We start from the raw sequence: 144179 nt of genomic DNA on the forward strand, positions 1-144179 counted from the left end.
CGTGACACGTCTTTTTAAAGATGATCTGCCCGTGTATTTCTGAGTGCAGTAGTCTAATAGAGTCAGCTGATGGGCTCGAACGCTATTTTGACGTGTTTGGGCTTCGATAACGCTCAGACAGCATTCATGGATGCATCACGTTCTCCCGTCGTGAGTATCAGGCTTGTGTGGAACACTCTGCAATGTCCCGAGCATGTTTGGGGAGGCGAACCCAAATCCTTTCTGGATGTGCAGGAATAGGTCATGAGATTGTGGGAGTTGGTGGCAAAGAACTATAGAGCTGCGAGGCAGGCTGCAACCTCACTGCACGTTACTACTATCCTTCAGGGTGCTTAATGACATGCACAAGGGTAGGGCTGATTCAGGGCTCATCCACGAGCTGCCTGCCGCCACCGACCTTGCTCTACGAGTGATGAAGGTGACCGCATGCTCCACAAGGTGCATGCGCGCAATCACTGCTGACTTGCCTTAGACAGTTCGAGGGCAAGAGTGCGGTTGGAACGAGTTTCCAGGCATGTTGTTGTCTCGACAGACCTGGCAACAGCTCCTGGACAGGAGCCCTGCACCTTTTGGCATGTCGATTGCCTCGAGTTGCTGGCAGTATGTCTCGCTCTGCACTGCTTCCATGCGTTGCTCAAGAACAAGCACGTACTAGTCCGATCAGACAATAACATGACAGTAGCGTACATCTACTGACTAGGTGGTCTATGTTCCTGCCGTATGTCGCAACTCGCCTGCCACCTCCTCTTATGGAGTCAGAAGCATCTGAGGTCGCTTCGGGCCATTATATTCCGTGAACCCTGAGTTGTGCACCCACCAAGCTTTCTCAGACTCTTCCTGGAGAAGGGCGACTCCATCCCAAGCTGGTTCAGCTGATTTGGGATCAGTTCGGGGACGCACAGTTAGATGTGTTTGCCTCCCATGACTCGTCCCATTGCGACCTGTTTACTCCCTGGGCACGGACTCATTGGCGCACAGCTAGCCCCGGGGCCTCCACAAGTATGCGTTTCCCCCAGTGAGCCTTCTTGCACAGACCCGGCACAGCCCCTGTGCAAGATCAGGGAAAACAAGGAGCAGGTCATATTGGTTGCGCCCCATTGGCCCAACCGGACCTGGTTCTTCAAACTTGTACTTCTCGCGACAGCACTTCTCTGGCCAATTCCTCTGAGGAAGGACCTCCTTTCTCAGAGACGGGCACCCTATGGCACCCTTGTCCCGATCTTTGGAACCTCCACGTGTGGCTCCTGGACAAGACAAGGCAGGTTTGAGTGCCCTATCACCAGCAGTGGGGGCTATCATCACTTCATAGATCATTGTCCATGAGACATGCCTACGTGTTGGAGTGGTACCTCTACGTCAACTGGTGCTCTTCTCACCGAGAAGACCCTAGAAAATGCCTCGTCAGTGTCGTGCTTTTCTTCCTGCAAGATGGGTGCGTGGAATTCGGGCCGGCCCATTCTCACGTGATCCTGAGATCCTGGCCTGGATATGTGCCCAAGATTCCCACCACTCCCTTTCGAAATCAGGTGGTGAACCTACAAGTGCTGCCCCTGGAGGAGGCAGACCCAGCCTTAGCACTGCTCTGTCCAGTACGCAACCTCTGTGCTTACATAGACAGAACGCAGTGTTTCAGGACCTCAGACCAGCTCTTTGTCTGTTATGGTGGAAAGCTCTCTCAAAGCAAATGTTGTCTCTCTGGATAGTGGACGCCATTGCTTTGGCACACCATCAGCAAGGTCAACTGTGCCCCCTTGGTGCAAAAGCCCACTCCTCCCAAAGTGTGACTTCCTCTTGGGCTCTAGCGCATGGCACCTTGCTAACAGATATCTGCAGAGCTGCAGGCTGGGCGACACCCAACACATTCACCAGATTCTACAATCTCCAAGTGGAGCCAGTGTCCTTCAATGTGCTCGCTTCAACCAGCAGCAATGTTGACATCAATGCCAGAGTCTATGCCTGCGGCAGCTTTCGCGTTGGTTAGGAGCCTCCATGTGCTTGGTTCCCCACTGGTGACCCCCACATGTGTATTTCCACTGTAAGCCTCTCCGAGCATGTGTCTTTCCCTTGGCACGCCACCTTGCCACTCCTGGGGTTGAAACATTCCACCCTGCGGGCTGGACACTAGGGCTGTTGGAACGAATTCCGAAATTCAAATATAATTTGAATATTTAAAAAACCAATACTATTCGAAAGCTGAAGTTACTATTCGAATATTGCTTTTATATATATTTAAAAAATATATATCTATATATGCAATCTTTCTCGCGGCTTACACGCATTTGAAAATGAAATGCTTTTGTTTCGTCTAGTGAACAATAAAGTTTTTGAATCGTAACACAATTGTGCACGTTATCCGAGCTGTTAGGCTATCATCAGGGTTTCCCATACAGACATCCGGGAAGATCCGGGAGTCTCCCGCATATTGATAGCGTCTCCCTGATGCCCGCAAATTAGTTAAAATCTCCTGAAATCTAGAGCGAGAAAGAACATACTGCGGCGCGTACATGGCAGAGAGGGAGAGAACGAGACCTTGCGAGTGCCGCGCGAAAGCCAGTCTCCCTTTGCAGCGCTCTCTCTCCCTTTGCAGACTGATCTCACGAAATGACTCAAAATGCGTATAGATAACATGCCACTTGACTTGAAAGTGGTGTGTATGTTGACGCAAAAGTCTTGATCATGTTGCCCTTTGAAACACGACTGCACAAATCAGTCCAACACAGCGCTGTCAATGTCGGAGAACCAGCTTTAAAAAAGTTATTAGCCAGCATGCAAGGAGTCTATCTAATAAGTTGAGCTAAGTTATTATTAGAATACAGCTGTATTTTCGAGGTTAGCACGCTGTATAGCTGGTAGTTAATTTCGATGGACACGCGTTTGTTCTGCTTTTTTATTGTTAATAAGAAAGCGATCTAAATGTTTATTGTAGTAATGTTAGATGTCCCTCTAGTGGGCAGAACGTGTAACAACAACCACAAGCTATAGTGGCATTGACGATCAATAAGAATGTGTAATGTCGTAAATATTAATAATAGGATAAATTTGAGCATTTAATATTCAAATATTATTCGAATATTACATAAAATATGGAATGGAATTAGAATAGTATTATAGAGGAATATTGACTGCCCTACTGGACACCCCAGTGTTTCTCCATATGCAGCCCCTCCTGGGTCATATGTGTATTTCTTTGCCATTGCCCCATTTTGTAATACTCGAAGTTGATAGACTTTCTAAGCGAAACCCCATTGTGTCATCATTCGACGTAACGTGTCTGTTCCCTAGTCAGGGAACGAGGGTTACATACGTAACCGAGACGTTTTTGTGAAATCACTCATCTTGTACGTAATGGGATGATAAGTGTACGTCTGTCTTCTCTCCTTTAGGCTCTGGGTTACTGATGATGATTTTTGGAGGGCAACTCATGGCTTACCGACTCTTCAGAAATAATTTTGTACATCCTGCAGATCTTCAGAATTTCTGAGACATTGAGAAATATGTACAGGGATCGATACTCTCAGTTTTGTACCGTTTTAACTTTTTTTTTACATCATGGTGTAGTTTGAAATGGTTTTGTTATTCCTACTCAATATTTTGCCATATGGATTTGTTTTGAAACTTCTTATGCTGATAAAATAATTCCAGTAAACCATGTTGTTTTGGTGGCCTTTCTAACATGCTGTGGTGAAATCTTTCTGTTACAAAGTCCCACAATAATCCAATGGATTTGATTTTGACTCCAATGCTAGTAATATAATTGTGTCTGTGCTTGCTTACATGCACATTTATATTTACACTCACCTAAAGGATTATTAGGAACACCAATTTCTCATTAATGCAATTATCTAATCAACCAATAGCATGGCAGTTGCTTCAATGCATTTAGGGTTGTGGATCTCCTGAACTCCAAACTGCATATCAGAATGTGAAAGAAAGGTGAAGCAATTTTGAGCGTGGCATGGTTGTTGGTGTCTGAGTATTTCACAATTTGCTCAGTTACTGGGATTTTCATGCACAACCATTTCTAGGGTTTACAAAGAATGCTGTGAAAAGGGAAAAACATCCAGTATGCGGCAGTCCTGTGGGCGAAAACGCCTTGTTGATGCGAGAGGTCAGAGGAGAATGGGCCGACTGATTCAAGCTGATAGAAGAGCGACTTTGACTGAAATAACCACTCGTTAAATACAAGGTTTGCAGCAAAGCATTTGTGAAGCCACAACCTTGAGGCGGATGGGCTACAACAGCAGAACCCACCGGGTACCACTCATCTCCACTAAAAATAGGGAAAAGAAGCTACAATTTGCAAGAGCTCACCAAAATTGGACAGTTGAAGACTGGAAAAATGTTGCCTGGTCTGATGAGTCTCGATTTCAGATGGTAGAGTCAGAATTTGGCGTAAACAGAATGAGAACATGGATCATCATGCCTTGTTCCCACTGTGCAGGCTGGTGGTGGTGGTGTAATGGTGTGGGGATGTTTTCTTGGCACACTTTAGGCCCCTTAGTGCCAATTGGGCATTGTTTAAATGCCACGGCCTACCTGAGCATTGTTTCTGACCATGTCCATCCCTTTATGGCCACCATGTCCCCATCCTCTGATGGCTACTTCCAGCAGGATAATGCATCATGTCACAAAGCTTGAATCATTTCAAATTGGTTTCTTGAACATGTCAATGAGTTGACTGTACTAAAATGGCCCCCACAGTCACCACATCTCAACCCAATAGAGCATCTTTGGGATGTGGTGGAACGGGAGCTTCATCCCACAAATCTCCATCAACTGCAAAATACTATCCTATCAATATGGGCCAACATTTCTAAAGAATGCTTTCAGCACCTTGTTGAATCAATGCCAGGAAGAATTAAGGCAGTACTGTATGCAAAAGGGGGTAAACACAGTATTATGGTGTTCCTAATAATCCTTTAGGTGAGTATAAGGAAATTTTGGGGGGGTAAAAAATAAGAGTGTTCGTAAAACTGTGACACTCAGGAAGTGACATCATGTGAGGCCTTTCTATAAGCTGGGAAGACGAGAAGAAAAAAAAATCTCATTCTGTTTTTTTCTGTCACTTTATTATTATTATTATTATTTTTTAAAGCTTTAGAGGTTCTTCTTAATTGTTAGTTCATAGTTAATTTACTAATGTTGACAAATGGAAAAAAAAATGTCAAATGTGACCCTGTGAAGGTATTTAACTGAAATATGTATTATATCATGGCAGTATTCAACCAGTTTGAACTTACGGTGATTCAATGGATTTAATATCCTACAATGGTCCCCACACTACAAAGGACCTCAACTAGAACATCATTATGGAGTAGCACAAAATACACAATTAAAATATGCTTTGAGGTTCCTATAACAATTAATATGCCTAGCCATGCTTTAACATTTACCTTACTTTATATTACATTAACGTTAACATGCGATGCCCAGGCAAGTCAAAATTCAAAGTATAGCAGTAATATTAAATAATCATTATGATACAATCATCATGGTTAGTTAAGCTGAAGAAGGTAAACAAACAAAAGGTTCTTAAATAAAGCAAACTCAGCAACGTAACAGTGTGTCTACACAAACAACACCTGAATAAAAAGGAGGAACTTAAATACACAGGGTGATTGAACTCAAATTAACAGGTGGAGACTTGTTAACCAGAAACCATAGTTGCAAATGAGGAGCGGGATACCGCCGGAACAAAGGAAAACAGGTGTGACGTAGCCGGAAGTACAGAATCAAAATCGTCCGACATCGTTGTTTTACCTTTTAATTCCTTTTTTTTTGTAAACGCCGTTTGAGTTGGTTTGCACGTTCAACCTATGCGTTCAACTTGTAAACACTGACTCTGTACTTCCGGCTACGTCGCCCGTGACCTTTTGAACGTAATTACGTATTACGTGACGTTACAAACGCGCCTCACAGAATAGAGCAAGGCTAGCATTTGTCCTTAGAAAAGTTACATTTTTGGAATAAGCTTTGAAATAACTGATCGTTTCGCATGATAAGACCCTTATTCATCGTCTGGTGTCGTTTAAAGACACTTGAAGCTGCATCTGAAACAGTTATTAACTGTCTTTTGTACCTTGAACCGTTTGGTTCCCATTGAAGTCGATTATATGGAGAAAAATCCTGGAATGTTTTCATCAAAAACCTTAATTTCTTTTCGACTGAGGAAAGAAAGACATGGACATCTTGGATGACATGGGGGTGAGTAAATTATCAGCAAAAGTTTTTTCAAAAGTGAACTAATCCTTTAAGTTAGCTACCGAGCCAACCGGCCAGTTCGCTCACAGACTCGTTTTCCCCCACAGTCAAGAGACCATTGCAGCCTGGCTGTTATCGTCAATGATCCTCGTTATGTTTGGGCACTGCAGATGGCGTCTGTGTGGGAGTTTTATTGCGCAATACCAGCAAGAACGCATCATCTCTAACTGTCAGCGGCGTTCTGTGTGCTCATCGCAAGAACAAGAACAACTAGCAATAGTCCGTTCTTTGCATTCTTGGTTTTAAGAAACACCCAAAGTTTGCTCTAATCCTCAACAGCTGCTATCCTGTAATCCGGTTGGATTAAGTGCATGAAGTATTATTAGTTCCTCAGGAACACGCACCACCTCACGATAGTTATGGTGGAAAGTTTTACCAAATTGTGTCCATTATATAGTGTATTTTGGTCATCTCACCCGATTTAATATTTAAACATGGAGAGACACCACAGACGACCAGGTCTTTCAGAGGGTTTCTGATCTGCTTAATACATTCAAGCAGCTCTAAAATGACTGATTCAGCATAAAGATGAGTAAAACAGCAAAGAATTCCTGCTCACAATGCAGTCTGTGGTCAGGTTTTCTGGCGGCGTCCTGTGTCGGAGGATTCTCTCGTGGTGTCAAAAATTCATTAATCATTTAATGGGATTATGCTTAGGCGGAGAGAAGGGGAGGCGTTGGGAAGCAGGTGAGGTGCGTGTGGACCGAGCTCAGTACATGCTGCCGTACGGGGGTCACACAGCCCTCTGACCCGGCCCCAGGTCATGGTCACCAAGCTGGTGTGTTACCTGCAGCTCTGGTGAGTACATCGGGCTTTTCCATTCTCTTTGAGTCCGTTGGGATCATTTAGAAAATGACGTGTTTGTGGCACAACTATTTAGATCTGTATTCGATGCACTCTAAGAAAAGTCTGTAAAAACAGGGCAGTGTCTTATTTTCCCTATTGAATTTTTACCAGTATTTTGAATTACTCTTGGAGTGGTGTTGTGTTTTGGGGTCAGTTAATTACCAGTACCTTTTCCGTTTGTGTCTGTAAAATGCTGCTGGATTTTTCTCTTCCCAAATGTCACTCAAGAATCACATGAACCACCAGAAACATCACTCACTAACTAACCACAAACAAACACACAACATTAACCGTCTTCATCTTCAACGCTATTGATTTAGCTGTTCAAACCCAACAAATTTAATTGTTTTGATTATACAACTTATGCACCAGACTCAGAGAAACGTGGGCACCGTCATCTTTGGAATATTGTCTTTGAACTTCCGGTTTCGCGGCCGCTCTGTATATTTCTATCGCTGTATAGGAGTAATGGGCTATATGCACGCATAAGTTCCGCGTTTGACGCAAGGATGCTCGTCCATTTCCGGTTGTGGAGATTTAAGCGGAGGAGAACAGAGGAAAACGGGATTATGGCAGAGTCTTCAATATTTACTGTCCTCCTGTCTTTGAAACGAAACGTACATACGTTTAGATGTAATTTTATATATAGTTATGTTTATTTAATATAATTTTAAAAAGAAGCATAAACACAACGAGGGGTGTCTGTTTTATCTGTTTTTGTGACTAACGTTTCTTTATTATAACCATGGAGTATAAAATTCAATATAAATTCTCGGTATTGCATTGGACTCTACGATCGGCGGAAGTTATCGACCATCCTTAATCCTTCACCGGAAATAACGCCGTGCATAGAGCCCATTAGCTGGTGAAGTGGATTTACTTATTGTAGAGTTAACAAAAGTTATCATGAGCATTGTAATGTTTATCATAAGCATTGTAAAGCAGATGTCTTAACAAATGTCGACCGGGAAATTTTTTACGAGCAGTTCATTCAGACCTGCAAGATCGCTTTCAAAATACAGACCGGAAGTCAAAACGAGCGCAGCACTGAAAAGGGGCGGGGATACATACTACGGTCTAAGTGTGTGTGTGCGCATCTTTTTTTTTTCAACAATAAATGACGCTTGTTTTGACTTGGACTATAGTTAAACTGCAAAGCTATTCCTACAAATTTTTATGCATCTACATATAGCCTATAAACCTAAACTTTATTCTTTACAGTAGTGGGTGTGTGAGTTCTAAATAACTATGACTTCTTCTCTGCTGAAGACTTTAAATACAATTGAATTGGTTGTCAAAATCATTGTAAAGATTAATGGATTTAATAATGTTAATGAAATTTGATAACTACATTTTATAGAGAAAGTTAACTTGATGAAATAACGCATAGTGAACCGCAGGAAAAGATTGAAGAGCGTGATAAGCAGCAGCATGTGTGGAGCAGCTCCAGCCCTGACGCCTCTGCTTATAACAGATAACCTTTCAGTCCATTCTTCAGCCGGCGGCCTATCCATTTCACCCGCGCCGGGTCCTCCAGCAGAGCGTGAGATTTCTGGGGATTTCTGTTTCCTTTTCTGCCGTCTTCCTCGTGATCTGAATCTGCGGTGTGTTTTGTGATGCAGCACGTGTTGCTCTGAGTTCGACTGTCACCGGTTGTTAAAGGGATAGTTCACTTTGAAAACAATGATTTTTTTATATATGTTTTAGCTACCTCAAGGGCATCCAAGATGTAGGTGTCTTTGTTTGCACAGTATTTTCAATTTTGACATTTTTCAGTCAAACCGGTGTTGTCTATCAGTCATTCACTGGAAGAGCAGCAGAGAGAAGTCAAAATTAAACATGATTTAATGACTCGTAAATGTAAGTAAACATTGATGGCCTGACACGAAACGAGCGGTTTGTGTGAGAAAACGAACAGTATTTATATGGTTTTTACCTCGTGTAATCCAAGTGATCTGAATCAGCTGTTCAATGTCCAACTGAACCGAACTGAATCAGTTCAATGTTACGCCGGAAGTGATCGCTTGCGTGTGACGTCACACAATATTTACGCGGAGATTTCGGAAGTTTTCCCTTTTACTAAACATATTTAGATATACCGAAATCGTCGTCCATTGCGGTTTCCCGTATATCTAAATATGTTCAGTGAAAGGTAAAACTTCCGAAATCTCTGTATAAACAAAGAGTGACGTCGGCGCGCAAGCGATCACTTCCGACGCATGCGCAGACCGAAGCACCCGTGCCGTCAGATCATTTTGTCATGGCTGTGATTACAAGAGGTAAAATGATATAAATACTGTTCGTTTTCTCACACAAACCGCTCGTTTCGTGTCTTAGGCCATCAATGTGTACTTACATTTACGAGTCATTAAATCATGTTTAATTTGGACTTCTCTGTGCTGCTCTTTGGTGGACCCCCTTAGCCTCCAGTGTATGACTGACAGACAAGAACGGTTTGACCTAAAAATGTCAAAATTGACAATACTGTGGAAACAAAGACACCTACATCTTGGATGCCCTTGAGGTAAGATAAAACATATCAAAAATTAATTTCAAAGTGAACTATCCCTTTAATGGCGGCAATTAGGGAACGACCGCATTGAAACGACACTTTCCACAAAAAGGGTTGTTCGATGTTCCTTACAAACTAAATGACAGATACAGTAGTTATTATGAGTAAAATAATCCAAGGACAAATAGTTTTCTTTAAATAAAAAATAAATGGTTTTTAATGAAGCTGAGCTTTCCATGGTAATAATGATGACGATGATGAAGATCTGCCCTGAATTTGAAGCTGTCTGTAGAGCTTGTCAATGTGAACCACGACACTGCTAATGCGTCTGATGCCAGTGATGATGTGGCTTCAGGACTTGTGTCCGGCTCTTCGAGGGTTAAGATGTGGACAGCCACAAATAAATGTTAGTAGCTTATTAAAAAAAAATGATTAAGACTCAAAGATGTTAAAAGTGACCATGTTGTGTCTTCTGACTGTTTTCCTGGAGCTCAAACAGTAGCGCTTGCAACGCCAAGGTCATGGGTTTGATTCCCAGGGAAAGCAAGAACTGATAAGAATGTAAAATGTGTACCTTATTAGTAGCTTTGGATAAATGTAAATGTAGAAATAGATTCAGATAGGAAGGTGAACCGCCGTAAATGGTCAGAATGATGATGTTTGTTGTGTGTGTGTGAAACAGAGAGATGCTGGAGACGCAGGAGTGAGCTGTGAACACTAGAGGGCAGTATCACAACTGAAGAAGAGCTCTCAAACCTGCCATAAGGGATGGTTCACTTTGAAATAATTTTTTGTTGTTGTATGTTTTAGTTTACCTCAAGGGCATCCAAGATGTAGGTGTCTTTGTTTCCACAGTATTTTCAATTTTTTTATATTATTAGGTCAAACCGTTCTTGTCTGTCAGTCATATAATGCAGGTCTATGGTCACCACCTCAAAGAGCATGCACAGAGAAGTCCAGATTAAACATGATTTAATGACTCGTAAATGTAAGTACACATTGATGGCCTAAGACACGAAACGAGCAGTTTGTGTGAGAAAATGAACAGTATTTATATAGTTTTTATCTCTTGTTACCACAGTCACGTCCAAGTGATCTGACGCTTCGGTCTGCGCAAGCTTCGGAAGTGATCTCTCGCGCGGATGCGAAAAAAATTCAACGTTGTCTGTTGATATATATCGAAATCGTCTTCCATTGCAATTTCCTCTATATCTAAATATGTTTAGATCTTCACAGTGAAGGGGAACACTTCTGAAATCTCTATGTAAACAATAAGTGACGTACACGTGTGACCATAGATAGACCTCCATTATATGACTAACAGACAAGAACGGGTTGACCTAAAAATATCAAAATTGAAAATACTTTGGAAACAAAGACACCTACATCTTGGATGCCCTTGAGGCAAGCTAAAACATATCAAAAATTAATTTCAAAGTGAACCATCCCTTTAGCTCTGAGTTTATGTTTTCCCAATTCCCATCCTAAGGTATAAGTAAGCAGCTGATTGACTTCCTGAAGATTGCAAACGCTGGTGTAATGGTCAAACAGCTGTCCAAGATGTCAACTGAAGAAAACACCAACAAAACGTCCAAATGCGTTAGCCAAAACAATCCAAATATGAGAAAAGTTGCACAACAAAGCAGGATAAAGGTGAAAAAGACAACAAAAAAGCAAATGTGAAATTTAGGTCTCAATATTTGTCATCAATGACAAACCCTAAGCCCCAGCACTAAACTCTGTTCCTCGTCCCGTCACGTGAATGATTCCTCCGGTCGTGTGTGTGTTGTGGACAGTGAATCCCACAATCCTCCATCACATTTCCCAGACAGCAAACTGACATTGAATCAACGTGGAAACGACGTCTCTCATGACATTGAAACAACGTTGATTTTGCTCATCGAATTAACGTTGAACCAACGTCAGACGCGGCATTCTTCAAAGCTAAATGAAAATCGAAAATTGGTTTGCTTTCATAACGTTGAAACAACGCGTTGATTTCAAGTTGATTTTCCGTTAGTTTTGAAAGAATGACGCGTCTGACGTTGGTTCAACGTTAATTCGATGAGCAAAATAATGTCAGATCAACGTTGTTTCGATGTCATATTTCCACGTTGATTCAATGTCAGTTTGCTATCTGGGTTGTGCATGGCAGTGAATAGCATCATGATGACGTTACGCACGACGATCTCAACCTGGTGGATGTAGCATCTCCGTACTCACTACATAGTTTGTTATACATGCTCTCATGTTAACAAATGTTCTAATAATGTTTTCCTAACATTTCCATTAAGTTATGAAAATGTTATTTCTATTTCCCCCTGTAGTCAATCATTTATTCCTCAAAAACTCATCTTTGATCGTCAAAATAAAATTTAAATGTTTCCTTAAAAGTTGTTCATGGCTTAAAATAGCTTGAATGTAATTCGACACCCTTGCCTCATTTAGTATGCGCGGTTCTATGAATATGCAGATAAGCTCCGCCTCCACTCACTCCCTCACTCAGAGATCCACTGGTTGACGATCACACGTTGATCTGTTACAAGCTCGTGTGTGACGTCAGAAACACCAATTTTACACCGTGTTTTTGAGACTGTCTTTGGTTCACTGCAGTTTTAAGGAGGAAATACTCAGCAATCCACTTATGAACGCACACACGGTGTGTGTTAAAGCGTATTAAAAACACCACATAGCCTACACACATAAACAACATTAAAAGCTGAATTTCCACCACAGGGGGAGTCATTTTGCAGACATTATGGAAATGTTATTTTTAAATGATCTGTATGTTCAAGAAGTAGGCATAACGTTTAAATGTAAGATAAAAATCCAACTAAACATTTGAGAAAAAAAAAAGGCTCCATTAACAATGTATAAATAAGTCCATATTTATAGGACATTAAGGCCAGATAACTGAAATAAAACGGTCTAATTAACGTTAGTGGAAGAACGTTTCCTGGTAGGTGTTCAGTACCTACTCACAATTTTGGGCAAAGCAAAGTTTTTAATTTTCACTTTAACCATTAACACATAACACATATGTTGCAGAAATGACACCTAAGGCAGTTGATGCTTAATTATTAATTAGTCAATATTATGATTGTGTCACTACCACACCAGGCATGATTGTCTTCAAAAAACTCTAAAAACATTTAAATGTGTTATTTTAAATACACAACACAATGATAATACCACATGAGACAAAAATCCACGTTTGTGTTTTCTGCCGTTCTCATTAATATTGTGTATCGGTCTGGTAACTGATCTGAGATCAGCTATGAATACAAACATGTGCTTCTGTTTTGACTGGCCTGTATATGCCCTCACACATGACTTCAGACGCTCGTGCTGAACAAACAGCTCTGATGATGGTAATGGAAACGTGTGATTGTGTTCTGAAGTGAACTGAATAAATAATGTTCTCCAGTGCACCTGTGTTCCTCCACTCTCAGCTCGGCCCAAACACAGCCATCAGTCAAAACACAACTCAACATCTCTCACATTATCACAGTTTATTCGCTATAGCTTAGCTAATGGTAATAAATATATTATTAATGGTATTTATAATGGTAAATGTTGTCACACCTCACTTACATAAATGAACTATCCACAAGTTTCCGAGGGGCGCTCCTGTAAAAAATAAAGTGGGTGAAACTTCCGGTGACGCGGAGGAAGTAGCATTCCAATGGTATTTTGTGTGTTAGTTAGCGAAGAGGCTAGCTGTTTTTCGGAGAATTATTTTACTATTTAAAGACGCAAATCTTTCTGAGAGATGTCGTTACGGAGCTCAGGGACAACATGTGCTGTTCGCGGTTGTATGTATAGCCGGACTAAACTAATTCAGTGGCTTAAACGTGATTGTTTTGAACATCAGCTGAAAACGAGTGATCCTGCCAGAGCCCGTCTCTGATCCTGCCAACGACTGTAGTTTCCATCACCTCCCAAAAGACGACGAATCTTCCTGTGTACATTTGTTTAAATTCTTAATGTTCTATAAACTCTATCAGCGACGCGTGTGATTGGCTGTTCGCTACTGATGTTACACCTAAACTCAGGATCAAAGCCTGTGTTGACAGAATACCGAATGTGCCGGTTAATGTATTCAATAATGTATTCAAGCAGCACATTCATTTATAATTTTGAATAAACTCCAAAGCACAATGACTAAGTGTGTATTTTTTATTTTAATTGTTTGTCAGCTCGCACAACTGTCTGTCACTATGCCTTGATGAGTATTGATTATTAATAATGTTATTATAATACTCCCAATCAACTACTGCGGAGGGTAAAGGTACTGTTATTTCACCCTTTTGAATTTGGTTGAGGTTGTGTTCCCACATCGTTAGCTAGTTTGGATCGCTTTAACTTGAATGACTGTCAACTGTTGAATGAACGAGTGTCAAGCATGTCAAGTAGCGCTTTGTTTACTTCCAATCGGAAGTCGTGCCCACTTTTGACGCAAGGCCTCATGGGGCGTAGGAAACTTGTGGATAGAGTTCTGCACACACTGGTAAAACTAGTGATATCTGGTGTCTGAATAATGCTCGGTTTGAGTGTTTATGAACCTCACCGTGGGCCACTTCTCAGGAAGGGCCGTTGTTGTTGACACACAAAAGGCAAATTACAGGCAAATGAAACAAAACGAGTACATGTCTCCGCTTTAGGCTTGAATTGGGAATCTTCTGATAGGCTCTGCTCTTTGTACAACAATGACATCAGCAAAGGTATATTTCTGAATGGAAGATCCCTAAACAGGCGTGTCTGAGATCGAAACCATTTAAAAGGGATGGTTCACCCCAAAATGAAAATGATCCGATGATTTCCTCTCCCTCAAGCCATCTTAGGTGTGTGAGACTTTCTTCTTTCAGACGAACACAATCAGAGTTATATTAAAACATGCCCTGGCTCTTTTGATGGCAGTGAATGGTACCTTAGTTTTTGAAGCCCATAAAAGTGCATCCATCCATCCTTCATCATAACAGTAATCCATACTTCGCCAGGGGGTCAATAAAGGCATTATGAAACAAAGCTTTGTGTTTGTGTAAGAAAAATCTAAAAAATTACAAAAACTAAAATCTAATGAACTATAATAATAAGAGTTTGTTGCCCAGCTGTGTTTGTTTAAACCGCGAGAGGCGTCGACTCTCACCTGAGCTTACGCTACTCCTAGATCATGTGTCAGGTCAGAGGTCACTCGTCATGCGTCGGGTCAGAGGTCACTCATCAGGCGTCGGGTCAGAGGTCAGACGTCATGTGCCGGGTCAGGCGTCATGCGTCGGGTCAGAGGTCAGGCGCCGGGTCAGAGGTCACTCATTAGGTGTCGGGTAAGAGGTCAGGCGTCATGCGTCGGGTCAGAGGTCAGGCATCTTGTGTCAGGTCATAGGTCACTCGTCATGCGTCGGGTCACAGGTCACCCGCTATACTTCGGGTCAAAGGTCATCTGCTATACTTCATGTCAAAGGTCACTCGTCAGGCATAGGGTCAGAGGTCACTCATCATACGTTGGGTCAGAAGTCACTCATATGTTGGGTCAAAGGTCACTCATCAGGCGCCGGGTCAGAGATCATTCATCAAATGTCGGGTTAGAGGTCACTCATCATGCGTCAGGTCATAGGTCACTCATCATGCGTCGGGTCAGACGTTGTCAGGCATAATGGCGTCAGGTCATAGGTCACTCGTCATGCTTCGGGTCACAGGTCTTCCGCAATACTTCGGGTCAAAGGTCATCTGCTATAATTCGGATCAAAGGTCATCTGCTATACTTCAGGTCAAAGGTCACTCGTCAGGCGTTGGGTCAGAGGTCAATCATCATACGTTGGGTCAGAAGTCACTCATATGTTGGGTCAAAGGTCACTCATCAGGCGACGGGTCAGAGATCATTCATCAAATGTCGGGTTAGAGGTCACTCATCATGCGTCAGGTCATAGGTCACTCATCATGCGTCGGGTCAGAGGTCGTCAGGCATCATGCGTCGGGTCATAGGTCACTTGTCATGCGTCGGGTCACAGGTCATCCACTATACTTCGGGTCAAAGGTCATCTGCTATACTTCGGATCAATTGTCATCTGCTATACTTCAGGTCAAAGGTCAGGCGTCGGGTCAGAGGTCACTCATCATACGTTGGATCAGAAGTCACTCATATGTTGGGTCAAAGGTCACTCATCAGGCGCCGGGTCAGAGATCATTTATCAAATGTCGGGTTAGAGGTCACTCATCATGCATCAGGTCATAGGTCACTCACCATGTATCGAGTCAGAGGTCGACGCATCATACGTTGGGTCACAGGTCACATCATACGTTGGGTCAGGGGTCACTCAGGTGTCGGGTTAAAGGTCACTCATAATACAGCGGGTCAGAGGTCACTCATCATACCATTGCCAGTGAATATAGCTTATAAAGTGATAAATATAGATATTTTTACTACAAAAACACATGGCTTGGCTTCAAAGGGCCTTTATTAACCCTCTGGAGGCATGGATTATTGTTATGATGGATGGATCGCTTTTTGGGGTTTCAAAATATAAAGAATTATTAACTCAGAAACATAAAGCTTGGAAGAACCACTGTTTAATATAATATAACTCTGATTGTGTTCGTCTGAAAAAAGAAAGTCACCTAGGATGGCTTGAGGGTGAGCTCATGGGATAGATTTCATTTTTGGGTGAACTATCACTTTAAGTGACCATTTTGTCTCTGCAGAGTACAGCCTGCAATTATTTTCTAAAATGTATCTCATTTATAATTATAACAGTAGCCTGCTGACAGAACATTGCTTTATTTAGAAGTTATTTTTCACATCAACCTGACTGAAATAGATATCAGGTGCGCGATTATGAAAACCAAGTTAATTAAATTAATACACATCAGCTGAGATGCGAGTTGAGGTAAATCACTGGGGATCAATAGATAGATGCCCTGTGCAACAGTATATAAACATGATTTAATCTCTGAGGAACTGACTGAAGTTCACTGTCTAATTTAAAATATTGAATCGGTTTTTTTTTAAGAGCAGCACAACACGAGTCTCGACTCCGCTGCATTTTCTCGTACAAATCATTAATAATAATGAGTCAAGCCTTCACCACAATAAACGGTAACAATGTTTGCATTTCAGCCAATCAGGTGGGTAAGCGTGACATAACGTGATTAATATTCATTAGACGAGTCTTCGGCACGCCAGGATTGGTCATGTCGCCGCTCAGTAGGCGGAGCTTCATGACTCTGATTATTCATGTTGTCAGGGGAGAGTCGAGTGGCCGCAGTTCGTCCGAAGTTATACCGAAACTTCCCTAATAATGTGGCACTGAAGATGAGTCGACAGCAGGACGAGCAGGGTGTCGTGTTAACCGCTTACACCAGCAACACTGAAGCTGTGCTGAAAGCAAAGGAAGAGCAAACGGAGTTTCTAGGAGCGAGGTGAGATCGCACGAACGCATTCATTTATTACTCAGAGCAGTGTGCACTATTTATGGCAACTGTATCCTAGGGCTGTGTCTCAAACCGAGTGAGGTGGGCGTCACATACCTGCGCCACCATGCTGCCTAACTAGGCATTACACAGCCCTAGTGTTCAGCTCTGAAGATGGACAGATCCTGTGCAGGTTTTGTGCAAGTTTAAGCAGCTGCTGCCTGGTAACCTATTGCTGTTGAGTTGTGTTTGTATTCGTGTGGTCAGATCTACTTCAGCTTTTGAGGGATTGTGTGGGCTAGTATTTGGGAGCTTGTTCTGTATATTGCTTAAAAGGTAGAGTAGGCGATTTGTACCAGATTTTTATTGTTGCTGTTATGCTGGTTGAAAGTCTTAAAATCATGACAGCAAAATCACTAAGTTTAGTGGTCTAAGTCAGTAAGTGTGTGTGTATATGGAAGGCGTAGGACCATTAATGTTCGTCCAATCATTGGATTCGGTCCGAATGCAGTGATAGGATGTCCTGCCTGTGAACGTATGCATGTTCATACCTCCACGCACCTGCCCTTGCAAACATCAGTGCCATCAGTGTCTTTCATGCTATGCAGACTTAGGGCCGTTCATTATTATTGTAATGTAATGTGCTTTGAGACATGAGGTAGTTTTAAAGGCACAATATGATTAAAATATCCCAAAACCACTAGAACAGTGTTGATTTGTGTTCTTAAAGGAGTAGTTCATTTTTGAAAAAACTTTTGCTGATAATTTACTCACCCCCATGTCATCCAAGATGTCCATGTCTTTCTTTCCTCAGTCGAAAAGAAATTAAGATTTTTGATGAAAACATTCCAGGATTTTTCTCCATATAATGGACTTAGATGGGAACCAGACGGTCCAAGGTCCAAAAGACAAATAATGACAGTTTCAGATGCAGCTTCAAATGTCTTTAAACGACACCAGACGATGAATAAGGGTCTTATCATGCGAAACGATCGATTATTTCAAAACTTATTCCAGAAATGTAACTTTTCTAAGGACAAATGCTAGCCTTGCTCTATTCTGTGAGGCGCGTTTGTAACGTCACGTAATACGTAATTACGTTCAAAAGGTCACGGGCGACGTAGCCGGAAGTACTGAATCAAAATCGTCCGACATCGTTGTTTTACCTTTTAATTACTTTTTTTGTAAACGGCGTTTGAGTTAGTTTGCACGTTCAACCTATGCGTTCAACTTGTAAACACTGACTCTGTACTTCCGGCTACGTCGCCCGTGACCTTTTGAACGTAATTACGTATTACGTGACATTACAAACGTTAAGTTTAAGTTTGACAAAGTGGCAAAACGGTGAATTCGCTGAAAGTGGGCGAGTTGTTTACTTTATTTTTGATTAGTCTTAATTTAACTTATCAGGCTGGATTTATCACATGACTCTAATCTTAGAGTTTATTAACTTAAAAATCTCTAAACTGATTATTATTTTGTTTCTGTTGACTTATTAGGGTTTACTGTGTTCAAAGACTAAACTTCAGCAGTTCATGTTATTCTAGTGTGTGATGTCATGGATGTATTATAACGTCTGCTTCAATGACCAACGATCACTTGTTCTTTATAATTGAATATTGGCATTGAAAGTCCCACACCAGTTGACCACTAAAGTCGGCATAAAACGGGAGTTGCGATAATCTTCTCTATTGTGTCGTATATCCGTGTCAATCGCTTCAGGAACAAGAACAAATGTGGGCGGGGCTTGATTGTGTCTGTGGGGAACTGATTGGATGGTTGTGGTTTGCTATTGGTGGATCTGGTGTGATTGACAGATTGCCCTGCCCTCGTCATCAGAGAAGAGAAGAGATGCTGAAAGAGGATTATTCTGATTCAAGATTACCAGGAACAGATATTTAAATTGATAATGTTGTGCACCGATAAATCATTTATAATAAACACTGCAAAATAAGTCAGTTTTGATTTCTTGGTGCCTTTAACAGAGCCTCTCTGAAGTAAAGTCCACTGTGTGTGTGTGTGTGTGTGTGTGCTCCTCCTGCTGGAGCTGACGGGTGGTGAAACGGGATGCTGGCTGTTATGTGTGTGTGTGTCCTCAGATGTACAGGTGTGTTCCTCGTTCAGCAGCTGCGAGCCCAACTCCCTCTGGGATCCTGTCGGCCGGAGCACAGCGGCCTGGGGAGAAGGTTGTGTTCCTCGTGTGTGTGTGTGTGTGTGGCTCTGCCAACTGGCCTTTGGGTGTTTGCTCGAGCATCTGCTTTTTGCTGGTTGTTTGCAGACGGGCCTGTTGTTTAGATTGAGCATGAAAGCATGTTTAAGAAAAGTTTCTATATTTGGATCTGTGTTGGAGAATAATCCACCAGAAAGAAAGGTCAGTCATATTCCAGCTCAAAATAAAATGGAAAAATTATATCTATTTTTATCGTCCACTTTTATCTTGTAATTTATTTCCCTATCAAAATTTCATTGATTTATTTCTTTGAATGCATCGTTCTGCTGCGCTCAAGGTGCTGTATGTATTTTTTTTTTGACAGTAAAGCATAAAAATACCATAATAATATTAGGTGTGTAACGATATTCGAACCGAAAAAACGCGATACAAAAATCACGATTCGAATTGCGATACTCTCATTGCGTACCGAACATGCCCCGTCCCGCTCAATGGACTTCATGTCTTCTGTGTACAGTACACAACGAATAGCCTAACCACCATTAACACCAAATAACAAGCTCCGTGTTTTGTTACTTTCAATAATAAGCAAGCAAGTAATCTGCCAAATTCTGTCTATTTGATCACGAAATTCAAACAATAAATGGCGTTTTGGCGCTCTTTGATGTGGCGTGACGGATCGCTGTAGGCTTACTAGGCTCCTCATGTCAAGCGGCAGCGCGGCGCGCGAGTAAACGCGATCATCTCTTCCTCAGTTACAGAAAGGACACCTGAAGGTATGTTGAAAGATATAGTAAACTTACAGAAAGGCATCATAACTCGTACTCGTGTAATCGCTCAATCAGTGTTTCAGCAGCGGAAAGACGTCAATAAAACAGCAAAGCTTGCACTAGCATTTATATTTACCTCAACAGGCAAGTTATTTCAGAAAAAATATGTATGGTGGTCAATGGCGAGAGTCAACTTATATCTTTTTATTCCGTCTGAACTGTGTCCTGAATTACACGTATGATGTTTGTCAATTTAAAAGATAATTCTGAAAATCAAAAACGTCGCAGTTTGTCATAAAACAGAAGAGTAACATTTAGTTTTATGTGAAAATCGCTCAATGAACTACATCTCCCGGGAAGCGAAACAACGAGCGAGATGCGCTGCACGTGTGTGTGGAGTCTGGTACAAAACACTCGTAACGTTACGATTATAACGTAAAACTATAGAAACAATGACGGACGTTAGCCTCAGTAAAGTTAGCTTCATTCATTGAGAGAAAATGTGCGTCTTTGGGGTTTGTAGTCTTTGTAATTACGTATTTTCACAGTCTTATACCTCAACGGTTTTACATCAAACTGCGACTTTCTTTACTTTCAAATGTATCTTTTAAATGGACAAACATCATGTGTAATTCAGGGCACAATTCAAACCAGATCAAAATATTTGTTGTCTCTCGCCATTGACTACCATTCAATATTTTTCCGAAAGAAGGTCCCATGGTGGTCGACCGGAAGGGGAGGGACTTAGGCTCTCTATAAATGACCTCTTGCACTAAATAAATGCACAATGTTAGCCTATATATTATATTAGGGGTGGGCGATATGGAAAAAATATCATATCACGATTTTTTTAGGAAAATCACGATCACGATTTTTTATCACGATTCTTTTTTTAATATTTTGCAAGTGGCTGTTCATTACAGCCAAACTAATGTCCCTATGTAAAAAACAAAGCCTTATAGGTAACAAAAGAAAAAAGAAAGCCACACATTTAGGCCAGTGGCGAAGATAAAAATCTTTGTCATTATTTTCTTTGTTATTAAAAAAATAAGACAAGATAAACATTACACAAATTAATATTCAAATTAAATAAATAGTGCATTATTTTTTCAGATGCACTAGGTGTATTTAGCAGTAGCATTGAAGAAAGTAATTAAATTAAACAAATATGAAATTAAAATAGACTTCACTGAATACATTGATTCTTATTAAAGCTACTATTAAAGTTCTCAGTCAGTGAGTGATTTTCTCCTTGTGTTTTTTTTTCTTTTACTAAAGGGATAGTTCCCTCAAAAATGAATTAGTTTCTTTCTTCTGTTGAAAATAAAAGTTATTTTGAATAATGTAGGTAACCGAACAGTTGCTGGTCCCCCTATAGTTTTTAGGTTCTCTCCTGGAAGTTAATGGGGACCAGCAACTGTTTGGTTACCCACATTAAAAAAAATCGTCTTTTGTGTTCAGCACAAGAAAGAAATGAATACAGGTTTGGAACAACATTAGAGTGAGTAAATAATGACAGATTTTTTTTTTTTTTTTTTTTTTTGTGAACTATCCCTTTAAGGACATGCGGCAGTACTATTTATTCCTGTCGCTTTTAGACCAGCACGCGACGCGTTTAATATAGACGCATCTTACACCAGATATTCTCTCAAATGTTTGCTTTCACTTTAGACACAGCCTGTTTTTGTAAACATTTTGTGTATTTAACAGTATTCGCATAATAAGACTCGAAAGATAACTTAGTCCAGTGTTCTGGCGCTGTTGACAGGCTTCTAGTGCCTGTGAGCGTCGGGGGGTATGCGGTCAGGAAAGCGCACGTTAGAACAGCGCATCAGCGCGTGAATTAAATGTTTAACCGGCAAGGCTTATGCAAATAATGAACTTTTGTGAATTGCAGTGTCCCATACCTATTCATTCACGTGTGGTGTGTAGGCTACGTCACGTTGTACAGTTGAGACGGGGCGCCAGAACTGAACTGATAGAATGCACTGTAAGACGATACTACGATATTTCTTCAAAAGCAGATCGTGGAGACATTTTAATCGTCCACGATTAAAAATCGTCATATCGCACACCCCTATATTATATTTTACTTAACCTGTTATTGATGTCTTGATTATTTAATGTAAGTTTAAAATATCTTTCATGAAAATTACAACTGTGTAAATTATTATATTTCAATAACAAATTAGAGTAAAAACACAAGTTAATGCAAAAACTGCCTTATGTTCAGTTTACATGTTTTCATACAATGTGTTGATTATTATATCTAAAAAATAAATAGCATCTGAATTTAGGTTAAAAGTCCAGGCTACAACCTTTAATGTTATAGTAATGTGCGGCTCCCTATATAGTTTACAGCATTAGCAGATTTTTTTAATCCTTGTGAAACGTTTAATTGTAATTGAATTAATTTAAAGACAAAGACCATTTTTTTATTAAACCACTGTTTAAATAAACAAACAAACAAAAAAGCAATTTCAGCTTTCTAAACTGAACCGAACAGAGACGTCAAAACCATGGGAAAACCGAACCGTCAGTTTCGTGTATCGTTACATCCCTACATAATATATATTTGCAGATATTAAAGGAGAATCCCGGCGCTAAATGAATCGTTGGTCTAATAAAACATCGGTACCTAGTCGACCGTTCTTTGAGATTTGATTTCATGATAATCGAATGTAAAGAGTTTAATCTCTAAAAACTGTTTAGCATATAACGCTAGTATATGTGGGCATAGAGTAATGAAAAATAAAAATAGCTAGTTTATTTATACCACTAACAAGGCTCAAAATAGCCCCACATTAACACTATAACATAATGAGGGTCCATACATGCAAACCGAAACATTGAAGACTTTGTAAGTGTACAGACCGTTTAATAAGAAGATACAGTTCACTTCGTGTGTACAGGCAGAAGCCATCTTGGAAAACAGTCTTTTTGATTATTAAAATGTACATAAACCTTTCAAATGGAATCCGGAAATTTTTTAACGGAAAACACTGAATTTGGAAAAAATAAAGCCACCTCTGGTGTGTGTGTGTGTGTGTGTGTACACTCATAACGGGGCTGAAGTTAGGCATCTCTGTGATGATGGGAAGTATCTGTATGGATCACAGGAGTATCTCCGTGAGGAGCATGGAAGGGTGTGTGTTGGTTTTGTGTAGTTGTGTTTGATGGTTTAACCGGTATTGACATGCTAAACATCGCTTGACTTTCCATCCTGTGTGGCTGTAGCATTGCATAATGAATATTTCATTCACAGTGCGCTGCGTGCTTTGTGTGGGATGTCTGTGATGGGCGTTGGATGTTCAGATGTCTCTTTCACTACACACACACACACACACACACTAACTGTACAGAATCAACAAGCGCTATCGTAGCCTGGCCTTTACCGCTGCACCACAGTGTCTGGTTTGAGAAGTTCACTTCAACACAAAACTTAATTAGATCCAATAAAACATATAATTATACAAACAATGCATTGATAAAAGTGGAATAACAAAAACAAAATAAATGCATAATATCAAAAGTTCAACAATTAAATAGAAAAATAGAATAATTTCAAAATAATCAGATAAAATCGACCCTAGAAAATAAGCCTTAAAGGACGATCTCGTTGATCTCTCATCCATTCTCCCTGCGGGAAGCAAAGGAACAGAAGTAGGACTTGTGCACTCTCAGACGGCTACGAGAGATAGTTTAACACTGAGTTGATGTGATTGACCTTTACACCAATCAGGTTATAGTTAATCTACACGGCCCGCGTGCGACTGTTGCTGTGTTTCCTCCGATCCCGCTCCGACTCCTGAGCTTTTGAGCCGTTCCCATGGAGACGCCAGCGGTGAGTCCCACAGGATCGGGAAGCACAGCTCATATAATCCCCAGCCAGAAGAGGAGTGTGAGTCGCGGCACTGGGCACTCACACACACTGAGCTCTTCAGACTTCACTCGTGGTACATGCAGATCTGTTTAGGGTTTATTAAGTGTGGGTTAAATAAGGCCTAGTATACATTTGAATCTTTTCTTTATAAAGACACAATGAAAATGTATTGTAATGACGATTTCTCGTTTAATGAGAAACTGGAATTTAATTAGCTTTACACACATGCATTAATATTAGTACATGCATACTAATGAATATGAACGCAAATGACCTGCTAAAAATAGATCACCAATGCAATACTAGTTTCATTGCTTTGAAAACCATAAACAGTGATTTTTAACACGTGCAGTTCTTCATTTGAGGATTATTGATGCAAAAAAAAAAATGGAATGGAATGGAAAATGTAACTAAATGGTTTAGGATTTACTCCTGGCTAAATCTGATCTTCATTTCCCGCACCATATACGAGTACATATACAAGTTCAAGTCAATAAAAACAACGGACACATACTCTGTTATAGGAGAGGGCCTCAGCACTGGGAAGATCACTGCTTTTGATGAAGATGATGGTGTGTCTGTGGCGATGCGTGTTGCAGTAGCGCTGTCATTCACCATGGCTAAATGTCCTATACCAAAGTTAGGCTTAAAGGGTTAGTTCACCCAAAAATGAAAAATAAGTCATTAATTACTCACCCCCATGCTGTACCAACCCCCGTAAGACCTTCGTTCGTCTTCGGAACACAAATGAAGATATTTTTGATTAAATTTGAGAGCTGTAAAACTACCACATTGGCTCCTAAGGGACTGCCTCTTGACGGCCCAGAAAGTCAATGAAGAAAATGTTTAAATATCCCAAGTGACTACCGTGGCTCAACTATATGTTTATCAAGCGACGCGAATACTTTTTGTGGGCGAAAAAACAAACAAAAATAACGAGTTTATTCGACTATTTCTTTTCTTCCTTGTAGGCCAGAAACGAGATTTCCTTATAGATTTCCACGACGCATGCGCGAGAATTGCGATCTTCTTCAGAAATAACAAACGCGTTATTTTTGTTTGTTTTTTCACACAAAAAGTATTCGCGTCGCTTGATAAACATATAGTTGAGCCACGGTAGTCACTTGGGATATTTAAACATTTTCTTCATTGACTTTCTGGGCCGTCAAGAGGCAGTCCCTTAGGCAGCCAATGTGGTAGTTATACAGCTCTCAAATTTAATCAAAAATATCTTCATTTGTGTTCCGAAGACGAACGAAGGTCTTACGGGGTTGGTACAACATGGGGGTGAGTAATTAATGACTTAATTTTCATTTTTGGGTGAACTAACCCTTTAAACAAAAAGAGCACCTTGGAAAACCCAATAAAGTGGTCATTTTAAAGGATTAGTTCACTTTTAAAAAAACGTTTGTTGATAATTTACTCACCCCCGTGTCATCCAAGATGTCCATGTCTTTCTTTCCTCAGTCGAAAAGAAATTTAGGTTTTTGATGAAAACATTCCAGTATTTTTTTTCCATATAATGGACTTCAATGGGAACCGGATGGTTCAAGGTCCAAAAGACAGTGTTAATAACAGTTTCAGATGCAGCTTCAAATGTCTTTAAACGACACCAGACGATGAATAAGGGTCTTATCATGCGAAACGATCGGTTATTTCAAAACTTATTCCAAAAATGTAACTTTTCTAAGGACAAATGCTAGCCTTGCTATATTCTGTGAGGCGCGTTTGTAACGTCACGTAATACGTAATTACGTTCAAAAGGTCACGGGCGACGTAGCCGGAAGTACAGAATCAAAATCGTCCGACATCGTTGTTTTTCCTTTTAATTCCTTTTTTTGTAAACGGTGTTTGAGTTAGTTTGCACGTTCAACCTATGCGTTCAACTTGTAAACACTCTGACTCTGTACTTTCGGCTACGTCGCCCGTGACCTTTTGAACGTAATTACGTAATACGTGACGTTGCAAACGCGCCTCACAGAATAGAGCAAGGCTAGCATTTGTCCTTAGAAAAGTTACATTTTTGGAATAAGTTTTGAAATAAGCGATCGTTTCGCATGATAAGACCCTTATTCATCGTCTGGTGTCGTTTAAAGACATTTGAAGCTGCATCTGAAACTGTTATTAACTGTCGTTTGGACCTTGAACCATCCGGTTCCCATTGAAGTCCATTATATGGAGAAAAATCCTGGAATGTTTTCATCAAAAACCTTAATTTCTTTTTGACTGAGGAAAGAAAGACATGGACATCTTGGATGACATGGGGGTGAGTAAATTATCAGCAAAAGTTTTTTCAAAAGTGAACTACTCCTTTAACCTGCGTATGCAATATTGTAGGGGTGTGTAACAATATATCGTGTCACAGTATATTCCAATACATAACTGCAACAAAATATTGTGGATCGTGACACGATCTCTATTGGGTAAATTACTGTGTGAGAACAAATTGCGCCGTTTTAGTGTCAGTACTACATTAAACTACTATATATAATGTTGAACATAATGTATAATAATGCAATGGGGGAATATCAGTGTCCTGATAATGCCAAATGTCTGATGTTAGCAGTAAACGTTTCCTACATTATTTTAAATACATCTAGTCTGTGACTAAAATAATTTAGTTTCCATCACCAGAATCATGAATTTTGTTATTCTGGAGTCTCTATTGTCCTGTGCTTTGGAGTCATGTTCATTCACACACACAATCTAACACAAATCTAGCATTTAAATCAACCTTTTATCATATGTCTTGGAGTATCGTAATAATATCTTGAGTTCATTCTCGTGATTGAATCGTGACATGAGGGTTTCACTACACCCCTACAATATTGGTTTAAATTGAAAATAAAGTCAAGTCTCATATTAGCCTAGAAAAATCCAGACAACTTCCGGCAAATTCAGATATGCTCTGAAAGTTGGTCTGGCAAAGAGCTCATTCAAGCCCATTTACAATCCGTCGATATCGCGGCACCAATCAGAAACGTTGGGGCGGGCTTTACACGATGACAACAGCGCTGGGATTTTGAAGCCTACATTACAAAGATGGACGCCGTCGTCAAACATCACTCGTTCGAATCCGCTAACGCATCTATTTTAAGCGATTTGAACGTCTCCTTTTTGTTAAAAGCCAAGCAAAGAACAACAACGCTCTGCATACGTCATCTCCTTCATCGCTCTGATTGATTTTAGGTCTATCCGCGACGTCCGTTGGTGACGGCAATTTGTCTATCACGCTTTGCCAGACCATAACTCAGTTACAACTGAGAATGGTCTGGTTTTAACCAGGCTAGTCCCATCCTACATTTCCCTTTGAAAGGCATCACATTATGCAAGTTCAGTGTGTTTCTCCTGAAACGGATCTCCATAGTGTTACGTTTGAGCCTGATCTCCAAGCAGCCGCATTCCTCCGCCACCCTCCTGGGCATCATAGAAACAGCTTACACTCCCGCATTGCTTTCGGCCCTTCCACTCGACCCTGTGACCAGCATTACATCGCTGTTAGTGTTTTGTCTGCTTTTTGTTTAGAAACATTCTGACTCTTGACCCTTTTGTCCTCTTTCTCTTTCTTTATCTGCTGTGTTTCTCTCGTTTCCATCTGACCTTTAGCATGTAGAGTCCACACTCCCCCAGTTCCACACGACACGAACCCTTGTTAATAGCTAAACCATGAACGTCTGCATTTATGACACGAGGAAAGGTTGTTGATTTTCCCCCTTTTCATTTGAGATCCGTGTATTTGCAATGAATGATCTAAGATGCCACTATTAGCTGCTTGTGTGTGACCGGCTGCAAATGCAAATCGCCTCAACCAACGTGACGGAGGAGGGTGATTTGTTAAAGAGTAAATGTTTGATTTGGTCTGGCTGGCTGCTGTCTTCATATTAAAAACCCTCATGAAGTCAGAAGTGTTGTTGCTTTAGGGTTGGGTATCGTTTGAATTTGAATGATTCTGATTCTGATTCTGATTCCGATTCCTTGTTTCGATTCCGGTTCCTAACGATTCTCGATTTCGATTCTTTTAGAAGGCAGGGTCAAAAAAGTTTAGCTAACCTTGTTAACCAACGGTCTTTCTAAAGGAAAGAAATAATCCTTTCTGAAGGAAATACTCCTGTCACAAACACTTGTCACAAATTTTGCATTTTGCCGAGATTTCGTTAATTTTTAGAAAAGTGAAGCCACACTTTGGACCGCCGATGTAAGCTACTCATGTTCGACTCGCACGGTTATGCCAACACTTCCGGTAGATGCTTCTTCGTTGGTGTTCAGCGGTTTCTTCTTCCGCTTGGCGGACTGTGAATATCGAAACTAGGAATCGAAATTTTAACTTTTGAACGATTCCGGGAAAAACGAAAAGTTAGTCCCGGTTCCAATCAATACTCGATTCTCGATACCCAACCCTATGTTGTATGGTAGTATACTCTTAAATACAGCTTTTAGCAGATACTCTCAATGGAAACGAACAGAGTACAGACCAAAATCCAATCAAACACTCGTTCTCCCATCAAATCCTGTCCTTCTCTCTGAAACTGACCAGGATCTAGCAGGTCATGGTGTTATTTAAAAAAAAATGGGCAAACCCTTTGATTCGAGAGTAAAGTCGGCACACTGCCACTTCTGCTTCCAAGGAGTCAATCTATTGGACGTTTCGAGCCGAATGTCTACGTTCAGTCTTAAAGCAGCCGTGACTCAGAAACTGCTTTCTGCTTGGTCACCGTTTTCCAGTGAAGCAAGAGCGACTGCCCCCATCACAACCTGAAATCTTTGGATCCGAGCCATAAAACTGCTTGCCGACATCGAGTGTCTCGGGTGTCCGGCGGCAGTGAAGAGTGCTGAGCTTTGAGCTTTTATTTATACCTCCATCCTGCGCGGGAGTGAGGCTGCGTCTGAGAGGGCTCTCTGTGCCCGTCCTGCCCCAGAAACCAGGCGAACAATCAGCCTCACAATAGCATCTTTATGTCCTTGTTTCTGGGCCTTCCTGTCCTGATCCCGTTGGCAGGATAAGCAGCGGGAGCTCTTCGTTCCTGCTGTGTCATGCATCCAACCAAAAGAAAAGACCCAAAGTCATATTCGGCACTTCTGTAGTATTTTCCCCTTGAAGTGCGCTAGTCAAGGTTTCTCGCACCAAAACATCCGTTTCCACTGCCAATCTTAGCATGATTTTTCTAAGTGAATTTTGCCTCTAAAAGATTTCACATATAAGTGAAATCCGAAGTAGAGGTCTTCTCGGGTCCTAAAAACTGTACCCGACCCGAATTGACACGAACCCGACGTGCATAAATTGTTTAAAAAAAAAAGAAAAACCCGACCCGAGACAGACCCGATAAAATCAGACCTGAGTCCGACCCGACCTGACGCCATTTCATTTGGAACCCGACTGGACCCGAACGTAAACGGCATTTACAGTGAGCACAGCCTGCGTTTCTCAAAAATGCGCTTAACATAGACGCGCAAGTGCTAAAACGTCAATCACACATCACTGTAACCCTTTAAGTCCTATAACATTTGGCATAATGTTATTTACCGGACCACGATGATTAGAACCACCTCAGGGTAAAATTTACCGATGGCTGTTTTTAAAATAGCCTACAGATTTTCATTCAAATTCTACCAGTCATTGACTTTTACTAAAATTGTGTTATTTAGCCTACAATCCCGTTGTTGCAAAGTTGTTTAGATAAAATGCGATTGAAACAGGGCATTAGAACCACAATAGCAGTCAAATTGGACGTTCTGAATCAAAACTTAATATGGTAACGTTATTGCATCAACGCATTTAACTGCGCATCTTTTTTCCTTCCTTATCTACAATGATCACAAATCATTGTTGATAAGGATGACCCTGGATGTTTCTGTTCTACATATTCGTTTTCCCTCACCTTTTTCGCAATATCTGTTTATCGTCGCTTGTCTGACAGTGTCGCGTATTTTTAAAATTGATTGACAGGCCTGGTTAAACGACAATTCAAATACTTGCATGTAGTCAAACATCCATCCACATGATGTAAATGTGTTTTTGCAAAACAGATATAAATCCCATCTTCAATTCCCGCGCTATATACAGATGTAATGAAGTGCACGTCACCGAAAGCAACAGATTTGAACTGCATTTTATTGATCATCGGCTAATTTCAAAATCAGCAAAGACAGCAATAAGGGAGAGCGGCAACATCCCTGCTAATATCATTTCATTCCTTTACTTTTAAAGAAGATGGTGGTGTTAAGCGTCTGCGACTTACTTTCACTTTGATTTGCGATAGATTGCGGCGCGTTGGCTTGATGAATAGGGGCTCAGATCTGAGGTGATGTGATCGTCTAACACAGTCTCATCCCAAAAAGTCATATAACTGACGTCTTGGGACGTCTTTTGACCATACGTCAATATCCGCCTTTTTAGGGCCCCCTTAAACGTCGGTAGATGGCGATCCCGGGCCGTCATACAACTGACGCTTTACCTTTAATGTCAGTTAGGTGACGGGTTAGGTTTAGGGTTAGGTTTAGGTCTGGGGTAGAGTTAGGATCCCATAACCTCATCTACCGACGTTTAAGGGGGCCCTAGTAAAAAGGCGAATATTGACGTATGGTCAAAAGACGTCCCAAAACGTCAGTTATATGACGTCTTGGGATGAGACCGGGTTGGATCGCCATATCGCGTCGGAAGTTCCGGGAGAACTTCGATTGTTAGTTAAATTAGTTAAAATCTCCCGGAATCCGCGCATAACATACATAGCGCGCGGCGCGTGCATGCCAGAGAGGGAGTGAACGAGATCTTGCGAATGTGCCACACGAAAGCTAGTCCCGCATTCTGCTATTGTTAATAAGAGAGAAGGGGCCGTTTACAATATTGCTTTTTTATATAAAAGCAATATTCGAATAGTAACTTTAGCATTCGAATAGTATTGATTTTTTTTTAATATTCGAATTATATTCGAATTTCGGAATTCGTTCCAACAGCCCTAAGTTGTTCCAAACCAATGATCACAAACTGTTGGGTTTCCAGTGTTCTTTTGAAGAAAGAAGAATGAAACTCATGCAGGTTTGGAACAACTTGACAACAAAATGATGACAGAATTGTTTTATTTTTGGGTGATCTATCACTTTAATCCGCCCAATACCTAAACTAAATAACAACTACCTTACTAATGGTTAAAAAGCAGTAATTATGAGTTTGAGGCAAACGGCGTAGTTAATAGTGAGAATTGGACATTAGTGACTTTTTTGGGTGTACTATTCCTTTAAGAAATGTAGAATAAGGCATTAATATGTACTTTATACGTACTAATAAACGGCCAATATCCTAATAATATGCATGCTAATAATCACCTAGTTGATGGAGAGAATTGGACCCTAAACTAAAGTGTTGCCAATAGGGATGCACCGATATGAACATTTTGGCCGATACCGATAACCGATAATTCTTTATATTTGAAAGCCGATAACCGATATATCGGCCGATAAACTTAAATCCAAATTTTTATCTAATTTTGAGAGCCTGATCACAAAAACAAAAGTCTCACAATTAAATCCATGTCCATGTTATAGTGTTGTATAGCCGATATGACAGATTTGCGCTGCACATGTTGTACCGAACCGTATTTTCATTTTTTGAAGAGATTTCAATCCTATTTCAAGAAATTCAAAAACATAAACAGTGCTCAACAAGTGTCTCAGCTGAAGGGAATAATACATTATTTATCGGCTTTAATATATCGGCCACATACGCCGATAACGATAACATTAAAAATGAACATATATCGGCCGATATCGATATGCTGGCCGTTATATCGTGCATCCCTAGTTACCAATGATTTTTAATAGACCGTTGCAGTCTTGGTGTTGGAATATAATGAATATAAATCATCACTATTGCAATCACAAAGGCTTTTCATAGACTCAATTTCCCTCATTAAAAACTTCTCTAAGCATCTCCACCCCAAACTCTTGTCCGACGCTGATGATCGAGTGCTCATGTTGCAGCGCCGCTGGTGTCTGTCTGTCACTGGTGTTAATGCTCTGAACATTAATGATTTGCTTTATTTGACATCACTGTCTCCTCTCTGTGTTGATGCAGCCGCAGGACCGGTCAGTACAATGTCCAGAGGAGCAGAGGCCCCGACAAGGCCCCGTACCAGCGCTGCAGCTCGCAGGACTCTCTGGACGAGCAGGTCATGGTGGACTACTTTAAAGAGCTGGAGATCATCCAGCGCAGCGGAGACACGGAGACGCAGGAGGACGAGCAGCTGAAGGTGGCCGACGGTGAGAGCGCCGCCTGTCCCAACCGCTGTGACGGAGCTTCTTACAAAATCAATTCTGGATTATTACATTGAATAAATGTTAAAGATCAGATTTAACATTCCCTGATTTACTCTCCCCCACATCATCTTCATTTGATGAAAATGTTCCAGGATTTTCTCCATATAATGGACTTCAATGGGAACCAAACGGTTCAAGGTTTGCAAACTGTTCAAAGGGCTTTAAATGATTCCTGACGATGAATAAGGGTCTTATCAAGCGAAACGATCGCTCATTTAATAAATAAATAACAAAGTTTAAGTTTTATAAGCTCAAATGCTCGGCTTGCTCTGTTCTGTGATGCGCGTTCGTGACTCTCCTGTTCGAACTCGTTCATCAAAATGAACAAATCTTTTTCCGAGTCAATTCGTTCATTTCGTTCGTTGAATGAACCAAATGTCACGAAAAAAGACTGAAGAAAGAAAGACATGGACATCTTGGATGACATGGGGGTGAGTAAATTATCAGCAAAAGTTTTTTTTTTAAAAAGTGAACTACTCCATTAAGTTTTTTCAGGATTTTCTCCATTGACTTTTTTTGCAGCAATGTTTTATTTTGAGATGAATTGAGAGCTTTTAATTTGAAAAGTTCTGAACGAGATTCAAAAGTGTCTGTGGATCGCTTCGTTGCAGAGAAGACACATTCACAAAACTAGGTCGGATAAACCCACAGTTGTCTTTCCATTCTTCTTTGTTTTCTCTATTTTCGCTGTCAGCTTTCCTCTTTAGGCTCTTTGATAGTGACATATTCTCTCACTAGCCGCTTAAAGGGTTAGTTCACCCAAAAATGAAAATTCTGTCAGTATTTACTCACCCTCATGTTGTTCCAACCCCGTAAGACCTTCGTTCGTCTTCACAACACAAATTAAGATATTTAAGATATTAAGATCACTCCTGCATACTAGTCCATAGGCTTCTCGAGGGAATGACTCTTGCTGGCATCGAAAAGTCATTAAAGACATCGTTAAAATAGTCCAAGTGACTACAGGGGCTCAATTTTAACTTTATCAAACGACGAGAACACTTTTGTGCGAAAAAACAAACAAAAATAACCATAAATTAATCATATTGGACCTTAAAATGAACATACCAAAAGAACAGTTTATCTAAAAGAATACAAAGATGTGTTAAACCTTTCTTGAGTTGCAGGAAGATTGTATAATATAATGCAATGAAGATTGCTAAAGTCAACAGATTTCACTAATAGACCAACAGGTCTCTAAAATAATAATGCTGCCATGATATTTCTGAAGACATTTTTCACTACAGTGATTTTGCTCCAAATCTCAGGACACAATTATAAGTTTGACGCCCCCATCAATAAATATTTATTCATGATTTTTTATATTTTGCCTCTTATAAAAAATTAGCTAAATTTGAGCTGTGGAAGTTTCTGAAATGAGTTTGATTTGACCCGGGCCTGCTGTAAACGGCTTGAGAAACACTCAATCTGTGTTTCTGAGTCTCTATGTGGATTACACTCAACAGATTTTTTTCAAACCATTGGTAATTCATTCACAACATTGTTTTGTGTTGCTAAGCTCCAATGAAAACGTCTTAATTGCAAAAGATTGTGATGACTAATGGGTTCTTGTACATTTCATCATGTTTTTTGCTGAGTTCAGCATGCTATGCAAAGCAAGATTAAAACATGGCTTGCACTTACACTTCTGCCAGACCGCTGGCACACACACACACACACACACACGTGAACACCGTCAGCCGTCGAGCATGGTGTGCCTGGATCCCAATCCTTAAAGGGATAGTTCACCCAAAAATGTAAACTCTGTCAGTAATTACTCTACCTCATGTTGTTCAACCCCGTAAGACTTTCGTTCATCTTCGGGACACAAATTAGGATATTTTTGATTAAATCTGAGTCACACGCAGGCTCACTATTGGCCGACGCTGGTCATGTGTGAGATGCGTGTGGCGACCCAGAAACACTATGAGAGCTCACTCAAGGCCCACAGAGAAGGAAATTCATGTTTTTTTTTTTTGCGCACAAAATGTAGTCTCGTCACATGATAAACTTGAGTCACTGTAGTCACTGGGACTATTTTAACGATGTCTTTAATAACTATTCTGGGCCGGCAAGTTTCAATCCCTTACTTAACTGTCGTTGGCCACTATATTTTTAAAACAATAATATCTTAGTAAATACCTTTAGTAATATTGACAAACTATATATCATTTAATATCTTACAATCTCTAGTTTCCATATTTGGTGACTGATTTTCAAAATATATTACAGAGGAACCATAATTTATCAATATGCAACAAGAATATTTTCATACTCATAAAGCGAGTTCAGACCTTTATTTTAAAATAGAAGTAAACATGAAAAATCATGAAAAAATGGTAGATACCTCAGTTTGTTTTCATGCCAAAAGTTCAAAAGATAACATCCATTTAATTATTTTGGTAAAAAAGGTCTGAAATGTTTGAAATATCAAGAAAAAAATAATAAATTCACCATTTGTGACGTGGCAGCTAGCTATGACTTACATGCGTGTTCTTTGTATGTGTTTCTTAGAGGTTGAATTCATATCAGAATCTGCCAAACTTCCCATACTACTTCTGAATTAGGATCTGTACTTCATAAATTGTATGAAAATTGTGAAAATAATGGTTCATATCACTCAAAACATGAATGGAAATGCAGGCGCCCTTATATGGGCAGTAATGGAGTCTGATTGTGCCCTAGTGAAAAAGTGTGGTACTGCGCCCAAACAAAATCTCACTGAAAGCTCATTTTTTAAGATATCAACCTAAAATTTTGAAACACAACTTGTTCAGATTTTTGCCTTTGATTTTTCTGCAGTTTTAGGGTAGCCCAGGTTTTGAAAATATATATTTTATGTAAAATATAAATAATTAATATTTTTACATTGTACATTTCCATAAACTCAAACTTCTATAACTGTTTTTGCTGTTTCACTTTCTTAATTTATTTCACTTCGACAAAAATCTGCCAAATGTCTTCTTTAAAACAAGATCAATCATGTCTATATTCCAAAGCATTCTTGAATTACAACCATTTAAGTTCGAAATGTGCATTTTCATGTCTATTCAAAAAAGTGGGGAGACAGTATGGAGGAGTGATATAATATAATATCTTAATTTGTGTTCAAAGTTGAACGGAAATATTACGGAGTTGAACAACAGAATGGGTGAACTAACCCTTTCAGTGTTGGACTTCATATTAAATGTCTTATATTCTCTTTTACCTTTAAATAGAAGACTGTAAAAGGGCTTAGAAATCAAGAATAGCAATTGCCAAATTATATGGACCGAAATTAGATCTGTCACTTTAAAAATGGCATTTTAAATGGAAAATTTGACCATAATGGTTGAACTGTTGACTTTACCCCAAAAGTTTTGTAAAATTCTTTCAATTTGTCATAATTGAACACATAAAACTGTTCCAGCATGTAGCAAAGTGTTTAATACATGCTATGTTGTTGTTTTTTTAACCTAAACACATTGGTCAAGGCAGTGTACATACGTGCCATTGTTTGTTTACATTCCTCCATGTTTAAGGACAATAGGCGTAACTTACAGGAAGAACCCACAATTAAAACCACAGACGGAGATCATCGTGGACGCTCAGCAGGAATTGTTTGGAGACTTCCTCAACTCCTGTGAGCGACTGCATTGTGAAGTTACCGGAAGAGGAAGATCTTTCTGTTTCCTCTCAGAGCTAACTTAACGTCTTCCTCTTCACCACGGCTGTGATGGAAATAACAGGTGTTAAATCACTGAGGAAAATAACAGGAATGATGGCGTTACTTCAGCTGATAGCGAGTGTCAACATGAATCCCAGAACACCTGGCTGTATTTCTCTCGGTGTCTGAGGTGTCCAGGACATAGACTGTAAAAAAAGATGGACGACGCTCTTCTCTCTCTTCCATTGTAGAAAAGTGACGTCCCAATCTTGCGCAGTGGACCATTAGAAACAAACTTGAATTATTTTCATGTTATCACTGTGAAGCTGCTTTGATACAATCTGTATTGTAAAAAGCGATAAATAAAGGTGACTTGACTGTAGAAATGAAAGCTTTTGCTCAAATCTCCTCCTGAAAGTACCCCGAAAAGTCAGTTGTGACCTGTCAATCATGACGTCACGTCCCCATAGACCAAAAGACCAAACTTATTTTAAAAAATGAACTCGAAACTTACATCAGCGTGATTTCAAAAATACCTAAAATGTTAGAAAACTGTATTTGAAGTGTAATTTGATTGTTTAGTTTGCCTCACGACTTCATGGGAGGGCGGGGTTTATGAGCTGTACTGGGACCAGCCACCAGGGGGCGATCAAGACGCTTTCAAGGCTTATCTTCTCTTCTGTCCTGTGTTGTTCTGCAGAGGGCGAGCAGGAGGAGGCGTGGCTGATGGAGGCGGGGCTAGCGACGCTGTTCGACGAATCGGCTTCCGGCGGCGAGGACAGCATCGCTCTACTGTCGACTCTGACCCGAACGCAAGCGGCCGCCGTGGCGAGACGTGTGGAAACGCTGAAACAGACGCTACGCAAGCGGAATAAACCATATACTATCCCAGATGTCCGAGAGATCTTTAAACCATCACCTGATTCACAAAGTAAAGTAAGAAAACACTGCACATTAATGCTGTTCCTGCCCGCGAATGAATGGCCATCCGTCTAGAACAAAGTTGTACGAACGCATTTCGGTTTCAATGTAGTTTAGCTTTTACCGCATTTACAAGTTACAAGTCTTGATGTTGTTTCAGGCTCTACTAGAATACGTTTTCCTGCTTGAATGTTGATTATTCTCCTCATATTCTCCGTTGTTGCGGCTCCTCTCTTCCTAGTCTGTCAGTAACGCTCTGTTCACTTCCTGTCTCTATGAAGCCCCTCCTTCTGAAAAGCACACTGATCCAGCCGACCAATCAGAGCACAGTGTGTTGTGATTGGTCAAGTGTTTCAAGTGTGTTTGGGAAATGTCCCGCCCCTTGCTTTAACCATAGGTGTAAAGTCCAGGGGTCAGAAAGTAAAAGTCCTGCCCTGCCAATTAGCTGATGCAGGTGAAAACTTTTACTTTCTGAACCTGGACTTTACCCCTCACCAGTTTAACACACTACTAACTAACTCAACCAGGCCCCGCCCATTTATTCTGCATATTAATTATTATAATGAGTACTATTGTGACGTCGTTTCGATGGAGGCGTTTCAGGAGTTCAGAAACAATAGCTGCGTTTCCATTACCCTTCAATTTGCGCAAATTGAAATTGCGAAATGAAAATACGCTCAATGGAAATACGTCAATTTCGCAAAAACTCCGGATTATCGCAAAAAAGTTTTTACGCTCGCATGAGGAGGTTTTTCAGGCAATTCGAAAAAGGATTTTTTCGCGAAACTGCAATGGAAACGGATTTTGCGCATTTACAGTCACCTGACTTAGAAGACGGAGTGTGTGTTAGGTCCGTGTCCGCAAATATAATAATTATCATCATTAGCCTATTATAACATTTATTAGGCCACATATGTAGAAGACGCTTTTATCCATAAAAGGAACAAAGCAATTCGTCACATCATTCATAGTACAGGTTGGACAATAATAATAATAGGGCTAAGATTATCACAAATAAACACTCGATTTTGACCAATATCCAAGAGTGTGTGTGGAGTTTGGAGCACTGGACGGCAGACACAAGCGGGCGCGCCGTGAACACTTTCATTTTCCCATCAACAGTGGAATCAACTTAAAATACTCGAGCATTTCTGGTTATACAGAAAATAATAATACATTATTCGCAACTACTTTTATTTGCGTAACGTCACAATAACAAGAAAACGTTGTGCTTTTGTAAAATGACATAAAACAATCAGGCGCGCTTTATGATCTTCGTGAACTGGAGCGCGAGAACTGAACCAATATCCTTTACAGACTAAAGCTTGAAATGTCCACTTTAAAAAGAACAAATTCGAATCGTAAACTAATACCTTCTGATTATGTAATCCGTATGAAAGGTGCCGTTCTCTCTAAAGCTGCATCCGGAGATTATGTTTTTAGCTCGTTATTTTTTCAGACGCATTTATAATAACTCACCTGTAGCCTATTCAGCACTGCGGGAAAAATATCAGAAATATCCATGTTCTAATTTGGCCTTAGAAAACCAGTAAAATCTACATTTTTTCCCCATATTAATTTGTGAATATTTTAAATGTTTTAAAGGGGGCAAAAAGTCATAAACAAATATGAAAATCCGTTGAGATGTGTATAACGCACCTATTGGTGTGGTCAAACTAAAACGTTTTGCAACGACCGTCTGGACATAATACGAGACAGAGTTCTTTATTAAATTCATTTAAAAAAAAGAAACAATAATCACAGGAATAGCCTCTAAACCTCAAAGAAATGCCATCAAGACATTGAAGCAGAAATAAGGGAGAAACACCAGGAACTCTGTGTCTTTCCCTGCCATTAATGCTTGGATAACACACCACGTCTCCTTCCATTATTAATAATAATAATGTCTAGTGCGGTGCATGGCTGTGAAATAGGTTATAAACAACGTCCGTTGCCTTGATTTTTGGAATGACTTATCGCGAGAGGAAAAAAAAGACGTTTTAGTCGCATAACATCGGTTAATGGAAACACCGTCATTCCGTAATAGTTTTGCGCAAATCTGTAATGGAAACGCACCCACTGACACTGATAAGGGGAATAACTCCTTTTTCATGCTCAAACAGCAACATTAAAGAAAAATTGAACTTGCACTAGTGTGACGAAGAGCTTTTTATCTCCGTTAGATGCATAAACCAGTTACCAACCAATGATTTGACATTTTGAATCTGTGAATTAACACATATCAGTGTGCCACTGTCTGGTGGTTATTAAAGCATAGTCTGCCTGTTTATTCTTCTTTCAAATGGTTTTATTCAGTGTAAAGCATTGACATGTGATAAAGCCTCAGGGTGAAGTTCATGCCAGGCGTACAACTAGTGACTGGAGCTTTCTGACATTTTTTTACAGGCTGTTAACAGTGTCACCAATTATACAGTACTTCCCTATTAATAAACATTTCAGCACAGTGTAATGAATAACTGAGAAAATACCAGTTTGAAGGATCTGTGATGAACCACAGACGTCATTTACTGTGCCATTTGGAGGAAAGGCATGAGCGGTGATTTATGTTTCTGCTGGACGCTGCTCTAAATAATCAATTTTGATCATGCAATTTGATTAACTTTACTATTTCATATGCAAGCATGTCAGCCAATCACAGCAGTGGGCGGTTACATTGAATCCCACAGAAGACACGCCCCTTCAAACAGACCGTTTTAAGCAGAGGCTAAAATCAGGCTAGGAAAAATGCCTTTTATTTCTAAATTATGACTATTTTTGATCTAAAAAACATACTAACATTATAAGGGCAACCCAGGAAACATCATAAAATAATAAAAAAAAAAACATGTCAGGGGACCTTTAACTAAGCAATGCCTCGGATGCATTCACTGAAGTAGAAGTGCCACCGGAAATGAACCAAACAAACAAAAACATAGAAACTAGTGAAATAATTCAGCAAATTTTAAAATGAAATGAGCAGCGTATCAATCTGAGTGAATGTAAGAATGGGCACGAGCGAAGCCTGATGATCATGTTCTCCAGTTCTCCAGCTTCTGAGGTAATATCTTTGGTTTGACCCATCTGAGAAAATGAGAGGTGGCCAGAATCAGATGGACTTAATTAAAGCTCGTTATGGTGCAATGCCACGTTGACTGACATGTGCTTGAATCACTGTCACAAACACAAGCTTGGAGCAATATTGTAAGTTACTAATACATTTTTATCTAGCAGAATAATAATGCATCACGATACACATCGTTGACTGAAATGTGTGTGATCGGTGTTATAAACTTCTATACATGCTCTTAACTAATTGCCCCTTGTGGGATTAATAAAGTTGATAAAAAAGTAAAGTAAATAGTCTCAGTTTTAGTTACTTCTGAACTATTAAAATATTTCGAAGGGCAAAAACGTGAACTTTAACCATTGGCTTTACTTCCTCAATTAGCTGTCACTTTAGCGTGAGGGCAGTAGCATAGCATTAGCACCTCAGCTCCACCCACGCCCCGCCTCTTTGCCCATTTTAATTTATCCGGTACTGACGAGAGGTGACGCACTGCCAAGATGGCGACGGCCGGCCCCGCCCACTTTAGGCTTCAAAAACGCTCTTCAGAAACCTATGGGTGACGTCACGGACACTACAGTCTATGGTCCTGAACTGTAATAGGTCTGTAGAGTGAGTGACATTTACTATAAAACTAAGATAATTCATGTTTATGCATCATTACCTGTGCATTGACCGTCAACTGCGTTACCTTCAACTCTTATAATTGTTGTTATGATAAGTGTTAAAGGGATAGTTCACTTTGAAATTAATTTTTGGTATGTTTTATCTTACCTCAAGGGCATCCAAGATGTAGGTGTCTTTGTTTCCACAGTATTTTCAATTTTGACATTTTTCAGTCAAACCGGTGTTGTCTATCAGTCATTCACTGGAGGCTAAGGGGGTCCACCAAAGAGCAGCACAGAGAAGTCCAAATTAAACATGATTTACTGACTCGTAAATGTAAGTACACATTGATGGCCTAAGACACGAAACGAGCGGTTTGTGTGAGAAAACCAACAGTATTTATATCGTTTTACCTCGTGTAATCATAGCCATGACGGTCTGCGCATGCGTCGGAAGTGATCGCTTGCGCGCCGACGTCACTCTTTGTTTATACAGAGATTTCAGAAGTTTTACCTTTCACTGAACATATTTAGATATACGGGAAACCGCAATGAAAGACGATTTCGGTATATCTAAATATGTTTAGTAAAAGGTAAAACTTCCGAAATCTCTGTGTAAATATTGAGTGACGTCACACGCAAGCGATCACTTCCGGCGTAACATTGAACTGATTCAGTTCGCTTCAGTCGGACATTGAACAACTGATTCAGATCACTTGGATTACACGAGGTAAAAACCATATAAATACTGTTGGTTTTCTCACACAAACCGCTCGTTTCGTGTCTTAGGCCATCAGTGTGTACTTACATTTACGAGTCATTAAATCATGTTTAATTTGGACTTCTCTGTGCATGCTCTTTGGTGGACCCCCTTAGCCTCCAGTGTATGACTGATAGACAACAACGGTTTGACTGAAAAATGTCAAAATTGAAAATACTGTGGAAACAAAGACACCTACATCTTGGATGCCCTTGAGGGAAGATAAAACATATCAAAAATTAATTTCTAAGTGAACTATCCCTTTAAAATTGATGAATATTTATTAGCTGCTGACTTGACTTGCTTGGTCTGTGTCTTGAGCATGTGTGACTTGCTCCAATCTCTGCTAGAGAGATCACATGATCAGTGTCACTGCATTAGTCTCCTACAAATGCAGAATCTTACACTTTTGGATCCCTGTGTTAATTGCTCATATATTGATGAACAAGTTTGTTTTGAACGTAACAACAGTTTGCTTCATTGTCTTGTTGTGCGTCACTCTCTTTTTCTGACACAGCAGGACGAGGCCGAATCCACAGACAGAAGTGGGAGCGGGAAACTGGAAGTGGAAGGAATGGGTATGTGTCATAAGTTAAAGCTCGTGTTTCATAGCGTTACTCAAAATGCCTTTAACATTTCATTAACAGAGTGAGTCGAAATGACACACAGCAACACACACACACAGAAAATGCTGGAAATAGAAATAAATAAAGAAATGAAACATTCTGCTTCTTATAAAACATGCAGAATATCAGGGATTTTTTTTTTCTTTCTGAGTGTAATCACCAATAGGCCAGTGGAAATAAACACGACAGAGGTGTTGTAAAGTCATTTCTCGGAAGCCTATGACAATTCTGAAAGTCATTTTTAGTGCTGGGCTATCTTGTTTTACAGTGTTCATACTTTACCCTGGCTGTCAGGTTTAGAGATTTCACACTCTACATTTGTAAACATACTTATTTACAATGTTAATAACATCAGTTGAGGACACAAGATGTCCACTGAAACATACAGTTCTACCACAAAAGCTTCATAATCTCATCCCTGAAGGCGTTTGCCAACTAATCAGAGCCAGTGAATATCTTTGCAGCGTAAAATAGACACCGTTTAGTTAATGATTGGGTGTTGTCTGTTGCTAACCAACTCGCCGTGACGTGCTAGCTCTGCTTTTTTGACACTACTACTACTTTGCTCATAATGCAGGGTTAAACGCAGCACTCGTTCATCAGACACCACCCGTTAAAGCGCCTTTAACCCCTCAGGACATCGGCATAGAGTCGAGATGGTAAAACAACGACTGCCAAATAATGACGTGTCTGATCGCTGGACTTTGACTAGCCTGATTTAGTTTAATCAGCAAAGAGTGACGTGAGGACACTCGTGTGTTTTTGCCCATAAATGTTTGTCATAGTTTCACACTGCATGAAATGTTACTGTGTGTGTTTATGGTTTGGTTAGGTAACGGGGCGGGGCCTGATGCTGACGCCGAGACGGACATTAACCTGGAGGTGTCGTTCTCCGAGCAAGCGCTTATCTACAAAGAAGGGTTGAAGGTCACCCAGCCCCAGAGCGAGGCCGACGACAGGTTACCCGTGAGTCGAGCGCAGTCGTGTGTGCTGGGCCAGTGCTACTCGCTCTGACTGGTTGCCTGAGGATAAAGTTGATATATTATATTTTTAGATTGCAAAAATGTCAAATTAGAGATTTAAAGCCTCTCATGTGCATCTGTGCTCTTATTGAGTGACAGTGACCTCTGCTGGTCAGACTGGGGAACTGCGTCACTAGAACTGTTATATTTGAAGAGTTCAGATGCAAAAGCCTCTAAATGCCATTTGAAATTTTCTTCTTTAATGATGATTTTTGTCAAACTTGTATATTTAAGTTCAGTAATTTCACTTAAATAACAATTAATAGGTAATTATAATTGCCATTTAAGTGAAATCACTGAACTTAAATACACAAGCTTGATCAAAATGATCATTCTAGAAGAAAATTTCAAATGGCACTTAGAGGCTTTTGCATATGAACTCTTGATTTACTTCTACTAGTATTAAAGGCAGAATTATAATCTCCTGATAATTTACTCGCCTCCTCGTCATCCAAGATGTCCATGTCTTTCTTTCTTCAGTCGAAATAAATGAGGAAAACGAAACCTTCATATAGTGTCTTCAATGGGGTCCAACGGGTCCAGATGTGAGTTTCAGACACGCTCCAGCTGAGGAATAAGAGTCTGATCTAGACAAACCATCATCATTTTATAGCAAAACAAACATTTATATACTTTTAACCACAAATGCTCATCTTGCACTAGATCTGTGATGCGACACACATTATATAATCATGTTGAACATAGCCGGAGGTACAGAACTCCTATTGTGTTTACAAAGACTAAGTCAAACGCCATTACAAATAAATGATAAAGGTAAACCAATGATGTCGGACCGAATTTTTAAGTTGGAGGAGAAAATGAGATGAATTTTTGAACCGGAACACGCGTGACTATCGAATGTGTGTCGCATCACAGAGCTAGTGTGAGACGAGCATTTGTGGTTAAAAAGTGTTTATTTCGTTATTAAAATGTCCGCCGGTTTGTTTAGATCAGACTCCTATTCCTCGGCAGGATCGTGTCGAGACTGAAACCCACATCTGGACCTTCGCCCCGTTGGACCCCATTGAATTAGAGCATGATTAGAGACCGGACAGCATGTGTCTACTGTATCCCTCCATTCACTCGTTCTCTCGCTCGCAGGACTTCAGAGTGTCTCAGGATAAGACGGGGCAGACTAAAGTAGGCGATCTCTCCGCTGAGGACATGAGGAAAGTTCACAGACTGGTCCTTATCGAGATGAGCGCTCTGTTCGACACGTGTGGAATCGAGGTGAAGGCCCATAAAGCGCTCAAGGTCAAAGTGAGAGGTCAGTGCCTCCGATATGTGTGTAGGAAACTCTGTGTATCTTGAATATGAACGGTAAGGTCTGAGAACACATTTGAACGAGACATCTTGTGGTGTCATCCGTAGAGTCGGGATTGTTTGGCGTTCCTCTCTCTACGCTCCTGGATCAGGACCAGCGGAGGATCCCAGGAACCAAAGTGCCTCTCATACTGCAGCATGTAAGAGCATGACGGGGCGCTAGCAGACACCATGACATCCCGGGAGATGAGACACACAGGGTACACTTTAGTTTAGGGTCCAATTCTCTCTATTAACTAGTTAAGCATGCATATTACTAGGATATTAGTACTTATAAAACACATATTGTTGCATGACCATATTCTACATCCCGTAATCCACCCAATACCTAAGCTTAACAGCTACTTTACTAACTATTAATACGCAGTAAGTAGGAATTTGTAGCAAAAGTCGTTGTTAATTGTGAGAATTGGACCCAAAATTAAAGTGTGACCGAAACTTACACACGTGCTATGATTTACACGGCATTATTTTAATATTTTGTACATGACACAACAAATCTGAATGTTACAACTGTGTACACACATCTGCCAGATGAGAAGCCCGGGACGACACTGTCATGTGACGAGAGCTGTGTTTGTGTTGTGTATGCTACCGTTCAGAAGTCTGGGGTCACTACTAGGGCTGGGCGATAAAACGATAACGATAATTATCGCGATATAATTTTCCTCGATAAAACGGTATCAATAGGTCGATAAATGTTCGATAATGTTTATGCGTCAAAAGCGGAACGAAACTCATTTAAACCGCGCGCGCCACACGGAGCATTTATCCGCTCGGGTCAAAGTCCAAAATGGCAGTGCATTGAGCGGAGCGCGAGCTCACGCAGACGCGATCGTTTTGCTCACGAGATCCAGTGAGAAGCGCTTGAGTTCAGCGAAGAACATAAATGTCAAGTTTAAACCAGTTTAAAAGCAGATGAAACAACGCTGACAAAAAGGAGAAACACTGCGTGCAACGATACAGTCAGAATCTGAATTGATACTGAATCCATTTAGCCTACTAGAGTTGTGACGTTCGCGAACGAACCGATTCTTTTGAACGGCTCATAAACATGAACGATGGGAGCCGAGTCGCGGCAGGAGGGGAGCCGTTCTTTCTGTCGTTCTTTTTTTCCTATGCGTGTTTTACACAGATGCACATAAATTACCTCCTCAGTTACAGGGGAAGGGGCGCCCAGCGCAGGGGTGATAGTTGTGCACGCGCGTGCATATTTTACGTTATCTTTTATAACCCTACGTGCCTGTGTCATTGGGTAGGAGCGGAGCCAAAACTTGTGCACGCCGCCATCACATGGTTACTCCAGTTTTTTTTTTTTAAAAAGCCATAAAGTAAGGAACTGCTTGTATTTATTTACATTGCATTTTGTGTTCATGTTAATGTTATTGTATCTACAGTATATATTTACAACTTTAAATATTTTTTGTTTTTTATCAAAATGTTCTTGTGGTATTGTATGAAAAACATAAGTCAACAGCTTTACACATACACTCACTTTGTACTAAAGGTAAATACAAAATAGTGACGTCACATTCTAAGCAGAGGGATGTTGTGCAACCCTTTGAAATATAGCCCACACGTGACAAATGAGGTAATAATCAATATTTCAGAATAATTCAAACTCAGATATTGATGCGTGATATCTGAGTTTGAATTATTTGACTACAAATCTCACCTCATCATTCCTCCCAGTGATTATACTAAGTATTTAAAAAGAGCCAAAAGAGCCATTCTTTTGAACGGCTCTTTGAAAGGAACGGATCGCCAAGATCCGGATCCCCTCAAAGAGCCATAAATCCCATCACTATAGCCTACCATGGATTTACTGTGAGGTTAGCCTGGTAATATTAACTGCACCATGAAATGTGGGATATACATATTGAATTGTATAATATTACTAATGTAGACAATGTATTATTACTAATGGAATATAAGTACAGTATTTAATAATGTATTCAACTTTTAGGCTATTGTTTTTCATACAAAAAATACAGAAACCATAAAGTTATGCCATAATAGTGAGGAGCTATTCCGTTAAGTTAATAAGCTATACCTGGTTTTATCTGTGGTTATCATGATCTAAATGCATGATACTGAATGACCAATGGTTAATTTGAATACAACTCAAACAGTCAGAATATTACTTTTTACCAAATAAAAATGTGGTTGTTACGTAAGAAAAAAAAAACAGATGTTACTGTTTTTGTTAATGAACATAAATATAAATAGTAGTTTAAAAACACAATTAACACTCTGGTTTATACAACTTTCACTTATTTGCAAAAATCTGCCTTTAAACTTGAAAAAAATAAATATTTGACAAATATCGTGATAATTATCGATATCGACTGATATAAAAAAAATTATTAAATTGTGACTGTAAAGACATTTATAAAGTTACGAAAGATTTCTATTTCAAATGAATGCTGCTCTTTGATTTCTGAAGGATCATGTGACTGAACATTCAGCTTTGATCACATAATATTTCACAAATGTTTGATCAAATAAATCAAGCATTGTGAGGAACATTAGAAATGGTAGCACCCCCACTCGTTTGAGCGCTAGTGCACAGTTTGTGATTAGCACTGATGCGACTGACTTCATTTCTCAGCTGATCTCCCACATCGAGGAGCAGGGTTTGGACACGGAGGGAGTCCTCCGGATACCTGGAGCCGCCACCAGAGTGAAGGTGAGGGTTATTTCTGAGTTATTTCTGTGGTCATGTGCATGGTTGTAACACATTTGCGTGTGTGTTTCCCAGGCCGTGTGTCAGGAACTGGAACACAAGTTTTACGAAGGCCTGTTTCCATGGGAGAGCCTGAAGCAGCACGACGCGGCGAGTCTCCTGAAGCTGTTCATCCGAGAGCTGCCGTACCCCCTGCTGACCGTCCAGTACTTCACCGCCTTCACCTCCGTGCTGAGTGAGTGAGCATGAACACACAACGCCCGGAGAACCGCTCTATAGTAGAAACTGAAGCTTTAATTGAGACTGACACTGTTTTTCATGTTTAACCCTCAGGTGCTCTTTGGTCATTTTTGACAGAAAATTTTTCTGTTTTGAATTTTTTAAAATCACAGCTTTATCGGAGTGTTATGAAACTTGGTGACTTCTATGGCATTATGTATGTGAACACACAAAAAAATTGAGGTCATGATCCAAGCATGCTAAGTGGTTGTTAAAAAAATAGTCACACTTGTGGTCTTCGGTCAAAAATGACCGACCATAGGAAATGAATGGGAAATTGACAAAAACACAAAAATTCTCTGAATTTTTGTACGTGCAATCTACAAATCGGCCACAATTCTAAAAAAAAGTACACCACAGGAAAGGGGGGACACTCTACAACATCTAGAGTGCAAAACAGACACACCCACACGCACGCACACATACAAACACACTTGCATACACATACACACCAATACATTTGGATTACAAAAAGTATGTTTTGAATTTTTTAAAATCACAGCTTCATCGCAATGTTACGAAACTTCGTGACTTTTATGGCATTATGTATGTGAACACACAAAAAAATTGAGGTCATGATCCAAGCATGCTAAGTGGTTGTTAAAAAAATAGTCACACTCGTGGTCTTCGGTCAAAAATGAAGACCCATAGGAAATGAATGGGAAATTGACAAAAAAAAAAATCCTTAGAATTTTTGTACGTGCAATCTAAAAATCGGCCACAATTCTAAAAAAAAGTAGACCGCAGGAAAGGGGTGACACTCTACAACATCTAGAGTGCAAAACAGACACACCCACCAACACACACACACATACAAACACACTTGCATACACATACACACCAATACATTTGGATTACAAAAAGTATGTTTTGAATTTTTAAAAATCACAGCTTCATCGGAGTGTTATGAAACTTGGTGACTTTTATTGCATTGGGTATGTGAACACACAAAAAAATGAGGTCATGATCTGAGCTTGCTAAGTAGTCTTAAAAAAAATAGTCACACTTGTGGTTTTTGGTCAAAAATGACCCCCATAGGAAATGAATGGGAAATTGACAAAAACACAAAAATTCACAAATTTTTATTTATTTTTTTTTTTACTTTTTTTAAAAAATAAAAAATCGTTTTTTTGACATTGTTTCAACTATATATTCAAATCCACCAAAAAAAAAAAAAAAAAAATGTGTTCATAAACATCTGGGGAATTCACATGCCTCTCCATAGAGAGCTGTACATGCCATTTAGTGGTTCTACGCTTTTTCTCTGTACTGTAACCAGATGGTGCTAATTTTCTTCAAAAAAAAAATATATATTTTTTTCCTGAAGGCCTAGACTCTATATTAAACTAAAATACTGCATTAATATTTTTTGGAAAAAAAAAATATTATATATATAATATATAAAATATATATATTTTCCATGGCAAAAATAGAACAAAAATATTGCATAAATATTAATAAATTCAATCAAATTGTCTCAAAATACTAAATTAAAAAGAATAAATATTATAGAACAAAAATAAATTGCATTGGTTTTACTGGGATGGAGGAAATTTAATTTTTAGGTGTCCGGTCACTTTTGACCGGAAAGATTACAAGTGTGACTCCGAAACGAAGAGCACCTGAGGGTTAATACAGTAAAACTGCTGCTTTACAGCAATCTACAGTATAAAGTGCTGTATACATAAACATGACGAGACTCTAGAGTGCTGTATCACAGAGCTAGGGAAACACAAAGCTCTGCTGTGGGTGTGTGTGTGTAACTGATGGTTGTGATTGTGTGTGTTGTGAGCAGAGCTTCCCACTAAGAAACAGCAGCTACAGGCGCTCAATCTGCTGGTGCTCCTGCTGCCAGAGCCCAACAGACACACTCTCAAGGTACGCCCGCACACACACTCACGTCACGGACACACGTACCGGATCTGGGCCGACACTGTGATCTTCCCCTCGCCGGACTGAACCCGAGTGCTCTGTCTTCCAGGCTCTGATGGAGTTCTTCCAGCGCGTGATCGACCGCAAGGACAGGAACAAGATGACCCTGAACAACGTGGCGGTGGTGATGGCGCCCAACATCTTCATGTGTAAGGGCTTCCGCAGTAAGATCAGCGAACAGCAGGAGTTCGCCATGGCCGCCGGCACCGCCAACATCGTCCGGCTGCTGATCCGCTACCAGAACCTGCTCTGGACGGTGCGTCACACCGCACGCCTCGCGCTAAACAACAGTTGAAAATCAAGATTCATTAGCTTGAGAAGCAAAATGACGTGGGAAATGTAAAATCTCAAGTCAGAGTGTTTCATAGCAGCTTTACAGAGATAACAGGAGAATAATAAGATTATAGCGTCACAATCACAGTTCAGTGATGGGTCATTTTAGTTGTAAAAAAGTTATTAATTTAGTTAGCATATATATACACTACCGGTCATAAGGTTTAGATCGGTAAGATTGTTTTTATGTTTTTAAAAGAAGGCTCTTCTGCTCACCAAGGCTACAATTATTTGATAAAAAATACAACAACAAAAAAACAGTAATATTGTGAAATATTATTACAATTTAAAACAGCGGTTTTCTATGTGAATATATAGTGAAGTGGGGGGGGGGGGGGAGAAGAAATTAGAAAATACTTTTATTCATCAAGGATGAGGTAAATTGATCAAAAGTTACAGTAAAGACATTTATAATGTTAGAAAAGATTATATTTTAAATAGGGCTGTGCAAAAATTAATTGCGATTAATCACATCCAAAATAAAAGTCTATGTGTTTACATAATATATTTGTGTGTGTTGTATATAATTATTTTGTATATATAAATACACACACATGCATGTATATATTTAAGAAAATGTGTTATTCATATATAAAATATTTGTATTTCTATAATATAGATTATGTATTTATATATATATATATACAGAATTTAAGCACAAATAATTCTTAAATATATACATGCATGCATAGGTATTTACATATACAGCACACACAAATATATTATATAAACACAGACTTTTATTTTGGATGCGATTAATCGCAATTAATTTTTGCACAGCCCTAATTTTAAATAAATGTTGTTCTTTTGAACTTTCTATTCATCATAGAATTTTGGGGGGGGGAAATGGCACACGAGTGTTTTCAACATCGAAAATAATAATTTATGTTTTTTGAGCATAAAATCAGCATATTAGAATGATTTCTGAAGGATCATGTGACACTGAAGACTGGAGTAATGATGTTGAAAATTCAGCTTTGATCACTGGAATAAATTACACTTCACTATATATTCACATAGAAAACCGCTGTTTTAAATTGTAATAATATTTCACAATATTACTGTTTTTTTGTGTGTATTTTTTATCAAATAATTGCAGCCTTGGTTGGTGAGCAGAAGAGCCTTCTTTTAAAAACATAAAAAAATCTTACCGATCTAAAACTTTTGACCGGTAGTGTATATATATATATATATATATATATATATATATATGTGTGTGTGTGTGTGTGTGTATATATGTATATTTAGGGCTGTGCAAAAATTAATTGCGATTAATCGCATCCAAAATAAAAGTCTGTGTTTACATAATATATGGGTGCACTGTGTATAATTATTTTGTACATATAAATACACACACATGCATATATATTTAAGAAAATGTGTTGTGTTAACATTTTAACACATTTAAAATGTGTTAAAATGTGTCGTATATAAAATATTTATATTTATATAATATAGATTATGTATTTATATATATATATATATACAGAATTTAATCGCAAATAATTCTTAAATATATACATGCATGCATAGGTATTTATATATACAAAATAATTATATACAGCACACACAAATATATTATGTAAACACAGACTTTTATTTTGGATGCAATTAATCGCAATTAATTTTTGCACAGCCCTAATATATATATATATATATATATATATATATATATATTTATGTAGCCACTCTGGAGAAAACCATGATATCATTGTCATAATGGTGTCGATGCAGATCAATAATAGAGTTGAATATTAAATGTCTCCATCTAAGCAAGCCAAAATCTATAGGCGCGAAGAGCGAGTTCTTGTTCAGTTTTTGTCCGACTAACAAAAGTTTGAAGATCACAACGAGTGTTTTTTGTGTCTCAGATTCCCAAGTTCATCCTGAATCAGGTGCGCAAGCATAACACGGAGAACCAGAGGAAGATGAACCGAGACCGAGCGGTGAAGAAGCTCCTGAAGAAGATGGCCTACGACCGCGAGAGAGCCTCCGACAAACAGGAGAAAAGCAACGAGGTACATCACACAAACACTGCAGTGAACTGAAGTATAGCGAGACTTCTGCAGGTGTGTGTGTGTGTGTGTGTGTGCGTGACATAGCCGTCAACTCTCTCGTTGTTTCCAGGTTTCTCACGTATTTTAGCTATTTTCCCGCTGTATTCCCGTTTTAGTATTTAGTATCCCGTATTTTTACGCTCTGACGGAAAACGCAGAAAACACGTGCAAGCTAGAAATAGAACCGACGCCTATTTTTCTCGCGACACGCTTTGAAAGCGTTTCCAGGCAAAAAACTATAGGAAACGATGTTTATATGTCATTTTGTACACAAATACATATTAATAAATTACATTTTGATGTTTGAAAGTCTAGGTTTTGACATCAATTCAGATATCAATGTAATTTAAACAAATAATAATAATAATAATACATGTAAATATTGCCATTATTTTTGCCTATATTTATAATTTCAATTCAACAATCGAGTCCTGGTGTCCACTACAGAGGTCATAGCATAACATGAATAAAATATCTTCTTTTTTTTCCATTTGTTTCTTATGCTCTTAACAATGTGATTACATAAAGAAGAAAAAAAAACGTTTTGGGCCTCAGGAGGATATAAAGATACACGATAGGCTAGAATAACAACTACAGCCCGACCGATAAAGGATTTTGAAGGCCGATACCGATACAAATATTTTTGGGTTTTAAAATCCGATATTCCGATATATCGGCCGATATTTTATTTTTTATTAAATATTGTTGTATTTCACACACGTGTAAAAGAAAAGCTAACTTTTCTGCACAAGATACGTTTGATACTTTTTCTCTATGTCTAAATGTTCACTCCTCGCAAGTATAACTTACATTTTACAATGCAGGGACTGTAACTAGAGATATGCTAGTTATAAATACAGTAATCATTACTTTATTTAGGCAGAAAAAGTTCATTGTGGTTTCCAAGCTCATTAATGTTAACGTTAGCGGCCTTCCACTGATGATAGTAGCATTAGCTAGCTTTGTGGTTAGCTAGTCTATGATTAGCAATAGATAACGTCATATTGCAAATTGTAAAACATACATTTTCAATATAACAGGCCGAGGAGAGATGATTAAAGCGTGTTTCGTCCGTTTTTATTTTATTTTTGAAATATTCATTTATCGTCCATTTATAACTGCCGATACCGATATTTTGGAAAATGCCTAATATCGGCCGATATATCGGTCTGGCTCTAATACCAACAGAGTGTGTGTCCTGAGTGACGGTCCACCATCAGGCTAAATATAGGCTCTTTAAAGCTACACAAAGTGTGTAAATGTTATTGAAATAAACAGACAGCACACTTCCCTGTATTGTGGATTTTGGAAGATGTGTGATGACAGTTGAAATTGTTGTCGTAAAGGCAAAAGCAACACACCGCTAATCCAAATGTGGATTTTTTTTTTTCTTTAAATGACACACTGTCATTGTCTATGTCAGCTAGTTATAAACTCTTTAGACTTTTAGTGATTAGTGCTTTATTTTTAAAGTTTGCGGGTAAGAATCGTGTAAAACAAATCCCTTATTTTGGGGATGGATTCTGGGAAATGTCCCTTATTTTCAATGTTCAATGTTGACAGTGTGTGTCAGTGTGTGTGTGTCTGTCAGTGTTTCCACCCAGCTGAATGAATCAGAGTTTGAGAAAGTGAGTGACTGAAACGCACGGCTCCACTCTGACACCCAGTGGACGCACAGCACAAGTGCATGCTGGGACTGTCAGAGCAGTGCAGTCTGGTTATTATTGCACTGGATTTAAAGCTCTCAAAGGGTGTTGTTTCTATACACACAACAGATCCTGCAGATACTGTATCATCATTTATATGCATATTTCCAAATGATCAAATCTTTGATCTACTAAGACATATTATTGTCAGATGTTAATATTTATATGCATTTTATGGAAATATCTGCTAAACATCTCAGAATTGACTGTTTCTATGCATTTGAACATCAGCATCTGCAGCAAAGTGCATATATGTGCTCAGTTCGAGTCGCTGTTTCTCTCTGACTGCATGAGCCAGAAAAGCTGATGGATCAAATATGGCACTCAACTACGGAGGCGTAATGCATTCACTTGAAGAAAAAAAATCTACTCTGTTTTTCTGAATTAACGAGTTAATTTTTCATGAGAAAAAAAAAATTTGCTCTGTTTTTCTGAATTAATGATTTAATTTTTCATGAGAATTTTTTTTTTGCTGTTTTTCTGAATTAACGAGTTAATTTTTCATGAGAAAAAAAATTAGCTGTTTTTCTGAATTAACGAGTTAATTTTTCATGAGAAAAAATTTTTTTGCTCTGTTTTTCTGAATTAACGAGTTAATTTTTAATGAGAAAAAAAAATTTGCTCTGTTTTTCTGAATTAATGAGTTAATTTTTCATGAGAAAAAAAATGTTTGCTCTGTTTTTCTGAATTAATGAGTTAATTTTTCATGAGAAAAAAAACGTTTGCTTTGTTTTTCTGAATTAACGAGTTAATTTTTCATGAGAAAAAAAATTTGCTCTGTTTTTCTGAATTAATGAGTTAAATTTTCATGAGAAATTTTTTTTTTGCTGTTTTTCTGAATTAACGAGTTAAATTTTCATGAGAAAAAATTTTTTGCTCTGTTTTTCTGAATTAACGAGTTAATTTTCATGAGAAAAAAAATGTTTGCTCTGTTTTTCTGAATTAATGAGTTAAATTTTCATGAGAAAATTTTTTTTGCTCTGTTTTTCTGAATTAACAAGTTAATTTTTCATGAGAAAAAAAATGTTTGCTCTGTTTTTCTGAATTAACGAGTTAATTTTTCATGAGAAAAAAAAATTTGCTCTGTTTTTCTGAATTAATGAGTTAAATTTTCATGAGAAAAAAAGTTTTTGCTCTGTTTTTCTGAATTAATGAGTTAATTTTTCATGAGAAAATTTATTTTTGCTGTTTTTCTGAATTAATTCATTAATTCAGAAAAACAGAGCAAAAAAATGCATTAAAAATTAACTCATTAATTCAGAAAAACAGAGCAAAAAAAAAATTTCTCATGAAAAATTAACTCGTTAATTCAGAAAAACAGAGTAGATTTTTTTTCTTCAAGTGAATGCAATACGCCTCCGTACTCAACAAAAACATATACAAACTTTTTATTATTATTATTATTATATTTGATCTAAAGGTTGAATAAAAACAAGTGTTTTTATTCCACACGTCAGGCTTGTGACTGGGCAGTCTGGGCTGAGTGTGTGTGTTACTGGAGTACATGTTTGGCTGTAGTGCAGATGTGTGTGTGTGTGTTCAGGCTGACGGAGGCTTCATACGGGTTCAGGCGCCGCAGTTCTCCATGGTGTCCATGGCCGTTCAGCTGACGGAGGATTTGAAGGCCTCGGATGTGCTGGCACGCTTCCTCAGCCAGGAGAGGTGAGCAAACACACTCCGTCAGACAGCCGTACACCGCCTCGTGTGCTGTGCTCAGCGAGACTGACTGCGACGTGTGTTACAGGTGTGTGTCTGTGAGGAGAGAGGATCTGTGTCTCTATGAGATGGGAGGAAACATCAGTGAGTATCTCAGCACACACTGCTGAAGGCCAATCAGAGCCTGCAGATGAACACACAGCTGCGTATGGGTCTTATCCACACACACTTGCTAAGATTAATACATTCAGTTTGATTGTAAAACCAGGGGCCGGATTAACAAAACATTCTTAAAGGATTAGTTCACTTTTAAAAAAACTTTTGCTGATAATTTATTCACCCCGATGTCATCCAAGATGTCCATGTCTTTCTTTCTTCAGTCGAAAAGAAATTACGATTTTTGATGAAAATATTCCAGGATTTTTCTCCATATAATGGACTTCAATGGGAACCAAACGGTTCAAGGTCCAAAAGAGTGTTCAAAGGGCTTTAAACGACTCCAGACGATGAATAAGGGTCTTATCAAGCGAAACGATCGCTCATTTAAAAAATGACTTGAAAAAAGATTCGTTCATTTTGATGAAGGAATTCGAACAGGAGAGTCACAAATGCGGTTCACAGAACAGAGCAAAGCGAGCATTTGAGCTTTTAAAACGTAAACTTTGTTATTTATTTATTAAATGAGCGATCGTTTCACTTGATAAGACCCTTATTCATCGTCTGGTGTCGTTTAAAGCCCTTTGAACAGTTTGCACTGAAACTGTCATTTGGACCTTGAACCGTTTGGTTCCCATTGAAGTCCATTATATGGAGAAAATCCTGGAATGTTTTCATCAAAAACCTTAATTTCTTTTCGACTGAAGAAAGAAAGACATGGACATCTTGGATGACATGGGGGTGAGTAAATTATCAGCAAAAGTTTTTTTTAAAGTGAACTACTCCTTTAAGGATAAATTACTTTCTTACTGCTGTTTTCCAGCAAAGAGTTACAAATATGTGTAGTTCCCAAAACGTTTCTCAATAGACAAAACTTGGTAACACTTTACAATAAGGTTCATTAGTTAACATTAGTAAATGTATTTACTAACATGCACTAACCATGAGCAATACATTTGTTACTGGATTTGTTCATCATTTGTTCATGTTAGTTCACGGTGCATTAATTAATGTTAGCAAGATTTTAATCAAGTATTAGTAAATGTTGAAAATAACATTAACAAAGATTAACAAATGCTGTATATGTGCTATTCATTATTAGTTCATATTAACTAATGTAGTTAACTAATATTAACTAACGAACCTTATTGTAAAGTGTTACCCAAAACTTAAAGTCCCTGTAGTCTATAATTGTAGCTCTTAAAACTCATCTCTGATCACCAAAATTACATATTTAAAGTTTTTTCCTGTGAAAAAAAAAATCTTCATGCATAAAATATCTTGAATGTAATTCGACACCCTTGCCTCATTTAGTATGCGCGGTTCTATGAATATGCAGATGAGCTCCGCCTCCACTCACTCACTCAGAGATCCACTGGTTGATGATCAAACATTGATCTGATTGGTCGTTAGTGACGTCAGAAACACAAACCGTGTTGGTTCACTGCAGTTTTAAAGGGCATATTGCAGGTTAGAGGACCCAACGAGTCAATGCATAGAAAAATAATGTAGGAACTAGATTCTCCTGCATTAACTTTTCATGTGGTATTTTAAAGGTTATCTATAAATTTAGATTTTTTTTACCTGCAATATGCTCTTAAAACAGAAAATACTCAGCAATGCTGTCCACTTATGAATTTACACACGGTGAGTCTTAAAGCGTATAAAAACACCACATATAGACACATAAACAACATTAAAAGCTGGATTTTACCACAGGGGGACTTTAAGCAGAATTGTTCTTAATAATCATCATAAATAACCTCTCAAAGGTAGGCTTCAGTTCTCGAAGGTCAAAGATGTTAAATGAATGTGTTGGTTAGTTTCAAATATGAAACATTACAATCAAGGAACAAGGAATGTGCACAGGCACTCTGAAGTGGCACTCATCTGACGTGTGTGTGTGTGTTTGTGTAGAGGAGAGATGTCTGGATGAAGAGACGTACATCAAAGCGCTCCTGGAGCTCAACCCCAGTGCAGAGTGGGTCATTAAATCTGTCCAGCACTGAGCCACAACTACACAAGCCAATCCGCCCATCACGCCACGTGCCTCACACACCACAGGGGTGTGTCCAACGGGGAACTACAGTTCTTCATCAGGCGTACGGTCCATCCCGTCCTCTACCGACACGGCACATCTCTCTCTCCCGGGACAGAACCCACACACACACACACACACACACATGCTTCTCATGAGACGTGAGTGGCAGTTCTACATACAGCATTTGTACTAGAAGCCAAAATTTTGTCAGGTATATCACATTTCATTGCTTTCAAGGGACAGATTGTTTGATTAGTACTAGAACCAGACGTTTTCTCAAAAACTCATATTTCACATCGGAAGAAGAGAGAGAGAAAAAGAAACGATGATTTGCGTTGTCATGATTAAACACATTACCCTCCAATGTCTCATTACTGTATGCATCTTGAACTTTTTCTTTTGTAATTCTATTTATTCTCATTAGATTAGATTCTCACCACTACTGATGGACTGAAATAAATATATATATATATATATATATATGTATATGTGTATATATACACACACTATATTGTGTTTTTGTAATTTAAAAAATACAGTCCATACAGAAATATGACCTGAACATGATCTTTATAGGTTTTGTGAGGTGCACCTAGCCACAAATCTCATGCCTATGTCATTTATATATATATATATGGTCTCGGATCATTTAAGGACTGAGGTACAATTACATTTCTTCTTTAAACGTGATTATATGTGAATGATCTCTTGTAGTATTGTAGCAATCTCTACTTTAAATCAGTCACATGAGCATTTCCCCAGCCCTCACTGCCAATAAAATGTCTCTGTATTACCTGTTCGGTCGCTCCCAGGGATCTTGAATGTGCTTTTATTCATGTTGGAGAAAATAATGTTGCTTCAAGTGAAGGGATATTGGAGGTCTTTAAAGGATTCGTGTTTCTCAGCTTAACACACCTGAAAAAGTACGTCCGTGGAGGGAAACACTTGGCACTAACACTGACCTCTGTTATTTCAATGAGTAGTTTTGAGCTGTGATTTTTTAAAAACTAATACATCAATTGCTGATGTTATGCTTTTACTGTGAACATGGCCGAATATGACTGTTGCTGTATGTTAAATGCTTCTCAAATAACCACTAAATGTTTTTTTTTTTTGTAAATAAATGTGTAATTCCTCAACTTTGTCGGCTCTGGTCTGGTCAGTGATGGTGTGTAGCGTAGAGAAGGAGAATCGTGACATGTTTAGGCCTTCTGGGATTGGTTACCCGTGTGTCCCAAGATGGACTGCAGTCGGTACTGTGGTTCAGGCCTAAAGAAACTGAGGATTGCCTAAAGAAATCTTATCTTGTTTAGGATGACGCAGGTGAGACCTTCGTCTCGATAGTGCACGTGATTTTACAGTATGCTGCACGTTGAACTGCTGCAGAACTAATAAATCAACATTGCAAGTGCGCATGTACAGGAAAAATACCAACTGCAATACTGCAAATGTCCGCTAGATGGCGATTATATACCATGACAATGGGCAGAACAGCGCTTTTCTGCGGCACAAACAAGCTGCTGCTTTGCGTTTCATATTAGCTAATAGCAACCATCTGTGTCTTTCTCATTGAGCTTGCATGTTTTTTTTTTGTTGCTTATTTTTACTGGCCCATTCAGTTTCACAAATGAATGAATGAATGACTGCTTTATGAGTGATGATTTCTATTCAAAATAGTGAACTTTAGGCTACAGATTAATAATTTTGCTCTCCTGTCATAAATTAATAAATGAATGTCACTGCAAACCAGTTTTATAAACTGGTCAACTATCGAAACGGGAGTCTTATATCTTTCCAATGATGCAGTTTGTCCAGTTCAAATAAGTACGAGTGTGATGCTTTAATGAATAATGAATGTTGAACAACAATAATCTTCTGCGAAAGGTGTTAAATTAGTGTATTGTGATCCAGTTCGGTATTGAAACAGAAAACTACGGTCCTGAAACTGCGGTCCTAGAACTGGGGTCCTGAAACTGCAGCCTCCGGTTCTGCGGGAATAGCTTTCTAATGTCTGATACTTTTTTTAATTATTACATTTTTAAATTATTATTTTATTACTGATAATATAGCCACATCAAACAATTCACAGATTTTTGGTAGCCTTATTTCATGCTTTAAGAATTTAATTTTAAACATGCATTTTGGAGCTAATAATATTTCACTTGTTATATTTTTATTTAATATTTAAATTCAAGCACGCGCTCTGCTCACGCGCGCGGCTTTCGGGTCGAGATGGTCCTCACTGCGGAACATGAAATCCATTGAGGTGCTACTGTTCGGGTCCGCGTGCGTGCATTTGAGCATTTGAGTTGCTATGGCGACGCGTCTTATGAATTTTGAATGCAAATATTAACACTTTGATCGCTGTTGGTTGGTTGAGAGTCGAGGCGATTTCAGAGACTTTTGCTGAAAATTTTCTTGTGCTGAACTTGAGATTTTGAAGCTGTTTGGAGGATTTCAGAGAAGAGACTTTTATTCTAGAAGGAGATCGGATATCCTAGCTAACGCTACATCGTTTTATTTATTTTTATTTAATATTATTTCAGAGGACGCTTTAATTTGATTGTTCTTTTCTTATTTTTGAGGGAATTTTGGAGTTTTGTTTTATTTATTATTGTTTATTTATTTTATTTTTATTTATTTTTTGGGGTGGGGTGTTTCTGAGTATTTTGGGTGGGGTATTACTGAGGTGGGGTATTTCATTGTATTTTATTGTATTGTTTTTTAAATTGTATTGCTCTTGTTTGCAGGAGGATGGCAGGCCCGACCCGGACTCAGAGCCAGGAGCTTATTCATGGATCTTTAACATCTCTGTCTTGTGAGTTTGTTTCTGTGTCCACAGGTCCGGCTCACAGGAAGAGAGAGTGGCAGAGAGACAGCCAGCAGAGCCCAGATGATGGACGTCCGTCCACTTCTCCTCAAGACTCTCGCAGAGCAAAGGCAAAGGTAGGGTGACCAACAGTCCTGTTTTCACGTCCTGTCCTGGCCCTCCTGGCTGTTCTTTATAAAGTGATGAAAATGTCCCGCTTTTCAAAAAACTGCTGGGAAAGATCAGCTCTACAGCAAAATGTAGATCGGCAAACAAAGAGGATGAGGAAGAAAAACAGGATAAAGATTAAGAAAACTAAAGATATATAAATATATTTTGTTAGTTCTTTTTGGTAAGTTTGTGAAAGATATTTTTGTTCGATTTGGAGGTATTTCTTTTAATTATTTATTATTTATATATTTACTTTTGTACAGAACAGACATTTCGTTATTTTTGAAACCTGTCATAATAAAACGTTGAGTAACCTCTGAGAAGCCAATCTGAATTTGTGTCTTGTAATGTAACAATTTTCTATTTAATACAGATGAGGAATAGCCTACTTTCAATGTATTGAAATTAATAAGGCATCTTTGAGTAAACTTTGAGTATCTGTTTGCTGGTTTTTGCTAATCAAAATATGGTCCCCCTAGACAGAGGAAGAGGAGGAGCCAATGAGGAAGAGGAGGAGAATGGAGAGTTTGGTGAAGCCTCATTCCTGTGACTGGAGCGGCATCATCCCAGACCGGAGAACTGCAGCGATACCTGAGAGAAGAGCTGAGGGTAAATCAAATGACCATTGGAGAATATTATCACTGGAGTGTCATTAATTACCATATATGACCACACCACATTATATCAAAATACAACTGAAGTTTGATCAAGCCGATAATCAGATTTATTTTTTATTCCAAGACACATCATAACATATTTAAACAAGGATTGGGTACAAATTTCAAGAATAGCCATAATTTGAGTATCCAATGTTTAATAATTATGATTAGTTTGAAACATGCTTGTGTGTGATATTCCTGCTTTAGAGGATCATGGTCTTCAGGACGCTGTATCCAGTGGTGTTGAAGATCAGCGGGTTCAAACCCCTCCAGCTCCAGCTCTTCTCCAGGAATGCTTTAAGGTATTGGCCCTAATCAGCTACAAATGAATTTGAATATGTATATTAACATTTGGAAGATGTTGACATCTTTTTGTGCACATGTTTGAAATGTTCTTTGTTTATTGTGATCTGGGAAGAAATGAAGGTCAAATCTCTTGTGTGTGCTCTGTGTAAATCATCAGCCTGTTAGTGAGGAAAGTGCTAGTCAGGAGAGAGCGAGGAAGAAGAGTAGTGTAGATCTGCTGTCTCTCCACTGGAGTTCTGGAGAGCATCTCTCTCTTCACAGCAGTGGCTCAGGTCAGGGGTCGAGAGTGGAGGATCAGACCACTGCAACCATTAGTGAGAGACACGCTGAGGGTAAATCCAGTCGCACCAGTTGACAATGGGTTAGAAATGCTCTGTTTATTAGTGCTCTGTACATCAGAAAGTCTGCATCATTTTCAGCCAGATATGAGGATCCGTTAATGGAAACTTAATTAATTAATGAAGGGGATTTTTCTGTTCCCTCGGATGAAGTGCCATTAATGTCACAAACTCACACCTGTATCAAAATCCAAACGTTTGATCAAAGTATGTCTTAAATATTTAAACAGAACTTTTATTTTGTAAAGCAGAGGATCCTGGTCTTCAGCGGGTTCAAACCCCTCCAGCTCCAGTCCACCACAGTCCAGTCCGTCCAGCACCGGCTCACAGCGACAGAGCGGACGCGACAGCGGAGGGTGAGTGACGGCCGTGACCTCAAGCATTAAACTCACGGCTGTCCATGACACTAAAACCAATCGTCTTTTTGCAGACGGCATTTTGAGGCGGTATGAGATGGGCAGAATGCTTGGTGAGGGATCGTTCGGCTCTGTTTATGAAGCCAAACGCTTGGAGGACGGCCTTCAGGTATGTGAGCATTTGCTCACAATTCAACAATTTCAAGTCTTTTTGTGGATATTTCCCACTATTTACTGCATTTGACGTTAGAAATGTAACGCTGTTTTTTCGGTCGATCAGGTGGCGGTGAAAATCGCCAGTAAGCCGAAGGACACGAAATACATCCACATTGTAAGTCGGCTACACTCACTGTGTGTTTCTGAAATGAAAGTATGTAAAGATAATGACAACACCTTCATATAACAATGATCTTTGTTCCAGCCTGGTCATCCCGCACCCGTCCCATTAGAGGTCGGCCTGTTGACCCTTGCTAACAGCGGCCCCAAAGTCTCCGAGATCATCGAGCTGCTGGACTGGCAGGACCAGCCGGACCGATACATCATGGTCTTGGAGCGTCCCGAACCCTGTACAGATCTGTGGGAGTACTGGAACGATCACGAAGGAATCCTACATGAGGACACAGCGCGGGTTATTATGGCGCAGGCAACAGTGGCGGCTCACGTGTGCTGTCGCCGTGGAGTGTTTCACCGGGATATTAAGCTGGAGAACCTGCTGATCAACACCGAAACTCTGGAGGTCAAACTGATCGACTTCGGGTGCGGGGATCTCCTGCGGGACTCTGGCTATGAAACATTCTGTGGTATGAATCGTCAATCAATCCTGTAGTTTGGGTTCAGTCGGTGTCATATAAACCATATCTCACATTTGAGGAGCGTTTCTGAAATGAAACACACCAGATGTTTTGAGCACACGCTCTGGTATTCACCCATCAGACGACTCTTCTTCCTGCAGGCACTCGCGACTACCGCCCGCCTGAGTACCTCACAGAGGGCAAGTACCACGGCAAACCAGCGACGGTGTGGTCTCTGGGAGTGCTCTTATTCCTGCTGGTGTGTGGACGCCTTCCAGAAGCACGAGACAGGCGAAGGATAGAAGAAGACGTCTGGTCTAAGCCGCGCTTGTCCAACGGTAAGATGGCGTTCATCACAACAACTGTCATTTAAATCACACAAAACAAAGACATTATGAGAAAGTTACAGCAAAAGATAGATATTGGAGAATACAAGCATTTGTTCAGGTTTTCTGAGCGTACTTTATAGAATAGTGTAATCTTCCAGCTTAACACACAGACAGCCGGTGTAAAGTTGAAGGTAATAATCGGACTCGCTTCTATCGCTCTGCACAGAATGCTGCCTCCTGATCCGATCCCTCCTGAAGGAAAGCCCAAGACAACGCATTTATTTGAGGAAAATCCTTCAGCATCAATGGTTTACGGTAATGAGTCTGAGATCAGCTACTAATGATTTAGAAGATTAAACTCACTTTTCAGTTGAAAGATTTTACTTCTGATTGTAATCTATGACTGTAACCTTGTTTGTTTGTTTGGGGTCCCAGAATAAGCCATGAAGAGGAGTGTGAGGAAGGATTGGTCTCTTAGTTCGTGTGAAAGCTGCTCTCCACAGATCCTGCACTGGATCCAGAGTTTCAGTCTTCGGCTGCTTTACAGATTTTTTTAACCTTTTGTACTTTGACTGAATCGTCGGCTCGTCTGTTTGCTATTCTCCTCGCTGCCGGCTGTGAGTTTGGTTGCGTCGTGGCTGTCTAACCCTCGTATTAGCTTTGCATTTCCTTATTTCTTTCTTTTATTCTATTTTAAACCATAATTACAACTCGGACTGTTGGTCAGACGCGTCTCAAGCCATTATACGGCTGGAACTGCAAATACGGCTGGAGCGTTTGGTTGTTGGTTGTAGAGCGAGACACTGCTTCACTGCTGCTCGCCCTGCGATCGACTAGACTAAAGACACATTTATTTAGCAGGCATTCATATAATTTTTTTTTTTTATCTTCCAGTTACTGTAAATTTGTCCTCTAGTTGATAAACGCCAGAGGAGAACTGGCCCCCGACTGAGCCTGGGTTCTCCCAAGGTTTTTTTTTCTCCATCGGGTCACTTGATGGAGTTTTTCGGTTCCTTGCCACTGTTGCCTTTGGCTTGCTCAGTTGGGGATATTCAGATTAAATGACCCATCATACCATTGATCAGCTCCACCAAAATTGGATGTTTGTTTTTTCCAGTAATAAACAAACACTGTTAAGTTCTTTTGATTGATACTGTGAAGCAGATTTGATATAATCTGTATTGTGATTATTATTATTATTATTCTTGTATAATGTATTCTTGTATAATGGCTGTTATTGTTTATTAACTATTATTGATCAGTAAATAATATTTTGTAATAAAAATATATTGGCGTACCTGATTTTTTTAGAGATGGTGTGTGTGTGTTCGACCGCTTAACACTGTGATTGCTATCAGGATATGAGGAGACTTTCAACCCGCATAATAAAGAAATTAATTGTAGACAGTCACCTATTGCACCTCAGCATTTTCCACACACTTTTATCTTTATATGGAAAAAATATCCTCAATCCACCTTATTTTTATTTAAAAAAAAATGTAATGCCAAGGTATAAAAAATACAAGTACATAGCAAAAATGTAAAAGTGACATACAATTAAATGATAATAAAATCCATATTTAATACATATATATACATGGGCCTATACATAGAGGTTTCATATAGCCTATATATACATATAAAAACAGAACAGAAAACTTGAATGAAATGAGTTAAAAAGTTGAAACAAGGTCACTGAGCTTTAAGATTCTCAGATGATGAAATATTTTGGATGTACTGTTGGACCTCTCTCCTAAAAACAGTGAATAAAGGATTTTGAAGAGAAAATTTAATAGCAATAATAGATTAATAATAAAGTATTCATTCGTTTGAGCTCTTTGTAAATTAAAAAAGCCAAACATTACATCCTTAAAAAAAGAGAGAGAAACCCGGAAGAACATTGCAGTTAATTCGTCCCAAAATTGGTCAAAACAGTTGTGTGTGTGTGTGTGTGTGTGTGTGTGTGTGTGTGTGGACAATCCCAGAAGATGTGAGGAGCAGTTTCATCAGGGCACCACAGAAAGAACAACGTGTGTAACACTTTATTTGAAGGGGTGTGCATAAGACTGACACGACACTGTCATGAACATGAAGGAGTCTTTATGAATGTTTATGACTGTTGTCATTAAGTGTCATTCGGTAAATTATGACACTTTTAATGCAAAGTTGACATTGTTTAAAATGTCTTTTTTATGACAACTTGACATTAACCAAGAAATCATAACTAGTCCAACGTGTTCCACTTTACTTGAGGTAAGGGGAAATATTAATGACACTGTTGTTAAAGCATTTGACAGTGTAATAACCCTTAATGACATCTTTATAACTCGTACAATGTGTTTACTTGAGGACAAGTGAAATATTCATGTCACAGTTATATATTTATAATGGTGTCATGACGGCCAAAGTTAAAACCAACCATAACATATGACAGGGTAATGCAAAGCTAAATAACTTCTTTAAGTTTGATGATTAGACCAGTTGTGACATATTTCAACAAGTTATGACAAGTTCAGCTAGTTTTTTTTAAGTGAGTTTAATCAAGCAGAAATGACTTAAGCTGATTGTACTTAAAAATATAAGGCAGCAACTTTTGTTACAGTGCAGCTGGGTTTTGTAATTATTATGAAATAACAGAAACAATAGAACATGTGCTTGTGCATGTTGTTTGTTGCAGGAATTATGAAAAGGAGAGAAATTACATGATGAAAGAAATGAAAAAAAATGAGGAAGAACATGATGTGTAATAAAGAAAATATGAAATTCTGGAGAAGTGGAAGAGCTGCTCCCTAAAAGAAATGTGACCATTCTTGTTGTATCTTTTTGTTTGTTTTAGTTCTTTTTTTATTGAATATTGCCGTGTAATTCCTGTGCACATCATTAATGTTTTAAATTCATATGCCTCATAATCTTGTATCAGAATAAATAGCATCTCTTTTCTTCTCTGATGACGAGGACGGGGCAACCTGTCAATCACACGAGATTAGCCAATAGCAAACCACAACCATCCAATCAATTCCCCACAGACACAATCTGTATCTTCAGTACAGTAAAACACGGGTCTCTTATATGCCACGGACCTCCATATACAATATTTCTCATTTGAGATACTCCCATCCAAAAATTTAAAAGGCATCTATTTTTATTTTATGAAACAAGATGTATACCGAGATAAATTAGTAAATTATTATTTGTAAAATACATTTTAAAAAGTGTATGTAGTGCTGTACTATTTATTATTTATTTGTTTATTTTATTCTTGTTTTAAACATTTATTTCAATGTATTTTATTAATATATTAATAAAATGTATTATAATCTTTTAGTTATTTTATGTATTTTAGTCATTTAGTTACACCAAATTCGTATTTTTAAAACATTTTTTTATTCATCTTAATCTTGTTAATTATTTATTTCTATTTGAAAACTTGTCCCTAGAGACCCCTCAGTGCTCTCCCGTGTAATACACGACATGGACGCTTCAGACTCCTGTCCACTAGCTGGCGCAAATGCACGCCATAACACCGCCATATTATGAGAAGAAGAGATATGGCGATCTCCTGTGAGGATCTTATAGGAACTTTCCGAGAGTCTTTAAAAGCGCACGGTTTTGAAATTTATCCATTTAAGGTAATGTGTCCTTCTCCACGAACATAATAAAATCAAACAGGCTCGATAATGAAAGTATTTAGTGTCTGTATGTTATAGTGGTGGTGCATGTGTTACAATGTCAAGTCTATCCACGTGAAACTAGTCCTGCTCATCTTTCATAAGCAGTCAAACCCACCTGTGCGCTTGCGCATAAGTGGGGAATAAACAGGTTTAGACGTCATTTGAGTGTTATACAGCTCTGAATGTGACCACTAAAAGTGTTGAGCTGAGCTTCTGTTCGTATGGTTGTTATTACTCATAATATTTGTGTTTTATGGCAGGTTGGCTGGTACAATGCAGTGCTCTCTGATGGCCATCACCTCCCTTACCCAGCAGACACTCTGGCTGTGGTGGTCCTCAGCACTCCGGCCATGTTTGAGCGCTCGTTCCTGCCCTTCTTACAGAGCCAGTGCTGTGAGGGCCTCAGGGACCCCATAGATCAGTGCAGCGCGCACACCATCTCAGCCTGTGTCTCACTGGTATGATTCAGTGCAGGACAACAAAGATCATATACACTGCCGCTGCTTTTTCTTCTGGTTCACAATCACATCATAATTTGACCTTTTAACTTGACTTGACCTCTTGACCTCTTCTGTTTTTATCTAGAGCAGCAGTTTTCTAACTGGGGTCCGGGACCCACAGGGTGGAATAGCTTAGAGAAAAACAGTGTAAAAAATAAAAAAAAATAAAATAACATTCAAGTAAATTAAATTATTAAATTTGATTAAAATGAAAAATAAATAAAACCAAATTAACTTGTAAATCTTGTAGCACTCTGAATCAGCATGCTCCAATTTTCTGTCATAATCATTTTATCATCTGTTAACAAACAAGTATTCATTAGCTCAACGAGCTCATTGCTTCTTCTCATTATTACAATGTTTAAATTAATAAATGTTTACCTAACTGTGTACATTTCTGAAATACATAACTAGTTTCCTCTGATAACAGATCACTCTAAATTGTAGTTTGGACTCGATGTGTATTGTAAAAAGCACTATACAAATAAATGTGAATTGAACTTTACAATAAAGTTAATTTGTTAACATTAGTTAATGTATTAACTAACATGAACAATATATGTTACTGTATGTTGGTTAATAAAAATACAGTCGTTATTTGTTGGTTCAGAGTACATTAACTAATATTAGCTAAAATAACTTTTGATTTTAATGTATTAAAAAACAGCATTAACTAAGATTAATAAATGCTGTTGAAGTATTGTTAATCCTTAGTTCACGTACATTTAGTAAAGTGTTATCGTAAATAATTAGTTGATACGTTAGATGAATAGAAATTTAATTTAGTAAAATAAATAAAATTGATTTGAATAAATAATAAATGAATGCATTTGATTAAAATAAATACATTTTGATCTAAATAAATATATAAAGTTGATAAATAAATAACGAGAGCAGTGATTAAAATAAGTACTAAATAAATACATTGATTAAAATAAAAAAAGATATCAATAAGTAAATTAAGTTTGATTTAAATAAAGAAACTATTAGATTACAAAACATTTAACTACTAATATTAATAGAAAAATGCAGTAATTTAATAGAAAATAAATATTTTTCACATTTATAATTTAAATTTTCCACAGTATTAATTGGGTCTTTATACATGAATATATATATATATATATATATTTTAGAGTGGGTGATCCTCACATGAGGATGATGATATTTTTGGGTCTGTAGCAATCTAAAAGAGTCCTGTGTCCATTATCCGACTATACGTTTATCTCTCTCTCTCTCTGTTTTCACTCAGTGTTTTCCCGATCAGTCTGTGGATATCAGTTATGATTATGAGATGCTGCCCAGCAGAAGACCCAAGTTCCTCGCACAGACCGCCGCACACATATCAGGAGCAGCGTATTACTACCAGAAATCAGACATCCACAGTCCACCGTGGGCTGATAAGGTCATCATCTTTATCACGCTTCATGATTCATCAGAAAACAAAATTATTTGTGCTGTGACAGGCTTATGAAAAAAACAACATTTTACAACTCTAAGTTTCATGCAATTTAAAGCATGCTAAGAGTTTCAAAAGCATCCAAAAAGAGTATTAAAGTGTGATGCATTGCCATGACAACAGTATTCAAGAGATCAAGAATCCTTTCACAGGTGTACATCTGCGGTGTCTTGACATTATTCTGACAAAGACTGAACTAAATCGGGTAAAAATAAGAGTCCGATTTCAAAGCATTGTGAAAGTCAGAGTAAAAGTGTCACACTTCCGGCTGCCAGTTGGTGGCGCGGCCAGAAAATTGCGGCATATTAAATATATTGTAAATAGTTTTTCAGAAAAAAAAAAAAAAGTACTTAAATAAATAAAAAAATTCTCCTATATTTCGCAGTAGATTATTTAGATTGATAATAACGGGTAAAAAGGATAATACATTTTGTTTCTATTATTCTATTTTTCACAACGTCAAAGCAACGCAGCTTAACCCAAAATACGTACAAGCACAGGCATGCACTTCTGTCCACACACACTGCGCTGTTCTGCGCTCTAGTCTGAGAATTCTCCCATTGCAGGAACACTTTTAGTAGTCCAAGAAGCAAATATATTTATTAAATAGCTATAACAAAGTTATTTGTTAAGTATTATATTTAACCAGATTTTATAGTGTAAAACACATTTAAACGCGAATGAGAACCGTTTCGAGGGGGATAAAAAAAAAACGAATATTCGAATGTCACATTTTCAAATCGAATACAAACCCACCGAACGAATATTCGAATAATTGGGTACAGCCCAAAGGGAAACCTCCCCGTCTCTCTCTTGAAGCCAACACGGAAGTGAATTAAACTGCAGTTCATCGAGTGGCCACTTGAGGATGGCTGCAAAAGCGAGTCAAATCTGTATTTCCCCAAGTTAAAATGTCTTAACTTCACAGCAGAAAAAAACATGTTCACAGCATGGTGGCAAATAGTTGTTTTGGTCTGTGTGCTATTTTTTCCCTTCATGACGACTGTGAGGGGGGTGAATTTTTTTACAACTCATCTCTTTAAATTATATTTAAGTTCTGCATAATTAAAGGATTAGTTTACTTTTGAAAAAACTTTTGCTGATAATTTACTCACCCCCATGTCATCCAAGATGTCCATGTCTTTCTTTCTTCAGTCGAAAAGAAATTAAGGTTTTTGATGAAAACATTCCAGGATTTTCTCCATATAATGGACTTCAATGGGAACCAAACGGTCCAAGGTCCAAAAGAGAGTTAATAACAGTTTCAGATGCAGCTTCAAATGTCTTTAAACGACACCAGACGATGAATAAGGGTCTTATCGATCGGTTATTCTGTGAATAATTCTGTAACCTTGCTCTATTCTGTGAGGCGCGTTTGTAACGTCACAATAATACGTAATTACGTTCAAAAGGTCACAGGCGACGTAGCCGGAAGTACAGAATCAAAATCGTCCGACATCGTTGTTTTACCTTTGAATTCCTTTTTTTGTAAACGGCGTTTGAGTTAGTTTTCACGTTCAACCTATGCGTTCAACTTGTAAACACTCTGACTCTGTACTTCCGGCTACGTCGCCCGTGACCTTTTGAACGTAATTACGTATTACGTGACGTTACAAACGCGCCTCACAGAATAGAGCAAGGCTAGCATTTGTCCTTAGAAAAGTTACATTTTTGGAATAAGTTTTGAAATAAGCGATCGTTTCGCATGATAAGACCCTTATTCATCGTCTGGTGTCGTTTAAAGACATTTGAAGCTGCATCTGAAACTGTTATTAACTGTCGTTTGGACCTTGAACCATCCGGTTCCCATTGAAGTCCATTATATGGAGAAAAATCCTTGAATGTTTTCATCAAAAACCTTCATTTCTTTCCGACTGAAGAAAGAAAGACATGGACATCTTGGATGACATGGGGGTGAGTAAATTATCAGCAAAAGTTTTTTCAAAAGTGAACCACTCCTTTAAGGGCGTGGCCACTTGAGTGACAGGTGCCGCTGCTTTCACTGCTAGTTGTTTGTCTGCTGTCTGTTAGCGTCACCCTCGGCTGTGTTTGTGCTTTTTCCGGGATTATTTCATTCAATTTAATACATGTATTATAGCCTACCTTTGTCCGTGACCAAAAAATCGACCAGGAAATTTCGTAGACCATTAGGATTTTTTTTTTTTTGTAATTAAAAAAAAAAAAAGATTAATAAAGACACCGCTACTGGTCACATCTATGGTTAGATTGATGGTCAGATCGCAGCTTTGAGCGTTTCTGGAGTTTTCAAAACAATTGCTGGCTTAACGTTACTGACCGCCATGTTTGTCGTTTTAATGTCCTTCCACCTCGCGCGCATGTGTGAATTCAGTGAGGTGGCAAGTTAAAGGTCAAATGTAGGCCTATTATTAAATCAATGCACTGAGTTAAGGATCGATCTTTAGAAATTAATATGAAATCGATTCAGAATTGGTGAATCGATTTTTTTTCAATACAGCCCTTGATAAAAATATTCAAACACGCTAACTACAAGTGTGTGCTGAGAATCTCCAGCCCGTTCTCATCCCAAGTCGTCATATACTGACGCTTTTGACATTTCGTCTAAATCCAACGCACATGGCACCCTTCAGCGTCAATATGAGACGCAGATATGTATGGGTCAGAGGACGCCTCCTAGTGGTCTAACCCTAACCCTACCCCAGACCTAAACCTACCATAACCGAAGCGTGTTGTATTGACGCTAAAGTGTGCCATGTGCGTTGGATTTAGACGAAATTTCAAAAGCGTCAGTATATGACGCCCTAGGATAAGCACGCGTTGGAATCTCCATGTCTTCCTGAATCTATAAGTATATTTATATAGCGCTTTTCACAATATAGATTGCATCAAAGTTCAAAAGTATTGCATCAAAGTTCAATGTTCAAAAGTAAAAGTTCAAAGTTCATCAAAGCTTCAAAGTATCAATCAAAACATAATAACAATGTTCGTTTCTTTGTGGAAAAACATCCACGTTTGGTAGAGCTGATCGATGGTTTTACTGATTGGTTAATTAATTTGAATATCCCCAACTGAGCAAGCCAAAGGCATCTCTGATACATGTTTTTATAAAGACAAACAAAAATATGTATCACAGTTTTTGTATGTCATTGTGTTGCACATAGTCTATATGTGACTATAGTCACCCCCTAACCCTAACAAGCAAGTCTCGTCTATGCTAATGTGGAATAGAAAGATATTGCCTGCTGTTCCTGGAAGTCTTTCTCTTTATTCTACACAGAAGATGTTTGGAGTCTGTATACACCCCAGGCTGGGCGGCTGGTTTGCTATACGAGCCCTGCTGGTCTTCCAGGATGTGCGAGTGGGAGCGGATCTCCAGCAGAATGATCCTCCAGACTGTGTGCGCTCACAGGAGGACCGGATCGAGCTGCTGGAGAGGTTTAACTTCCACTGGCAGGACGGGAGCTACAGAGACATTGTGCCAACAGAGGAGAGGTACTCAGACCAGCAGATAGAGTATTTCAGCACTCCTCCAGGCCAGCGGGGGGAGCTGCTCAGACGGTGGGGCTTCCTGACGGAGACGGACACTGATAAGCAGAGCTCCACCAGCAAACAGGGCTGATTACACACTCTTATAGCTGTTTTCCCAAAGATGTGCTGGAAGACACATATCAAATAAAAAGGCAGTTTGTATTTGCAATCTCATAATAGTCAAAATTGTGAGATAACTCGCAATTTATTTATTTATTTCATGGCGGAAACAAACTTGCGTATGGTTATTTTGAATTGCGTTCAATGTATTAAGATTCTGCAAGTGTCTCACTGTAATCGCTATTCAACTACAGAGAAAATGTATTATAAATACTCATTTATTTTTGTTTTGTTTTGTTTAATAAAACAAAGAGAAATAGGATTGAGTATTCTGTCAAGGGAAAGTACACCCCCAGTGTTCTTTTTGTAATATTTTAATTATTTTATAAATTATCACTAGAGGGCACTCCACGCCAGACTATTGCCACTCAGTATTGGACTTCATTTCCCATCATCCTCTGCCCAGTTTCATCATCACTGATTGATCACAGATGTTTCTCATTAGCTCTTTCCATAAAAGCCTGCACCCGAAAGATATATTTTTTTAACCTAGTTTTTTGTAATCCTTAAGGTGTCTAGAAAAGATGTTCCCCGCGCAAATTTTTGTCCCATATGTGATTTTTTGTATCATCTTTTGTGTCCGTGCTTGATTTTTGGCTGCGGAAAATGAAAACTTTAAACCTACATAGAATCTGAACAATACATCCTACAGACACAATCTACCCCATTTTCTCTTCGTCTTTGCATGAGGAATTGATAGATATGAGGATTGTCTTGATTAGATGATGTATAGTGCATAAAAACTCAAATAAACACCAAAAAATGTCAAAAAATGGTGACATTGGATCACTGGAACTCCTCCCCTATGGACCCTTCTGATATATGTTTTCTAACTTTTGTATTTTTACTGTCTTTAGGATGTCTAAGAAGCAAATGTTGATGATCCCCACCTGAAATATTGTCACATGTATGTATTTTCTGGCTATATTGGTTGCCACCCTGGATATCCAAAAAAGCACATATAGGCAGTCTGTTTTTCTCCTTTAGTTTTCGATTTGATAAATCTCCTCCATTTTTCATAACTGGCTATGTAAATTATTGTTGAGCACATGTTGAGCTTGTTCCCAATGTTCACTTGTTGCACATTAAAAATATAACATAGATATTTTAATTAAATAATACATTTTAAGATACAACGTGTTCAAAAATATGCATTAATTAAAAATCACATCATGTAATTAGGATACACTGGTAATGTGAGGTTTATTTAACATACATTTTTAAACTAACTACACAAATACATAGCCTACACCATGCACCAACACACAATTAGAAAGGTCTTTCTTGGTGAAGAGCATTTAGCGTTATGGAAGCCCACATTAACTGGCAGATAATGGTCTCTCCAGGTTTCTGTTAAGTTGAAAAAAAAAATGTTATGCTTAATAATTAATTAATTATACTTTCATTATTATTATTATTACTACTGGTGAGGGAATGTGTTTCATCTCGAGTGGGACAATCTGAACAAAATAACAACAAACATTCATGGCTCAAGTGTGGTGAACTGGACTGGTGGGATCATGATACAGGAGGTGAAACCTGAATTTGATGCCCCCAACTCTCTGGAAATTCCACGAATGCTCCCACTCTACGAGTGGAAAAAGACGCGCTCCCTTATGCTAGATATACCTGAGACCCTAAATTCATCATCAAGTCATGATTAGATGATGTATAGTGCATAAACACTCAAATGAACACCAAAAAATGTACAAATAAATTGTGACATTGGATCACTGGAACTCCTGTCCTCAGGACCCTATTGATATATGTTTTCTAACTTTTGTACTGTTACAGTCTTTATGATGTCTAAGAAGCAAATGTTGATGATCCCCACCTGAAATAACTATCCATCATTAAAGTGCATCTGTCCATCATAAAAGTGCATCTGTCCATCATAAAAGTGCATCTGTCCATCATAAAAGTGCATCTGTCCATCATAAAGGTGCATCTATCAATCATAAAAGTGCATCTGTCCATCATAAAAGTGCATCTGTCCATCACAAAAATGCATCTGTCCATCATAAAAGTGCATCTATCCATCATAAAAGTCCATCTGTCCATCATAAAAGTGCATCTATCCATCATAAAAGTGCATCTGTCCATCATAAAAGTGCATCTATCAATCATAAAAGTGCATCTGTCCATCATAAAAGTGCATCTATCCATCATAAAAGTGCATCTGTCCATCATAAAAGTCCATCTGTCCATCATAAAAGTCCATCTGTCCATCATAAAAGTGCATCTACCCATCATAAAAGTGCATCTATCCATCATAAAAGTGCATCTGTCCATCATAAATGTTCATCTGGCCATCAAGTGCATCTGTCCATCATAAAAGTGCATCTATCCATCATAAAAGTGCATCTGTCCATCATAAATGTTCAATTATTTAAAATGCAAAAAAAAAAAAAAATAATAAATAAATAAATTATTATTTTCAAGGTGAAAAGGATTCTTTTGCCTGGATCCACGCCGAAGAAAACCCTTGAACTCAACAGATTCAGTGGCTCAGTTGATAAAGCGTTGGGCTTTAATCAAGAAGATCTGAGTTCAATTCCTATTCTTGCTTTCGTTCAATTGTTGTGATTTTATCAAACAAAGTGGCCAAAACAACATTTCTTCAACCCGGTATCACGACAAGACGTGAATGTTGGTCCACTTTTGAAAACGTGTAGATGTCACGGTTTAAACCCCCTCAAACGTGAAACTTACACTTAAACTGAATCTTACCATCACGACCTATTGGTTTTCATTAAACCGAGAAAAATGCAATTTTGTTTAATTGACGATCACTGAGAAATGGTCTATTATTTAAAATGCAAAAAAACATTTATTATTTTCAAGGTGAAAAGGATTCATTTGCCTCGATCCACGGCGAAAAAACGTCTAAATGTCACATTTTTAATGAAGCAGCCTAAATAGTCCACTTTGGAAAATGTGTAGATGTCACGGTTTAACCCCCTCAAACGTGAAACTTACACGTTTGCGTTAACACGCAAGATCAGAATCCAGAGTTTTGAGAAGATTGGGGATACTTAATTTTTCGCCCCAAAAAAAAAACGTAAGGGGTAACACTGTCGTTTTTTTTTTTCGGGTCGAAATTTTGAGTTTCGATATCTCAGCTCTGGAAGGGGCTAGAGCCTCCATTTTTGCACTCAGGTCTATGTCTCATGGCCCTCTATCGGAATCCAGAGTTTTGAGAAGATTGGGGATACTTAATTTTTCACCCTAAAAAAAAAAAATATAAGGGGTAACATTGTCGTTTTTTTATCTGGTCGAAATTTTGAATTTCGATATCTCAGCTCTGGAAGGGTGTAGAGCCTCCATTGTTGCACTCAGGTCTAAGTCTCATGGCCCTCTATCAGAATCCAGAGTTTTGAGAAGATTAGGGATACTTAATTTTTCGCCCAAAAAAAAAAAAAAACGTAAGGGGTAACACTGTCGTTTTTTTTACGGGTCGAAATTTTGATTTTCGATATCTCAGCTCTGGAAGGGTCTAGAGCCTCCATTGTTGCACTCAGGTCTATGTCTCATGGCCCTCTATCGGAATCCAGAGTTTTGAGAAGATTGGGGATACTTAATTTTTCACCCCAAAAAAAAAAATATAAGGGGTAACATTGTCGTTTTTTTATCTGGTCGAAATTTTGAATTTCGATATCTCAGCTCTGGAAGGGTGTAGAGCAGGGGTCACCAAACTTTTTTCTCTGGGGGCCACATTATCGTTCCTGACTGTGATGGGGGGCCGGGGCTATATAAAATAGAATTGTGTGACCAAGACCAAACTGACCACCAGCAGGCCTCATAGTAGAGATTACTAGCCTGGCACAGCCATATTTGTTTATCATTAATAGTTGTTTGCAAAAGTAGTAATCGAGTCTTCACACTTTGTTTTAATTTGAAATACCACAGATTTTCCATTTATTTATTTTCGAATACAAATAACATCAAACCTGTCAAGGTAAGAAACATCTGCCTAGTTGAAGTGAGTGGCACTGGTAAGGATGAATGAAAAATTATAAATTATAGGTAGGCCTGTTACTATTTATAATAATTGTGTACAGCACTTAATAAAGGTCAAATAAATAGGCCTATAAAATAAATAAATAAACATTGAAATTATAACAACAACATGAGTAATAGAACTAGTCAGCTCTTATGCCTATCCAGGTGAGCATGCTCAGTAAACAACAAAATACCAAATGCAGACATGTTATTATTTTCCAAAAAGCAATTTAAAAAAATAGGCCATGACGACTTTTGGGGATTGCCGGTTCAAGTAGTGAGGGGCAGAGGGGTTGGGGGGCCAGTCAAAGGGGTGTGGCGGGCCTGATTCGGCCCGCGGGCCTTAGTTTGGTGACCCATGGTGTAGAGCCTCCATTGTTGCACTCAGGTCTAAGTCTCATGGCCCTCTATCAGAATCCAGAGTTTTGAGAAGATTAGGGATACTTAATTTTTCGCCCAAAAAAAAACAAAAAACGTAAGGGGTAACACTGTCGTTTTTTTACGGGTCGAAATTTTGATTTTCGATATCTCAGCTCTGGAAGGGTCTAGAGCCTCCATTGTTGCACTCAGGTCTAAGTCTCATGGCCCTCTATCAGAATCCAGAGTTTTGAGAAGATTGGGGATACTTAATTTTTCGCCCAAAAAAAAAAAAACGTAAGGGGTAACACTGTCGTTTTTTTTACGGGTCGAAATTTTGATTTTCGATATCTCAGCTCTGGAAGGGTCTAGAGCCTCCATTTTTGCACTCAAGTTTAAGTCTCATGGCCCTCTATCAGAATCCAGAGTTTTGAGAAGATTGGAGAAACTTCATTTTTCGCCCGAAAAAAAAAAACCGAAAGGGGTAACACTGTCGTTTTTTTTACGGGTCGAAATTTTGAGTTTCGATATCTCAGCTCTGGAAGGGTCTAGAGCCTCCATTTTTGCACTCAGGTCTAAGTCTCACGGCCCTATATCAGAATCCAGAGTTTTGAGAAGATTGGGGATACTTAATTTTTCGCCCCCAAAAAAAACTTAAGGGGTAACACTGTCGTTTTTTTTTTCGGGTCGAAATTTTGAGTTTCAATATCTCAGCTCTGGAAGGGTCTAGAGCCTCCATTGTTGCACTCAGGTCTAAGTCGCATGGCCCTCTATCAGAATCCAGAGTTTTGAGAAGATTAGGGATACTTAATTTTTCGCCCAAAAAAAAAAAAACGTAAGGGGTAACACTGTCGTTTTTTTTACGGGTCGAAATTTTGAGTTTCAATATCTCAGCTCTGGAAGGGTCTAGAGCCTCCATTGTTGCACTCAGGTCTAAGTCTCATGGCCCTCTATCAGAATCCAGAGTTTTGAGAAGATTAGGGATACTTAATTTTTCGCCGAAAAAAAAAACGTAAGGGGTAACACTGTCGTTTTTTTTACAGGTCGAAATTTTGAGTTTCAATATCTTAGCTCTGGAAGGGTCTAGAGCCTCCATTGTTGCACTCAGGTTTAAGTCTCATGGCCCTCTATCAGAATCCAGAGTTTTGAGAAGATTAGGGATACTTAATTTTTCGCCCAAAAAAAAAAACGTAAGGGGTAACACTGTCGTTTTTTTTCGGGTCGAAATTTTGAGTTTCGATATCTCAGCACTAGAAGGGTCTAGAGCCTCCATTGTTGCACTCAGGTCTAAGTCTCATTGCCCTCTATCAGAATCCAGAGTTTTGAGAAGATTAGGGATACTTAATTTTTCGCCCAAAAAAAAACAAAAAAACGTAAGGGGTAACACTGTCGTTTTTTTTACGGGTCGAAATTTTGATTTTCGATATCTCAGCTCTGGAAGGGTCTAGAGCCTCCATTGTTGCACTCAGGTCTAAGTCTCATGGCCCTCTATCAGAATCCAGAGTTTTGAGAAGATTGGGGATACTTAATTTTTTCGCCCCCCAAAAAAAACCGTAAGGGGTAAACACTGTCTTTTTTTTTTCTGGTCGAAATTTTGATTTTCGATATCTCAGCTCTGGGAGGGTCTAGAGCCTCCATTTTTGCACTCAGGTTTAAGTCTCATGGCCCTCTATCAGAATCCGGAGTTTTGAGAAGATTGGAGAAACTTCATTTTTCGCCCGAAAAAAAAAAAACGAAAGGGGAACCACTGTCGTTTTTTTTTTCGTATCGAAATTTTGAGTTTCGATATCTCAGCTCTGGAAGGGTCTAGAGCCTCCATTTTTGCACTCAAGTCTAAGTCTCACGGCCCTCTATCAGAATCCAGAGTTTTGAGAAGATTGGGGATACTTAATTTTTCGCCCCAAAAAAAAAACGTAAGGGGTAACACTGTCGTTTTTTTTTCGCGGCGAAATTTTGAGTTTCGATATCTCAGCACTGGAAGGGTCTAGAGCCTCCATAGTTGCACTCAGGTCTATGTCTCATGGCCCTCTATCAGAATACAGAGTTTTGAGAAGATTGGGGATACTAAATTTTTCGCCCAAAAAAAAAAACGTAAGGGGTAACACTGTCGTTTTTTTTTCTGGTCGAAATTTTGATTTTCGATATCTCAGCTCTGGAAGGGTCTAGAGCCTCCATTGTTGCACTCAGGTCTAAGTCTCATGGCCCTCTATCAGAATCCAGAGTTTTGAGAAGATTGGGGATACTTAATTTTTCGCCCGAAAAAAAAAAACGAAAGGGGTACCACTGTCGTTTTTTTTTTCGGGACCAAACTTTGAGTTTTGATATCTCAGCTCTGGAAGGGTCTAGAGCCTCCATTTTTGCACTCAGGTCTAAGTCTCATTGCCCTCTATCAGAATCCAGAGTTTTGAGAAGATTGGAGAAACTTAATTTTTCGCCCGAAAAAAAAAACGAAAGGGGTACCACTGTCGTTTTTTTTTTTCGGGACCAAACTTTGAGTTTTGATATCTCAGCTCTGGAAGGGTCTAGAGCTTCCATTTTTGCGGCCAGGTTTAAGTCTCATGGCCCTCTATCAGAATTTGGGAAGATTGGAGAAACTTAATTTTTCGCCCAAAAAAAAAAACGTAAGGGGTACCACTGTACCATTTTTGCACTCAGGTCTAAGTCTCATGGCCCTCTTTCAGAATTTGGGAAGATTGGAGAAACTTAATTTTTCGCCCAAAAAAAAACCGTAAGGGGTACCACTGTCGTTTTTTTTTCGGGCCGAATTTTTGAGTTTCGATATCTCAGCTCTGGAAGGGGCTAGAGCCTCCATTTTTGCACTCAGGTCTAAGTCTCATGGCCCTCTATCAGAATTTGGGAAGATTGGAGAAACTTAATTTTTCGCCCAAAAAAAAAACGTAAGGGGTACCACTGTCGTTTTTTTTTCGGGCCGAATTTTTGAGTTTCGATATCTCAGCTCTGGAAGGGGCTAGAGCCTCCATTTTTGCACTCAGGTCTAAGTCTCATGGCCCTCTATCAAAATTTGGGAAGATTGGAGAAACTTAATTTTTCGCCCCCCCCCCCCCCCCAAAAAAAACGTAAGGGGTACCACTGTCGTTTTTTTTTTCGGGCCGAATTTTTGAGTTTCGATATCTCAGCTCTGGAAGGGGCTAGAGCCTCCATTTTTGCACTCAGGTCTAAGTCTCATGACCCTCTATCAGAATTTGGGAAGATTGGAGAAACTTAATTTTTCGCCCAAAAAAAAAACGTAAGGGGTACCACTGTCGTTTTTTTTTTCGGGCCGAATTTTTGAGTTTCGATATCTCAGCTCTGGAAGGGGCTAGAGCCTCCATTTTTGCACTCAGGTCTAAGTCTCATGGCCCTCTATCAGAATTTGGGAAGATTGGAGAAACTTATTTTTTCGCCCAAAAAAAAACGTAAGGGGTACCACTGTCGTTTTTTTTTTCGGGCCGAATTTTTGAGTTTCGATATTTCAGCTCTGGAAGGGGCTAGAGCCTCCATTTTTGCACTCAGGTCTAAGTCTCATGGCCCTCTATGAGAATTTGGGAAGATTGGAGAAACTTAATTTTTCGCCCAAAAAAAAAACGTAAGGGGTACCACTGTCGTTTTTTTTTTCGGGCCGAATTTTTGAGTTTCGATATCTCAGCTCTGGAAGGGGCTAGAGCCTCCATTTTTGCACTCAGGTCTAAGTCTCATGGCCCTCTATCAGAATTTGGGAAGATTGGAGAAACTTAATTTTTCGCCCAAAAAAAAAACGTAAGGGGTACCACTGTCGTTTTTTTTTTCGGGCCGAATTTTTGAGTTTCGATATCTCAGCTCTGGAAGGGGCTAGAGCCTCCATTTTTGCACTCAGGTCTAAGTCTCATGGCCCTCTATCAGAATTTGGGAAGATTGGAGAAACTTATTTTTTCGCCCAAAAAAAAACGTAAGGGGTACCACTGTCGTTTTTTTTTTCGGGCCGAATTTTTGAGTTTCGATATTTCAGCTCTGGAAGGGGCTAGAGCCTCCATTTTTGCACTCAGGTCTAAGTCTCATGGCCCTCTATGAGAATTTGGGAAGATTGGAGAAACTTAATTTTTCGCCCAAAAAAAAAACGTAAGGGGTACCACTGTCGTTTTTTTTTTCGGGCCGAATTTTTGAGTTTCGATATCTCAGCTCTGGAAGGGGCTAGAGCCTCCATTTTTGCACTCAGGTATAAGTCTCATGGCCCTCTATCAGAATCCAGAGTTTTGGGAAGATTGGAGAAACTTAATTTTTCGCCCCAAAAAAAAAACGTAAGGGGTACCACTGTCGTTTTTTTTTCGGGCCGAATTTTTGAGTTTCGATATCTCAGCTCTGGAAGGGGCTAGAGCCTCCATTTTTGCACTCAGGTCTAAGTCTCATGGCCCTCTATCAGAATTTGGGAAGATTGGAGAAACTTAATTTTTCGCCCCCCAAAAAAACGTAAGGGGTACCACTGTCTTTTTTTTCCGGGCCGAATTTTGAGTTTCGATATCTCAGCTCTGGAAGGGGCTAGAGCCTCCATTTTTGCACTCAGGTCTAAGTCTCATGGCCCTCTATCAGAATAGGCCTTTATCACATTTCTTGGTTTGGAACGTTCGAAATCGCCAAGCAGTGTACTCGCACTTCCGGTGGTTACTTAGTTACCAGATAAACTATGGCTGCCTCCTCTCGCCGGTGCTATTGCAGTGTACCGGGTTGTTCAACATCAAAACAAAGACAGCCATACCTTAGCTTCCATGACTTCCCAAAAGACGAACACCTCCGCAAGGCTTGGGTGAGATTGATAAGGAGGGACGAAGGTCCTTTGTTCCATATAAGTCGGGGTAGTACGTTTGTATGCAGCTTGCACTTTGACGAGGAAAGCATTTACGTCTCGAAAAGTGGGCGGAGGAGACTAAAATCCGGTACTACACCAAGTCGATTTTCGTGGAACAGCTGGGGGTAGACTCGTGTGCTTCGCCAGTCAGTTTTCGATCGGGTTAATGCGCGTTTTGAAGTAACGTTAATTGAAGAGTCACAGAATAGCGACTCTGCTATAGAGAACGCGGATGAACAGCCCACAGTCGCGGAGGATCAACAACCCGCGGCCGCCAGTGATCACAATTACTCCCGCGACTCCGCAGGTGGACTAGATGCTGATGCTGCTGCCGAAACCATCAGGCAACTGGAGGCACCATATCGTCTTGGCCAACTTTTGGGAGATTCGAGAGAGAAGTAGTCCAGCGATAACAGGCAGCCATTTCGAACGCAATAACCGGAAGACGCAGTACACTGCTTCAGCTATTTTTGACGGTTACTTCCGGCGTTCTATTTTGATGCGATAAAGGCCTATTTGGGAAGATTGGAGAAACTTAATTTTTCGCCCAAAAAAAAAACGTAAGGGGTACCACTGTCGTTTTTTTTTTCGGGCCGAATTTTTGAGTTTCGATATCTCAGCTCTGGAAGGGGCTAGAGCCTCCATTTTTGCACTCAGGTCTAAGTCTCATGGCCCTCTATCAGAATTTGGGAAGATTGGAGAAACTTAATTTTTCGCCCAAAAAAAAAACGTAAGGGGTACCACTGTCGTTTTTTTTTCGGGCCGAATTTTTGAGTTTCGATATCTCAGCTCTGGAAAGGGCTAGAGCCTCCATTTTTGCACTCAGGTCTAAGTCTCATGGCCCTCTATCAGAATCCAGAGTTTTGGGAAGATTGGAGAAACTTAATTTTTCGCCCCAAAAAAAAAACGTAAGGGGTACCACTGTCGTTTTTTTTTCGGGCCGAATTTTTGAGTTTCGATATCTCAGCTCTGGAAGGGGCTAGAGCCTCCATTTTTGCACTCAGGTCTAAGTCTCATGGCCCTCTATCAGAATTTGGGAAGATTGGAGAAACTTCATTTTTCACCCAAAAAAAAACCGTGAGGGGTACCACTGTCGTTTTTTTTTCGGGCCGAATTTTTGAGTTTCGATATCTCAGCTCTGGAAGGGGCTAGAGCCTCCATTTTTGCACTCAGGTCTAAGTCTCATGGCCCTCTATCAGAATTTGGGAAGATTGGAGAAACTTAATTTTTCGCCCCAAAAAAAAAACGTAAGGGGTACCACTGTCGTTTTTTTTTTCGGGCCGAATTTTTGAGTTTCGATATCTCAGCTCTGGAAGGGGCTAGAGCCTCCATTTTTACACTTAGGTCTAAGTCTCATGGCCCTCTATCAGAATTTGGGAAGATTGGAGAAACTTAATTTTTCGCCCAAAAAAAAAACGTAAGGGGTACCACTGTCGTTTTTTTTTTCGGGCCGAATTTTTGAGTTTCGATATCTCAGCTCTGGAAGGGGCTAGAGCCTCCATTTTTGCACTCAGGTCTAAGTCTCATGGCCCTCTATCAGAATTTGGGAAGATTGGAGAAACGTAATTTTTCGCCCCAAAAAAAAACCGTGAGGGGTACCACTGTCGTTTTTTTTTCGGGCCGAATTTTTGAGTTTCGATATCTCAGCTCTGGAAGGGGCTAGAGCCTCCATTTTTGCACTCAGGTCTAAGTCTCATGGCCCTCTATCAGAATTTGGGAAGATTGGAGAAACTTAATTTTTCGCCCCAAAAAAAAACCGTAAGGGGTACCACTGTCGGTTTTTTTTTCGGGCCGAATTTTTGAGTTTCGATATCTCAGCTCTGGAAGGGGCTAGAGCCTCCATTTTTGCACTCAGGTCTAAGTCTCATGGCCCTCTATCAGAATTTGGGAAGATTGGAGAAACTTAATTTTTCACCCCCCAAAAAAAACGTAAGGGGTACCACTGTCTTTTTTTTTCGGGCCGAATTTTTGAGTTTCGATATCTCAGCTCTGGAAGGGGCTAGAGCCTCCATTTTTACACTTAGGTCTAAGTCTCATGGCCCTCTATCAGAATTTGGGAAGATTGGAGAAACTTAATTTTTCGCCCCCAAAAAAAACTTAAGGGGTACCACTGTCGTTTTTTTTTTCGGGCCGAATTTTTGAGTTTCGATATCTCAGCTCTGGAAGGGGCTAGAGCCTCCATTTTTGCACTCAGGTCTAAGTCTCATGGCCCTCTATCAGAATTTGGGAAGATTGGAGAAACTTAATTTTTCGCCCAAAAAAAAAACGTAAGGGGTACCACTGTCGTTTTTTTTTTTCGGGCCGAATTTTTGAGTTTCGATATCTCAGCTCTGGAAGGGGCTAGAGCCTCCATTTTTGCACTCAGGTCTAAGTCTCATGGCCCTCTATCAGAATCCAGAGTTTTGGGAAGATTGGAGAAACTTAATTTTTCGCCCCAAAAAAAACGTAAGGGGTACCACTGTCGTTTTTTTTTCGGGCCGAATTTTTGAGTTTCGATATCTCAGCTCTGGAAGGGGCTAGAGCCTCCATTTTTACACTTAGGTCTAAGTCTCATGGCCCTCTATCAGAATTTGGGAAGATTGGAGAAACTTAATTTTTCGCCCAAAAAAAAAACGTAAGGGGTACCACTGTCGTTTTTTTTTCGGGCCGAATTTTTGAGTTTCGATATCTCAGCTCTGGAAGGGGCTAGAGCCTCCATTTTTACACTTAGGTCTAAGTCTCATGGCCCTCTATCAGAATTTGGGAAGATTGGAGAAACTTAATTTTTCGCCCAAAAAAAAAACGTAAGGGGTACCACTGTCGTTTTTTTTTCGGGCCGAATTTTTGAGTTTCGATATCTCAGCTCTGGAAGGGGCTAGAGCCTCCATTTTTGCACTCAGGTCTAAGTCTCATGGCCCTCTATCAGAATTTGGGAAGATTGGAGAAACGTAATTTTTCGCCCCAAAAAAAAAACGTGAGGGGTACCACTGTCGTTTTTTTTTCGGGCCGAATTTTTGAGTTTCGATATCTCAGCTCTGGAAGGGGCTAGAGCCTCCATTTTTGCACTCAGGTCTAAGTCTCATGGCCCTCTATCAGAATTTGGGAAGATTGGAGAAACTTAATTTTTCTCCCCAAAAAAAAACCGTAAGGGGTACCACTGTCGGTTTTTTTTTCGGGCCGAATTTTTGAGTTTCGATATCTCAGCTCTGGAAGGGGCTAGAGCCTCCATTTTTGCACTCAGGTCTAAGTCTCATGGCCCTCTATCAGAATTTGGGAAGATTGGAGAAACTTAATTTTTCGCCCCCCCCCCCCAAAAAAAACGTAAGGGGTACCACTGTCGGTTTTTTTTTTCGGGCCGAATTTTTGAGTTTCGATATCTCAGCTCAGGAAGGGGCTAGAGCCTCCATTTTTGCACTCAGGTCTAAGTCTCATGGCCCTCTATCAGAATTTGGGAAGATTGGAGAAACTTAATTTTTCGCCCCCCCTCAAAAAAAACGTAAGGGGTACCACTGTCGTTTTATTTCGGGCCGAATTTTTGAGTTTCGATATCTCAGCTCTGGAAGGGGCTAGAGCCTCCATTTTTGCACTCAGGTCTAAGTCTCATGGCCCTCTATCAGAATTTGGGAAAATTGGAGAAACTTAATTTTTCGCCCAAAAAAAAAACGTAAGGGGTACCACTGTCGTTTTTTTTTTCGGGCCGAATTTTTGAGTTTCGATATCTCAGCTCTGGAAGGGGCTAGAGCCTCCATTTTTGCACTCAGGTCTAAGTCTCATGGCCCTCTATCAGAATTTGGGAAGATTGGAGAAACTTAATTTTTCGCCCAAAAAAAAAACGTAAGGGGTACCACTGTCGTTTTTTTTTCGGGCCGAATTTTTGAGTTTCGATATCTCAGCTCTGGAAGGGGCTAGAGCCTCCATTTTTGCACTCAGGTCTAAGTCTCATGGCCCTCTATCAGAATCCAGAGTTTTGGGAAGATTGGAGAAACTTAATTTTTCGTCCAAAAAAAAAAACGTAAGGGGTACCACTGTCGTTTTTTTTTCGGGCCGAATTTTTGAGTTTCGATATCTCAGCTCTGGAAGGGGCTAGAGCCTCCATTTTTGCACTCAGGTCTAAGTCTCATGGCCCTCTATCAGAATTTGGGAAGATTGGAGAAACTTAATTTTTCGCCCAAAAAAAAAACGTAAGGGGTACCACTGTCGTTTTTTTTTTCAGGCCGAATTTATGAGTTTCGATATCTCAGCTCTGGAAGGGGCTAGAGCCTCCATTTTTGCACTCAGGTCTAAGTCTCATGGCCCTCTATCAGAATTTGGGAAGATTGGAGAAACTTAATTTTTCGCCCCAAAAAAAACAACGTAAGGGGTACCACTGTCGTTTTTTTTTCGGGCCGAATTTTTGAGTTTCGATATCTCAGCTCTGGAAGGGGCTAGAGCCTCCATTTTTGCACTCAGGTCCAAGTCTCATGGCCCTCTATCAGAATCCAGAGTTTTGGGAAGATTGGAGAAACTTAATTTTTCGTCCAAAAAAAAAAACGTAAGGGGTACCACTGTCGTTTTTTTTTTTCGGGCCAAATTTTTGAGTTTCGATATCTCAGCTCTGGAAGGGGCTAGAGCCTCCATTTTTGCACTCAGTTCTAAGTCTCATGGCCCTCTATCAGAATTTGGGAAGATTGGAGAATCTTAATCTTTCGCCCCAAAAAAAAAAAACGTAAGGGGTACCACTGTCGTTTTTTTTCGGGCCGAATTTTTGAGTTTCGATATCTCAGCTCTGGAAGGGGCTAGAGCCTCCATTTTTGCACTCAGGTCTAAGTCTCATGGCCCTCTATCAGAATTTGGGAAGATTGGAGAAACTTAATTTTTCGCCCCAAAAAAAAACCTAAGGGGTACCACTGTCGTTTTTTTTTCGGGCCGAATTTTTGAGTTTCGATATCTCAGCTCTGGAAGGGGCTAGAGCCTCCATTTTTGCACTCAGGTCTAAGTCTCATGGCCCTCTATCAGAATTTGGGAAGAGTGGAGAAACTTACTTTTTCGCCCCAAAAAAAAAAACGTAAGGGGTACCACTGTAGTTTTTTTTTCGGCCGAATTTTTGAGTTTCGATATCTCAGCTCTGGAAGGGGCTAGAGCCTCCATTTTTGCACTCAGGTCTAAGTCTCATGGTCCTCTATCAGAATTTGGGAAGATTGGAGAAACTTAATTTTTCGCCCAAAAAAAAAACGTAAGGGGTACCACTGTCGTTTTTTTTTTCGGGCCGAATTTTTTAGTTTCGATATCTCAGCTCTGGAAGGGGCTAGAGCCTCCATTTTTGCACTCAGGTCTAAGTCTCATGGCCCTCTATCAGAATTTGGGAAGATTGGAGAAACTTAATTTTTCGCCCAAAAAAAAAACGTAAGGGGTACCACTGTCGTTTTTTTTTCGGGCCGAATTTTTGAGTTTCGATATCTCAGCTCTGGAAGGGGCTAGAGCCTCCATTTTTGCACTCAGGTCTAAGTCTCATGGCCCTCTATCAGAATTTGGGAAGATTGGAGAAACTTAATTTTTCGCCCCAAAAAAAAAACGTAAGGGGTACCACTGTCGTTATTTTTTCGGGCCGAATTTTTGAGTTTCGATATCTCAGCTCTGGAAGGGGCTAGAGCCTCCATTTTTGCACTCAGGTCTAAGTCTCATGGCCCTCTATCAGAATCCAGAGTTTTGGGAAGATTGGAGAAACTTAATTTTTCGCCCCCCCAAAAAAACGTAAGGGGTACCACTGTCGTTTTTTTTTTCGGGCCGAATTTTTGAGTTTCGATATCTCAGCTCTGGAAGGGGCTAAAGCCTCCATTTTTGCACTCAGGTCTAAGTCTCATGGCCCTCTATCAGAATTTGGGAAGATTGGAGAAACTTAATTTTTCGCCCAAAAAAAAAAACGTAAGGGGTACCACTGTCGTTTTTTTTTCGGGCCGAATTTTTGAGTTTCGATATCTCAGCTCTGGAAGGGGCTAGAGCCTCCATTTTTGCACTCAGGTCTAAGTCTCATGGCCCTCTATCAGAATCCAGAGTTTTGGGAAGATTGGAGAAACTAAATTTTTCGTCCAAAAAAAAAAAACGTAAGGGGTACCACTGTCGTTTTTTTTTTCGGGCCGAATTTTTGAGTTTCGATATCTCAGCTCTGGAAGGGGCTAGAGCCTCCATTTTTGCACTCAGGTCTAAGTCTCATGGCCCTCTATCAGAATTTGGGAAGATTGGAGAAACTTAATTTTTCGCCCCAAAAAAAACCGTAAGGGGTACCACTGTCGTTTTTTTTTCGGGCCGAATTTTTGAGTTTCGATATCTCAGCTCTGGAAGGGGCTAGAGCCTCCATTTTTGCACTCAGGTCTAAGTCTCATGGCCCTCTATCAGAATTTGGGAAGATTGGAGAAACGTAATTTTTCGCCCCAAAAAAAACCGTAAGGGGTACCACTGTCGTTTTTTTTTCTGGCCGAATTTTTGAGTTTCGATATCTCAGCTCTGGAAGGGGCTAGAGCCTCCATTTTTGCACTCAGGTCTAAGTCTCATGGCCCTCTATCAGAATTTGGGAAGATTGGAGAAACTTAATTTTTCGCCCCAAAAAAAAACGTAAGGGGTACCACTGTCGTTTTTTTTCGGGCCGAATTTTTGAGTTTCGATATCTCAGCTCTGGAAGGGGCTAGAGCCTCCATTTTTGCACTCAGGTCTAAGTCTCATGGCCCTCTATCAGAATTTGGGAAGATTGGAGAAACTTAATTTTTCGCCCCCCCCAAAAAAAACGTAAGGGGTACCACTGTCGTTTTTTTTTCGGGCCGAATTTTTGAGTTTCGATATCTCAGCTCTGGAAGGGGCTAGAGCCTCCATTTTTGCACTCAGGTCTAAGTCTCATGGCCCTCTATCAGAATTTGGGAAGATTGGAGAAACTTAATTTTTCGCCCCAAAAAAAAACGTAAGGGGTACCACTGTCGTTTTTTTTTCGGGCCGAATTTTTGAGTTTCGATATCTCAGCTCTGGAAGGGGCTAGAGCCTCCATTTTTGCACTCAGGTCTAAGTCTCATGGCCCTCTATCAGAATTTGGGAAGATTGGAGAAACTTAATTTTTCGCCCCCCCAAAAAAAACGTAAGGGGTACCACTGTCGTTTTTTTTTTCGGGCCGAATTTTTGAGTTTCGATATCTCAGCTCTGGAAGGGGCTAGAGCCTCCATTTTTGCACTCAGGTCTAAGTCTCATGGCCCTCTATCAGAATCCAGAGTTTTGGGAAGATTGGAGAAACTTAATTTTTCGCCCCCCCAAAAAAACGTAAGGGTTACCACTGTCGTTTTTTTTCGTGCCGAATTTTTGAAATTCGATATCTCAGCTCTGGAAGGGGCTAGAGCCTCCATTTTTGCACTCAGGTCTAAGTCTCATGGCCCTCTATCAGAATTTGGGAAGATTGGAGAAACTTAATTTTTCGCCCAAAAAAAAACGTAAGGGGTACCACTGTCGTTTTTTTTTCGGGCCGAATTTTTGAGTTTCGATATCTCAGCTCTGGAAGGGGCTAGAGCCTCCATTTTTGCACTCAGGTCTAAGTCTCATGGCCCTCTATCAGAATTTGGGAAGATTGGAGAAACTTAATTTTTCGCCCAAAAAAAAAAAACGTAAGGGGTACCACTGTCGTTTTTTTTTCGGGCCGAATTTTTGAGTTTCGATATCTCAGCTCTGGAAGGGGCTAGAGCCTCCATTTTTGCACTCAGTTCTAAGTCTCATGGCCCTCTATCAGAATTTGGGAAGATTGGAGAATCTTAATCTTTCGCCCCAAAAAAAAAAAACGTAAGGGGTACCACTGTCGTTTTTTTTCGGGCCGAATTTTTGAGTTTCGATATCTCAGCTCTGGAAGGGGCTAGAGCCTCCATTTTTGCACTCAGGTCTAAGTCTCATGGCCCTCTATCAGAATTTGGGAAGATTGGAGAAACTTAATTTTTCGCCCCAAAAAAAAACCTAAGGGGTACCACTGTCGTTTTTTTTTCGGGCCGAATTTTTGAGTTTCGATATCTCAGCTCTGGAAGGGGCTAGAGCCTCCATTTTTGCACTCAGGTCTAAGTCTCATGGCCCTCTATCAGAATTTGGGAAAAGTGGAGAAACTTACTTTTTCGCCCCAAAAAAAAAAACGTAAGGGGTACCACTGTAGTTTTTTTTTCGGCCGAATTTTTGAGTTTCGATATCTCAGCTCTGGAAGGGGCTAGAGCCTCCATTTTTGCACTCAGGTCTAAGTCTCATGGTCCTCTATCAGAATTTGGGAAGATTGGAGAAACTTAATTTTTCGCCCAAAAAAAAAACGTAAGGGGTACCACTGTCGTTTTTTTTTTCGGGCCGAATTTTTGAGTTTCGATATCTCAGCTCTGGAAGGGGCTAGAGCCTCCATTTTTGCACTCAGGTCTAAGTCTCATGGCCCTCTATCAGAATTTGGGAAGATTGGAGAAACTTAATTTTTCGCCCAAAAAAAAAACGTAAGGGGTACCACTGTCGTTTTTTTTTCGGGCCGAATTTTTGAGTTTCGATATCTCAGCTCTGGAAGGGGCTAGAGCCTCCATTTTTGCACTCAGGTCTAAGTCTCATGGCCCTCTATCAGAATTTGGGAAGATTGGAGAAACTTAATTTTTCGCCCCAAAAAAAAACGTAAGGGGTACCACTGTCGTTTTTTTTTCGGGCCGAATTTTTGAGTTTCGATATCTCAGCTCTGGAAGGGGCTAGAGCCTCCATTTTTGCACTCAGGTCTAAGTCTCATGGCCCTCTATCAGAATCCAGAGTTTTGGGAAGATTGGAGAAACTTAATTTTTCGCCCCCCCAAAAAAAACGTAAGGGGTACCACTGTCGTTTTTTTTTTCGGGCCGAATTTTTGAGTTTCGATATCTCAGCTCTGGAAGGGGCTAAAGCCTCCATTTTTGCACTCAGGTCTAAGTCTCATGGCCCTCTATCAGAATTTGGGAAGATTGGAGAAACTTAATTTTTCGCCCAAAAAAAAAAACGTAAGGGGTACCACTGTCGTTTTTTTTTCGGGCCGAATTTTTGAGTTTCGATATCTCAGCTCTGGAAGGGGCTAGAGCCTCCATTTTTGCACTCAGGTCTAAGTCTCATGGCCCTCTATCAGAATCCAGAGTTTTGGGAAGATTGGAGAAACTAAATTTTTCGTCCAAAAAAAAAAAACGTAAGGGGTACCACTGTCGTTTTTTTTTTCGGGCCGAATTTTTGAGTTTCGATATCTCAGCTCTAGAAGGGGCTAGAGCCTCCATTTTTGCACTCAGGTCTAAGTCTCATGGCCCTCTATCAGAATTTGGGAAGATTGGAGAAACTTAATTTTTCGCCCCCAAAAAAAACCGTAAGGGGTACCACTGTCGTTTTTTTTTCGGGCCGAATTTTTGAGTTTCGATATCTCAGCTCTGGAAGGGGCTAGAGCCTCCATTTTTGCACTCAGGTCTAAGTCTCATGGCCCTCTATCAGAATTTGGGAAGATTGGAGAAACGTAATTTTTCGCCCCAAAAAAAAACGTAAGGGGTACCACTGTCGTTTTTTTTTCTGGCCGAATTTTTGAGTTTCGATATCTCAGCTCTGGAAGGGGCTAGAGCCTCCATTTTTGCACTCAGGTCTAAGTCTCATGGCCCTCTATCAGAATTTGGGAAGATTGGAGAAACTTAATTTTTCGCCCCAAAAAAAAACGTAAGGGGTACCACTGTCGTTTTTTTTCGGGCCGAATTTTTGAGTTTCGATATCTCAGCTCTGGAAGGGGCTAGAGCCTCCATTTTTGCACTCAGGTCTAAGTCTCATTGCCCTCTATCAGAATTTGGGAAGATTGGAGAAACTTAATTTTTCGCCCCCCCCCCAAAAAAAAACGTAAGGGGTACCACTGTCGTTTTTTTTTCGGGCCGAATTTTTGAGTTTCGATATCTCAGCTCTGGAAGGGGCTAGAGCCTCCATTTTTGCACTCAGGTCTAAGTCTCATGGCCCTCTATCAGAATTTGGGAAGATTGGAGAAACTTAATTTTTCGCCCCCCCTCAAAAAAAACGTAAGGGGTACCACTGTCGTTTTTTTTCGGGCCGAATTTTTGAGTTTCGATATCTCAGCTCTGGAAGGGGCTAGAGCCTCCATTTTTGCACTCAGGTCTAAGTCTCATGGCCCTCTATCAGAATCCAGAGTTTTGGGAAGATTGGAGAAACTTAATTTTTCGCCCCAAAAAAAAAACGTAAGGGGTACCACTGTCGTTTTTTTTTCGGGCCGAATTTTTGAGTTTCGATATCTCAGCTCTGGAAGGGGCTAGAGCCTCCATTTTTGCACTCAGGTCTAAGTCTCATGGCCCTCTATCAGAATTTGGGAAGATTGGAGAAACTTAATTTTTCGCCCCCCAAAAAAAAACGTAAGGGGTACCACTGTCGTTTTTTTTTTCGGGCCGAATTTTTGAGTTTCGATATCTCAGCTCTGGAAGGGGCTAGAGCCTCCATTTTTGCACTCAGGTCTAAGTCTCATGGCCCTCTATCAGAATCCAGAGTTTTGGGAAGATTGGAGAAACTTAATTTTTCGCCCCCCCAAAAAAACGTAAGGGTTACCACTGTCGTTTTTTTTCGTGCCGAATTTTTGAAATTCGATATCTCAGCTCTGGAAGGGGCTAGAGCCTCCATTTTTGCACTCAGGTCTAAGTCTCATGGCCCTCTATCAGAATTTGGGAAGATTGGAGAAACTTAATTTTTCGCCCAAAAAAAAACGTAAGGGGTACCACTGTCGTTTTTTTTTTCGGGCCGAATTTTTGAGTTTCGATATCTCAGCTCTGGAAGGGGCTAGAGCCTCCATTTTTGCACTCAGGTCTAAGTCTCATGGCCCTCTATCAGAATTTGGGAAGATTGGAGAAACTTAATTTTTCGCCCAAAAAAAACCGTAAGGGGTACCACTGTCGTTTTTTTTTCGGGCCGAATTTTTGAGTTTCGATATCTCAGCTCTGGAAGGGGCTAGAGCCTCCATTTTTGCACTCAGGTCTAAGTCTCATGGCCCTCTATCAGAATTTGGGAAGATTGGAGAAACTTAATTTTTCGCCCAAAAAAAAAAAACGTAAGGGGTACCACTGTCGTTTTTTTTTCGGGCCGAATTTTTGAGTTTCGATATCTCAGCTCTGGAAGGGGCTAGAGCCTCCATTTTTGCACTCAGGTCTAAGTCTCATGGCCCTCTATCAGAATTTGGGAAGATTGGAGAAACTTAATTTTTCGCCCCCCCAAAAAAAACGTAAGGGGTACCACTGTCGTTTTTTTTTTCGGGCCGAATTTTTGAGTTTCGATATCTCAGCTCTGGAAGGGGCTAGAGCCTCCATTTTTGCACTCAGGTCTAAGTCTCATGGCCCTCTATCAGAATCCACAGTTTTGGGAAGATTGGAGAAACTTAATTTTTCGCCCCCCCCAAAAAAAACGTAAGGGATACCACTGTCGTTTTTTTTCGTGCCGAATTTTTGAGTTTCGATATCTCAGCTCTGGAAGGGGCTAGAGCCTCCATTTTTGCACTCAGGTCTAAGTCTCATGGCCCTCTATCAGAATTTGGGAAGATTGGAGAAACTTAATTTTTCGCTCAAAAAAAACAACGTAAGGGGTACCACTGTCGTTTTTTTTCGGGCCGAATTTTTGAGTTTCGATATCTCAGCTCTGGAAGGGGCTAGAGCCTCCATTTTTGCACTCAGGTCTAAGTCTCATGGCCCTCTATCAGAATCCAGAGTTTTGGGAAGATTGGAGAATCAGTGGTACCCCTTACGTTTTTTTTTTGGGCGAAAAATTAAGTTTCTCCAATCTTCCCAAATTCTGATAGAGGGCCATGAGACTTAGACCTGAGTGCAAAAATGGAGGCTCTAGCCCCTTCCAGAGCTGAGATATCGAAACTCAAAAATTCGGCCCGAAAAAAAAACCGACAGTGGTACCCCTTACGTTTTTTTTTTGGGCGAAAAATTAAGTTTCTCCAATCTTCCCAAATTCTGATAGAGGGCCATGAGACTTAGACCTGAGTGCAAAAATGGAGGCTCTAGCCCCTTCCAGAGCTGAGATATCGAAACTCAAAAATTCGGCCCGAAAAAAAAAACGACAGTGGTACCCCTTACGTTTTTTTTTTCTTGGGCGAAAAATTAAGTTTCTCCAATCTTCCCAAAACTCTGGATTCTGATAGAGGGCCATGAGACTTAGACCTGAGTGCAAAAATGGAGGCTCTAGCCCCTTCCAGAGCTGAGATATCGAAACTCAAAAATTCGGCCCGAAAAAAAACGACAGTGGTACCCCTTACGTTTTTTTTTTTGGGCGAAAATTAAGTTTCTCCAATCTTCCCAAATTCTGATAGAGGGTCATGAGACTTAGACCTGAGTGCAAAAATGGAGGCTCTAGCCCCTTCTAGAGCTGAGATATCGAAACTCAAAAATTCGGCCCGAAAAAAAACGACAGTGGTACCCCTTACATTTTTTTTTGGGGGCGAAAAATTAAGTTTCTCCAATCTTCCCAAATTCTGATAGAGGGCCATGAGACTTAGACCTGAGTGCAAAAATGGAGGTTCTAGCCCCTTCCAGAGCTGAGATATCGAAACTCAAAAATTCGGCCCGAAAAAAAAACGACAGTGGTACCCCTTACGTTTTTTTTTTGGGGCGAAAATTAAGTTTCTCCAATCTTCCCAAAACTCTGGGTTCTGATAGAGGGCCATGAGACTTAGACCTGAGTGCAAAAATGGAGGCTCTAGCCCCTTCCAGAGCTGAGATATCGAAACTCAAAAATTCGGCCCGAAAAAAAAAACGACAGTGGTACCCCTTACGTTTTTTTTTTTTGGGCGAAAAATTAAGTTTCTCCAATCTTCCCAAAACTCTGGATTCTGATAGAGGGCCATGAGACTTAGACCTGAGTGCAAAAATGGAGGCTCTAGCCCCTTCCAAAGATGAGATATCGAAACTCAAAAATTCGGCCCGAAAAAAAAACGACAGTGGTACCCCTTACGTTTTTTTTTTGGGGGCGAAAAATTAAGTTTCTCCAATCTTCCCAAATTCTGATAGAGGGCCATGAGACTTAGACCTGAGTGCAAAAATGGAGGCTCTAGCCCCTTCCAGAGCTGAGATATCGAAACTCAAAAATTCGGCCCGAAAAAAAAAACGACAGTGGTACCCCTTACGTTTTTTTGGGGGGGCGAAAAATTAAGTTTCTCCAATCTTCCCAAAACTCTGGATTCTGATAGAGGGCCATGAGACTTAGACCTGAGTGCAAAAATGGAGGCTCTAGCCCCTTCCAGAGCTGAGATATCGAAACTCAAAAATTCGGCCCGAAAAAAAAAACGACAGTGGTACCCCTTACGTTTTTTTTTTGGGCGAAAAATTAAGTTTCTCCAATCTTCCCAAATTCTGATAGAGGGCCATGAGACTTAGACCTGAGTGCAAAAATGGAGGCTCTAGCCCCTTCCAGAGCTGAGATATCGAAACTCAAAAATTCGGCCCGAAAAAAAAAACGACAGTGGTACCCCTTACGTTTTTTTTTTGGGCGAAAAATTAAGTTTCTCCAATCTTCCCAAATTCTGATAGAGGGCCATGAGACTTAGACCTGAGTGCAAAAATGGAGGCTCTAGCCCCTTCCAGAGCTGAGATATCGAAACTCAAAAATTCGGCCCGAAAAAAAACCCGACAGTGGTACCCCTTACGTTTTTTTTGGGGGGCGAAAAATCAAGTTTCTCCAATCTTCCCAAATTCTGATAGAGGGCCATGAGACTTAGACCTGAGTGCAAAAATGGAGGCTCTAGCCCCTTCCAGAGCTGAGATATCGAAACTCAAAAATTCGGCCCGAAAACAAAAACGACAGTGGTACCCCTTACGTTTTTTTTTTGGGGCGAAAAATTAAGATTCTCCAATCTTCCCAAAACTCTGGATTCTGATAGAGGACCATGAGACTTAGACCTGAGTGCAAAAATGGAGGCTCTAGCCCCTTCCAGAGCTGAGATATCGAAACTCAAAAATTCGGCCCGAAAAAAAAACGACAGTGGTACCCCTTACGTTTTTTTTGGGGGGGTGAAAAATTAAGTTTCTCCAATCTTCCCAAATTCTGATAGAGGGCCATGAGACTTAGATCTGAGTGCAAAAATGAAGGCTCTAGCCCCTTCCAGAGCTGAGATATCGAAACTCAAAAATTCTGCCCGAAAAAAAAACGACAGTGGTACCCCTTACGTTTTTTTTGGGGGGGTGAAAAATTAAGTTTCTCCAATCTTCCCAAAACTCTGGATTCTGATAGAGGGCCATGAGACTTAGACCTGAGTGCAAAAATGGAGGCTCTAGCTCCTTCCAGAGCTGAGATATCGAAACTCAAAAATTCGGCCGAAAAAAAAAAACGACAGTGGTACCCCTTACGTTTTTTTTTTTGGGCGAAAAATTAAGTTTCTCCAATCTTCCCAAATTCTGATAGAGGGCCATGAGACTTAGACCTGAGTGCAAAAATGGAGGCTCTAGCCCCTTCCAGAGCTGAGATATCGAAACTCAAAAATTCGGCCCGAAAAAAAAACGACAGTGGTACCCCTTACGTTTTTTTTTTGGGCGAAAAATTAAGTTTCTCCAATCTTCCAAAATTCTGATAGAGGGCCATGAGACTTAGACCTGAGTGCAAAAATGGAGGCTCTAGCCCCTTCCAGAGCTGAGATATCGAAACTCAAAAATTCGGCCCGAAAAAAAACGACAGTGGTACCCCTTACGTTTTTTTTTTGGGCGAAAAATTACGTTTCTCCAATCTTCCCAAATTCTGATAGAGGGCCATGAGACTTAGATCTGAGTGCAAAAATGAAAGCTCTAGCCCCTTCCAGAGCTGAGATATCGAAACTCAAAAATTCGGCCCGAAAAAAAAACGACAGTGGTACCCCTTACGTTTTTTTTGGGGGGGTGAAAAATTAAGTTTCTCCAATCTTCCCAAATTCTGATAGAGGGCCATGAGACTTAGACCTGAGTGCAAAAATGAAGGCTCTAGCCCCTTCCAGAGCTGAGATATCGAAACTCAAAAATTCGGCCCGAAAAAAAAACGACAGTGGTACCCCTTACGTTTTTTTGGGGGGGTGAAAAATTAAGTTTCTCCAATCTTCCCAAAACTCTGGATTCTGATAGAGGGCCATGAGACTTAGACCTGAGTGCAAAAATGGAGGCTCTAGCCCCTTCCAGAGCTGAGATATCGAAACTCAAAAATTCGGCCGAAAAAAAAAACGACAGTGGTACCTCTTACGTTTTTTTTTTTGGGCGAAAAATTAAGTTTCTCCAATCTTCCCAAATTCTGATAGAGGGCCATGAGACTTAGATCTGAGTGCAAAAATGAAGGCTCTAGCCCCTTCCAGAGCTGAGATATCGAAACTCAAAAATTCGGCCCGAAAAAAAAACGACAGTGGTACCCCTTACGTTTTTTTTGGGGGGGTGAAAAATTAAGTTTCTCCAATCTTCCCAAAACTCTGGATTCTGATAGAGGGCCATGAGACTTAGATCTGAGTGCAAAAATGAAGGCTCTAGCCCCTTCCAGAGCTGAGATATCGAAACTCAAAAATTCGGCCCGAAAAAAAAACGACAGTGGTACCCCTTACGTTTTTTTTGGGGGGGTGAAAAATTAAGTTTCTCCAATCTTCCCAAAACTCTGGATTCTGATAGAGGGCCATGAGACTTAGACCTGAGTGCAAAAATGGAGGCTCTAGCCCCTTCCAGAGCTGAGATATCGAAACTCAAAAATTCGGCCCGAAAAAAAAACGACAGTGGTACCCCTTACGTTTTTTTTTTGGGCGAAAAATTAAGTTTCTCCAATCTTCCCAAATTCTGATAGAGGGCCATGAGACTTAGACCTGAGTGCAAAAATGGAGGCTCTAGCCCCTTCCAGAGCTGAGATATCGAAACTCAAAAATTCGGCCCGAAAAAAAAAAACGACAGTGGTACCCCTTACGTTTTTTTTTTTGGGCGAAAAATTAAGTTTCTCCAATCTTCCCAAATTCTGATAGAGGGCCATGAGACTTAGACCTGAGTGCAAAAATGGAGGCTCTAGCCCCTTCCAGAGCTGAGATATCGAAACTCAAAAATTCGGCCCGAAAAAAAAAACGACAGTGGTACCCCTTACGTTTTTTTTTTTGGGCGAAAAATTAAGTTTCTCCAATCTTCCCAAATTCTGATAGAGGGCCATGAGACTTAGACCTGAGTGCAAAAATGGAGGCTCTAGCCCCTTCCAGAGCTGAGATATCAAAACTCAAAAATTCGGCCTGAAAAAAAAACGACAGTGGTACCCCTTACGTTTTTTTTTTGGGCGAAAAATTAAGTTTCTCCAATCTTCCCAAATTCTGATAGAGGGCCATGAGACTTAGACCTGAGTGCAAAAATGAAGGCTCTAGCCCCTTCCAGAGCTGAGATATCAAAACTCAAAAATTCGGCCCGACAAAAAAACGACAGTGGTACCCCTTACGTTTTTTTTTGGGCGAAAAATTAAGTTTCTCCAATCTTCCCAAATTCTGATAGAGGGCCATGAGACTTAGACCTGAGTGCAAAAATGGAGGCTCTAGCCCCTTCCAGAGCTGAGATATCGAAACTCAAAAATTCGGCCCGAAAAAAAAAACGACAGTGGTACCCCTTACGTTTTTTTTGGGCGAAAAATTAAGTTTCTCCAATCTTCCCAAATTCTGATAGAGGGCCATGAGACTTAGACCTGAGTGCAAAAATGGAGGCTCTAGCCCCTTCCAGAGCTGAGATATCGAAACTCAAAAATTCGGCCCGAAAAAAAAAAACGACAGTGGTACCCCTTACGTTTTTTTTTTGGGCGAAAAATTAAGTTTCTCCAATCTTCCCAAATTCTGATAGAGGGCCATGAGACTTAGACCTGAGTGCAAAAATGGAGGCTCTAGCCCCTTCCAGAGCTGAGATATCGAAACTCAAAAATTCGGCCCGAAAAAAAACGACAGTGATACCCCTTACGTTTTTTTTTTTTGAGCGAAAAATTAAGTTTCTCCAATCTTCCCAAATTCTGATAGAGGGCCATGAGACTTAGACCTGAGTGCAAAAATGGAGGCTCTAGCCTCTTACAGAGCTGAGATATCGAAACTCAAAAATTCGGCCCGAAAAAAAAACGACAGTGGTACCCCTTACATTTTTTTTTTGGGCGAAAAATTAAGTTTCTCCAATCTTCCCAAATTCTGATAGAGGGCCATGAGACTTAGATCTAAGTGCAAAAATGAAGGCTCTAGCCACTTCCAGAGCTGAGATATCGAAACTCAAAAATTCGGCCCGAAAAAAAAACGACAGTGGTACCCCTTACGTTTTTTTTGGGGGGGTGAAAAATTAAGTTTCTCCAATCTTCCCAAAACTCTGGATTCTGATAGAGGGCCATGAGACTTAGACCTGAGTGCAAAAATGGAGGCTCTAGCCCCTTCCAGAGCTGAGATATCGAAACTCAAAAATTCGGCCCGAAAAAAAAACGACAGTGGTACCCCTTACGTTTTTTTTTTTTGGGCGAAAAATTAAGTTTCTCCAATCTTCCCAAATTCTGATAGAGGGCCATGAGACTTAGAACTGAGTGCAAAAATGGAGGCTCTAGCCCTTTCCAGAGCTGAGATATCGAAACTCAAAAATTCGGCCCGAAAAAAAAACGACAGTGGTACCCCTTACGTTTTTTTTTGGGGCGAAAAAATAAGTTTCTCCAATCTTCCCAAATTCTGATAGAGGGCCATGAGACTTAGACCTGAGTGCAAAAATGGAGGCTCTAGCCCCTTCCAGAGCTGAGATATCGAAACTCAAAAATTCGGCACGAAAAAAAACGACAGTGGTATCCCTTACGTTTTTTTTGGGGGGGGCGAAAAATTAAGTTTCTCCAATCTTCCCAAAACTCTGGATTCTGATAGAGGGCCATGAGACTTAGACCTGAGTGCAAAAATGGAGGCTCTAGCCCCTTCCAGAGCTGAGATATCGAAACTCAAAAATTCGGCCCGAAAAAAAACGACAGTGGTACCCCTTACGTTTTTTTTTTTGGGCGAAAATTAAGTTTCTCCAATCTTCCCAAATTCTGATAGAGGGTCATGAGACTTAGACCTGAGTGCAAAAATGGAGGCTCTAGCCCCTTCTAGAGCTGAGATATCGAAACTCAAAAATTCGGCCCGAAAAAAAACGACAGTGGTACCCCTTACATTTTTTTTTGGGGGCGAAAAATTAAGTTTCTCCAATCTTCCCAAATTCTGATAGAGGGCCATGAGACTTAGACCTGAGTGCAAAAATGGAGGTTCTAGCCCCTTCCAGAGCTGAGATATCGAAACTCAAAAATTCGGCCCGAAAAAAAAACGACAGTGGTACCCCTTACGTTTTTTTTTTGGGGCGAAAATTAAGTTTCTCCAATCTTCCCAAAACTCTGGGTTCTGATAGAGGGCCATGAGACTTAGACCTGAGTGCAAAAATGGAGGCTCTAGCCCCTTCCAGAGCTGAGATATCGAAACTCAAAAATTCGGCCCGAAAAAAAAAACGACAGTGGTACCCCTTACGTTTTTTTTTTTTGGGCGAAAAATTAAGTTTCTCCAATCTTCCCAAAACTCTGGATTCTGATAGAGGGCCATGAGACTTAGACCTGAGTGCAAAAATGGAGGCTCTAGCCCCTTCCAAAGATGAGATATCGAAACTCAAAAATTCGGCCCGAAAAAAAAACGACAGTGGTACCCCTTACGTTTTTTTTTTGGGGGCGAAAAATTAAGTTTCTCCAATCTTCCCAAATTCTGATAGAGGGCCATGAGACTTAGACCTGAGTGCAAAAATGGAGGCTCTAGCCCCTTCCAGAGCTGAGATATCGAAACTCAAAAATTCGGCCCGAAAAAAAAAACGACAGTGGTACCCCTTACGTTTTTTTGGGGGGGCGAAAAATTAAGTTTCTCCAATCTTCCCAAAACTCTGGATTCTGATAGAGGGCCATGAGACTTAGACCTGAGTGCAAAAATGGAGGCTCTAGCCCCTTCCAGAGCTGAGATATCGAAACTCAAAAATTCGGCCCGAAAAAAAAAACGACAGTGGTACCCCTTACGTTTTTTTTTTGGGCGAAAAATTAAGTTTCTCCAATCTTCCCAAATTCTGATAGAGGGCCATGAGACTTAGACCTGAGTGCAAAAATGGAGGCTCTAGCCCCTTCCAGAGCTGAGATATCGAAACTCAAAAATTCGGCCCGAAAAAAAAAACGACAGTGGTACCCCTTACGTTTTTTTTTTGGGCGAAAAATTAAGTTTCTCCAATCTTCCCAAATTCTGATAGAGGGCCATGAGACTTAGACCTGAGTGCAAAAATGGAGGCTCTAGCCCCTTCCAGAGCTGAGATATCGAAACTCAAAAATTCGGCCCGAAAAAAAACCCGACAGTGGTACCCCTTACGTTTTTTTTGGGGGGCGAAAAATCAAGTTTCTCCAATCTTCCCAAATTCTGATAGAGGGCCATGAGACTTAGACCTGAGTGCAAAAATGGAGGCTCTAGCCCCTTCCAGAGCTGAGATATCGAAACTCAAAAATTCGGCCCGAAAACAAAAACGACAGTGGTACCCCTTACGTTTTTTTTTTGGGGCGAAAAATTAAGATTCTCCAATCTTCCCAAAACTCTGGATTCTGATAGAGGACCATGAGACTTAGACCTGAGTGCAAAAATGGAGGCTCTAGCCCCTTCCAGAGCTGAGATATCGAAACTCAAAAATTCGGCCCGAAAAAAAAACGACAGTGGTACCCCTTACGTTTTTTTTGGGGGGGTGAAAAATTAAGTTTCTCCAATCTTCCCAAATTCTGATAGAGGGCCATGAGACTTAGATCTGAGTGCAAAAATGAAGGCTCTAGCCCCTTCCAGAGCTGAGATATCGAAACTCAAAAATTCTGCCCGAAAAAAAAACGACAGTGGTACCCCTTACGTTTTTTTTGGGGGGGTGAAAAATTAAGTTTCTCCAATCTTCCCAAAACTCTGGATTCTGATAGAGGGCCATGAGACTTAGACCTGAGTGCAAAAATGGAGGCTCTAGCTCCTTCCAGAGCTGAGATATCGAAACTCAAAAATTCGGCCGAAAAAAAAAAACGACAGTGGTACCCCTTACGTTTTTTTTTTTGGGCGAAAAATTAAGTTTCTCCAATCTTCCCAAATTCTGATAGAGGGCCATGAGACTTAGACCTGAGTGCAAAAATGGAGGCTCTAGCCCCTTCCAGAGCTGAGATATCGAAACTCAAAAATTCGGCCCGAAAAAAAAACGACAGTGGTACCCCTTACGTTTTTTTTTTGGGCGAAAAATTAAGTTTCTCCAATCTTCCAAAATTCTGATAGAGGGCCATGAGACTTAGACCTGAGTGCAAAAATGGAGGCTCTAGCCCCTTCCAGAGCTGAGATATCGAAACTCAAAAATTCGGCCCGAAAAAAAACGACAGTGGTACCCCTTACGTTTTTTTTTTGGGCGAAAAATTACGTTTCTCCAATCTTCCCAAATTCTGATAGAGGGCCATGAGACTTAGATCTGAGTGCAAAAATGAAAGCTCTAGCCCCTTCCAGAGCTGAGATATCGAAACTCAAAAATTCGGCCCGAAAAAAAAACGACAGTGGTACCCCTTACGTTTTTTTTGGGGGGGTGAAAAATTAAGTTTCTCCAATCTTCCCAAATTCTGATAGAGGGCCATGAGACTTAGACCTGAGTGCAAAAATGAAGGCTCTAGCCCCTTCCAGAGCTGAGATATCGAAACTCAAAAATTCGGCCCGAAAAAAAAACGACAGTGGTACCCCTTACGTTTTTTTGGGGGGGTGAAAAATTAAGTTTCTCCAATCTTCCCAAAACTCTGGATTCTGATAGAGGGCCATGAGACTTAGACCTGAGTGCAAAAATGGAGGCTCTAGCCCCTTCCAGAGCTGAGATATCGAAACTCAAAAATTCGGCCGAAAAAAAAAACGACAGTGGTACCTCTTACGTTTTTTTTTTTGGGCGAAAAATTAAGTTTCTCCAATCTTCCCAAATTCTGATAGAGGGCCATGAGACTTAGATCTGAGTGCAAAAATGAAGGCTCTAGCCCCTTCCAGAGCTGAGATATCGAAACTCAAAAATTCGGCCCGAAAAAAAAACGACAGTGGTACCCCTTACGTTTTTTTTGGGGGGGTGAAAAATTAAGTTTCTCCAATCTTCCCAAAACTCTGGATTCTGATAGAGGGCCATGAGACTTAGATCTGAGTGCAAAAATGAAGGCTCTAGCCCCTTCCAGAGCTGAGATATCGAAACTCAAAAATTCGGCCCGAAAAAAAAACGACAGTGGTACCCCTTACGTTTTTTTTGGGGGGGTGAAAAATTAAGTTTCTCCAATCTTCCCAAAACTCTGGATTCTGATAGAGGGCCATGAGACTTAGACCTGAGTGCAAAAATGGAGGCTCTAGCCCCTTCCAGAGCTGAGATATCGAAACTCAAAAATTCGGCCCGAAAAAAAAACGACAGTGGTACCCCTTACGTTTTTTTTTTGGGCGAAAAATTAAGTTTCTCCAATCTTCCCAAATTCTGATAGAGGGCCATGAGACTTAGACCTGAGTGCAAAAATGGAGGCTCTAGCCCCTTCCAGAGCTGAGATATCGAAACTCAAAAATTCGGCCCGAAAAAAAAAAACGACAGTGGTACCCCTTACGTTTTTTTTTTTGGGCGAAAAATTAAGTTTCTCCAATCTTCCCAAATTCTGATAGAGGGCCATGAGACTTAGACCTGAGTGCAAAAATGGAGGCTCTAGCCCCTTCCAGAGCTGAGATATCGAAACTCAAAAATTCGGCCCGAAAAAAAAAACGACAGTGGTACCCCTTACGTTTTTTTTTTTGGGCGAAAAATTAAGTTTCTCCAATCTTCCCAAATTCTGATAGAGGGCCATGAGACTTAGACCTGAGTGCAAAAATGGAGGCTCTAGCCCCTTCCAGAGCTGAGATATCAAAACTCAAAAATTCGGCCTGAAAAAAAAACGACAGTGGTACCCCTTACGTTTTTTTTTTGGGCGAAAAATTAAGTTTCTCCAATCTTCCCAAATTCTGATAGAGGGCCATGAGACTTAGACCTGAGTGCAAAAATGAAGGCTCTAGCCCCTTCCAGAGCTGAGATATCAAAACTCAAAAATTCGGCCCGACAAAAAAACGACAGTGGTACCCCTTACGTTTTTTTTTGGGCGAAAAATTAAGTTTCTCCAATCTTCCCAAATTCTGATAGAGGGCCATGAGACTTAGACCTGAGTGCAAAAATGGAGGCTCTAGCCCCTTCCAGAGCTGAGATATCGAAACTCAAAAATTCGGCCCGAAAAAAAAAACGACAGTGGTACCCCTTACGTTTTTTTTGGGCGAAAAATTAAGTTTCTCCAATCTTCCCAAATTCTGATAGAGGGCCATGAGACTTAGACCTGAGTGCAAAAATGGAGGCTCTAGCCCCTTCCAGAGCTGAGATATCGAAACTCAAAAATTCGGCCCGAAAAAAAAAAACGACAGTGGTACCCCTTACGTTTTTTTTTTGGGCGAAAAATTAAGTTTCTCCAATCTTCCCAAATTCTGATAGAGGGCCATGAGACTTAGACCTGAGTGCAAAAATGGAGGCTCTAGCCCCTTCCAGAGCTGAGATATCGAAACTCAAAAATTCGGCCCGAAAAAAAACGACAGTGATACCCCTTACGTTTTTTTTTTTTGAGCGAAAAATTAAGTTTCTCCAATCTTCCCAAATTCTGATAGAGGGCCATGAGACTTAGACCTGAGTGCAAAAATGGAGGCTCTAGCCTCTTACAGAGCTGAGATATCGAAACTCAAAAATTCGGCCCGAAAAAAAAACGACAGTGGTACCCCTTACATTTTTTTTTTGGGCGAAAAATTAAGTTTCTCCAATCTTCCCAAATTCTGATAGAGGGCCATGAGACTTAGATCTAAGTGCAAAAATGAAGGCTCTAGCCACTTCCAGAGCTGAGATATCGAAACTCAAAAATTCGGCCCGAAAAAAAAACGACAGTGGTACCCCTTACGTTTTTTTTGGGGGGGTGAAAAATTAAGTTTCTCCAATCTTCCCAAAACTCTGGATTCTGATAGAGGGCCATGAGACTTAGACCTGAGTGCAAAAATGGAGGCTCTAGCCCCTTCCAGAGCTGAGATATCGAAACTCAAAAATTCGGCCCGAAAAAAAAACGACAGTGGTACCCCTTACGTTTTTTTTTTTTGGGCGAAAAATTAAGTTTCTCCAATCTTCCCAAATTCTGATAGAGGGCCATGAGACTTAGACCTGAGTGCAAAAATGGAGGCTCTAGCCCCTTCCAGAGCTGAGATATCAAAACTCAAAAATTCGGCCCGAAAAAAAAAAACGACAGTGGTACCCCTTACGTTTTTTTTTTGGGCGAAAAATTTAGTTTCTCCAATCTTCCCAAATTCTGATAGAGGGCCATGAGACTTAGACCTGAGTGCAAAAATGGAGGCTCTAGCCCCTTCCAGAGCTGAGATATCGAAACTCAAAAATTCGGCCCGAAAAAAAAAACGACAGTGGTACCCCTTACGTTTTTTTTTTGGGCGAAAAATTACGTTTCTCCAATCTTCCCAAATTCTGATAGAGGGCCATGAGACTTAGACCTGAGTGCAAAAATGGAGGCTCTAGCCCCTTCCAGAGCTGAGATATCGAAACTCAAAAATTCGGCCCGAAAAAAAAACGACAGTGGTACCCCTTACGTTTTTTTTTTGGGCGAAAAATTAAGTTTCTCCAATCTTCCCAAATTCTGATAGAGGGCCATTAGACTTAGATCTGAGTGCAAAAATGAAGGCTCTAGCCCCTTCCAGAGCTGAGATATCGAAACTCAAAAATTCGGCCCAAAAAAAAAACGACAGTGGTACCCCTTACGTTTTTTTTGGGGGGGGTGAAAAATTAAGTTTCTCCAATCTTCCCAAAACTCTGGATTCTGATAGAGGGCCATGAGACTTAGACCTGAGTGCAAAAATGGAGGCTCTAGCCCCTTCCAGAGCTGAGATATCGAAACTCAAAAATTCGGCCCGAAAAAGAAACGACAGTGGTACCCCTTACGTTTTTTTTTTGGGTGAAAAATTAAGTTTCTCCAATCTTCCCAAATTCTGATAGAGGGCCATGAGACTTAGACCTGAGTGCAAAAATGGAGGCTCTAGCCCCTTCCAGAGCTGAGATATCGAAACTCAAAAATTCGGCCCGAAAAAAAAACGACAGTGGTACCCCTTACGTTTTTTTTTTGGGCGAAAAATTAAGTTTCTCCAATCTTCCAAAATTCTGATAGAGGGCCATGAGACTTAGACCTGAGTGCAAAAATGGAGGCTCTAGCCCCTTCCAGAGCTGAGATATCGAAACTCAAAAATTCGGCCCGAAAAAAAACGACAGTGGTACCCCTTACGTTTTTTTTTTGGGCGAAAAATTAAGTTTCTCCAATCTTCCCAAATTCTGATAGAGGGCCATGAGACTTAGATCTGAGTGCAAAAATGAAAGCTCTAGCCCCTTCCAGAGCTGAGATATCGAAACTCAAAAATTCGGCCCGAAAAAAAAACGACAGTGGTACCCCTTACGTTTTTTTTGGGGGGGTGAAAAATTAAGTTTCTCCAATCTTCCCAAATTCTGATAGAGGGCCATGAGACTTAGACCTGAGTGCAAAAATGAAGGCTCTAGCCCCTTCCAGAGCTGAGATATCGAAACTCAAAAATTCGGCCCGAAAAAAAAAAACGACAGTGGTACCCCTTACGTTTTTTTTTTGGGCGAAAAATTAAGTTTCTCCAATCTTCCCAAATTCTGATAGAGGGCCATGAGACTTAGACCTGAGTGCAAAAATGAAGGCTCTAGCCCCTTCCAGAGCTGAGATATCGAAACTCAAAAATTCGGCCCGAAAAAAAAAACGACAGTGGTACCCCTTACGTTTTTTTTGGGGGGGTGAAAAATTAAGTTTCTCCAATCTTCCCAAAACTCTGGATTCTGATAGAGGGCCATGAGACTTAGACCTGAGTGCAAAAATGGAGGCTCTAGCCCCTTCCAGAGCTGAGATATCGAAACTCAAAAATTCGGCCGAAAAAAAAAACGACAGTGGTACCCCTTACGTTTTTTTTTTTGGGCGAAAAATTAAGTTTCTCCAATCTTCCCAAATTCTGATAGAGGGCCATGAGACTTAGATCTGAGTGCAAAAATGAAGGCTCTAGCCCCTTCCAGAGCTGAGATATCGAAACTCAAAAATTCGGCCCGAAAAAAAAACGACAGTGGTACCCCTTACGTTTTTTTTGGGGGGGTGAAAAATTAAGTTTCTCCAATCTTCCCAAAACTCTGGATTCTGATAGAGGGCCATGAGACTTAGACCTGAGTGCAAAAATGGAGGCTCTAGCTCCTTCCAGAGCTGAGATATCGAAACTCAAAAATTCGGCCGAAAAAAAAAACGACAGTGGTACCCCTTACGTTTTTTTTTTTGGGCGAAAAATTAAGTTTCTCCAATCTTCCCAAATTCTGATAGAGGGCCATGAGACTTAGACCTGAGTGCAAAAATGGAGGCTCTAGCCCCTTCCAGAGCTGAGATATCGAAACTCAAAAATTCGGCCCGAAAAAAAAACGACAGTGGTACCCCTTACGTTTTTTTTTTGGGCGAAAAATTAAGTTTCTCCAATCTTCCAAAATTCTGATAGAGGGCCATGAGACTTAGACCTGAGTGCAAAAATGGAGGCTCTAGCCCCTTCCAGAGCTGAGATATCGAAACTCAAAAATTCGGCCCGAAAAAAAAACGACAGTGGTACCCCTTACGTTTTTTTTTTGGGCGAAAAATTAAGTTTCTCCAATCTTCCCAAATTCTGATAGAGGGCCATTAGACTTAGATCTGAGTGCAAAAATGAAGGCTCTAGCCCCTTCCAGAGCTGAGATATCGAAACTCAAAAATTCGGCCCAAAAAAAAAAACGACAGTGGTACCCCTTACGTTTTTTTTGGGGGGGGTGAAAAATTAAGTTTCTCCAATCTTCCCAAAACTCTGGATTCTGATAGAGGGCCATGAGACTTAGACCTGAGTGCAAAAATGGAGGCTCTAGCCCCTTCCAGAGCTGAGATATCGAAACTCAAAAATTCGGCCCGAAAAAAAAACGACAGTGGTACCCCTTACGTTTTTTTTTTGGGTGAAAAATTAAGTTTCTCCAATCTTCCCAAATTCTGATAGAGGGCCATGAGACTTAGACCTGAGTGCAAAAATGGAGGCTCTAGCCCCTTCCAGAGCTGAGATATCGAAACTCAAAAATTCGGCCCGAAAAAAAAACGACAGTGGTACCCCTTACGTTTTTTTTTTGGGCGAAAAATTAAGTTTCTCCAATCTTCCAAAATTCTGATAGAGGGCCATGAGACTTAGACCTGAGTGCAAAAATGGAGGCTCTAGCCCCTTCCAGAGCTGAGATATCGAAACTCAAAAATTCGGCCCGAAAAAAAACGACAGTGGTACCCCTTACGTTTTTTTTTTGGGCGAAAAATTAAGTTTCTCCAATCTTCCCAAATTCTGATAGAGGGCCATGAGACTTAGATCTGAGTGCAAAAATGAAAGCTCTAGCCCCTTCCAGAGCTGAGATATCGAAACTCAAAAATTCGGCCCGAAAAAAAAACGACAGTGGTACCCCTTACGTTTTTTTTGGGGGGGTGAAAAATTACGTTTCTCCAATCTTCCCAAATTCTGATAGAGGGCCATGAGACTTAGACCTGAGTGCAAAAATGAAGGCTCTAGCCCCTTCCAGAGCTGAGATATCGAAACTCAAAAATTCGGCCCGAAAAAAAAAAACGACAGTGGTACCCCTTACGTTTTTTTTTTGGGCGAAAAATTAAGTTTCTCCAATCTTCCCAAATTCTGATAGAGGGCCATGAGACTTAGACCTGAGTGCAAAAATGAAGGCTCTAGCCCCTTCCAGAGCTGAGATATCGAAACTCAAAAATTCGGCCCGAAAAAAAAACGACAGTGGTACCCCTTACGTTTTTTTTGGGGGGGTGAAAAATTAAGTTTCTCCAATCTTCCCAAAACTCTGGATTCTGATAGAGGGCCATGAGACTTAGACCTGAGTGCAAAAATGGAGGCTCTAGCCCCTTCCAGAGCTGAGATATCGAAACTCAAAAATTCGGCCGAAAAAAAAAACGACAGTGGTACCCCTTACGTTTTTTTTTTGGGCGAAAAATTAAGTTTCTCCAATCTTCCCAAATTCTGATAGAGGGCCATGAGACTTAGATCTGAGTGCAAAAATGAAGGCTCTAGCCCCTTCCAGAGCTGAGATATCGAAACTCAAAAATTCTGCCCGAAAAAAAAACGACAGTGGTACCCCTTACGTTTTTTTTGGGGGGGTGAAAAATTAAGTTTCTCCAATCTTCCCAAAACTCTGGATTCTGATAGAGGGCCATGAGACTTAGACCTGAGTGCAAAAATGGAGGCTCTAGCTCCTTCCAGAGCTGAGATATCGAAACTCAAAAATTCGGCCGAAAAAAAAAACGACAGTGGTACCCCTTACGTTTTTTTTTTTGGGCGAAAAATTAAGTTTCTCCAATCTTCCCAAATTCTGATAGAGGGCCATGAGACTTAGACCTGAGTGCAAAAATGGAGGCTCTAGCCCCTTCCAGAGCTGAGATATCGAAACTCAAAAATTCGGCCCGAAAAAAAAACGACAGTGGTACCCCTTACGTTTTTTTTTTGGGCGAAAAATTAAGTTTCTCCAATCTTCCAAAATTCTGATAGAGGGCCATGAGACTTAGACCTGAGTGCAAAAATGGAGGCTCTAGCCCCTTCCAGAGCTGAGATATCGAAACTCAAAAATTCGGCCCGAAAAAAAACGACAGTGGTACCCCTTACGTTTTTTTTTTGGGCGAAAAATTACGTTTCTCCAATCTTCCCAAATTCTGATAGAGGGCCATGAGACTTAGATCTGAGTGCAAAAATGAAAGCTCTAGCCCCTTCCAGAGCTGAGATATCGAAACTCAAAAATTCGGCCCGAAAAAAAAACGACAGTGGTACCCCTTACGTTTTTTTTGGGGGGGTGAAAAATTAAGTTTCTCCAATCTTCCCAAATTCTGATAGAGGGCCATGAGACTTAGACCTGAGTGCAAAAATGAAGGCTCTAGCCCCTTCCAGAGCTGAGATATCGAAACTCAAAAATTCGGCCCGAAAAAAAAACGACAGTGGTACCCCTTACGTTTTTTTGGGGGGGGTGAAAAATTAAGTTTCTCCAATCTTCCCAAAACTCTGGATTCTGATAGAGGGCCATGAGACTTAGACCTGAGTGCAAAAATGGAGGCTCTAGCCCCTTCCAGAGCTGAGATATCGAAACTCAAAAATTCGGCCGAAAAAAAAAACGACAGTGGTACCTCTTACGTTTTTTTTTTTGGGCGAAAAATTAAGTTTCTCCAATCTTCCCAAATTCTGATAGAGGGCCATGAGACTTAGATCTGAGTGCAAAAATGAAGGCTCTAGCCCCTTCCAGAGCTGAGATATCGAAACTCAAAAATTCGGCCCGAAAAAAAAACGACAGTGGTACCCCTTACGTTTTTTTTGGGGGGGTGAAAAATTAAGTTTCTCCAATCTTCCCAAATTCTGATAGAGGGCCATGAGACTTAGATCTGAGTGCAAAAATGAAGGCTCTAGCCCCTTCCAGAGCTGAGATATCGAAACTCAAAAATTCGGCCCGAAAAAAAAACGACAGTGGTACCCCTTACGTTTTTTTTGGGGGGGTGAAAAATTAAGTTTCTCCAATCTTCCCAAAACTCTGGATTCTGATAGAGGGCCATGAGACTTAGATCTGAGTGCAAAAATGAAGGCTCTAGCCCCTTCCAGAGCTGAGATATCGAAACTCAAAAATTCGGCCCGAAAAAAAAACGACAGTGGTACCCCTTACGTTTTTTTTTTGGGCGAAAAATTAAGTTTCTCCAATCTTCCCAAATTCTGATAGAGGGCCATGAGACTTAGACCTGAGTGCAAAAATGGAGGCTCTAGCCCCTTCCAGAGCTGAGATATCGAAACTCAAAAATTCGGCCCGAAAAAAAAAACGACAGTGGTACCCCTTACGTTTTTTTTGGGCGAAAAATTAAGTTTCTCCAATCTTCCCAAATTCTGATAGAGGGCCATGAGACTTAGACCTGAGTGCAAAAATGGAGGCTCTAGCCCCTTCCAGAGCTGAGATATCGAAACTCAAAAATTCGGCCCGAAAAAAAAAACGACAGTGGTACCCCTTACGTTTTTTTTTTTGGGCAAAAAATTAAGTTTCTCCAATCTTCCCAAATTCTGATAGAGGGCCATGAGACTTAGACCTGAGTGCAAAAATGGAGGCTCTAGCCCCTTCCAGAGCTGAGATATCGAAACTCAAAAATTCGGCCCGAAAAAAAAAAACGACAGTGGTACCCCTTACGTTTTTTTTTTTGGGCGAAAAATTAAGTTTCTCCAATCTTCCCAAATTCTGATAGAGGGCCATGAGACTTAGACCTGAGTGCAAAAATGGAGGCTCTAGCCCCTTCCAGAGCTGAGATATCAAAACTCAAAAATTCGGCCCGAAAAAAAAACGACAGTGGTACCCCTTACGTTTTTTTTTTGGGCGAAAAATTAAGTTTCTCCAATCTTCCCAAATTCTGATAGAGGGCCATGAGACTTAGACCTGAGTGCAAAAATGAAGGCTCTAGCCCCTTCCAGAGCTGAGATATCAAAACTCAAAAATTCGGCCCGAAAAAAAAAAACGACAGTGGTACCCCTTACGTTTTTTTTTTTGGGCGAAAAATTAAGTTTCTCCAATCTTCCCAAATTCTGATAGAGGGCCATGAGACTTAGATCTGAGTGCAAAAATGAAGGCTCTAGCCCCTTCCAGAGCTGAGATATCGAAACTCAAAAATTCGGCCCGAAAAAAAAACGACAGTGGTACCCCTTACGTTTTTTTTTTTGGGCGAAAAATTAAGTTTCTCCAATCTTCCCAAATTCTGATAGAGGGCCATGAGACTTAGACCTGAGTGCAAAAATGGAGGCTCTAGCCCCTTCCAGAGCTGAGATATCGAAACTCAAAAATTCGGCCCGAAAAAAAAAACGACAGTGGTACCCCTTACGTTTTTTTTTTTGGGCGAAAAATTAAGTTTCTCCAATCTTCCCAAATTCTGATAGAGGGCCATGAGACTTAGACCTGAGTGCAAAAATGGAGGCTCTAGCCCCTTCCAGAGCTGAGATATCGAAACTCAAAAATTCGGCCCGAAAAAAAAACGACAGTGGTACCCCTTACGTTTTTTTTTTTGGGCGAAAAATTAAGTTTCTCCAATCTTCCCAAATTCTGATAGAGGGCCATGAGACTTAGACCTGAGTGCAAAAATGGAGGCTCTAGCCCCTTCCAGAGCTGAGATATCAAAACTCAAAAATTCGGCCCGAAAAAAAAACGACAGTGGTACCCCTTACGTTTTTTTTTTGGGCGAAAAATTAAGTTTCTCCAATCTTCCCAAATTCTGATAGAGGGCCATGAGACTTAGACCTGAGTGCAAAAATGGAGGCTCTAGCCCCTTCCAGAGCTGAGATATCAAAACTCAAAAATTCGGCCCGAAAAAAAAACGACAGTGGTACCCCTTACGTTTTTTTTTTTGGGCGAAAAATTAAGTTTCTCCAATCTTCCCAAATTCTGATAGAGGGCCATGAGACTTAGACCTGAGTGCAAAAATGGAGGCTCTAGCCCCTTCCAGAGCTGAGATATCAAAACTCAAAAATTCGGCCCGAAAAAAAAACGACAGTGGTACCCCTTACGTTTTTTTTTTGGGCGAAAAATTAAGTTTCTCCAATCTTCCCAAATTCTGATAGAGGGCCATGAGACTTAGATCTGAGTGCAAAAATGAAGGCTCTAGCCCCTTCCAGAGCTGAGATATCGAAACTCAAAAATTCGGCCCGAAAAAAAACCGACAGTGGTACCCCTTACGTTTTTTTTGGGGGGTTGAAAAATTAAGTTTCTCCAATCTTCCCAAAACTCTAGATTCTGATAGAGGGCCATGAGACTTAGACCTGAGTGCAAAAATGGAGGCTCTAGCCCCTTCCAGAGCTGAGATATCGAAACTCAAAAATTCGGCCCGAAAAAAAAACGACAGTGGTACCCCTTACGTTTTTTTTTTTTGGGCGAAAAATTAAGTTTCTCCAATCTTCCCAAAACTCTGGATTCTGATAGAGGGCCATGAGACTTAGACCTGAGTGCAAAAATGGAGGCTCTAGCCCCATTCCAGAGCTGAGATATCGAAATTTAAAAATTCGGCCCGAAAAAAAAAACGACAGTGGTACCCCTTACGTTTTTTTTGGGGGGGCGAAAAATTAAGTTTCTCCAATCTTCCCAAATTCTGATAGAGGGCCATGAGACTTAGACCTGAGTGCAAAAATGGAGGCTCTAGCCCCTTCCAGAGCTGAGATATCGAAACTCAAAAATTCGGCCCGAAAAAAAAACGACAGTGGTACCCCTTACGTTTTTTTTTTGGGCGAAAAATTAAGTTTCTCCAATCTTCCCAAATTCTGATAGAGGGCCATGAGACTTAGACCTGAGTGCAAAAATGGAGGCTCTAGCCCCTTCCAGAGCTGAGATATCGAAACTCAAAAATTCACCCCGAAAAAAAAACGACAGTGGTACCCCTTACGTTTTTTTTTGGGGGCGAAAAATTAAGATTCTCCAATCTTCCCAAATTCTGATAGAGGGCCATGAGACTTAGACCTGAGTGCAAAAATGGAGGCTCTAGCCCCTTCCAGAGCTGAGATATCGAAACTCAAAAATTCGGCCCGAAAAAAAAAAACGACAGTGGTACCCCTTACGTTTTTTTTTTGGGCGAAAAATTACGTTTCTCCAATCTTCCCAAATTCTGATAGAGGGCCATGAGACTTAGACCTGAGTGCAAATATGGAGGCTCTAGCCCCTTCCAGAGCTGAGATATCGAAACTCAAAAATTCGGCCCGAAAAAAAAAACGACAGTGGTACCCCTTACGTTTTTTTTTTGGGCGAAAAAATAAGTTTCTCCAATCTTCCCAAATTCTGATAGAGGGCCATGAGACTTAGACCTGAGTGCAAAAATGGAGGCTCTAGCCCCTTCCAGAGCTGAGATATCGAAACTCAAAAATTCGGCCTGAAAAAAAAAACGACAGTGGTACCCCTTACGTTTTTTTTTTGGGCGAAAAATTAAGTTTCTCCAATCTTCCCAAATTCTGATAGAGGGCCATGAGACTTAGACCTGAGTGCAAAAATGGAGGCTCTAGCCCCTTCCAGAGCTGAGATATCAAAACTCAAAAATTCGGCCCGAAAAAAAAAAAACGACAGTGGTACCCCTTACGTTTTTTTTTTGGGCGAAAAATTAAGTTTCTCCAATCTTCCCAAATTCTGATAGAGGGCCATGAGACTTAGATCTGAGTGCAAAAATGGAGGCTTTAGCCCCTTCCAGAGCTGAGATATCAAAACTCAAAAATTCGGCCCGAAAAAAAAAAAACGACAGTGGTACCCCTTACGTTTTTTTTTTGGGCGAAAAATTAAGTTTCTCCAATCTTCCCAAATTCTGATAGAGGGCCATGAGACTTAGATCTGAGTGCAAAAATGAAGGCTCTAGCCCCTTCCAGAGCTGAGATATCGAAACTCAAAAATTCGGCCCGAAAAAAAACGACAGTGGTACCCCTTACGGTTTTTTTGGGGGGGGTGAAAAATTAAGTTTCTCCAATCTTCCCAAAACTCTGGATTCTGATAGAGGGCCATGAGACTTAGACCTGAGTGCAAAAATGGAGGCTCTAGCCCCTTCCAGAGCTGAGATATCGAAACTCAAAAATTCGGCCCGAAAAAAAAACGACAGTGGTACCCCTTACGTTTTTTTTTTGGGTGAAAAATTAAGTTTCTCCAATCTTCCCAAATTCTGATAGAGGGCCATGAGACTTAGACCTGAGTGCAAAAATGGAGGCTCTAGCCCCTTCCAGAGCTGAGATATCGAAACTCAAAAATTCGGCCCGAAAAAAAAAACGACAGTGGTACCCCTTACGTTTTTTTTTTGGGCGAAAAATTAAGTTTCTCCAATCTTCCCAAATTCTGATAGAGGGCCATGAGACTTAGACCTGAGTGCAAAAATGGAGGCTCTAGCCCCTTCCAGAGCTGAGATATCGAAACTCAAAAATTCGGCCCGAAAAAAAACGACAGTGGTACCCCTTACGTTTTTTTTTTGAGCGAAAAAGTAAGTTTCTCCAATCTTCCCAAATTCTGATAGAGGGCCATGAGACTTAGACCTGAGTGCAAAAATGGAGGCTCTAGCCCCTTCCAGAGCTGAGATATCGAAACTCAAAAATTCGGCCCGAAAAAAAAAACGACAGTGGTACCCCTTACGTTTTTTTTTGGGCGAAAAATTAAGTTTCTCCAATCTTCCCAAATTCTGATAGAGGGCCATGAGACTTAGACCTGAGTGCAAAAATGGACGCTCTAGCCCCTTCCAGAGCTGAGATATCGAAACTCAAAAATTCGGCCCGAAAAAAAAACGACAGTGGTACCCCTTACGTTTTTTTTGGGGGGTTGAAAAATTAAGTTTCTCCAATCTTCCCAAAACTCTAGATTCTGATAGAGGGCCATGAGACTTAGACCTGAGTGCAAAAATGGAGGCTCTAGCCCCTTCCAGAGCTGAGATATCGAAACTCAAAAATTCGGCCCGAAAAAAAAAAACGACAGTGGTACCCCTTACGTTTTTTTTTTGGGCGAAAAATTAAGTTTCTCCAATCTTCCCAAAACTATGGATTCTGATAGAGGGCCATGAGACTTAGACCTGAGTGCAAAAATGGAGGCTCTAGCCCCATTCCAGAGCTGAGATATCGAAACTCAAAAATTCGGCCCGAAAAAAAAACGACAGTGGTACCCCTTACGTTTTTTTTGGGGGGGCGAAAAATTAAGTTTCTCCAATCTTCCCAAATTCTGATAGAGGGCCATGAGACTTAGACCTGAGTGCAAAAATGGAGGCTCTAGCCCCTTCCAGAGCTGAGATATCGAAACTCAAAAATTCACCCCGAAAAAAAACCGACAGTGGTACCCCTTACGTTTTTTTTTTGGGGCGAAAAATTAAGATTCTCCAATCTTCCCAAAACCCTGGATTCTGATAGAGGGCCATGAGACTTAGACCTGAGTGCAAAAATGGAGGCTCTAGCCCCTTCCAGAGCTGAGATATCGAAACTCAAAAATTCGGCCCGAAAAAAAAACGACAGTGGTACCCCTTACGTTTTTTTTTTGGGCGAAAAATTAAGTTTCTCCAATCTTCCCAAATTCTGATAGAGGGCCATGAGACTTAGACCTGAGTGCAAAAATGGAGGCTCTAGCCCCTTCCAGAGCTGAGATATCAAAACTCAAAAATTCGGCCCGAAAAAAAAAAACGACAGTGGTACCCCTTACGTTTTTTTTTTGGGCGAAAAATTAAGTTTCTCCAATCTTCCCAAATTCTGATAGAGGGCCATGAGACTTAGATCTGAGTGCAAAAATGAAGGCTCTAGCCCCTTCCAGAGCTGAGATATCGAAACTCAAAAATTCGGCCCGAAAAAAAAACGACAGTGGTACCCCTTACGTTTTTTTTGGGGGGGGTGAAAAATTAAGTTTCTCCAATCTTCCCAAAACTCTGGATTCTGATAGAGGGCCATGAGACTTAGACCTGAGTGCAAAAATGGAGGCTCTAGCCCCTTCCAGAGCTGAGATATCGAAACTCAAAAATTCGGCCCGAAAAAAAAACGACAGTGGTACCCCTTACGTTTTTTTTTTGGGTGAAAAATTAAGTTTCTCCAATCTTCCCAAATTCTGATAGAGGGCCATGAGACTTAGACCTGAGTGCAAAAATGGAGGCTCTAGCCCCTTCCAGAGCTGAGATATCGAAACTCAAAAATTCGGCCCGAAAAAAAAAACGACAGTGGTACCCCTTACGTTTTTTTTTTGGGCGAAAAATTAAGTTTCTCCAATCTTCCCAAATTCTGATAGAGGGCCATGAGACTTAGACCTGAGTGCAAAAATGGAGGCTCTAGCCCCTTCCAGAGCTGAGATATCGAAACTCAAAAATTCGGCCCGAAAAAAAAAACGACAGTGGTACCCCTTACGTTTTTTTTTTGGGCGAAAAATTAAGTTTCTCCAATCTTCCCAAATTCTGATAGAGGGCCATGAGACTTAGACCTGAGTGCAAAAATGGACGCTCTAGCCCCTTCCAGAGCTGAGATATCGAAACTCAAAAATTCGGCCCGAAAAAAAAACGACAGTGGTACCCCTTACGTTTTTTTTGGGGGGTTGAAAAATTAAGTTTCTCCAATCTTCCCAAAACTCTAGATTCTGATAGAGGGCCATGAGACTTAGACCTGAGTGCAAAAATGGAGGCTCTAGCCCCTTCCAGAGCTGAGATATCGAAACTCAAAAATTCGGCCCGAAAAAAAAAACGACAGTGGTACCCCTTACGTTTTTTTTTTTGGGCGAAAAATTAAGTTTCTCCAATCTTCCCAAAACTCTGGATTCTGATAGAGGGCCATGAGACTTAGACCTGAGTGCAAAAATGGAGGCTCTAGCCCCATTCCAGAGCTGAGATATCGAAACTCAAAAATTCGGCCCGAAAAAAAAACGACAGTGGTACCCCTTACGTTTTTTTTTGGGGGGCGAAAAATTAAGTTTCTCCAATCTTCCCAAATTCTGATAGAGGGCCATGAGACTTAGACCTGAGTGCAAAAATGGAGGCTCTAGCCCCTTCCAGAGCTGAGATATCGAAACTCAAAAATTCGGCCCGAAAAAAAAACGACAGTGGTACCCCTTACGTTTTTTTTTTTGGCTAAAAATTAAGTTTCTCCAATCTTCCCAAATTCTGATAGAGGGCCATGAGACTTAGACCTGAGTGCAAAAATGGAGGCTCTAGCCCCTTCCAGAGCTGAGATATCGAAACTCAAAAATTCACCCCGAAAAAAAACCGACAGTGGTACCCCTTACGTTTTTTTTTTGGGGCGAAAAATTAAGATTCTCCAATCTTCCCAAAACCCTGGATTCTGATAGAGGGCCATGAGACTTAGACCTGAGTGCAAAAATGGAGGCTCTAGCCCCTTCCAGAGCTGAGATATCGAAACTCAAAAATTCGGCCCGAAAAAAAAACGACAGTGGTACCCCTTACGTTTTTTTTTTGGGCGAAAAATTAAGTTTCTCCAATCTTCCCAAATTCTGATAGAGGGCCATGAGACTTAGACCTGAGTGCAAAAATGGAGGCTCTAGCCCCTTCCAGAGCTGAGATATCAAAACTCAAAAATTCGGCCCGAAAAAAAAACGACAGTGGTACCCCTTACGTTTTTTTTTTGGGCGAAAAATTAAGTTTCTCCAATCTTCCCAAATTCTGATAGAGGGCCATGAGACTTAGACCTGAGTGCAAAAATGGAGGCTCTAGCCCCTTCCAGAGCTGAGATATCGAAACTCAAAAATTCGGCCCGAAAAAAAAAACGACAGTGGTACCCCTTACGTTTTTTTTTTGGGCGAAAAATTAAGTTTCTCCAATCTTCCCAAATTCTGATAGAGGGCCATGAGACTTAGATCTGAGTGCAAAAATGAAGGCTCTAGCCCCTTCCAGAGCTGAGATATCGAAACTCAAAAATTCGGCCCGAAAAAAAAACGACAGTGGTACCCCTTACGTTTTTTTTGGGGGGGGTGAAAAATTAAGTTTCTCCAATCTTCCCAAAACTCTGGATTCTGATAGAGGGCCATGAGACTTAGACCTGAGTGCAAAAATGGAGGCTCTAGCCCCTTCCAGAGCTGAGATATCGAAACTCAAAAATTCGGCCCGAAAAAAAAACGACAGTGGTACCCCTTACGTTTTTTTTTTGGGTGAAAAATTAAGTTTCTCCAATCTTCCCAAATTCTGATAGAGGGCCATGAGACTTAGACCTGAGTGCAAAAATGGAGGCTCTAGCCCCTTCCAGAGCTGAGATATCGAAACTCAAAAATTCGGCCCGAAAAAAAACGACAGTGGTACCCCTTACGGTTTTTTTTTTGAGCGAAAAAGTAAGTTTCTCCAATCTTCCCAAATTCTGATAGAGGGCCATGAGACTTAGACCTGAGTGCAAAAATGGAGGCTCTAGCCCCTTCCAGAGCTGAGAAATCGAAACTCAAAAATTCGGCCCGAAAAAAAAAACGACAGTGGTACCCCTTACGTTTTTTTTTGGGCGAAAAATTAAGTTTCTCCAATCTTCCCAAATTCTGATAGAGGGCCATGAGACTTAGACCTGAGTGCAAAAATGGACGCTCTAGCCCCTTCCAGAGCTGAGATATCGAAACTCAAAAATTCGGCCCGAAAAAAAAACGACAGTGGTACCCCTTACGTTTTTTTTGGGGGGTTGAAAAATTAAGTTTCTCCAATCTTCCCAAAACTCTAGATTCTGATAGAGGGCCATGAGACTTAGACCTGAGTGCAAAAATGGAGGCTCTAGCCCCTTCCAGAGCTGAGATATCGAAACTCAAAAATTCGGCCCGAAAAAAAAAACGACAGTGGTACCCCTTACGTTTTTTTTTTTTGGGCGAAAAATTAAGTTTCTCCAATCTTTCCAAAACTCTGGATTCTGATAGAGGGCCATGAGACTTAGACCTGAGTGCAAAAATGGAGGCTCTAGCCCCATTCCAGAGCTGAGATATCGAAACTCAAAAATTCGGCCCGAAAAAAAAACGACAGTGGTACCCCTTACGTTTTTTTTTGGGGGGCGAAAAATTAAGTTTCTCCAATCTTCCCAAATTCTGATAGAGGGCCATGAGACTTAGACCTGAGTGCAAAAATGGAGGCTCTAGCCCCTTCCAGAGCTGAGATATCGAAACTCAAAAATTCGGCCCGAAAAAAAAACGACAGTAGTACCCCTTACGTTTTTTTTTTGGGCTAAAAATTAAGTTTCTTCAATCTTCCCAAATTCTGATAGAGGGCCATGAGACTTAGACCTGAGTGCAAAAATGGAGGCTCTAGCCCCTTCCAGAGCTGAGATATCGAAACTCAAAAATTCACCCCGAAAAAAAACCGACAGTGGTACCCCTTACGTTTTTTTTTTGGGGCGAAAAATTAAGATTCTCCAATCTTCCCAAAACCCTGGATTCTGATAGAGGGCCATGAGACTTAGACCTGAGTGCAAAAATGGAGGCTCTAGCCCCTTCCAGAGCTGAGATATCGAAACTCAAAAATTCGGCCCGAAAAAAAAACGACAGTGGTACCCCTTACGTTTTTTTTTTGGGCGAAAAATTAAGTTTCTCCAATCTTCCCAAATTCTGATAGAGGGCCATGAGACTTAGACCTGAGTGCAAAAATGGAGGCTCTAGCCCCTTCCAGAGCTGAGATATCAAAACTCAAAAATTCGGCCCGAAAAAAAAAACGACAGTGGTACCCCTTACGTTTTTTTTTTGGGCGAAAAATTAAGTTTCTCCAATCTTCCCAAATTCTGATAGAGGGCCATGAGACTTAGACCTGAGTGCAAAAATGGAGGCTCTAGCCCCTTCCAGAGCTGAGATATCGAAACTCAAAAATTCGGCCCGAAAAAAAAAACGACAGTGGTACCCCTTACGTTTTTTTTTTGGGCGAAAAATTAAGTTTCTCCAATCTTCCTAAATTCTGATAGAGGGCCTTGAGACTTAGACCTGAGTGCAAAAATGGAGGCTCTAGCCCCTTCCAGAGCTGAGATATCGAAACTCAAAAATTCGGCCCGAAAAAAAAACGACAGTGGTACCCCTTACGTTTTTTTTTTTGGGCGAAAAATTACGTTTCTCCAATCTTCCCAAATTCTGATAGAGGGCCATGAGACTTAGATCTGAGTGCAAAAATGAAGGCTCTAGCCCCTTCCAGAGCTGAGATATCGAAACTCAAAAATTCGGCCCGAAAAAAAAACGACAGTGGTACCCCTTACGTTTTTTTTGGGGGGTTGAAAAATTAAGTTTCTCCAATCTTCCCAAAACTCTAGATTCTGATAGAGGGCCATGAGACTTAGACCTGAGTGCAAAAATGGAGGCTCTAGCCCCTTCCAGAGCTGAGATATCGAAACTCAAAAATTCGGCCCGAAAAAAAAAACGACAGTGGTACCCCTTACGTTTTTTTTTTTTGGGCGAAAAATTAAGTTTCTCCAATCTTCCCAAAACTCTGGATTCTGATAGAGGGCCATGAGACTTAGACCTGAGTGCAAAAATGGAGGCTCTAGCCCCTTCCAGAGCTGAGATATCGAAACTCAAAAATTCGGCCCGAAAAAAAACGACAGTGGTACCCCTTACGTTTTTTTTTTTGGGCTAAAAATTAAGTTTCTCCAATCTTCCCAAATTCTAATAGAGGGCCATGAGACTTAGACCTGAGTGCAAAAATGGAGGCTCTAGCCCCTTCCAGAGCTGAGATATCGAAACTCAAAAATTCACCCCGAAAAAAAACCGACAGTGGTACCCCTTACGTTTTTTTTTTGGGGCGAAAAATTAAGATTCTCCAATCTTCCCAAAACCCTGGATTCTGATAGAGGGCCATGAGACTTAGACCTGAGTGCAAAAATGGAGGCTCTAGCCCCTTCCAGAGCTGAGATATCGAAACTCAAAAATTCGGCCCGAAAAAAAAACGACAGTGGTACCCCTTACGTTTTTTTTTTTGGGCGAAAAATTAAGTTTCTCCAATCTTCCCAAATTCTGATAGAGGGCCATGAGACTTAGACCTGAGTGCAAATATGGAGGCTCTAGCCCCTTCCAGAGCTGAGATATCGAAACTCAAAAATTCGGCCCGAAAAAAAAACGACAGTGGTACCCCTTACGGTTTTTTTTTGGGCGAAAAAATAAGTTTCTCCAATCTTCCCAAATTCTGGTAGAGGGCCATGAGACTTAGACCTGAGTGCAAAAATGAAGGCTCTAGCCCCTTCCAGAGCTGAGATATCGAAACTCAAAAATTCGGCCCGAAAAAAAAAACGACAGTGGTACCCCTTAGGCTACGTTTTTTTTTTGGGCGAAAAATTAAGTTTCTCCAATCTTCCCAAATTCTGATAGAGGGCCATGAGACTTAGACCTGAGTGCAAAAATGGAGGCTCTAGCCCCTTCCAGAGCTGAGATATCAAAACTCAAAAATTCGGCCCGAAAAAAAAAAACGACAGTGGTACCCCTTACGTTTTTTTTTTGGGCGAAAAATTAAGTTTCTCCAATCTTCCAAAATTCTGATAGAGGGCCATGAGACTTAGATCTGAGTGCAAAAATGAAGGCTCTAGCCCCTTCCAGAGCTGAGATATCGAAACTCAAAAATTCGGCCCGAAAAAAAAACGACAGTGGTACCCCTTACGTTTTTTTTGGGGGGGTGAAAAATTAAGTTTCTCCAATCTTCCCAAAACTCTGGATTCTGATAGAGGGCCATGAGACTTAGACCTGAGTGCAAAAATGGAGGCTCTAGCCCCTTCCAGAGCTGAGATATCAAAACTCAAAAATTCGGCCCGAAAAAAAAAAACGACAGTGGTACCCCTTACGTTTTTTTTTTGGGCGAAAAATTAAGTTTCTCCAATCTTCCCAAATTCTGATAGAGGGCCATGAGACTTAGATCTGAGTGCAAAAATGAAGGCTCTAGCCCCTTCCAGAGCTGAGATATCGAAACTCAAAAATTCGGCCCGAAAAAAAAAACGACAGTGGTACCCCTTACGTTTTTTTTGGGGGGGTGAAAAATTAAGTTTCTCCAATCTTCCCAAAACTCTGGATTCTGATAGAGGGCCATGAGACTTAGACCTGAGTGCAAAAATGGAGGCTCTAGCCCCTTCCAGAGCTGAGATATCAAAACTCAAAAATTCGGCCCGAAAAAAAAACGACAGTGGTACCCCTTACGTTTTTTTTTTGAGCGGAAAAATTAAGTTTCTCCAATCTTCCCAAATTCTGATAGAGGGCCATGAGACTTAGACCTGAGTGCAAAAATGGACGCTCTAGCCCCTTCCAGAGCTGAGATATCGAAACTCAAAAATTCGGCCCGAAAAAAAAAACGACAGTGGTACCCCTTACGTTTTTTTTTTTGGGCGAAAAATTAAGTTTCTCCAATCTTCCCAAATTCTGATAGAGGGCCATGAGACTTAGACCTGAGTGCAAAAATGGAGGCTCTAGCCCCTTCCAGAGCTGAGATATCGAAACTCAAAAATTCGGCCCGAAAAAAAAAACGACAGTGGTACCCCTTACGTCTTTTTTTTCGGGCGAAAAATTAAGTTTCTCCAATCTTCCCAAATTCTGATAGAGGGCCATGAGACTTAGACCTGAGTGCAAAAATGGAGGCTCTAGCCCCTTCCAGAGCTGAGATATCAAAACTCAAAAATTCGGCCCGAAAAAAAAAACGACAGTGGTACCCCTTACGTTTTTTTTTTGGGCGAAAAATTAAGTTTCTCCAATCTTCCCAAATTCTGATAGAGGGCCATGAGACTTAGATCTAAGTGCAAAAATGGACGCTCTAGCCCCTTCCAGAGCTGAGATATCGAAACTCAAAAATTCGGCCCGAAAAAAAAACGACAGTGGTACCCCTTACGTTTTTTTTTTGGGCGAAAAATTAAGTTTCTCCAATCTTCCCAAATTCTGATAGAGGGCCATGAGACTTAGACCTGAGTGCAAAAATGAAGGCTCTAGCCCCTTCCAGAGCTGAGATATCAAAACTCAAAAATTCGGCCCGAAAAAAAAACGACAGTGGTACCCCTTACGTTTTTTTTTTGGGCGAAAAATTAAGTTTCTCCAATCTTCCCAAATTCTGATAGAGGGCCATGAGACTTAGATCTGAGTGCAAAAATGAAGGCTCTAGCCCCTTCCAGAGCTGAGATATCGAAACTCAAAAATTCGGCCCGAAAAAAAAACGACAGTGGTACCCCTTACGTTTTTTTTGGGGGGTTGAAAAATTAAGTTTCTCCAATCTTCCCAAAACTCTAGATTCTGATAGAGGGCCATGAGACTTAGACCTGAGTGCAAAAATGGAGGCTCTAGCCCCTTCCAGAGCTGAGATATCGAAACTCAAAAATTCGGCCCGAAAAAAAAACGACAGTGGTACCCCTTACGTTTTTTTTTTTTGGGCGAAAAATTAAGTTTCTCCAATCTTCCCAAAACTCTGGATTCTGATAGAGGGCCATGAGACTTAGACCTGAGTGCAAAAATGGAGGCTCTAGCCCCATTCTAGAGCTGAGATATCGAAACTCAAAAATTCGGCCCGAAAAAAAAACGACAGTGGTACCCCTTACGTTTTTTTTTTGGGCGAAAAATTAAGTTTCTCCAATCTTCCCAAATTCTGATAGAGGGCCATGAGACTTAGACCTGAGTGCAAATATGGAGGCTCTAGCCCCTTCCAGAGCTCAGATATCGAAACTCAAAAATTCGGCCCGAAAAAAAAACGACAGTGGTACCCCTTACGTTTTTTTTTTGGGCGAAAAAATAAGTTTCTCCAATCTTCCCAAATTCTGATAGAGGGCCATGAGACTTAGACCTGAGTGCAAAAATGGAGGCTCTAGCCCCTTCCAGAGCTGAGATATCGAAACTCAAAAATTCGGCCCGAAAAAAAAAATGACAGTGGTACCCCTTACGGTTTTTTTTTGGGCGAAAAATTAAGTTTCTCCAATCTTCCCAAATTCTGATAGAGGGCCATGAGACTTAGACCTGAGTGCAAAAATGGAGGCTCTAGCCCCTTCCAGAGCTGAGATATCAAAACTCAAAAATTCGGCCCGAAAAAAAAAAACGACAGTGGTACCCCTTACGTTTTTTTTTTGGGCGAAAAATTAAGTTTCTCCAATCTTCCCAAATTCTGATAGAGGGCCATGAGACTTAGATCTGAGTGCAAAAATGAAGGCTCTAGCCCCTTCCAGAGCTGAGATATCGAAACTCAAAAATTCGGCCCGAAAAAAAAACGACAGTGGTACCCCTTACGTTTTTTTTGGGGGGGTGAAAAATTAAGTTTCTCCAATCTTCCCAAAACTCTGGATTCTGATAGAGGGCCATGAGACTTAGACCTGAGTGCAAAAATGGAGGCTCTAGCCCCTTCCAGAGCTGAGATATCGAAACTCAAAAATTCGGCCCGAAAAAAAAACGACAGTGGTACCCCTTACGTTTTTTTTTTTTGGGCGAAAAATTAAGTTTCTCCAATCTTCCCAAAACTCTGGATTCTGATAGAGGGCCATGAGACTTAGACCTGAGTGCAAAAATGGAGGCTCTAGCCCCATTCTAGAGCTGAGATATCGAAACTCAAAAATTCGGCCCGAAAAAAAAACGACAGTGGTACCCCTTACGTTTTTTTTTTGGGCGAAAAATTAAGTTTCTCCAATCTTCCCAAATTCTGATAGAGGGCCATGAGACTTAGACCTGAGTGCAAATATGGAGGCTCTAGCCCCTTCCAGAGCTGAGATATCGAAACTCAAAAATTCGGCCCGAAAAAAAAACGACAGTGGTACCCCTTACGTTTTTTTTTTGGGCGAAAAAATAAGTTTCTCCAATCTTCCCAAATTCTGATAGAGGGCCATGAGACTTAGACCTGAGTGCAAAAATGGAGGCTCTAGCCCCTTCCAGAGCTGAGATATCGAAACTCAAAAATTCGGCCCGAAAAAAAAAAACGACAGTGGTACCCCTTACGTTTTTTTTTTGGGCGAAAAATTACGTTTCTCCAATCTTCCCAAATTCTGATAGAGGGCCATGAGACTTAGACCTGAGTGCAAATATGGAGGCTCTAGCCCCTTCCAGAGCTGAGATATCGAAACTCAAAAATTCGGCCCGAAAAAAAAACGACAGTGGTACCCCTTACGTTTTTTTTTTGGGCGAAAAAATAAGTTTCTCCAATCTTCCCAAATTCTGATAGAGGGCCATGAGACTTAGACCTGAGTGCAAAAATGGAGGCTCTAGCCCCTTCCAGAGCTGAGATATCGAAACTCAAAAATTCGGCCCGAAAAAAAAAACGACAGTGGTACCCCTTACGTTTTTTTTTTGGGCGAAAAATTAAGTTTCTCCAATCTTCCCAAATTCTGATAGAGGGCCATGAGACTTAGACCTGAGTGCAAAAATGGAGGCTCTAGCCCCTTCCAGAGCTGAGATATCAAAACTCAAAAATTCGGCCCGAAAAAAAAAAACGACAGTGGTACCCCTTACGTTTTTTTTTTGGGCGAAAAATTAAGTTTCTCCAATCTTCCCAAATTCTGATAGAGGGCCATGAGACTTAGATCTGAGTGCAAAAATGAAGGCTCTAGCCCCTTCCAGAGCTGAGATATCGAAACTCAAAAATTCGGCCCGAAAAAAAAACGACAGTGGTACCCCTTACGTTTTTTTTGGGGGGGGTGAAAAATTAAGTTTCTCCAATCTTCCCAAAACTCTGGATTCTGATAGAGGGCCATGAGACTTAGACCTGAGTGCAAAAATGGAGGCTCTAGCCCCTTCCAGAGCTGAGATATCGAAACTCAAAAATTCGGCCCGAAAAAAAAACGACAGTGGTACCCCTTACGTTTTTTTTTTGGGTGAAAAATTAAGTTTCTCCAATCTTCCCAAATTCTGATAGAGGGCCATGAGACTTAGACCTGAGTGCAAAAATGGAGGCTCTAGCCCCTTCCAGAGCTGAGATATCGAAACTCAAAAATTCGGCCCGAAAAAAAAAACGACAGTGGTACCCCTTACGTTTTTTTTTTGGGCGAAAAATTAAGTTTCTCCAATCTTCCCAAATTCTGATAGAGGGCCATGAGACTTAGACCTGAGTGCAAAAATGGAGGCTCTAGCCCCTTCCAGAGCTGAGATATCGAAACTCAAAAATTCGGCCCGAAAAAAAACGACAGTGGTACCCCTTACGTTTTTTTTTTTGAGCGAAAAAGTAAGTTTCTCCAATCTTCCCAAATTCTGATAGAGGGCCATGAGACTTAGACCTGAGTGCAAAAATGGAGGCTCTAGCCCCTTCCAGAGCTGAGATATCGAAACTCAAAAATTCGGCCCGAAAAAAAAAACGACAGTGGTACCCCTTACGTTTTTTTTTGGGCGAAAAATTAAGTTTCTCCAATCTTCCCAAATTCTGATAGAGGGCCATGAGACTTAGACCTGAGTGCAAAAATGGACGCTCTAGCCCCTTCCAGAGCTGAGATATCGAAACTCAAAAATTCGGCCCGAAAAAAAAACGACAGTGGTACCCCTTACGTTTTTTTTGGGGGGTTGAAAAATTAAGTTTCTCCAATCTTCCCAAAACTCTAGATTCTGATAGAGGGCCATGAGACTTAGACCTGAGTGCAAAAATGGAGGCTCTAGCCCCTTCCAGAGCTGAGATATCGAAACTCAAAAATTCGGCCCGAAAAAAAAAACGACAGTGGTACCCCTTACGTTTTTTTTTTTTGGGCGAAAAATTAAGTTTCTCCAATCTTCCCAAAACTCTGGATTCTGATAGAGGGCCATGAGACTTAGACCTGAGTGCAAAAATGGAGGCTCTAGCCCCATTCCAGAGCTGAGATATCGAAACTCAAAAATTCGGCCCGAAAAAAAAACGACAGTGGTACCCCTTACGTTTTTTTTTTGGGGGGCGAAAAATTAAGTTTCTCCAATCTTCCCAAATTCTGATAGAGGGCCATGAGACTTAGACCTGAGTGCAAAAATGGAGGCTCTAGCCCCTTCCAGAGCTGAGATATCGAAACTCAAAAATTCGGCCCGAAAAAAAAACGACAGTGGTACCCCTTACGTTTTTTTTTGGGCTAAAAATTAAGTTTCTCCAATCTTCCCAAATTCTGATAGAGGGCCATGAGACTTAGACCTGAGTGCAAAAATGGAGGCTCTAGCCCCTTCCAGAGCTGAGATATCGAAACTCAAAAATTCACCCCGAAAAAAAACCGACAGTGGTACCCCTTACGTTTTTTTTTTGGGGCGAAAAATTAAGATTCTCCAATCTTCCCAAAACCCTGGATTCTGATAGAGGGCCATGAGACTTAGACCTGAGTGCAAAAATGGAGGCTCTAGCCCCTTCCAGAGCTGAGATATCGAAACTCAAAAATTCGGCCCGAAAAAAAAACGACAGTGGTACCCCTTACGTTTTTTTTTTGGGCGAAAAATTAAGTTTCTCCAATCTTCCCAAATTCTGATAGAGGGCCATGAGACTTAGACCTGAGTGCAAAAATGGAGGCTCTAGCCCCTTCCAGAGCTGAGATATCAAAACTCAAAAATTCGGCCCGAAAAAAAAAACGACAGTGGTACCCCTTACGTTTTTTTTTTGGGCGAAAAATTAAGTTTCTCCAATCTTCCCAAATTCTGATAGAGGGCCATGAGACTTAGACCTGAGTGCAAAAATGGAGGCTCTAGCCCCTTCCAGAGCTGAGATATCGAAACTCAAAAATTCGGCCCGAAAAAAAAAACGACAGTGGTACCCCTTACGTTTTTTTTTTGGGCGAAAAATTAAGTTTCTCCAATCTTCCCAAATTCTGATAGAGGGCCATGAGACTTAGACCTGAGTGCAAAAATGGAGGCTCTAGCCCCTTCCAGAGCTGAGATATCGAAACTCAAAAATTCGGCCCGAAAAAAAAACGACAGTGGTACCCCTTACGTTTTTTTTTTTGGGCGAAAAATTACGTTTCTCCAATCTTCCCAAATTCTGATAGAGGGCCATGAGACTTAGATCTGAGTGCAAAAATGAAGGCTCTAGCCCCTTCCAGAGCTGAGATATCGAAACTCAAAAATTCGGCCCGAAAAAAAAAACGACAGTGGTACCCCTTACGTTTTTTTTGGGGGGTTGAAAAATTAAGTTTCTCCAATCTTCCCAAAACTCTAGATTCTGATAGAGGGCCATGAGACTTAGACCTGAGTGCAAAAATGGAGGCTCTAGCCCCTTCCAGAGCTGAGATATCGAAACTCAAAAATTCGGCCCGAAAAAAAAAACGACAGTGGTACCCCTTACGTTTTTTTTTTTTGGGCGAAAAATTAAGTTTCTCCAATCTTCCCAAAACTCTGGATTCTGATAGAGGGCCATGAGACTTAGACCTGAGTGCAAAAATGGAGGCTCTAGCCCCATTCCAGAGCTGAGATATCGAAACTCAAAAATTCGGCCCGAAAAAAAAACGACAGTGGTACCCCTTACGTTTTTTTTTTGGGCGAAAAATTAAGTTTCTCCAATCTTCCCAAATTCTGATAGAGGGCCATGAGACTTAGACCTGAGTGCAAAAATGGAGGCTCTAGCCCCTTCCAGAGCTGAGATATCAAAACTCAAAAATTCGGCCCGAAAAAAAAAACGACAGTGGTACCCCTTACGTTTTTTTTTTGGGCGAAAAATTAAGTTTCTCCAATCTTCCCAAATTCTGATAGAGGGCCATGAGACTTAGACCTGAGTGCAAAAATGGAGGCTCTAGCCCCTTCCAGAGCTGAGATATCGAAACTCAAAAATTCGGCCCGAAAAAAAAAACGACAGTGGTACCCCTTACGTTTTTTTTTTGGGCGAAAAATTAAGTTTCTCCAATCTTCCCAAATTCTGATAGAGGGCCATGAGACTTAGACCTGAGTGCAAAAATGGAGGCTCTAGCCCCTTCCAGAGCTGAGATATCGAAACTCAAAAATTCGGCCCGAAAAAAAAACGACAGTGGTACCCCTTACGTTTTTTTTTTTGGGCGAAAAATTACGTTTCTCCAATCTTCCCAAATTCTGATAGAGGGCCATGAGACTTAGATCTGAGTGCAAAAATGAAGGCTCTAGCCCCTTCCAGAGCTGAGATATCGAAACTCAAAAATTCGGCCCGAAAAAAAAAACGACAGTGGTACCCCTTACGTTTTTTTTGGGGGGTTGAAAAATTAAGTTTCTCCAATCTTCCCAAAACTCTAGATTCTGATAGAGGGCCATGAGACTTAGACCTGAGTGCAAAAATGGAGGCTCTAGCCCCTTCCAGAGCTGAGATATCGAAACTCAAAAATTCGGCCAGAAAAAAAAAACAACAGTGGTACCCCTTACGTTTTTTTTTTTTGGGCGAAAAATTAAGTTTCTCCAATCTTCCCAAAACTCTGGATTCTGATAGAGGGCCATGAGACTTAGACCTGAGTGCAAAAATGGAGGCTCTAGCCCCATTCCAGAGCTGAGATATCGAAACTCAAAAATTCGGCCCGAAAAAAAAACGACAGTGGTACCCCTTACGTTTTTTTTTGGGGGGCGAAAAATTAAGTTTCTCCAATCTTCCCAAATTCTGATAGAGGGCCATGAGACTTAGACCTGAGTGCAAAAATGGAGGCTCTAGCCCCTTCCAGAGCTGAGATATCGAAACTCAAAAATTCGGCCCGAAAAAAAACGACAGTGGTACCCCTTACGTTTTTTTTTGGGGCTAAAAATTAAGTTTCTCCAATCTTCCCAAATTCTAATAGAGGGCCATGAGACTTAGACCTGAGTGCAAAAATGGAGGCTCTAGCCCCTTCCAGAGCTGAGATATCGAAACTCAAATATTCACCCCGAAAAAAAAACGACAGTGGTACCCCTTACGTTTTTTTTTTGGGGCGAAAAATTAAGATTCTCCAATCTTCCCAAAACCCTGGATTCTGATAGAGGGCCATGAGACTTAGACCTGAGTGCAAAAATGGAGGCTCTAGCCCCTTCCAGAGCTGAGATATCGAAACTCAAAAATTCGGCCCGAAAAAAAAACGACAGTGGTACCCCTTACGTTTTTTTTTTTGGGCGAAAAATTAAGTTTCTCCAATCTTCCCAAATTCTGATAGAGGGCCATGAGACTTAGACCTGAGTGCAAATATGGAGGCTCTAGCCCCTTCCAGAGCTGAGATATCGAAACTCAAAAATTCGGCCCGAAAAAAAAACGACAGTGGTACCCCTTACGGTTTTTTTTTGGGCGAAAAAATAAGTTTCTCCAATCTTCCCAAATTCTGGTAGAGGGCCATGAGACTTAGACCTGAGTGCAAAAATGAAGGCTCTAGCCCCTTCCAGAGCTGAGATATCGAAACTCAAAAATTCGGCCCGAAAAAAAAAACGACAGTGGTACCCCTTACGTTTTTTTTTTGGGCGAAAAATTAAGTTTCTCCAATCTTCCCAAATTCTGATAGAGGGCCATGAGACTTAGACCTGAGTGCAAAAATGGAGGCTCTAGCCCCTTCCAGAGCTGAGATATCAAAACTCAAAAATTCGGCCCGAAAAAAAAAAACGACAGTGGTACCCCTCACGTTTTTTTTTTGGGCGAAAAATTAAGTTTCTCCAATCTTCCCAAATTCTGATAGAGGGCCATGAGACTTAGATCTGAGTGCAAAAATGAAGGCTCTAGCCCCTTCCAGAGCTGAGATATCGAAACTCAAAAATTCGGCCCGAAAAAAAAACGACAGTGGTACCCCTTACGTTTTTTTTGGGGGGGTGAAAAATTAAGTTTCTCCAATCTTCCCAAAACTCTGGATTCTGATAGAGGGCCATGAGACTTAGACCTGAGTGCAAAAATGGAGGCTCTAGCCCCTTCCAGAGCTGAGATATCAAAACTCAAAAATTCGGCCCGAAAAAAAAAAACGACAGTGGTACCCCTTACGTTTTTTTTTTGGGCGAAAAATTAAGTTTCTCCAATCTTCCCAAATTCTGATAGAGGGCCATGAGACTTAGATCTGAGTGCAAAAATGAAGGCTCTAGCCCCTTCCAGAGCTGAGATATCGAAACTCAAAAATTCGGCCCGAAAAAAAAACGACAGTGGTACCCCTTACGTTTTTTTTGGGGGGGTGAAAAATTAAGTTTCTCCAATCTTCCCAAAACTCTGGATTCTGATAGAGGGCCATGAGACTTAGACCTGAGTGCAAAAATGGAGGCTCTAGCCCCTTCCAGAGCTGAGATATCAAAACTCAAAAATTCGGCCCGAAAAAAAAACGACAGTGGTACCCCTTACGTTTTTTTTTTGAGCGGAAAAATTAAGTTTCTCCAATCTTCCCAAATTCTGATAGAGGGCCATGAGACTTAGACCTGAGTGCAAAAATGGAGGCTCTAGCCCCTTCCAGAGCTGAGATATCGAAACTCAAAAATTCGGCCCGAAAAAAAAACGACAGTGGTACCCCTTACGTTTTTTTTTTGAGCGGAAAAAGTAAGTTTCTCCAATCTTCCCAAATTCTGATAGAGGGCCATGAGACTTAGACCTGAGTGCAAAAATGGAGGCTCTAGCCCCTTCCAGAGCTGAGATTTCGAAACTCAAAAATTCGGCCCGAAAAAAAAAACGACAGTGGTACCCCTTACGTTTTTTTTTGGGCGAAAAATTAAGTGTCTCCAATCTTCCCAAATTCTGATAGAGGGCCATGAGACTTAGACCTGAGTGCAAAAATGGACGCTCTAGCCCCTTCCAGAGCTGAGATATCGAAACTCAAAAATTCGGCCCGAAAAAAAAACGACAGTGGTACCCCTTACGTTTTTTTTTTTGGGCGAAAAATTAAGTTTCTCCAATCTTCCCAAATTCTGATAGAGGGCCATGAGACTTAGACCTGAGTGCAAAAATGGAGGCTCTAGCCCCTTCCAGAGCTGAGATATCAAAACTCAAAAATTCGGCCCGAAAAAAAAAACGACAGTGGTACCCCTTACGTTTTTTTTTTGGGCGAAAAATTAAGTTTCTCCAATCTTCCCAAATTCTGATAGAGGGCCATGAGACTTAGATCTAAGTGCAAAAATGGACGCTCTAGCCCCTTCCAGAGCTGAGATATCGAAACTCAAAAATTCGGCCCGAAAAAAAAACGACAGTGGTACCCCTTACGTTTTTTTTTTTGGGCGAAAAATTAAGTTTCTCCAATCTTCCCAAATTCTGATAGAGGGCCATGAGACTTAGACCTGAGTGCAAAAATGAAGGCTCTAGCCCCTTCCAGAGCTGAGATATCAAAACTCAAAAATTCGGCCCGAAAAAAAAACGACAGTGGTACCCCTTACGTTTTTTTTTGGGCGAAAAATTAAGTTTCTCCAATCTTCCCAAATTCTGATAGAGGGCCATGAGACTTAGATCTGAGTGCAAAAATGAAGGCTCTAGCCCCTTCCAGAGCTGAGATATCGAAACTCAAAAATTCGGCCCGAAAAAAAAACGACAGTGGTACCCCTTACGTTTTTTTTGGGGGGTTGAAAAATTAAGTTTCTCCAATCTTCCCAAAACTCTAGATTCTGATAGAGGGCCATGAGACTTAGACCTGAGTGCAAAAATGGAGGCTCTAGCCCCTTCCAGAGCTGAGATATCGAAACTCAAAAATTCGGCCCGAAAAAAAAACGACAGTGGTACCCCTTACGTTTTTTTTTTTTGGGCGAAAAATTAAGTTTCTCCAATCTTCCCAAAACTCTGGATTCTGATAGAGGGCCATGAGACTTAGACATGAGTGCAAAAATGGAGGCTCTAGCCCCATTCTAGAGCTGAGATATCGAAACTCAAAAATTCGGCCCGAAAAAAAAACGACAGTGGTACCCCTTACGTTTTTTTTTTGGGCGAAAAATTAAGTTTCTCCAATCTTCCCAAATTCTGATAGAGGGCCATGAGACTTAGACCTGAGTGCAAATATGGAGGCTCTAGCCCCTTCCAGAGCTGAGATATCGAAACTCAAAAATTCGGCCCGAAAAAAAAACGACAGTGGTACCCCTTACGTTTTTTTTTTGGGCGAAAAAATAAGTTTCTCCAATCTTCCCAAATTCTGATAGAGGGCCATGAGACTTAGACCTGAGTGCAAAAATGGAGGCTCTAGCCCCTTCCAGAGCTGAGATATCGAAACTCAAAAATTCGGCCCGAAAAAAAAAACGACAGTGGTACCCCTTACGGTTTTTTTTTGGGCGAAAAATTAAGTTTCTCCAATCTTCCCAAATTCTGATAGAGGGCCATGAGACTTAGACCTGAGTGCAAAAATGGAGGCTCTAGCCCCTTCCAGAGCTGAGATATCAAAACTCAAAAATTCGGCCCGAAAAAAAAAAACGACAGTGGTACCCCTTACGTTTTTTTTTGGGCGAAAAATTAAGTTTCTCCAATCTTCCCAAATTCTGATAGAGGGCCATGAGACTTAGATCTGAGTGCAAAAATGAAGGCTCTAGCCCCTTCCAGAGCTGAGATATCGAAACTCAAAAATTCGGCCCGAAAAAAAAACGACAGTGGTACCCCTTACGTTTTTTTTGGGGGGGTGAAAAATTAAGTTTCTCCAATCTTCCCAAAACTCTGGATTCTGATAGAGGGCCATGAGACTTAGACCTGAGTGCAAAAATGGAGGCTCTAGCCCCTTCCAGAGCTGAGATATCGAAACTCAAAAATTCGGCCCGAAAAAAAAACGACAGTGGTACCCCTTACGTTTTTTTTTTGGGCGAAAAAATAAGTTTCTCCAATCTTCCCAAATTCTGATAGAGGGCCATGAGACTTAGACCTGAGTGCAAAAATGGAGGCTCTAGCCCCTTCCAGAGCTGAGATATCGAAACTCAAAAATTCGGCCCGAAAAAAAAAAACGACAGTGGTACCCCTTACGTTTTTTTTTTGGGCGAAAAATTAAGTTTCTCCAATCTTCCCAAATTCTGATAGAGGGCCATGAGACTTAGACCTGAGTGCAAAAATGGAGGCTCTAGCCCCTTCCAGAGCTGAGATATCAAAACTCAAAAATTCGGCCCGAAAAAAAAAAACGACAGTGGTACCCCTTACGTTTTTTTTTTGGGCGAAAAATTAAGTTTCTCCAATCTTCCCAAATTCTGATAGAGGGCCATGAGACTTAGATCTGAGTGCAAAAATGAAGGCTCTAGCCCCTTCCAGAGCTGAGATATCGAAACTCAAAAATTCGGCCCGAAAAAAAAACGACAGTGGTACCCCTTACGTTTTTTTTGGGGGGGTGAAAAATTAAGTTTCTCCAATCTTCCCAAAACTCTGGATTCTGATAGAGGGCCATGAGACTTAGACCTGAGTGCAAAAATGGAGGCTCTAGCCCCTTCCAGAGCTGAGATATCGAAACTCAAAAATTCGGCCCGAAAAAAAAACGACAGTGGTACCCCTTACGTTTTTTTTTTTTGGGTGAAAAATTAAGTTTCTCCAATCTTCCCAAATTCTGATAGAGGGCCATGAGACTTAGACCTGAGTGCAAAAATGGAGGCACTAGCCCCTTCCAGAGCTGAGATATCGAAACTCAAAAATTCGGCCCGAAAAAAAAAACGACAGTGGTACCCCTTACGTTTTTTTTTTGGGCGAAAAATTAAGTTTCTCCAATCTTCCCAAATTCTGATAGAGGGCCATGAGACTTAGACCTGAGTGCAAAAATGGAGGCTCTAGCCCCTTCCAGAGCTGAGATGTCGAAACTCAAAAATTCGGCCCGAAAAAAAACGACAGTGGTACCCCTTACGTTTTTTTTTTGAGCGAAAAAGTAAGTTTCTCCAATCTTCCCAAATTCTGATAGAGGGCCATGAGACTTAGACCTGAGTGCAAAAATGGAGGCTCTAGCCCCTTCCAGAGCTGAGATATCGAAACTCAAAAATTCGGCCCGAAAAAAAAAACGACAGTGGTACCCCTTACGTTTTTTTTTGGGCGAAAAATTAAGTTTCTCCAATCTTCCCAAATTCTGATAGAGGGCCATGAGACTTAGACCTGAGTGCAAAAATGGACGCTCTAGCCCCTTCCAGAGCTGAGATATCGAAACTCAAAAATTCGGCCCGAAAAAAAAACGACAGTGGTACCCCTTACGTTTTTTTTTTTAGGCGAAAAAATAAGTTTCTCCAATCTTCCCAAATTCTGATAGAGGGCCATGAGACTTAGACCTGAGTGCAAATATGGAGGCTCTAGCCCCTTCCAGAGCTGAGATATCGAAACTCAAAAATTCGGCCCGAAAAAAAAAAACGACAGTGGTACCCCTTACGTTTTTTTTTTGGGCGAAAAATTAAGTTTCTCCAATCTTCCCAAATTCTGATAGAGGGCCATGAGACTTAGACCTGAGTGCAAAAATGGAGGCTCTAGCCCCTTCCAGAGCTGAGATATCAAAACTCAAAAATTCGGCCCGAAAAAAAAACGACAGTGGTACCCCTTACGTTTTTTTTTGGGCGAAAAATTAAGTTTCTCCAATCTTCCCAAATTCTGATAGAGGGCCATGAGACTTAGATCTAAGTGCAAAAATGAAGGCTCTAGCCCCTTCCAGAGCTGAGATATCGAAACTCAAAAATTCGGCCCGAAAAAAAAACGACAGTGGTACCCCTTACGTTTTTTTGGGGGGGTGAAAAATTAAGTTTCTCCAATCTTCCCAAAACTCTGGATTCTGATAGAGGGCCATGAGACTTAGACCTGAGTGCAAAAATGGAGGCTCTAGCCCCTTCCAGAGCTGAGATATCGAAACTGAAAAAATTCGGCCGAAAAAAAAAACGACAGTGGTACCCCTTACGTTTTTTTTTTGGGCGAAAAATTAAGTTTCTCCAATCTTCCCAAATTCTGATAGAGGGCCATGAGACTTAGACCTGAGTGCAAAAATGGAGGCTCTAGCCCCTTCCAGAGCTGAGATATCAAAACTCAAAAATTCGGCCCGAAAAAAAAAACGACAGTGGTACCCCTTACGTTTTTTTTTTGGGCGAAAAATTAAGTTTCTCCAATCTTCCCAAATTCTGATAGAGGGCCATGAGACTTAGATCTGAGTGCAAAAATGAAGGCTCTAGCCCCTTCCAGAGCTGAGATATCGAAACTCAAAAATTCGGCCCGAAAAAAAAACGACAGTGGTACCCCTTACGTTTTTTTTGGGGGGGTGAAAAATTAAGTTTCTCCAATCTTCCCAAAACTCTGGATTCTGATAGAGGGCCATGAGACTTAGACCTGAGTGCAAAAATGGAGGCTCTAGCCCCTTCCAGAGCCGAGATATCGAAACTCAAAAATTCGGCCCGAAAAAAAAACGACAGTGGTACCCCTTACGTTTTTTTTTTTTGGGTGAAAAATTAAGTTTCTCCAATCTTCCCAAATTCTGATAGAGGGCCATGAGACTTAGACCTGAGTGCAAAAATGGACGCTCTAGCCCCTTCCAGAGCTGAGATATCGAAACTCAAAAATTCGGCCCGAAAAAAAAAACGACAGTGGTACCCCTTACGTTTTTTTTTTTGGGCGAAAAATTAAGTTTCTCCAATCTTCCCAAATTCTGATAGAGGGCCATGAGACTTAGACCTGAGTGCAAAAATGGAGGCTCTAGCCCCTTCCAGAGCTGAGATATCGAAACTCAAAAATTCGGCCCGAAAAAAAAAACGACAGTGGTACCCCTTACGTCTTTTTTTTCGGGCGAAAAATTAAGTTTCTCCAATCTTCCCAAATTCTGATAGAGGGCCATGAGACTTAGACCTGAGTGCAAAAATGGAGGCTCTAGCCCCTTCCAGAGCTGAGATATCAAAACTCAAAAATTCGGCCCGAAAAAAAAAACGACAGTGGTACCCCTTACGTTTTTTTTTTGGGCGAAAAATTAAGTTTCTCCAATCTTCCCAAATTCTGATAGAGGGCCATGAGACTTAGATCTAAGTGCAAAAATGGACGCTCTAGCCCCTTCCAGAGCTGAGATATCGAAACTCAAAAATTCGGCCCGAAAAAAAAACGACAGTGGTACCCCTTACGTTTTTTTTTTTGGGCGAAAAATTAAGTTTCTCCAATCTTCCCAAATTCTGATAGAGGGCCATGAGACTTAGACCTGAGTGCAAAAATGAAGGCTCTAGCCCCTTCCAGAGCTGAGATATCAAAACTCAAAAATTCGGCCCGAAAAAAAAACGACAGTGGTACCCCTTACGTTTTTTTTTTGGGCGAAAAATTAAGTTTCTCCAATCTTCCCAAATTCTGATAGAGGGCCATGAGACTTAGATCTGAGTGCAAAAATGAAGGCTCTAGCCCCTTCCAGAGCTGAGATATCGAAACTCAAAAATTCGGCCCGAAAAAAAAACGACAGTGGTACCCCTTACGTTTTTTTTGGGGGGTTGAAAAATTAAGTTTCTCCAATCTTCCCAAAACTCTAGATTCTGATAGAGGGCCATGAGACTTAGACCTGAGTGCAAAAATGGAGGCTCTAGCCCCTTCCAGAGCTGAGATATCGAAACTCAAAAATTCGGCCCGAAAAAAAAAACGACAGTGGTACCCCTTACGTTTTTTTTTTTTGGGCGAAAAATTAAGTTTCTCCAATCTTCCCAAAACTCTGGATTCTGATAGAGGGCCATGAGACTTAGACCTGAGTGCAAAAATGGAGGCTCTAGCCCCATTCTAGAGCTGAGATATCGAAACTCAAAAATTCGGCCCGAAAAAAAAACGACAGTGGTACCCCTTACGTTTTTTTTTTGGGCGAAAAATTAAGTTTCTCCAATCTTCCCAAATTCTGATAGAGGGCCATGAGACTTAGACCTGAGTGCAAATATGGAGGCTCTAGCCCCTTCCAGAGCTGAGATATCGAAACTCAAAAATTCGGCCCGAAAAAAAAACGACAGTGGTACCCCTTACGTTTTTTTTTGGGCGAAAAAATAAGTTTCTCCAATCTTCCCAAATTCTGATAGAGGGCCATGAGACTTAGACCTGAGTGCAAAAATGGAGGCTCTAGCCCCTTCCAGAGCTGAGATATCGAAACTCAAAAATTCGGCCCGAAAAAAAAAACGACAGTGGTACCCCTTACGGTTTTTTTTTGGGCGAAAAATTAAGTTTCTCCAATCTTCCCAAATTCTGATAGAGGGCCATGAGACTTAGACCTGAGTGCAAAAATGGAGGCTCTAGCCCCTTCCAGAGCTGAGATATCGAAACTCAAAAATTCGGCCCGAAAAAAAAAAACGACAGTGGTACCCCTTACGTTTTTTTTTTGGGCGAAAAATTAAGTTTCTCCAATCTTCCCAAATTCTGATAGAGGGCCATGAGACTTAGACCTGAGTGCAAAAATGGAGGCTCTAGCCCCTTCCAGAGCTGAGATATCAAAACTCAAAAATTCGGCCCGAAAAAAAAACGACAGTGGTACCCCTTACGTTTTTTTTGGGCGAAAAATTAAGTTTCTCCAATCTTCCCAAATTCTGATAGAGGGCCATGAGACTTAGATCTAAGTGCAAAAATGAAGGCTCTAGCCCCTTCCAGAGCTGAGATATCGAAACTCAAAAATTCGGCCCGAAAAAAAAACGACAGTGGTACCCCTTATGTTTTTTTGGGGGGGTGAAAAATTAAGTTTCTCCAATCTTCCCAAAACTCTGGATTCTGATAGAGGGCCATGAGACTTAGACCTGAGTGCAAAAATGGAGGCTCTAGCCCCTTCCAGAGCTGAGATATCGAAACTGAAAAAATTCGGCCGAAAAAAAAAACGACAGTGGTACCCCTTACGTTTTTTTTTTGGGCGAAAAATTAAGTTTCTCCAATCTTCCCAAATTCTGATAGAGGGCCATGAGACTTAGACCTGAGTGCAAAAATGGAGGCTCTAGCCCCTTCCAGAGCTGAGATATCAAAACTCAAAAATTCGGCCCGAAAAAAAAAACGACAGTGGTACCCCTTACGTTTTTTTTTTTGGGCGAAAAATTAAGTTTCTCCAATCTTCCCAAATTCTGATAGAGGGCCATGAGACTTAGATCTGAGTGCAAAAATGAAGGCTCTAGCCCCTTCCAGAGCTGAGATATCGAAACTCAAAAATTCGGCCCGAAAAAAAAACGACAGTGGTACCCCTTACTTTTTTTTGGGGGGTTGAAAATTTAGTTTCTCCAATCTTCCCAAAACTCTGGATTCTGATAGAGGGCCATGAGACTTAGACCTGAGTGCAAAAATGGAGGCTCTAGCCCCTTCCAGAGCCGAGATATCGAAACTCAAAAATTCGGCCCGAAAAAAAAACGACAGTGGTACCCCTTACGTTTTTTTTTTTGGGTGAAAAATTAAGTTTCTCCAATCTTCCCAAATTCTGATAGAGGGCCATGAGACTTAGACCTGAGTGCAAAAATGGAGGCTCTAGCCCCTTCCAGAGCTGAGATATCAAAACTCAAAAATTCGGCCCGAAAAAAAAAACGACAGTGGTACCCCTTACGTTTTTTTTTGGGGCGAAAAATTAAGTTTCTCCAATCTTCCCAAATTCTGATAGAGGGCCATGAGACTTAGATCTGAGTGCAAAAATGAAGGCTCTAGCCCCTTCCAGAGCTGAGATATCGAAACTCAAAAATTCGGCCCGAAAAAAAAACGACAGTGGTACCCCTTACGTTTTTTTTGGGGGGGTGAAAAATTAAGTTTCTCCAATCTTCCCAAAACTCTGGATTCTGATAGAGGGCCATGAGACTTAGACCTGAGTGCAAAAATGGAGGCTCTAGCCCCTTCCAGAGCTGAGATATCAAAACTCAAAAATTCGGCCCGAAAAAAAAACGACAGTGGTACCCCTTACGTTTTTTTTTTTGGGTGAAAAATTAAGTTTCTCCAATCTTCCCAAATTCTGATAGAGGGCCATGAGACTTAGACCTGAGTGCAAAAATGGAGGCTCTAGCCCCTTCCAGAGCTGAGATATCGAAACTCAAAAATTCGGCCCGAAAAAAAAACGACAGTGGTACCCCTTACGTTTTTTTTTTGAGCGGAAAAAGTAAGTTTCTCCAATCTTCCCAAATTCTGATAGAGGGCCATGAGACTTAGACCTGAGTGCAAAAATGGAGGCTCTAGCCCCTTCCAGAGCTGAGATTTCGAAACTCAAAAATTCGGCCCGAAAAAAAAAACGACAGTGGTACCCCTTACGTTTTTTTTTGGGCGAAAAATTAAGTGTCTCCAATCTTCCCAAATTCTGATAGAGGGCCATGAGACTTAGACCTGAGTGCAAAAATGGACGCTCTAGCCCCTTCCAGAGCTGAGATATCGAAACTCAAAAATTCGGCCCGAAAAAAAAACGACAGTGGTACCCCTTACGTTTTTTTTTTTGGGCGAAAAATTAAGTTTCTCCAATCTTCCCAAATTCTGATAGAGGGCCATGAGACTTAGACCTGAGTGCAAAAATGGAGGCTCTAGCCCCTTCCAGAGCTGAGATTTCGAAACTCAAAAATTCGGCCCGAAAAAAAAAACGACAGTGGTACCCCTTACGTTTTTTTTTGGGCGAAAAATTAAGTGTCTCCAATCTTCCCAAATTCTGATAGAGGGCCATGAGACTTAGACCTGAGTGCAAAAATGGACGCTCTAGCCCCTTCCAGAGCTGAGATATCGAAACTCAAAAATTCGGCCCGAAAAAAAAAACGACAGTGGTACCCCTTACGTTTTTTTTTTGGGCGAAAAATTAAGTTTCTCCAATCTTCCCAAATTCTGATAGAGGGCCATGAGACTTAGATCTGAATGCAAAAATGAAGGCTCTAGCCCCTTCCAGAGCTGAGATATCGAAACTCAAAAATTCGGCCCGAAAAAAAAACGACAGTGGTACCCCTTACGTTTTTTTTGGGGGGTTGAAAAATTAAGTTTCTCCAATCTTCCCAAAACTCTAGATTCTGATAGAGGGCCATGAGACTTAGACCTGAGTGCAAAAATGGAGGCTCTAGCCCCTTCCAGAGCTGAGATATCGAAACTCAAAAATTCGGCCCGAAAAAAAAACGACAGTGGTACCCCTTACGTTTTTTTTTTTTGGGCGAAAAATTAAGTTTCTCCAATCTTCCCAAAACTCTGGATTCTGATAGAGGGCCATGAGACTTAGACCTGAGTGCAAAAATGGAGGCTCTAGCCCCATTCTAGAGCTGAGATATCGAAACTCAAAAATTCGGCCCGAAAAAAAAACGACAGTGGTACCCCTTACGTTTTTTTTTTGGGCGAAAAATTAAGTTTCTCCAATCTTCCCAAATTCTGATAGAGGGCCATGAGACTTAGATCTGAATGCAAAAATGAAGGCTCTAGCCCCTTCCAGAGCTGAGATATCAAAACTCAAAAATTCGGCCCGAAAAAAAAACGACAGTGGTACCCCTTACGTTTTTTTTTTGGGCGAAAAATTAAGTTTCTCCAATCTTCCCAAATTCTGATAGAGGGCCATGAGACTTAGATCTAAGTGCAAAAATGGACGCTCTAGCCCCTTCCAGAGCTGAGATATCGAAACTCAAAAATTCGGCCCGAAAAAAAAACGACAGTGGTACCCCTTACGTTTTTTTTTTTTGGGCGAAAAATTAAGTTTCTCCAATCTTCCCAAATTCTGATAGAGGGCCATGAGACTTAGACCTGAGTGCAAAAATGGAGGCTCTAGCCCCTTCCAGAGCTGAGATATCAAAACTCAAAAATTCGGCCCGAAAAAAAAACGACAGTGGTACCCCTTACGGTTTTTTTTTGGGCGAAAAATTAAGTTTCTCCAATCTTCCCAAATTCTGATAGAGGGCCATGAGACTTAGACCTGAGTGCAAAAATGGAGGCTCTAGCCCCTTCCAGAGCTGAGATATCAAAACTCAAAAATTCGGCCCGAAAAAAAAAAACGACAGTGGTACCCCTTACGTTTTTTTTTGGGCGAAAAATTAAGTTTCTCCAATCTTCCCAAATTCTGATAGAGGGCCATGAGACTTAGATCTGAGTGCAAAAATGAAGGCTCTAGCCCCTTCCAGAGCTGAGATATCGAAACTCAAAAATTCGGCCCGAAAAAAAAACGACAGTGGTACCCCTTACGTTTTTTTTGGGGGGGTGAAAAATTAAGTTTCTCCAATCTTCCCAAAACTCTGGATTCTGATAGAGGGCCATGAGACTTAGACCTGAGTGCAAAAATGGAGGCTCTAGCCCCTTCCAGAGCTGAGATATCGAAACTCAAAAATTCGGCCCGAAAAAAAAACGACAGTGGTACCCCTTACGTTTTTTTTTTGGGCGAAAAAATAAGTTTCTCCAATCTTCCCAAATTCTGATAGAGGGCCATGAGACTTAGACCTGAGTGCAAAAATGGAGGCTCTAGCCCCTTCCAGAGCTGAGATATCGAAACTCAAAAATTCGGCCCGAAAAAAAAAAACGACAGTGGTACCCCTTACGTTTTTTTTTTGGGCGAAAAATTAAGTTTCTCCAATCTTCCCAAATTCTGATAGAGGGCCATGAGACTTAGACCTGAGTGCAAAAATGGAGGCTCTAGCCCCTTCCAGAGCTGAGATATCAAAACTCAAAAATTCGGCCCGAAAAAAAAAAACGACAGTGGTACCCCTTACGTTTTTTTTTTGGGCGAAAAATTAAGTTTCTCCAATCTTCCCAAATTCTGATAGAGGGCCATGAGACTTAGATCTGAGTGCAAAAATGAAGGCTCTAGCCCCTTCCAGAGCTGAGATATCGAAACTCAAAAATTCGGCCCGAAAAAAAAACGACAGTGGTACCCCTTACGTTTTTTTTGGGGGGGTGAAAAATTAAGTTTCTCCAATCTTCCCAAAACTCTGGATTCTGATAGAGGGCCATGAGACTTAGACCTGAGTGCAAAAATGGAGGCTCTAGCCCCTTCCAGAGCTGAGATATCGAAACTCAAAAATTCGGCCCGAAAAAAAAACGACAGTGGTACCCCTTACGTTTTTTTTTTTTGGGTGAAAAATTAAGTTTCTCCAATCTTCCCAAATTCTGATAGAGGGCCATGAGACTTAGACCTGAGTGCAAAAATGGAGGCACTAGCCCCTTCCAGAGCTGAGATATCGAAACTCAAAAATTCGGCCCGAAAAAAAAAACGACAGTGGTACCCCTTACGTTTTTTTTTTGGGCGAAAAATTAAGTTTCTCCAATCTTCCCAAATTCTGATAGAGGGCCATGAGACTTAGACCTGAGTGCAAAAATGGAGGCTCTAGCCCCTTCCAGAGCTGAGATGTCGAAACTCAAAAATTCGGCCCGAAAAAAAACGACAGTGGTACCCCTTACGTTTTTTTTTTGAGCGAAAAAGTAAGTTTCTCCAATCTTCCCAAATTCTGATAGAGGGCCATGAGACTTAGACCTGAGTGCAAAAATGGAGGCTCTAGCCCCTTCCAGAGCTGAGATATCGAAACTCAAAAATTCGGCCCGAAAAAAAAAACGACAGTGGTACCCCTTACGTTTTTTTTTGGGCGAAAAATTAAGTTTCTCCAATCTTCCCAAATTCTGATAGAGGGCCATGAGACTTAGACCTGAGTGCAAAAATGGACGCTCTAGCCCCTTCCAGAGCTGAGATATCGAAACTCAAAAATTCGGCCCGAAAAAAAAACGACAGTGGTACCCCTTACGTTTTTTTTTTTAGGCGAAAAAATAAGTTTCTCCAATCTTCCCAAATTCTGATAGAGGGCCATGAGACTTAGACCTGAGTGCAAATATGGAGGCTCTAGCCCCTTCCAGAGCTGAGATATCGAAACTCAAAAATTCGGCCCGAAAAAAAAAAACGACAGTGGTACCCCTTACGTTTTTTTTTTGGGCGAAAAATTAAGTTTCTCCAATCTTCCCAAATTCTGATAGAGGGCCATGAGACTTAGACCTGAGTGCAAAAATGGAGGCTCTAGCCCCTTCCAGAGCTGAGATATCAAAACTCAAAAATTCGGCCCGAAAAAAAAACGACAGTGGTACCCCTTACGTTTTTTTTTGGGCGAAAAATTAAGTTTCTCCAATCTTCCCAAATTCTGATAGAGGGCCATGAGACTTAGATCTAAGTGCAAAAATGAAGGCTCTAGCCCCTTCCAGAGCTGAGATATCGAAACTCAAAAATTCGGCCCGAAAAAAAAACGACAGTGGTACCCCTTACGTTTTTTTGGGGGGGTGAAAAATTAAGTTTCTCCAATCTTCCCAAAACTCTGGATTCTGATAGAGGGCCATGAGACTTAGACCTGAGTGCAAAAATGGAGGCTCTAGCCCCTTCCAGAGCTGAGATATCGAAACTGAAAAAATTCGGCCGAAAAAAAAAACGACAGTGGTACCCCTTACGTTTTTTTTTTGGGCGAAAAATTAAGTTTCTCCAATCTTCCCAAATTCTGATAGAGGGCCATGAGACTTAGACCTGAGTGCAAAAATGGAGGCTCTAGCCCCTTCCAGAGCTGAGATATCAAAACTCAAAAATTCGGCCCGAAAAAAAAAACGACAGTGGTACCCCTTACGTTTTTTTTTTGGGCGAAAAATTAAGTTTCTCCAATCTTCCCAAATTCTGATAGAGGGCCATGAGACTTAGATCTGAGTGCAAAAATGAAGGCTCTAGCCCCTTCCAGAGCTGAGATATCGAAACTCAAAAATTCGGCCCGAAAAAAAAACGACAGTGGTACCCCTTACGTTTTTTTTGGGGGGGTGAAAAATTAAGTTTCTCCAATCTTCCCAAAACTCTGGATTCTGATAGAGGGCCATGAGACTTAGACCTGAGTGCAAAAATGGAGGCTCTAGCCCCTTCCAGAGCCGA

General features: G+C 40.6%; 4 protein-coding genes across 7 annotated transcripts in view; all 4 read left to right on the forward strand.

Annotated features, from left to right (window-relative positions):
* Positions 1 to 3631, forward strand: part of tmem244 (transmembrane protein 244) — a 13120-nt gene extending 9489 nt beyond the window's left edge. Inside the window, exon 5 of the mRNA XM_039664328.2 lies at positions 3384 to 3631. Coding sequence (XP_039520262.2) covers positions 3384 to 3481 — 98 coding nt within the window. The 3' untranslated portion in view covers positions 3482 to 3631. The remainder of the gene's footprint in view (positions 1 to 3383) is intronic.
* Positions 3632 to 16850: 13219 nt separating this feature from the next.
* Positions 16851 to 57259, forward strand: arhgap18 (Rho GTPase activating protein 18). 3 transcript variants are annotated; one of them, XM_039664281.2, is made up of 15 exons: positions 16851 to 17035; positions 31918 to 32102; positions 36506 to 36741; positions 41673 to 41733; positions 42614 to 42747; positions 43905 to 44070; positions 44175 to 44266; positions 46738 to 46815; positions 46888 to 47047; positions 48887 to 48969; positions 49073 to 49279; positions 51228 to 51374; positions 54663 to 54781; positions 54864 to 54919; positions 56849 to 57259. In XM_039664281.2, the coding sequence occupies exons 1-15, from the start codon at positions 16851 to 16853 to the stop codon at positions 56938 to 56940; spliced, it is 2001 nt and encodes a 666-aa protein (XP_039520215.2). In that variant the 3' UTR covers positions 56941 to 57259. The 3 variants fall into 3 exon arrangements, with proteins under 3 accessions (XP_039520215.2, XP_039520216.2, XP_088974432.1); XM_039664282.2 differs by having other exon boundaries at positions 41676 to 41733; XM_089118306.1 differs by lacking the exon at positions 16851 to 17035 and adding an exon at positions 17170 to 17250.
* A 4247-nt stretch (positions 57260 to 61506) lies between these two features.
* On the forward strand, positions 61507 to 63840 carry LOC120474095 (serine/threonine-protein kinase pim-3). Of its 2 annotated transcripts, XM_039664284.2 has the most exons (7): positions 61511 to 61611; positions 61686 to 61780; positions 61892 to 61942; positions 62033 to 62411; positions 62564 to 62740; positions 62958 to 63046; positions 63167 to 63840. In XM_039664284.2, exons 2-7 carry the CDS (start codon positions 61709 to 61711, stop codon positions 63176 to 63178), a joined length of 780 nt encoding a protein of 259 aa, XP_039520218.2. In that variant the 5' UTR covers positions 61511 to 61611; positions 61686 to 61708; the 3' UTR covers positions 63179 to 63840. The 2 variants fall into 2 exon arrangements, with proteins under 2 accessions (XP_088974433.1, XP_039520218.2); XM_089118307.1 differs by lacking the exon at positions 63167 to 63840 and having other exon boundaries at positions 61507 to 61611; positions 62958 to 63088.
* Positions 63841 to 66229: 2389 nt separating this feature from the next.
* mmachc (metabolism of cobalamin associated C) lies at positions 66230 to 72250 on the forward strand. Its single transcript, XM_039664285.2, has 4 exons — positions 66230 to 66360; positions 66663 to 66860; positions 68155 to 68307; positions 71618 to 72250. Exons 1-4 carry the CDS (start codon positions 66265 to 66267, stop codon positions 71957 to 71959), a joined length of 789 nt encoding a protein of 262 aa, XP_039520219.2. The 5' UTR covers positions 66230 to 66264; the 3' UTR covers positions 71960 to 72250.
* Positions 72251 to 144179: the final 71929 nt, after the last annotated feature.

This window comes from Pimephales promelas, chromosome 13, assembly GCF_988280905.1.
Source record: "Pimephales promelas chromosome 13, fPimPro1.hap1.1, whole genome shotgun sequence".
Classification (NCBI taxonomy): Eukaryota; Metazoa; Chordata; class Actinopteri; order Cypriniformes; family Leuciscidae; genus Pimephales; species Pimephales promelas.

Excerpts from the sequence above, each read along its gene's own strand:
- arhgap18 (XM_039664281.2), top strand. The coding sequence starts at position 16,851 with ATGTTGTCAGGGGAGAGTCGAGTGGCCGCAGTTCGTCCGAAGTTATAC. Across the intron at positions 44,071-44,174 it reads GCTCAAGGTCAAAGTGAGAG|AGTCGGGATTGTTTGGCGTT; the intron begins GTCAGTGCCTCC and ends TGTCATCCGTAG. Across the intron at positions 47,048-48,886 it reads CGCCTTCACCTCCGTGCTGA|AGCTTCCCACTAAGAAACAG; the intron begins GTGAGTGAGCAT and ends TGTTGTGAGCAG.
- LOC120474095 (XM_089118307.1), top strand. The coding sequence starts at position 61,709 with ATGGGCAGAATGCTTGGTGAGGGATCGTTCGGCTCTGTTTATGAAGCC. Across the intron at positions 61,781-61,891 it reads GCTTGGAGGACGGCCTTCAG|GTGGCGGTGAAAATCGCCAG; the intron begins GTATGTGAGCAT and ends TCGGTCGATCAG. Across the intron at positions 61,943-62,032 it reads ACACGAAATACATCCACATT|CCTGGTCATCCCGCACCCGT; the intron begins GTAAGTCGGCTA and ends TCTTTGTTCCAG.
- mmachc (XM_039664285.2), top strand. The coding sequence starts at position 66,265 with ATGAGAAGAAGAGATATGGCGATCTCCTGTGAGGATCTTATAGGAACT. Across the intron at positions 66,861-68,154 it reads TCTCAGCCTGTGTCTCACTG|TGTTTTCCCGATCAGTCTGT; the intron begins GTATGATTCAGT and ends GTTTTCACTCAG. Across the intron at positions 68,308-71,617 it reads GTCCACCGTGGGCTGATAAG|AAGATGTTTGGAGTCTGTAT; the intron begins GTCATCATCTTT and ends TATTCTACACAG.